Source organism: Bactrocera oleae, chromosome 4, assembly GCF_042242935.1.
Source record: "Bactrocera oleae isolate idBacOlea1 chromosome 4, idBacOlea1, whole genome shotgun sequence".
Taxonomy (NCBI): domain Eukaryota; kingdom Metazoa; phylum Arthropoda; class Insecta; order Diptera; family Tephritidae; genus Bactrocera; species Bactrocera oleae.
In genome coordinates this window covers 55,546,191-55,687,531 of record NC_091538.1, presented here as the reverse complement: position 1 = coordinate 55,687,531, position 141,341 = coordinate 55,546,191, and the positions used below count along the sequence as shown (strand labels likewise).

Below are 141,341 nucleotides of genomic sequence, written 5' to 3'. Positions count from 1 at the left end.
TATATATATATATATATCTATATGCGAATATACGCTTTTAGAAAGTGATCCATTTTCTTCCGCTGGGCCGCCTGCAGTGGCAACAATATTAAAAGCCTTTTACCATTAAAAATGATGGCAGAAAAAGTGTTTTAACTCCCAGCGGCGAAAGGAAGCACATAAATAAACAAGAAAATATGTTTGCTAATCACAATCACTCCGGCTGCCGTTCACTGCATTATAATGAGGGTACACGCTGCAGTGCTACTGTATTAGAAATGCAGTTACTGAGTTGAGTTTCACTTATTTTGGTACAGATAGTGGCATTAATAAGTATCAGCTATTGAGTTAAGTACTTTATTACGCTTACTATCGGTACGGATTTGATTAAAATTTCTTAAAAAAAAATAATAATTATACAAAAAACTTTTGCTTTGCTGAATTTAGTAGTTAATCTTACCAAAAAAAATATAAGCTTTCGTTTCCTTCATACCAAACTTGCATAGAAAACTAAAGACTTAAGCAACAAACTTGTTTTCCTTTAAACTCTTCACTAAATAAGTTATCGCTATAATAACAATCAGATTGGGAATTGATATACTTAGCGCTGCTAATATCTACAAATAACACTCTATATTTTAGTACTTGTCTCTTTGTAGTTGACGTTCAAGTGTCGTCAAAGCAGTGCAATAATCAGCGCTTTGGGGACAGATGACGATCCCCAGCATTTCTCGTAATTCGTGACTTTAGCTAGTGTACTAGTAGCACTTAGCTAATACCCATTGCCGTTGCAGCAGTGCCACCAATTTAGCCATTAAAATAGCAAGGCGTACGAAGGCAAGTCACAGTCAGCCATGGGCTGCGCAGTAGACGGCAACATATATTGATTACAAGTGCATGTTGATTAACTATAATATATGTATATATGTACATGTGTTGTATATATTTAGTATGTGTATAAATAAAAATAAGAAAAAAGATTGAAGCTGAAATCAAGCAATTCAACTTGGTGGCGCAGCGGCTAACTTCAATCTATGAATACATCGAGAAAACGACAGCGGGAACTTCACTAACTTAAGTTGTATGCCAAATGATATACCAACAGGGAATATACACATATAGTGGTAAATATATATGAAGACATATGTTTGTAAATACACATTAGGGTGTTCCAATACAGAGATATGTTATTTTTTTAGTAATACCAGCCAAACCGATTCTATCGTAAACAATAATAATAATAATAGTCCTCTAACATTTGTTTTTGTTATTATAAACTAGAAAAAAGTTTGTATGCATTTATTCAAAAAATCCACAAAAGACTTGTGCCAGCTAAGGTGATGCAAATTTTACCGGTTTAAAATTATTTTCTATTTTCGAGTACCTAGAGATCATTTACTGAATAAATGGGTGCCCCCATTTACCCACAATTCTACATAATTTGATATTATACTTTTGTTTTAAGAATATATTTTACGTTATAATTGAAAAACTTCAAAACCATTTTAGCAAAAAAAATTTCAAGTTTTTCTACGAAAATAAAATAAAAATATTTTTTATAACTAAATTTTATTTAAAGCTTAGAAAACAATTTTTCTAAGATTAAAAATTGCTTTTTTTTTTAAAAAATGTTATTTTTCGAAAAATGTTTTATAAAAATAATCTTCGCTAGTAAGACAAGATTTTTTTATGAAAGTACAATATTGTGGTTTGGAAAATCGAAAATTATTGACTTTTAATCATATGTGTTTTTTTTTTCCAAAAAAAAGTTTTGTACTTAAATTTTTATAAATAACCTCAAAATCTATACTTTTAGTAAAAATTCTTTAAAATAATTTTTTTTTAATCTTTTTTTAAAATATGTTTCAACAAAAAATTTATATTTTTTTTTTAATAAAATAACAAATTTTATAATTTACAAATTTGAAAAATATTGTTTTTCAACAAGTTTTTTTTTCAGAAAATATTTTATACATAATTTTTTATAACTAATTCCTGAATTTCTACTTTTCAAATCATTTTGAAAAATATCTTTCGATAAAAAATTTGAATTTTATGGTTTGGGAAATGGAAAATTAATGTCATTGAATTTTTTTCACAACTGTTAGTACATACATTTGTAAAACTAACTACAGAATTTACTTTTGGTAACTTTTTTTATTTTTTAAGATTTTTCGTTAAAAGTTTAAATTTTTTATAAAATAAAAATAGCTTTGTGGTCCCTAAAATTTATATTGTTACCTTGTAATTAAAAAAAAAAGAAATAATGTTATACTCAATTTTTTATAAATAATCACAGAATGTATATTTTTAGCTGTATCCTGGATATGGCATGTAGCATGTTTTTCAATATTTAACCGATTTTCGAATGTATGAAATGCAAATGATGAATAATTCAAAATCCGTTAATAACGAAATTTCTAAAATTATCAAAAAAAAAAAATTATAGCAATTTTTGATCTACATGGCTTCCTTAACTTTTTTTACAATAATAAAAATAAATATTTTTTTATTATATAAAAACTTCAATAAAGAACCACCTTAAAAATAGTCATCATACACACATTCATTCATTACCCTTTATTGCGATCCATTCAACGCAACAGTGGCGCGTTAGCTCGTCCACCGTTGTGTGCCAGTCCCAGGCGAGTAGTGCGAGTGCAGTAAAACTTAATGAATGAATCCATCAATTCAGCTAAAAGCGCCCGTTTGCCGTCAAAAGCAACAGCAACAACAAAAGCAATAATGGTAGTGGATATTACTTACAGCGCCAACTAACGCTGGCATTTTTATAACTGCACAAGCTGTTCGTTGGCCGAATGAATGAATGGATTTACGCTGGCGGCCACGGCACAGCTGGATAGCACAACTTAAGTTGTCTTAGCCGCGCCGCTACGAACGCGTTCCCCAACCGCTTACGCTACAAATTAGCGCGCGTGCGTATTGGCGACGCTTTGGCAGGCGTTCAATGGCTATCCGCGTAGCTGCCATGCATGTTTGTATGCACATATGTATGCACATATGTATGTATGTATGTCAGTGTCGTACATATGCGCATGCGCTGTAGGTGATGGCTTGGCCGCTAGCTATGCGCATCTTTGGAGTGGCGCACATAAAACAAAATCGCCGACCGACACTATTCCATCGCCGCGGCATAATCTCGGCTGCCGCTTTCAATGAAATCATCGTAAAGAATGATTTATTTCAAATTAAGCATCGGCAATAAAGTCACAGCAAGCTGCGGTTATACTGAACCAGCAAATAACAACAACGAGTGGCTTAATGAATTGACTAACAGCGAGCGAGTTTTAAGGCGTTGAAAGAAAGCGCGGGTGGTCGAGTGTTGGGCTCAGTTTAAATTCGCTTGATTTTTATTCTCTTCTTTGTTTTATTCAATGAACTTGTTAAGACGTTAAATCGACAGGATACAAATCATTTATCTTTATTAAAAGTAAAATTTCTGAATTGGTCAACATGAAAGTTTACAAGTTGTTTATAAACCCTATGAAATTGGAGTAAAAAAAAAATATGATTTAATTTTGACCTCTTACTTCGTCGCATTATTTTGTATTATCGTTATGTTTAACTACTTAATTTAATTATTTTCTTTATATATTTTTATTATTCGGTTTTTATTATATTAAGATCAATAACAAATTCGAATACTTTAATAATAATTTCCGTTATTACAATTAGTAATTTTCATCTCGGCGAAATGGTTTGATATAACTTAATCTAATACAATATAACCTCACCGAACCATTCTGTCGTGATGAAAATTACTCCTTCTAATCTAGTTTAAAAAATATGAAAAATCGAATATTGTATATCTTTATGTTTTGATAGTTTAGATATTCAAAAATATCCTCTGAAGTAACTAATAATATTTTCGAAGGTATAGCCGTTTTAATGTCGAAACACTTCGCAGGTCTATCTTACGTTCTAATCAGTCGATTTACATAATTTGGCATGAATATTCATTTATAAATATATCTAACAACTAACAAAAAAATGAAAATTTCTAATTTTAAAATCTTTTAAAAAATTCAAAAAATTTAAAAAGTTAGTGAAAAAATCGGCCTTTAGTTTTGAGTAGCTGGCATCGACTCATATTGTTTCACAACCACCGTGCGACTTCTAGCTATTCAATATACTCAAAAGACCAATGCGGAGACGCCGTTTTGAAAGAGAATAGAAGAAGATCTTTAAAGCTACACCAGAAAAAGACTATACCGACTGATTCGAGACTGAAAAAAGCATTGACAAAAGTACGTTTTATCGGACGGGGATTACTTTAAAGTGGCTGAAATTGATTTAGAAGAATAAATAAAGAATTTACATTTAATAAACAAACTCACAGTTTCAATGAATTATATTAATTTTTTATACCATAAAAAATTCATGAAAGCCATTGAAAAAATGTGATCCAAACCCCATTTCACCCTTAATAAATATGTAGACATCATATTTATACATATGTAATCTACGTTCAGGAAGCAAATATTAATTCTGAGGAAGTAAAGGTAATCCGATCTCTAGCACCACTCATTTATCTATATGTGGAATTATTTCCTATAATAAAGACTTCCTAACTTATAGTTAACAAGAGGTTTATTGAAGCCAGTAGAATTATATGGAATTTAGATTTCTCTGCTATAAATAGAGCTCGACCTCGGGTCACGCATTTCAAAAATTCACTAAACGCAGCAACCAAAATTTCAGTTGAACTCAAAAGCGCGTTTCTGCTCTAGGCAAGTGTAAACAACCATAAACATCACACCAACAAGCCGCAGACAACTTCACTTCTAGACATTTTCTATTTTTCAAACGCATTAAGCCGTTGGCATGCAATTTTTCATTTTAACAAATTAACGAACGGGCATATACAGTAAATAATAAATAAATATATATGAATGTATAGTAGAGTTGGCGAAAATATAGACAAATGCTAAAACGGACTCGGGGTTCATTTGTATGTTTGGGTGTTGCAATAAGTGTGTCGGATACATACGGTAAATTCTTAATGGCGTTTGCAATTTGAATGACAAAAATCGCCGTTGGCAAAAATTTTTCATGTTGCCCATATTTAAGTCAAAATAGCAACGTCTCTCTAGGTATTTGTGTGTACGTGCATGAGTGTGTTTTGGACTAACGAAATAACTCACTGACGGAATAATTAACTGGTAAAGTGCTGCTTTGTGCGCCGTTACTGCTGCTGGTGTTGCTAATTTGTATATATGCAGGTAATAGGAGCGCTAAAATATTGCTTAAATATATCTTGAACAGGAAATGCTACTGTGACTAAGGTTTATGGGTGAAAAAGATAAAAATAGGAAAGTGTAGAAATGAAATAATGGAATATATATATACCTGGTGTACCGGTATGAAATAAGCGTTGTTTTTGTGAAAATGAAATTACTAATTTTAAATGGGAAAGTAAAAAAAAGTAAAAACAAAGTAAAAAAAAATTATTAAAAGTATTGACCATTGCTTTTTACGAATTTCGGCCACCTTTCTGGCAATTTTTGGATACCATTCCAATGTCCGTCTTTTAAAGCAAACCAATCAAGCAAGCAATTTTCGACTTCTTCGTAGGAATCGAAGTCCTGCTCAGGCAATGCGTGTGTCAAGGATGAAAACAAATAGTAATTGGAAGGGGTCAAGTGTCAACTGGTGAATACGGCGGTTGGGGTAGCTGCTCCCAGCCAAGTACTTCAATTGTATCCTGAAGCGATTTTGCTTTGTGTGCAGGTGCATTGGCGTGTAACAATACAACCATTCTGGTCGTTTTTCGATCGACGCATGGTTCAAATTGATCATTAGTTGTCTGTAGCGATTAGTATTAACAGTTTCATCAGGTTTTAGAAGTTCAAGATATACCACACCCAGAGCAACCCAGTGATTACCGAATCGATCTGTTTTTGCAGTCGAAGTTGATGGTTGTCCCGGATTAACCCATAATTTTCTCCGTATAGAATTCTTAAAATAAATAAATTTTTCATCGCCAGTGACAATTCGATACAAAACTGAGTTTCCTTCGTGTCATTAAAGCAAAATTTCACAAGTGTTTTTTCGGTTTTCCACTTGTCTTTCATTCAATTCATGTGGCACCCATTTTCGACGCGTTTGAATCTTTCCCATTAGCATTCAAGCGGTCGGAAATTGTTTGTTATGCAACATTTAACAAGGCGGCCATTTGTTTTTGACTCAAAGTATCATCTTTATCCAATAGTGCTTGCAATTCGGTGTCTTTATACTTTTTTGGTGTTCTTCCACGTTCTGCATTACTCAAATCACTTAAATCATTATCTCTGAACCGTTGAAACTATCTTATGCATGTTGCTTCTGATAAAGCATGACCATCATATGCCTCGACGGCAAATTCGACTTCAATGAAACATAAAAAAAATTAAGGCTCGTTCACAACAAATGTTCCCTACCAACACAACTCCCTTAAAGCTTAATGAAAATTAAATGTTTGTTATAGGTACATATTTTGTGCCATTTTTTATTGGAGCCTTTCCGCCTTAATTTTTGAAAATGTAAATATAAACTCGCTTTAATAGAAAATATTTAATTATTAGTTAAAAGTTTTCTTTATAAAAATGTTATTTTTCCGGAAAAAAATTCACAAAAACTTATTTTTCAAGTTATCACTTTCTTTCTTTTAAATAAAAATTATGAAATTATTCTTGTTGCGTCATCCAAACTTTTTACTTAACCTTTACAAAGAAACAGACAAACAAAAATAGTCTTAAAAGCTTTAAATGATAATATTTCTTTGAAATATTTTGCAAAATAAAAAAAAAATGCACCACGTGACCACTATTGTAAGTTTTAAATTTAAGTAAACACGAAAAATTAATTCTCTCAACTAAAAAAAAACGGTAATATGCTATAATTGGTGTTGTATACAGTGTCATCAGCTTGAAGCATATAAAAATAGATATGTAGATCCAAACAATTTTTTTATGATTTGGTTTTGGATGCTGAAATACCTTTGATATATCTTAAGTTTCATCAAATTTTATTGCACTGAGCTAAAAATGTTGCCTTTCAAAATATTTCTTAATTTATCAAAAAAAAAAAAAAAACAATGCAAACTCAATCTCTTACTAATTTTTTTAATAAAAAATGTATTATGCTAATTTAAGATGCAGAAATTGTTATGACATACAAGCACTGTAATTATAATTCCAAAATGAGGTAGCGATTTTTTTATTCACGCCAATTTGACCTTGAAGTTTAGAAGTCGTGCGCAAAGTTGATTATCAGAAATATTGTTTCCCCTCTATTTTAATTGCTTCCTTCAACGGTATTTTTTGCATAATAGCTTATACACAAGCTATATTCCTGTATTTTAGAATTGAGTCATTAAAAACGTATTAATCCGATAATGAACTATTGCTATAAGCAAAGCGCGAATTTGCCAATAAAAATAATCAAAATTCTAAAATTAAATTTTGAGAAAAAATTTATTATAAAACAAAAATATAAGATAAAAATAATTACATTGTCATTAACAGTTAAATTGCATATTTATCTAAAAATATATATTTTGAATCACAGGGTGAACTTGAAAAACAAAAATTATATATAAGGTATCACTAAAGAAATTCTAATTGGTTGAGCCACTTATTGAAGACTAAATACGGCTTAGTTACAAGAAAGAGTAAAAAAATAATCAAATTCGAGACCATTTATTTTTAAAATATATAGAGCTACTAGGTTAGCTGATTTTTTTTTATAGAAAAAAGCACTTACTCTAATAAAATACAGATTTACGCACACATATAAAAAATGTATACACATGCAACTCTGCACACATTCATTCCAAATTATTTATTATTTTGTAGTTTGTAAAACAAAAACAACAACTATTCCCAGCATTTCAATTCACTAACTGATTAGCGTGACCGCCATATGATTTTCATTCATTTCATGGACAGCTCCCCTTAAACGCCTCAACATCTTCCTGTTGCTAATAATTCACATAAATAAATTTCATGGGTTTGTTGTTGGCTTAAGCTTGGCTTCGGCTGCAATTTGTCTTGTTTGAAATTTGATATGAGCATGTTGGCTAGCAGCGCTTGAGATTCGCGTGAATTTATGTTGATTTAATTAGGTGATTCGATATGGCCGTCAATAGCATTATAACACTAGGTCAAAAGGTGCGGCGACAAGTTAATTAAAAATGGTTACCATTGCGCGAAAAAAAAAATAAAACACGTTATGATTGAGGGAAATGTTCACTATTTAGAGATAATAAATAGCAACCAAATTAATTTGACTTTTTACTGTAGAATGTGGGGTGTTTATGGATTTATAGAGGGTTGTACAGGCGAATACTATTTTTTATAAAAAAAAGTTGGGTTAACATTAATTTATATACCGTTGTATAAATTTCTTTAAAGTTAGATTTTCAACACTATACCCTCTGAAGTTTCTCTTTATAAACTAATTACAACAAAAAATTAACCACTTTCAATTTCCTTGCCAGAAAACCATTAGACTCGTAAGAACAAAATTATCTATAATATTATTCTATACACAAATTTAATAAAAATGATGACATTATCGTAAAGTATTAAATAGGAATAAAGAGGAAATGGTAGAAATAAATGATGCAACCGGTCATATTGAACGGCAACTCTGTTATTTTTCCATTGTGGCAACTCTGTTATATTTTCACTTAAGTCTTTGATAGCAGTTAAAGTAAACACCCAAAGGTTAAAATTTTAATAAATAATATAAGGTATAAATTATAATAATTTCTTGTTATCTGGCAACTCCATATATTTTTTTTTTTTTATAAAAGATGCAAAACACTTTCTGAAGCCTCATATTGTAATATTTTATTAATTTTTTTTTTCAATTGATAAAATTGATATGGCAACATTTTAAATGTACCCACTTTATTCTTATACCCAAGGCTTTGATAACCGTTAAAGTTTTTTAAACACCTAGAGGTTAAATTTTAGTATTTTTGAAATTTATTTTTAAATTATAACAATTTCTTAGTAACTGGTAACTAAATATATATGTATATATATTTTTTTTTGCTATAAGACTAACTTAAAAACTTTCTAGATTCTCATATTGTAATATTTTAACATTTTTATAGTATTTTAAATTTATAAAATTGATAAAAATGGCAACATTTTTTACTTTGTGAACTCTCTTAAAAATCAACAATTAAATTTAAAAAAAAATTAACTAAAAATTTACTAATTTTTTTATTTATATTCTATCGAATAGTTAGCAACTCTGTTAACCATTTTTAATAAACTTTAATTTTGGAAATAAAAAGAAAATTTTTCGTTTACTTATTATCAATTTTTTTGTTTATTATTTTTATTTGCTCTTGATGAAAAACTCATAGAAGGTAGATTTTGTTTCGAGAAAACTAACGTTTATTTGTGCTCTGCTATATACTTGTATACTCTGTGTGCTCTTCTGTACGATATATTTTCTCTGTACCTTCTTGATTACTTCCATTTCTGCTCGCTTACACCTCTCTTTCTTACCGACTTGTCCATCCAACCATTTGTCCGTCATTACTCTGACATGATATTATTCATTTGATAAATTGTATGCACTTCTGTGCTTGGACATTTTCCACTCAACTGGCTTTTTTAAGGGTTGCATTCTTCTTCTTCTTCTGGCAATCACCTTGCTACATTTTCCGCATGTTTCCTCCGACATTTTATCCTGTCGCCTTAATGTTGCCTACAAATGTTAAAAGGCCTGTGTGCATTCGTTTGCGTGTCGGCTAGTTCACTTTATTGGAGGGCGGGGGAGTTTGACGATCAGTTCATAGCTTTGATGTTGTTGTTGCCGTTGAATATCATTAATATTATTGCTGCTATTGTTGCTTTTGCTTTCGCTACCAGTGGTGCTGCTCTCGCTGGTGCTGGAGGGTGTTTCCGCTTCCCTTTTGGACGTGTGGGCGTTTGCCGCGCACACAAATTTTCCGTTCATTATGTGCCGTTGCACTCTCCGTTCACTTTCCATTCACCAAGCTAGCATGTGTTGTTGTTGTTTAATGAACGTTTTTCGTTGATGAAATGTTACTTGCTCTGTGTGTATGTGTCTGTGTGTACAGTTTTTCGGCTATCAGGCCAGTGAGGTCAGACCTTTGTAAATTAATCGTTGCATTTGTCTGCCTTCAATGAGTGTAATGAGATATATGTATATGAAAATAAAATCGATTAGGCTTCCGTTGCTCTTAAGTAAGTAGCGTTTGATTATTGTTATGCTACTTATTCAGCTTTGTCGTTGAGATATATGTTTTGTATATTTTATTTCTATATTCTTGTAGTATTTTGTTTATTTAAGTTTAGTAATTTGAATATTTTTATGTAATGTATTTTATTGGTTTTTTTTTTTTGAAACAGAACCCGGCCAGATTTCTACATGATGTTGCTTTTGAATCTCAGTTAGAGTCCTGAGTTTAGTTTGAACTTTTCCAAAGTAGATAAGCAGAAAAATTGGGACAGGACTTGGCTAGCCAGCTTTTGGTGAAAATAGTAGTACTCACCAGTGTTAATAGAAAGGAAAATTTGAAAGAAGGATCGATTTCTATTTCATTATGTCTAAAATGGATATATCTTTTCTTCATAGGACGATCGGTGGATATATTATTTTTCTCTTATATTCACGTTCTAAGCCAAAAGAAAGATTGTGCAGTTATTAATACTGAAACTACCATTTATTATATAGGATTGGTTGTTTTTGTTGTTGTAGCCGCAGAAAACATTCCTCACTTAATTATGTGAAATGTTTCCGAATTTACAGTCCTTTTCCGAATAAAAATCCGGGTCCGTTCTGGTTACATAGCTATTATTACGCGACTGTCGTGGGAACGAATATAGGGTTGGTCACAAATAAACTCTGATTCTAAACTTGCTTCTCATTTTCATCCATTAGATTGTACCGTTGTAACACTATTAATATTATAGTCAGTTAATACAATCAGTCCACTTCATTTTGATGAGAAGCGAATTTTTGTTTTCTCATATTCCAGAATTTCACGCTTTTAACGTTCACTTTGCTAATTCAGACTTTGGTACTTGAAAGACATTAGAAATCTTTGCCAAATTATTTACAGGCTAACAAATGTTTAACATAACAATCAAGTAATCAAGAATTGAAATATTCTCGCTCAGAATTGACCCTGAACTAGCTATTGTCATCGGGTTTCGGGTAAAAACAGAGTTTTTTTCTACGTCGTGAAACCTTTATTCGTCATTGGCAAGGTCGCACTAGACTTACATGTCAAAAACGATTTGAAACCAAAATGCGGAAAATGGGTTGTAACTTAATCCCTACAAATTAAAGCAAATTATTTTCGATACAGAACTAGAAGTAAGCAAAAGCTTTTACATGTGTCACCGTGAATAGCCTTAAGAGATCTGTTGTGAAGACTCAATTAAGCGTAATTGGATTAAATAACTGTATACACGTTAAAACTAATACTTATGAAAAGAGAACTAAAATAAGAAAAAAAAAACGGTAATTTTGGCTGCAACAAAGCTATAATACGCATTACAGGTGATTTTGTTTGGTCAGTTTGTATGACAGCTATATATTATAGTGATTCGATCTGAGCAATTTGTTTGAGCGTGTAGCATTGAATTGGAAAATAATTCGTAGAAAGTTTCTTGAAGAAATCGTGTCAAATAAAAAAGTTCTCCATACAAGGACTGGATTTTAATTCGGCGGTTTCAACAAATGAGCAGTTTTTTGGGATGAAAAGGATGTATGTAAAACTTCAGATCGATATCTCAAAAACTGATGGACTAATTCTTCTTAGCTCATCATGCTGATCATTTATTTATATATTTTATAGGGTCTTCGACGTTTCCTTCTGGGTGTTACAAATGTCGTGGCAAATATAATATACCCTGTTTAGGGTATAATAACAGCAGAGACACACATAAAAATCCATATATGGTTGAATATGTACATTATGTAATTTGTATGCATACAAGTTCCTCATAACTTGTACTACTTAAATATAGCTTGCGACCAATTGCAAACTTATAATGGACTTTATTATTGTAGTTTAGTGCCGCAAGTGACGAAGGCGGTGGACAATGCGCTATGCTTAGACGCTGGTTGGCGATTGGTGGCAAGCGCTTAACTGTCGGCAAAATACTACGCGTTTAAAATGGAAATATTTTGTATAAAATATGCCTTTAAAATGAACAGCTATGCAATTAGTAAATATTTATGTTTTTTATTAGTGCACTAATTGAATTGGAGAGCGCGTAATTAATTGTGTACTAAAGCGTTGTTGTTGCAAATATTTATGCACTAGTATAAATAATTTGTGATTAATGCTATAGTCATTATTTAAGCTCAATAAAAAGAAACGCGATACGCGCTGACAATATTATAATTGAATATTTGTGTAGTGGTTTTGTATTATTCCATTACAAAGATTTTTCAAAGGGTTAATTAGCGTGCAACGCGCACTCTGTAGTTGTTGTTTTTGTTTTATTTAACATTTATGTGTAACTCATAAATATGAATGAATGCGTGGCTGTTGTGAGTTATAGGAAGATATAAGAAAGCCGAAAAAAACCGAGTGCCAATATGATTGATAGTCTCACACACACACACACACACAAAATGCGCCCAAGTGCTGTAAGCGCTACTAGATAAAATACATATATTATTAGTGGCATATTGGCGCGCTCTTTGACTTTGACTGTCTGTTTAACTGTCAATTTTTTTGTCTCAGCTACTAAGCTGGCAACGTCGGCGGCGTAAGCATTTCAACTGTCAATAAAACTTGTTTTTAAGCCTTTTCAATATGCATTTGATTGCTAAGTAATGCACAAACCAGTTTTATAGTAAATAAGCTAGTTCAGCAATTATTTAATCACTCTGTTTTTGTATTGTTTGTATTTAGAAATAAAAAACAATATATGTTTATTAATAATTTTTATATAGATATGTATGTGCATAATTTATTTGTTTACGCATACAGTTAAAACAAAAATTATACATTAAAAAAATAAATTTATATATATATATATATAAGTACTAAAGACCAAAGTGCCTAGCAAATGGTTTATACTTCCAAAGAGAGTTTTCGAAAATATTGTTATTTTTAGTACAGTTAGAAAATAGGAGCAATATTTTAAAAAATAAATAAAAATAGTGGGGGGTTGGGATATTTCCAGCAATGCCTGTATTACAAATTGAAAAATTAAAAATAGTTGTTTTTCTCAACACTATGATAAGCAAAAAAAAAACAAATATGTCGTTTAAATACTACTAAAAAATTGTTTTCAAGAACCTATCCTGGAAAATCAACAATTACAATAGGCCTATAGAATTTAACTCTATAATTTGTTTCTAAATATTTAGAATATAGAAGGCTATCTCTGATACCAATGAATAAGAATGCTTCAAAACAACACAAAGAAAAATTTCAATATTTTTAATTTAAAGTTAAAAAAATGTTGAATTTGAAAGTTTTTATTTTCACAAGCTGGACTTTAAATTTTCTGTTATGTCAAATAATTTTTTCTCACCTACATATATTAAATTTTTTTTCCACAAACGAGTAATTAGTATATACGTTTATTTAATGGATATGAGGCAAAGAGTTCGTGGATAGAGTTATTTTTTAGAGGAGACTAAATTTTTTAATTTTTTTATTTCGCACATCATATAAAAACTTGCGATTCGCAAAATATATAGTTATGAAAATCATTTAAAAAATGTTTCTTATTTTTAATTGTTTGTTTGTTTTACCCAAAGCTCGAACAATTTCATCAAACCGCTTTTGTTATCTTTAAAAGATTTAAGTTTCTTCAAATTTCAAAAATAATCAAAAATAAGTGTCTTCACCCAAATAAATTTTTCTTTCTACAAACCAGTATAACTGTTAATTTAAACAACTCTTAATTTAAATAGAGTATAACTGTTAATTTAAATAGAGTTAAGAGAGTTCTCCAGTAGAGCTACTATTTGCGGAAACTAAAACTTTTATCTAAAATATCATAAACTTGCAATTAACGGAAAAATAACGAGAATTACATAAAATATAGTTACAGTGAAATAGTAATCATTTTAGAAATCGTTCTTGTTTCTATTTATTTTTTATATTTAAATTTTTAAGCGAATCTCAAAAAATTGGATGAACATTTTGTATTATCTTCCAAATCTTTATTTTTATTTTTCAAAATTCAATTAAAATCTTAACGAATTTTATAAATAGCTTAAAATTATCTCTTTTTCTTCATTATAGCTGGTTTTCTATTTAAAAGATTTTCTCATAATCTACGCTTTTCAACGCGTAATTTTATTGCTTTAAGTACATTACTTACGTCAGAAAGCTTCTTAAAAAATAGTTACCTAAATTAAAAAATGAGAGAAGGTTCGTCAAACAGCCAGGTATAGTAAGTTTCAATAGCCGTTGCTTCCTTACAGGCTACTTAAAACTACTGAGTCGCCTTCTGATAAGAGATCACAAAAAATCAATAAAAGAACTCAGTTTCGAATTTTTTGCTGTTACATTGTTTTGCATTTTAAGTGACGATATGTATATATGCATGTATGTTCTTTATCTAGCAAGCAAACTGATTTTACATTGTGAAAAGAAATTTTTCTTTAACCAAATGTCCACTATAACGCATTGCAGCTATTTCTATATATACCATACATATGTACATATATATAATTTCTTCTCTTATTTTCACTAATTTCAAGGTTTGAAACCATCATATTCCCTTATAAATACATGCATTAATGAAAACTGAGTTATTATAAGTGAGTGTACCTATGTACATCGTTCGTCTACATTCTTGTCCAATGCTCAAATATATATATACTTTGATTACAACTGCATATTTAACTCATTTAACCTAATTCTCGCTATCAGAGTTGACAATATTTTATTTTCTTTATACAAATTTATTTGCCATTCTAAAAATATTCTATTATTCGTTATTTAAATTGTTATATTTGCTTATGTTCTCTCTTTTTAAACAACAACTCTTATCAGATTATTTATTCCACTGTATATAACTGACATATGTCAAATGTCAATTGTTTTTTTTTTTTGTAAATTACTGCAATAACGAGTTCCACATTATTCCAGCAAATGAACATTTATCGACAATAAATGTTAGCAAGAAATATTCAAAGAGAGCTGCGTTATTATCAAACTAACACGTTTCATTTAAGTAATTGTTGTTGTTATTTTTGTTTCTAGTTACTACACGCACACTTAGGCCTTCTTTTAATTGAGCAAATCTTGTCTTTATATGTCGGAAGTTCAAAGGCTTTCGAATTTAGAACACCTGCACAGCTAGCTAGAGCTGCCTTTGATTTGTGTTGCTTAGCGCCAGCACTGAAGAGCGGCCCAAACAAGTTGGACCAGTTAAATCACAAGACGCCAGAAATATGTCCGAGTTCTTTGTGTGATGGCTTGAATGTCCGTAATATCCGGCGGATTAGGTTTACACAACTTGTTGCAAAACTGCGAGTGATGCCGCGTATGTCCTCGCATTGGAAAGTTGACCGGCACAACGGCTGTCCGCCTGGAATTGTAATCTAATTAAGAGCACTGACACAAAAGTGTGGCTCTGAAGTGTGAACTTCACGCGCGCAAACGCGTTATTTCTTAGATAGCATTTTTTTGTTATTGTTGTTGTGATTTTGGTATTTTTCGTTTAGAAAATAAATTTTGAGCTGCGCTGGATGTGGTTTTTGTTGTTGCTGCTAACGCTGTTGTGCGCCATTTTTGTATCGCTCTTCATAGCGCTGCTCACTCTCGCCTTCATTTGTAAGTTAGTTGTTGTTTAAATTGATATTAGTTTGTCTCGCTTACACGTTATTGGTGTGCTTACTCTCTGGTCGGTAGTGGGCCATATCGCTTGGAAGTATCGTGGAAGGGGCGTTACTGTCGATTTCTTATTGGAAGTCGGCTGTGTATTTGTTGTTGTGAATGCTGTTTGTAGTTTTGTCGCTTTGCTAAAAAAACTCGTTGTTGCCGCAACACCCTGCCAATCTTCGCACTGGAGCCCACATTCACATGTGCGCTCACGTTCGATGCGGGGTGGACATGTGCTGTTTTTATTGTTATTTTCCACTCCAACTCTTTTGCTGTTGTTGTGTTATGTGTACTCCGCCTTTTACTGGCGGTAAATAAGCAAACTGACTGTGCCGACCGCGACTAGCGGCAGGTGTTGTCGTCACTAGCTCACAGCAACAATAAGTGCGGTTGTGTGCAGCTCTACTCGTTGTTGTAATTTGTTGTAATTTGTTTTGGTTTTTATTTCTTTCTATATTATTTGTTGTTGCTTTATTGCGTTGAGTTTGAATTTTATTTCACTGCTGCTGCTGTCGCTTGATGCAGATATTTTTTATGTTTATGCAAGCGCTTTTAGTTTAGTGTTTTTGCCTTTGTTTTTGTTGTTGCCATTATTCTCTTCATATCTTGCAGACTTTTGGCGCCCTTTTTACCATTTTCTTCCTTTCTCTTCCACTGTTTATAGCATAATACTGAGCCATTTGTTTGTTTCGGTAGCAATGTGCGGCTTTGAGACACCAGCAGATGGCGCCACCAGCTCTAAAATGAAATGAATTGTTTTGACGCTGATAAATGTGACTTTAAGCCTTTAAATATCTTTTGTATGTAATGTCAGGATTATTTAGTGATGCAGTGAATTTAAGCTTTGCTTATTTAGATTTTGACTACACATCTTACTTTGTTGCCGGTATCACAATTTCGGTCTGGCATTAGACGTTTCATTCAAAGATGATTATATTTAAATATCTTACCTGTTTACATTTTCTTATGATGGTTTTAACTATTTAACAATTAATTATTGTTTTATAATGTCATGAAATTAATAAAAAACTTAAAAATAAATAAAAAGTTCGAACTACAAAAAAAAAAATATTAGGAAGAGTAATTAAAAACTTAAGTTTATCACGTAGCAAAGTCAGAGCTTTAAGTATTTTTGATATTGCTTAGTTGGTATGTTACATTTGTATATTTGCAGAAGTATACGAAATATGAAATTATTATTTTATGATAGCTATCCTTTTAACTCTAGCTTTTCGTGATAACATTATCGTTTGTCTTAAAAAAAATAAAAAAAATACTTCTTGAATATTAAACGGTGCTTTTAAAACTTGAGACATACATAATTGTCAAATATCAAAATTCAATCCATACATATCTATGTGTGTATCCTCCACACACACAAATCATTACGATTTACATATGTACATATGTATATATATGTAGGTTTAAGAGTGTATTCCTCCCAATTAGTTGCCACATTTCGGTAATTCACGCATTTTTCAAGACGAGTTCAAAAATTATTAATTAAAAATTTAATTAAATTTTTTGTCGCGTTCGTGATGCATTGTTTTATTTTTGTAAATAATACAAAAACGACATGATCTCACAGTTGGTCCTTCATAGTAAGAATACTGTTGATAAAATGTACAAAACACATAAAAAATATTTTTGAAAATATTAATTTTTGTCATATATATTTTTTTTATTTAAAGCTTTACAAATCGTTCACGTTCTCGATCCTGGAAATACCCATATGTTATACACATTTATATAAGTATGTGTATATATTTACATACATATTAATTTTACAGATTCCGAAACAAATACATCGGTTGCTTGGCAAATTTCAACAACTTTATGAAAACTCCGAAGGTTAACTTATCCTGAGGTTTACGCTTACTTGACGTAACTCTCTCTTTTAGGGTTCAACACTTTCGATATATGTGCCTACGAGTATTACAAAAATTGTGTTTAAGATCCTACTCTGTGCAAAATACAGCTTTGACGCAACTAAATCAGTGTGATAATCTTTCGTAGACAAATATTTATTTAGTAATAATTTATTTTTGTCATCACTTTTAAATATTTGACTATATATCGAACGATTCATTGATTTAGTTAGAATTCCGTATGATGTAGATTCATATTGTAAATTCGAAGTGCTCAAAAGGTTGAAGTACTTGAGTCAGAGAATGTTGATGAGTAGAGAAGGAGCAAATGTTAAATGAAAACTTTTTGAGTACTAATTTGTAAATCCACAAGAGGGAACATCGAAAAGTATAACTTCGAAAAAGAAAAATACACCACACAATATGCGAAATGCTATAAATAGACACAACGAATATTCCTATATGAAAAATCGTTGCGCATACCTATTTAGATTTATGTTTTCAATTTCTATGATATGACAAATTTATAATTATGAAAAACCTTTTGAATTAAAAATCTGTATTACCGGTAAAAACCCCAGAATTCATAATAAAATAAACATTTAATAAGCTAGTTTTCTAACTTATGTATGTGCGTTGCGTAAGCAATATACTTATTAAACAAATGATAATAATAAAACGGTGGCTAAGCGGCCACGTTTCCACTTTTGTGGTGGCTTAGGTCGTAAGCGCGAAGGAGTTAAGCTCATTCCGAATACGAGCATATACGTTCGAATCGTAAAATACATAAAATTAAAATTGTATTTAATTTTTTTATTTTATTAATTGGAATCTAAGCATATCATAATTCAATTACTTTAATAGCATATTTTACTTCCTGATATAATTAAAATATATCAGGAGAATATGTTCATATGTTTGGGTTTATTGCATATTCCTTTATTTATGCGTATTTACACAAATGTGATAATCACACATACATTCATGAGTACACGTACGCTGATGCTTGCTTCTTCTTGCCCCGCACAAGCAATGACTTTTGTCCACACTTTTTGCTTTTTGCGAGTTGAGCGATCGCAGGCAAGGAGGGATTGGGGCGCACTGCCACATAATTATTTCAGATATATATTTTATTTATCGAATTTAGTTTAAAAACGATTATAGGTATGAATATATGTGTATTTATATATATATATATAATAAATATTATATTACGAAAATAATTCATAAATGCATCAGTATTTTTCAATACAAAATAAGCAACATAATAATATACTAAGAGTCTTCAGTTAGAACGCCTCTGTGTATAGTGGCAAGCCAACGAAATAACGGCGAGTTCGCGCAGACATTGTGTTGTTGAAAGTAACCAAATGACGATTTTGTCGACAAACATACATATATACATATGAGCTCGCATACATATTGACGCCGAATTTTGCGCATCGTGGCGGAGTTGACAAAATTTGTTTCAATCAACAATTTTACGACAATGTCGATCGGCTATGTTGTCTCGTTTGTCCTTTTTGCAGGGCTTTGCTGTTGAAAATTTACTTATGCTCTTTTGAAATATTGCGATTACCGATTGGGCTGCATTTTCATAGCGTCGCATTTGGATAAAATGGGCTAAATCGACAAACTATGAAATAATGATAATAAGTAAACATATAAAAGTACTATATGGACTGTGCTTAGAATATATAGAAGTAGTTAATGATTTCAAATGAATGGCAATTTAATATAAATTTTGTAATTTAATGCCATAAATAGTGCATAATATGCAAAAATATAAATATTATTTAAACTCGCTAAGAGGTCATGTTGCCAATTCTCCTTTTTGAAGTGAACATCAGACAAATTCTTCAATTTCTGATTTTTAGCAAATGTTGTGAGGAAGCAGCTTGTCGGCAACATACAAATGCGAGGGGGATGGTAGGATTTTCAGTGATACAAATTGTAAAATTGAAATTTTGCTGATTCTTCAATTTTACTGAAGACAAATTCAATTTCATTCATTTTTATTTTCGCGCATTTGCGGTAGGAATTCTATATGAAAACCAAATGTGGTTTACCAGGCGCACAGAAAAAATAGCGCGGCGCAGAGTTATGAACGAACGCACTTTGCTTTGAAGCAGCGCACGTTCCTTATGAATGAATTTGTTGTCGTTGTAATATAAAATACTTAGAAAATATGCCGCGAGTTCGCTTGAATATTATTGGCCGATGATGGTGCATCTACGTTTTTTTTGTCACTTGCGCGAGTGTTTGATTTTTTGCGAAAGACATATTGATGGACATACATATGTACATATGTGTACATATATGCAAATATATTTGGACATGCGAATGAAGGAAGGCAATTTCAAGAATATTCACATATAGACATATAAACATTGAAGCAAGTAAACAACAATAGCTGTTTGAGTTCACAGATTAGACAAATATGTTCTAATATCGTCTGTGGTGCTGCTTGTATAGCACACTTCCTTATTGCAATGAAATGTTTTGCCTAAGTTCAAATCCTATCATATTTTTATATATTATACTATTTTTTATTTTTATAACTCTTTTTTATTAAATGATATTTGAATTCTATTTTAGTATTATTTCCCTCATTATTTATATTTTCTTGTCGGAGGTCAATTACTTTCGTTTTTATTATTTCAATTTTTGTTTATGCGCATACCAATGAACATCTGTGCATATGTATGTATATACATTTTGCTTATAGAGTGGTGTAGTTCGTTTCGTACCCTGATAGTTGTGGTGAAATTTTATTTTCCAATTTGCGCGTTTTCGATGTTCCTTCTTAGCAATTAACATTTTAGTACTGCTAACATTTGCTCCTTCTCTACTCATCAACATTCTCTGCTTGAGTACACCTGTAGAGCTAACAAAAAAATGTTGAAAAAATATTTGTTCTCGGTAGAAAATATTAAGCCTGGAGTGTTCAGTTATATATTTATCAACTCGATAGGTAATCAGATTCCAACATTTCGATTAAATGTAAATAAAAAATAACTTTACATACATTTTTTTTATCAAATGAATTTAACATTCGATTGATAATTCAATATTATCTCTTATTAAAAGCTAAAACCATGTTAGATGTCCATAGATAACATACTTTGTTACAGACTCTATAAGTCAGGTTTATATTCTTAAAGGGTTACATGGGTCTTGTAAATTAAAAATATCGATTTTTTTATAATTCACTTGTACAACTCGATCCGAGCCAAATTTTCGGATATATAGCCACTTAAGCCTCGTAGTTACGGTTGACTCGACTCAACTTTCAGAAACTTTAAACGTGTTTTTCTCAGAACTTATTTTTTTAAGTCGGTAGTCAAATTTTCATGAAAAATTATGAACCGATCGAGTTGAAATTTTGCATACATTTTTTAAACATGTTTGACTACTGCTTGAACGAAGGATTTTTCTTTTCATCATTTACAATTCAGTTGAGAGGGTAATACGTAGCCAAATTTAGTGCAAAAGTGCAGATGATTTGCGAAAAACGCATAAAAAATTAAATTTTCTAATTTTCTTAAAATCCTTCGTTTAAGCAGTAACTATAATCATCTACTAAAAGAAAAAGTTTGGTTTTGATTGATGGTTACCTAAGTTACAGTGACTATCGTGAGGACACTCTTCTGACGGTGACGTTAGTTAAGGCGCTATCAACGGCTGAATTTACAATATTTTTTAATGCAAATTTTTGTAACACGAAAAAAATATAATACTAATGTTGTAGCTTCAAAAAAAAAAAAAAATCCAGACAAAGACCCATGTTACCCCTTAAACTACAAGGCGATTTTTCATTATACCCTGGAAAGGGTATGCTAAGTTTGGCACGAAGTTTTTAATACATAGTAGTAAATGTTTCAGATATCTATCTGAAATTTTGCAATAGTCCTTTTCTCTCCAAGAATCTACTCATTTATTAGAACTGGCAATATCAGATCATTATTGCATATAGCTGCCATACAAACTGAAGCCCTTGTATGGAAAACTTTTTTGTTTGACGAGTTAAATTATTTAATCGAACTACTATGGCATATAGCTGTCAAACATCAAAATCAAAATGAAGATATTTTTATACTTTTTTATGCTATAAGAAATGCACGTATAAATTATAACTTCCTGTTTTTAATTGCACATTTCTATGTACCTGTGTATATTAATACTCGTACATATGTCAATGTGACCATATAAATTAACACATACAATGTTCGGATGAGCAAATCCATACATACTTATATATATCTTACCTTATTACCCTAACCTTACCTTATATACCTACTTATCTTATATGACCTAAAGTGTTTTAAATTGATTAAAAAGCAAACTTGCAAACCCATGCAGCTCGTTCGCAATTAATTAACTTATCAAATAACAACAAGCAACATTTTGCTGCAACTAACCAATAATATAGTGAATTACAAATTTATTCATGTTTAAATGGTCAGATTTTATTCATTATTATTAAACATAAGTAATAACTCTGCTGCCTTTGTTGAAACTTTAACTATGTACCTATAAGCACAGGCAAACATATTCTTCGATTTTTGTTTTCGTTTTTTTTTTCATTTCGTATTCCCCCCATTTTGTCACAACATTTTCGCTTGCAGTCAAAACATTCAAGTCAATCGCGTAAATATTCACGCCAAATTTGCATAAGTTCGCAATAAAAAGGCCAAGCGTCGACGAGTTGAGAGCAAAATCCGAAAGGCAAAACGGCAATACGGCAACAACAAAATTGTGTTTGGTGTTTGATAAAAAAAAATAAAAATAAACTCACACAAAATTGTGACGACGCAATGCAAGTGATATGGATGGGTGTTAGAGCGACTTTGGCTGGAATGGTGAGAGAAGTAGCAACAGGGGTGAGCTTTTGCAAAATGTGAGCGGCGCAACGGAAGGGAAAACGACAGATTGGGGCCTGCTCATGTGGCATGCGGATAAGGGGAGCAGGGCAGAGCAGCTGATTACAAAACTCCGCCTCCACAATAAGCGTAAACAACTCGGAGGAGACGAACAAAGCCAACAAAACACAACAATAAAAGCAACATAAAATCGACAACAAAGCCAACAAAAACAACAAACGCATTCAAGCAAAGTACAACAAGTTTACATGAGCACCCATACCAAATAGCAACAACAGCAACTGAGTGAGTGTTGAGCTGAAAAAGGGCGAAACACAAAACAACAAAATACATTCATAAAACAAAGAGAGCGTTTAGCGTATTCGCTTAATGTTAGAAAGAGCACCTAGCGGCGCTCGAGTGCCGCGCACCCAGCACATGCGCCATGACGTAAAGAACCGGTTCGCTTAACAGTAGCGCAAGTGAGCGCACTACACACGACTCTCTAACTAGGCGCGCTCTTTCCGCCAATTGCCATCACAAAGTCAGTGCATACTTGACCGAGTGGCGCTGCGCTATTGTTGCTGTCTGATTGGCGAGCTGCCGAAGTGAGCAGGCACGACAATGTAGTGTGCTGCTCTCGCGTTCACACAATTCGCACGCTCCACAGGGTAGTCGTGTGGTCGACGCGTATAACTGGAATATGTGCTAACTGGTTTTTCCAGTCCCAAAGCCAGTTAGTTTATTCGCACTGACTTATGAGTGTTGTGCATAGTTGCGGTTCGGTCGGCTCACTTGCACACGCGACAACGACAAGCGACAAAATGTGTGCAGCGTGTGAGCGCGCAGCAAATGAAACCAGTATAACGAAGCGTTGCTTAGCCGGTCTTCCGGCTCGTTGTTGGCTAACTAACTGGCTTTCGGACTGACAGGCGTCGTTGGCGTTGTCGTTGTCGTCGTCATCGTCATCATCGCCATCGCCTTCACATCGGGTTGGAGCGAGCAAAAGTAGCAATAGCAGTAACAGCGGCAACAGTAGTAGTTTGTGTTCGCGAGCATATTTGCAGCGCAGCAAATGATCACATAATCACCTCGTACCTAGTCGTTCACGCACTTTGTTTGTGGTTGGTTGCGCGTACAAATCGTTCGCAGTGTCTCGAATCGAGCGGTGAATTTACTGTGTGTGGTTTGGTTTGGTGTTAACTCGCAAAAATTCAAAACGCGCTTTGACGTGTCTAAACGCCGTCGTGTTAACGTTGTCAATACGCGCGATTGTCGTCGGTGGCTTAAAAAGTTAATATATTTTACTGTTTTTGAAAGGAAAAATGTATTAAAAAATAAACGAAATTAAATTGTGCACAATTGGAAGGTAAAAAGAAAAAACTATTTTTGAAAATACCAAAAAACCTAACGGTTGCGCGCGAATTCAGCGATTTGCTTGAAAATATCTAATTTGCGTGATTCAGTTGACTAAAGTGCTTTTCGAAGGACGGATAAAAGCAAATCGATCTGAGTTTTACTTATATAATGAGTTTTATAATAAAAGAAATAACAAATACGAGTACTAAAATATAATAAAAAAAATTTATTTATATAAACAAGAAAGTGTTGAAAAACAAATTTTTTTGAAAAAAGAAACTTTATAAAAAACTGTAAAATATTAGATACAAAAACGAAAGCAATGTTAAAAAATTAAATATTATGAAACAGGAAACTAGGAACTCAGAAATTCGAAAATTTTCAAAAAGTAATTCAATACTGAAAGTAATTAAGTCACTTTAAGTGATTTTGATTCTAGTTATTCTAATTATCTTTCCCAAAAATTCCAAATCTCTGTGCTGTCTTCAGTTCATTCACTAAGTGCTGAGCTCTGCTTAAGATCAAAAATAATAATTTTGCTAGCAATTGTAAAAAAAAAAAATTTTAATTTTTATTGACAAAAAGCATCAATTAAAACGCTGCAGAGAAACTCACGTGTGTGGCCGAAATCACGCATCAATCCCTTTCCACCCGCCCAAAGCTCCCAAAGCAGGCAATGCGACAGTGCAACACCCACGCCAACAATTAGCAAAACCAAAAACAAAGCACGCACGCTAAAACATACATAACATATATATATATATATATATATATATACATATAATGTACATCTATATATCATATAAACGTCAAGAAACTTTTGTTGCGGAGCATTCATGATCGCCGTCGCGTAGAAAATCGCTAATTGCAGTGCGAAAAGAAAAATGACACAAATTATACGCTAATTAAAAGTGCAGTCTACTACTAGAGAGCAGCAGTTAGCGTGAATAGTGGCATTGTTGTTGCAATAAAAAATTCGTTGTTGAAAGTATCTATTACTGCCTTTAAGTCGTAAAGTGCGTGCTATTGTTTATAATTAGAAAGAATTTCTAGAGGGCAAAATACAATACAAAATAACAAAAAACAAAAGTGACTTAAATCATAAAAACAACAAAAAAAAAACGCATTTTATTTCCAACACAATTTGCTGCAACTGCATCATACTTTAAATAGTAGGGTTTCAAAAATAAAAAAGTTTTTAATAATTCAATAAAATAATAAAAATAAATTTTTTTTAAAAATTGTATAAATAAAAAACACTGAATTTATATTATTCAACAACTAGTGTGTGTATTTTCACTTTGTGCACGCGTCCCCTAAAAAGCCGTCAAAATTCTTGATAAAGTGGCCTCGATAGGCGCCAACACGCTTAACTTCACCGATTTAGGGAGCCCCTATGAGGGGCCTCCCAGCACACCACAATCCGGCATGGATGCACCAGATGCACCGCACACACCCAAATATATGGATGGCGGCACAACAACAACGGGCACACCAGGCGTACAAATACCTGGCAAATCGGCATTTGTGGAGCTGCAACAACATGCCGCCGCCGGGTGAGTTGCATTTTGGAATGCATTTACTTGAATATAGAATTGAATATTTGTGTTAATAAAGTGATGAACGTAATGTGCTACTAACATATGTATATGTTACTTCCTGCTTAGCTGGGGTTTTTGATATATCGCGGTTTGTGCTATTCAAACGCTATAGATAGCAAACTCCTTACAATAGAAAGACTAGAAATATGTAGTTCTAGATAAATTAGGTATTTCTTTAAGTTTCAGAAAATACGAAAATTTTCGAAAAATGTTTTCAAAAGCGAGCGCCGTAGGAGAAGAATCTACTCGTATGCTTTAATGGTATTTATTACCTTTTGAATAAATAAAATCGAAATATTTAAAGTTTTCAGCAGTTATTGAAATATGCAGATATTTTCAATTTTGAAAATACTAAAATTTATAAAATTAGTATTATAAATACATATATTCGAACTCTGCATATATATTAGTTGTGATGTGCGCTTTTTCCAACATGAGTGTTAAGCTGTGAAGGGTCAATTTAATACAGCTATTGGTGTGTATACTTATGAAAATGTCTAAAATATTATATATGGGAAACTCTTACAAAAATTTACCATTATATAACATTCTCAATTTCTATTTTTTATTACTTAGCTGAGTATTGCAAATAATTGTGAACAGAAGTATATTAACACAAAATTTAGCTCTCGTAGTTTTCATCAAAAGTATATCGAAGTTTTGGGCTTATTATTTTGTAATACTAAAAATAAGTGCGTGATTTTTTCCAGTGTACTTCAAGTTTTTTAAATTAATTTCTGAATTTTCGTACTTTTATAATATTGTATTTTATTGTATTTATTACCTGATCAAATCATCATCATTTAAGGAGCTATATCCACTTGCAAATAAATAAATGTTTTTTTTTTTTTGAAGAGGCATATTATTTAATGAATAAATAAAAAAATGTACGTTTACATAATTTATATACAAGTACTTCAACAATCGGCTATTCATTTTGAAAAATTTTGGATTCCGCCACCGATCTGCAGGAGAATCTCCGAAACCAAAAAATTTTATTATTTTTATAGATCAAAACATTATGTTTTGACAAAATGGCGGGTTACCAAAAAAAAAAATAAATTTTTTATGAAAAAATGTACAGCTCAGATTATCTTTATAAGTCGAAACTATTATCAAAAAACTTATTTCTTCGATCATTACCTGACTTATACATATGTAAAAAGTCGTGCAAAAATTATAAGATAATTAAAAAAATTCTTTCAAATACGCTCATATCTCGGAAACTATTAGCCGCAATAACTTCAAATATTCGGAGAATAGTATCAAATATACATATATACATGCGATACACAGACGGTATCGTGCATTTTTTTCTTTTAAAATATTTTCGTCTCAGAATATTTACTATGATAACGTACCGTAGGCTTTCAATTTTGTATTTTCTGCTACTGGATTATTAAGAATCTTTCAAAAGAATTTTAGGTGGTCTATTTTATTAAAAACATTCGTGTATCCATCGCTTTTAAACGCAAAACTCCCCCAAAGCTAAAAAAAAATTATTCGAAATTATTGTTTTCACGATTTTAGGCCCCCACACAGCGGCGTAATATGTAGAGAAGCTAATTTCTTTGCAGTAAAGGTTGAAAAAACCAGCTGGAACCCTAAAAGTCATTGTCAAGCAATTTCGCTGCAACTCAGGAATTTTTCCAAAGAGACTTTTTAAAACAAAATTTTGGTGATCATTCCCCTGAGTAACTTTAATATAAATTTGATAACAATTGAAAGAAATAAATGAAGGAGCTATATTTTGAAGATGCCAATACAGATTTGTTTTAAATACCGTGAAATTATTATATTTTAATAGTCAACGCTTAGTTTTAAGGGATTGTATGTGAAAAATTTGAAGTTTTTTAACGGCGAATATACATATATTTTCATATCAACTTATATTTTTTTATATTTATTATAAAACTTATTTATACTCTGAATATTAAAAATTTGGCTTTGGTAACAGTCGAAAACTAAGTCAATATTTTCTGCCTAAAAACAACAATTAATTATAGGCAAATATATCTTGCTGATAACGGATAATTTTTCAATTTCACTTTTTTGGATAAAATGGCAAATTTAATAAGATTTTTTTTTTCAAATTGCTATAATTTTATGTAGACAATAAATAGTTATCCATATAATATGAAAATAAAATGTTTCATTTTAAACACTCACCCTCTTTTCATTAAAAATGATTAGTTCCACAAAATCTGAAAATAAAGCAAAATACATTATAAGAAAAAGAACAATGAAAAAAATTAAAATTTATTTTTATCAACTGTGAAATTTATTATTGTTAAAATCTAACTCACGATTGATGAGTAAAACAGAATGTTCATTGTCCAGTGCGTTGCAAAGTAAATAAAGTGCATACAAATTAAAAATATCTCGCTGCCAAAATCTTGTATAAAAATAAATCAACTTTAGAGTGCGCAGCTAAAATACATACATATATGAAAACAATTAGTGACGATTAAAGAGTTTGAAGTATACACTAGTCCACTCCTTCATATCGCAGGGCTCAGAAAGCATTTTTTTGCTGTTGACAGCTTTTCTTGGCGTTCATTCTTATTCTTCACATATGGCAAGCCGTCAAAATGACAAATTAGCCGAACATTAGGGCGCAAAAAAACATATTTGCAGGTGAAGGCAAAGAAAAAACTATGAAATATGCATATTAGTCGCCTTATCAGTGAATCAGTGGTAAAACATAAGCGCAGGCGCTGCCATGAAAAATGACAAACACATGTGTACAAACATATCTACATAGAGGAAGGTAGCAATGTGTTATAAAATATAGCCGCGATTGCGTTGGACAAATGAGAAACGACATTTTGGCCAGCAAAGCAGTGGCCAACCAAAAAAAAGCACAGAAGGTCGACGACACACCCATCGCGCTGCGACGTTGCGTTGAAGGGAGTTTTGTAGCTAAAAAAAAAAATATTAAAAATTAAAAAAAATAGAAAAAAATTGATAGGGAAAATTTTTATTACATTTGAGTAAACTATATTCGTAGTTTTTTTCTAAATTTAAATAAATTAATATTTTTTATCGCGTTGCGGAGTTGCGTTCAGTAGTGTTTTGTAGATTGCAATAACAAATAAAAATTAAAAAATATAAAAAATTAATACTGAAAAAATTGTATTTAATTAAACTAAATTATAATTATATATTTAAAAAAATTTAAAACTAAATTTAAATTATATGTTTTTTAAATTCAAACATTTTTATTATTTAAATAAATTAGTAATTTTTATTTCGCTGCGGCGGTGTGCTGGGTGAAATTTTATAAAATTGATAAATAAAAAGAAATAAAATAGAAAAAATTAATTACATATTGTAAAAATTATAATTATATGTTCTCAAATTTTAAAATGAAATTTATATAATTTTTTAAATATATTTATAAAAAAAATTATAAAAATTTTATAAAAAAATTAAGAGAAAAACCAATTATTATATAACTTAATTATAATTATATTTTTTCATATTTCTTAAATACAATTTTTGTAAATTTAGTAAATTATAATTTTTTAAATTTAATTAAATTATTAATTATAATTTGTTTATTCAAATAAATTAGTATTTTTATACAATACTTTTTCAATGAGGCAACCTCTTAAGCAACTTAACTAACTAATTTTTTATACAGACAACAGTTATGTACATATAAATAAGTATATGTGCACGTAACGGAAATGCGCGTAAATTAATAATAAAAATATAAAAGCAAAAACGAATATTGTGCGTTGGTGAACGCGTCACTACTACTGCATACACATATACACATATAAGTATAAACACTGCAACACCCCACATTACTTTCAACAACATTGCTGCACATATTTGTTGTTACTGCTATTTTTAATAGAAACTAAACTAAATAGACGACATAGTTCGCGCCATAAAAATTCGTTTAAATTTATGAACTTTGCTGATGAGTGCCCTGATTTTTTTCATTGTGCTTATTCCTTTTTCAATTGCACTACAAGTATTTATGTGCATGTATGTGGGTATGTGTGTGTGTGTGACGGAAATGTACGTAGCGTGGCGTAGATTCAATTAAAACTGTTGTAAATATTCTGTGCGTGATTTATTTGTAGCGAAAGCAAGTCGAGGCCCAAAGTAAGTATATATAAATATATATATACATACACATATGCGGGTGCAAGTCACTAAATGTCCGTCTGTTCATTGACTTTTGATGTTGATTTGTCGATTAGAATTTTGCTTCCTTTAGCATTGCTGCAAATCGTTGTGACCGGAAGTGCTTAATTATTATTTTGTGCCCTTAATTTAATTTATATACTGTATATGTATGTATACAGTTTGGGCATTTCGTTTTCTTCACTCAAATTGAAAGCAAATCTTTATAATCACTGCAATAAAATCGGAAATTTCCGATGGCTTGCGCGCAATAAAATATTTAGCATTTAATTTGGTGGCTAAAAATTAATTAAGATTATACGAACTTATTTTGATTGGCTTAAGTGCGCAGTGTCGCGTTAAAAAATTTTAGATTTTAAAAACATACATTATAACAACACGATTTAGAAAGATACTGTCTATCAAACCACTGTAATGGGTATGAAATTCCTACTATTACATATAATAATATATTAAAAAGAATATAAATAATTTTACTACTTAAAAAAAATGAAAATAATAAAAAATAGTTTTGTTCTCATTCTCTTCCGTCGCTTTTGCATAGCTTTTTTAATAATTTTTTTAATAATTTTTTTTTTAATTTGTTAACGATTGAATTATTTTTAGGTTTTTAATTATCGCTGCATATCGCACGTTTCCAATTGATATTATAACAGTAGCTTCACAGTAATACCTTCATCTAGTAAGCAACATACGATTTATTTTTGTTATTATTTACACATTTTTATAAACAATTTAATGTTAATTTTTTTGGGTCAAGAATAATTATTTTTTTAAAGTCCACTATTTTACAAAAAATGCATGTAAAACAAAAAAAATTATTTGCAAGTTTTATGTAGATTTAACTTCCGTTTATTTGCATTTAGAAAGCACGAATCCCTAGAATCATCGCTGTTTGCCGAGTGCTTTTTGAAAAAGATGATTCCGAATGCGGACTAGTAGCAGCTATTTTGCATCAAAATGTCAATATAAATTTTTGTAAATATTTAAATACAGATAATATTAATAAAGTCTGACGCATAAAAATTCGATACCTTATCCCTAACTACCTGAATACATTTTCAAGGCCTCTTTTAGGACTCTTTACTGACCTAGCCCTCTAAGCAGTCTTATAAGATCGCTTTGAATGTTGTTGTTGCTGGTTGACTTTCCTTTTCGTTTAAGCGAAAGCTAGCCTTAATTCTTTCATACAGCCTATTTCGTCAAGAATCGCTATTATTTGATTCCTAGTCGTCGTACATTTTAATTTTGTTGCCCTCTTGGTTTTCATAATCGGTCAGGTTTATTCGAGATATGATCACTAAGTAAATATAAGTAAATTGCTCCAAGCATAACTTCAATAATGTGTTGACTTAATCATTAAAAAAAAGATAACAACGATAATAAAAAATATGGAAAATAATTCATGTCAAATTTCGTAAAGATATCTTGTCAAATAAAAAAGTTTTATTTTAAGAACTTGATTTTGATTGAACAACTTATATAGCAGCTACATATATTCTATAGAGGTCCAGTATCGGCGGTTTCAACAAATGAGCAGTTTCTAGGGGAGAAAAAGCTGCTTGTACACAAACTTCGTGGCAAAATTATTATACCCTGTTCAGGTTATAAAAAAATTATATAAAAATAAATAATTTTATGTGAAGTGCCTTTCCTTGAGTCCGTTTTATCTTCTTGATATTTATGAATAATGAAAATCTTGTTGTAAAAACAAATTAATTGTAGTCACCCTAAGATAAAGTGAAATCTATTAAAAAGCATAAATATAATAAAATTTTATTACATAAACACTACAAGGTAACAATATAAATAAACAAATTGTGGAGATAAAAAGTTTATATTGCTATATGGTATCTACTATATATACATACATATGTATGTATATATACCTACATATAATATATATATATATATATATTATATGTAGGTATATATGTGCAAATGATATTGTGTTACAGTCATACGGCGTAAGCAGACAATTTGTGAATTTTGGGTCGGACCCGAAAAGCATTGGCCAACAAGCGATTGCTTTGGCCGTTGCGGTGTTTGCTGGCTAATGCAAAAGCATATCAATATGTATTTATTTAGTAAATATGTAGAGATATAGATTTATAAGTATATATATAAATCTACCTTAAATACCAACATATGCTTCTCTTCATACATATATACAAGTATATACACAAACACATGCCATGGCCATTTGTGTGCGTGCGCGCCACTATTGCATGGTAACCGCTTCCGTTTCCGTGTTTTCATAATTTTACTTTTTGGCAAACATAAATGAAAACCGCATCAAGCTAAACATAAAACTAAAGAATATTAAAAAACGAATGACAGCGCCAAAAGGCAGCTAGCTTGAGGACAGCGCAAACAACAAACAGGATTCAAATGACGCGCTGGCATTGTAATGGCGGGAGAGTGTAAATGTGCTGTGCATATGGTTATATAAATGTGAGCTTGTAAATCGTCATTACGCGAGACGTCAGAATAGCAAGCCAAAAAGCGTCAATAAACTAAACATGCGAGCAAACGAAAATTAATGACCTCATGCGGTTTTATATATTCAAATACCCATATATTTGTATATATGTAAGTACATATGTATCTTATGTATATATTGCCATATAAGTTTATATATACATATATGTATATAGATATGTACATATATATACATATGTATCTGCCACTCAAGTTTTGTAGTTTTGACTGTCATGTGTTCGACTTGAAGTGTTGCCGCTCATTGTTGCTGTTGGCTGTTTCTTTTCAAACTTATCGCCGTTTTATGCTTTTCCACTGCTAAGCGGCCATTTTTTATTTATTATTGGTATGTTTTTTGAAATGCTTCATTCATATATTTTTATTTTTTATTTTACAACACATACGCCATTTATATACCTCGCAAGGCGTATAAAACCGAAAACCACAACAACAAACGCCACCTGTGCTCAATCTGTTTGTCGCGCGGGCGCCAAATGACGTTGAGAATTTCTTGTGGTCAACTCAAGTGTTTCACATTTTCTTGTAAGCGATTTTAGCTGTAGCACCCCCTGTCATTTGTAAACCGAATTTTTTTTTCGGCACGCCCACAATTGTTTTATGTATGCGAGGTGTTAGCACAATATTTACTAATTCATAAAAAGACTTAGTAGCAAATACGAAGTCGAAAGTTTACAAGTTGGAAAGGACACGATATATGAAATACAAGTGAGTATACTCGTATATGTGAGTACATATGGAAAAGTTTGATTTCGTGCTTAAAATGCATTGATTTCTCGCTACAATCACAGACTGACTTTTGTTTGGCAGGCAATCAATCCAAGCGTGCAAGCAGCTTGTTAAAATGTCGCTTAGAAGCAGCTTGATGAAGTCATAATAAAGTTTCAGTTGGCTGCTAAATTATGCATGTATTTATAAGAAAAACAGTATAACTTTCAGTAGACAGATATGTACATATATATATATATATATATATAGATATTGCTTATTCGAAAAGTTCAATATTCAATGACTCGGCGGAACAAAAGTTTGTGTAGTTTAGTATAAAATAATTTATTGTTTACAAATCGGAGAACAGCAAATAAAGACAATTCTTATTGGAAATTCATGCCTTATAAAGTGACTTGTATTTAAAAGAAATTTATATAGAAATAAAGTAGTTTTTAACTAAATAATATATATGAACATATATATATATATATACTTATGTACATAATTTGATATATCTTGCTTAAATTATAAGGGTATTAAGCTTAAGTAAAAGCCGTTATTGGAGATACTATTTGATTGAAAATAGTTTTTTCAATGGTTCGAAACTCGGCTGTAATAAAAGCTGATATTATTAAAAAAAAAAAAAACAAGAAAAAAGTTAACTTCAACTGCGCAGAGGATATATTATAATACCCCACATAGGTGCACATTTCTTAAAGCATAAAAGGGTAAAAAGATCTTTGTCTTGATTTAAAGCTTCTTGTCTTGTATGACAGCTATATGTTAGAGTACTTCGATCTCAATATTCTATGTCAAATTTCCGAAAGATATTTCATCAAAGAAAAAAGTTTTCCGTATAAGAACTACATTTTGATCGAACAGTTTGTATGGCAGTTATATCCTATAGTGGTCCAAATGAGCAGCTCCTTGAAAGAAATGGAAGTGTGAAAATTTTCAGAATGATATCTCAAAAACTGACAAACAGGCAGACACAACGTAATCGACTCAGCTTGTCACACTGATCTTTTATATACCATTAATACTTCGTAGCGTCTTCAACGTTTTTCTGGGCGTTATAAACTTCATAGCAAACTTAAAATAAAATATATAAGAAAATATATGTAGATCTACAATATTTTTTAAACGAAAACGAAAGGCGAGTTTTATTAAAGCTGGTATTGTTATTTTCTTTTTGTTTTATTATAGTATATAGGTATATTTTTAATTTTTATTTTTAAGATGTTGATCTCAATAGTAAAGTACCTAACATTTTTTTAAAAAAATTATCTAACTGTTATTAAACAGTTTAGAATCTGTAGTGGCCGCCATTTGCAGAACAGTAGCGAAGACGCGCACCTAAAATTAGCGAGGCACTTCAACTAAGCATTTAAGTATGTAGCTTAGAGCGCTATTTTATTGTTCTTTAATTGCTTTTAAATTTAAATCAAAGTTTTAGTTTGAAAAATAATCTAACAAATATACGAAAAATTATACGTTAATGTATATGAAATAATAATATATATTTATTAATGTTTGTACTTCTATTGTAACAACATACAAAACGTTGACACGCAAAGTTGTATTTTTCAAGATTTTTTAGTGTGATTCGCATATGTATAACTTTACATACAATTTTTGCTTCGTCGACAGCTGAATTCTTTACTGTCGTGCCGACACGCCTTAAAACAAGTTGTGTAAGAAATTCAGTCGACATTTTGTATTTGGCACCAAATTATTGAAATTTGAATGCGCAAAATTTTGAATATAAATTTGAGTAAAAGCAGTTTTATCATTTTTTTTAGAAAAATATGACACACCTTTTTCGGAAACAAAATTTTTTTCTTGTTTTAAATATATATTATATAAAATATTTATTTAACGTATTAAAGTTTTAAATTCCAAAAAAAGATATTTTAGTTTTTGCTGCCGTCGGAGTACTAAGAACTCCACAGAGCTTTTCATAAGACTTATCTTTTTAAACTTTGTGAATTTGAGATTGAAATTTTAAATATTTAGTATATTTTTCTGTGTAATATAACAACGACGGCTTTATAAACAAGTGGATATAATTTTTTTTTTAAAATTCAATGAATTTGGTATAACGTTTTAATCACTTAAGGCCCTTGCTTGAATAAAATCATAATGAAAAAATTTAGTTTTAATATTCGGTATCTAGAATGTAATCTTTTATAAATTTTCCTTTATATTTTTTGCTTCGAAGCTAAGAATGAATTCCAAGCTATTATGAATGCACAAAATATTAGTTTTGTAGATTCGTTAATACATACCTAAAAACATTTGGAAATTAAGGAAGTTTCTCTCCATTGCAATTTGATCTAAATAATTCGAAAGTGTTTCCACGTAAATTTATTCAAATATATTAAAATTAAGTTTTAAAAATAGCCTAATAATACGAGGAATAGTCTGATGAATAGAAGAATTAAAATTCTAATCTATATTTGCTCAGAAGCGATATGTTTTGATAGGTTCGAAACAGATAAACAGTATTTTTATAACTGTAACGAGATATACTAAAAGCTTACAATTTTTATGGGTACAAGAGTTCATTTGAGTTGTGCTTTCAAAAACTTGAAATTCTGATATAATATGAAATAAATATTTTTCAATAAAATAATTTTTTTTCGAGAGCAATTTTTTCTTCAAAATATAAAACTATTCTTTGAACTAACCTGTACTTACTTATTTTAAAATGTCGTTGTTGCATTTGAAAATAAATTTTATAAAACTAAATTATAGGTATACTGTTTCAAAAATTACTAAAATTGCTAATATTCCGTGTTTTCAATTTCCAGTTACGGCGGCATACGCGGTGGTTATCAACATTTCGGACCACAAGGTGGACAAGATTCTGGATTTCCAAGTCCACGCAGCGCCTTAGGTTACCCCTTCCCGCCAATGCATCAAAACTCATATTCCGGCTATCATCTAGGCAGCTATGCGCCGCCCTGTTCGAGTCCACCAAAGGATGGTAAGTTTGAACCAACACCCCTGAATATTTATGATAAAGCTAAGAAGTGTTGAAATCGCCAACTGCTAAGTTGAGTTAGTAAAGATAGTGGCTAAATTAAAAAAAAAAAAAATTATTGAATTAATTGTATAGACAAAAATAAAGAACCTTTCTATTATGTACATATAACTGTAAACAAATATGGAGTGGCGCTAGGCGAACAGCAAATAAAAGCAAATGCAATCAATAAACGCAAGTAAGCAAATATTAAGTTATTCAAACAAATAAGCTTGGCCGCTTGAGATACAGCTAGATAGAAATGTGTCCGAAAAATCGCCATTTTGGTTGAACTTAAAACGACCAATTGACCTCCGCTAGCGCAATAAAGACACAAATTGAGCGGCTGGCATGCGAGTTCCTGAGAAATTTTATTATTTTTTCAACGCTCCGCTGGGAGCGACCACTGTATTTGGGTGACAATTGCAAGCGATTTACATGCAAACATTTATTTATTCATAAATATCTACGTAGAACTATGCAAATGCATGTGCGTATATGTATGTACGTACATATAGTTCTTTTTATGAATATATGTATATACAGTAGGCACCTGTTAATCGCAACTTATCGCTTGATAAAAATTAAATTTATTTTGCACAAATTATGTTATTTTATTATTCAAATATATCAAATTGTGTTTTTTTTTTAAATGGTTTTAGAAAATTAAATAATCCTAAACAAACTCTCAACAATTTGATCTGTTAATAGTCTTTGAAAATGTTAAAAAGTAAAAAAATTTAAAAGTGAATATCAGAGTAAGTTGAAAACCATCGAAACCGAAAGATAAAATAACAAAAATGAAAGGAAAAATAACTTACGGAAGATTTGAAGTCGGTAAGAGGGAAACTTAAGGGAAATTGTATACTGAACTTAAACTTAAGGGAAATTGTATACTGAACGTGCAGTAGAAATTTGAAGCGAACAGATCATTTGTCTCCTTGAAAGCAAACAAGAAAATTTGAAACATGTGAGAAAAAATATTGTTTTGAGAAAATATTTTGTTAAAAAAATATTTTTGGTTGTCTGTTTCCCATCATTTACACTATCGTGTTTGAAAGTTTAGAGATTTTTTGAGACCTTATATACAAAATACAGTTATATATTTTGACATTTTGGTATCTAAAATAGTGATTAACCAAAATAGTCCAGTAAAATATTTAATAATCGTCAAAAATGAGAAATGAAAAAATTCAAATCGTAAAGTAACTGTAAAATTTAGAATTATGAAGATACTTCAAAGTTCAGTGACATTTTTAAAACTGGGTACAATGTTAAAGGTGCGATATTTAACCTAAATAATAAACTGTTGTAATTCTCAGAAATAAAAATTTTCGATTTTTTTTAAATATATAAACAAAGGGTGTTATAGCTATTAAATAAAAATCAACCTTAACACTAGAACTATGAACCGGTCATTTTGACCGGTTGCATCATTTATTTATACCATTTCCTCTTTATTCCTGTTTAATATTTTATGATAATGTCATGATTTTTATTGAATTCGTGTATAGAATAATATGACATATTATTTTTTTTTACGCTTCCAATTTTCAGAGAGAAAGAGACCTTTTTAAAATAGATATACGGTAAATCTTCGTAGTTCGTAGTGTTAATATAACATTTTCTTAAACGAGTTCAATCAAGTTTTGCGCTTATCACGTGCCTACTGTACATGGTTTTTATTTAATCTACATATTAATATAAATACATACTAAATGAGTATGTTAGTATGAATGTTTGTATGTAATATTATCAACCGCTGCACGAATATGTCACGTGAGTTTCAATTTCACCGCCCCTTTGTGAACTGAACTTTTATTAAATTTATAAGGTTTTTGTTCCCGATTGTCTTTGGTTACGTGTTGTTGTGCGTTCCTTGTCTCTGCGACACTCGAAAAAGGACAAACAAGATTTTTATCTCAACTGTACACGTTTTTTTCGTGTAGTGTAAAGGACACTTTATACAAGTTGTTGTTGTTTTTGTTTTGACCTGACATTACTGATGCATTTATTTGTTTGTAAACATGTTTGCATGCCTAATGATCGATGGAGACATATGTTTATGCACATATATACACTTACGCCTGTACTATAAGTATAATATATGTGCATATCGCCTGTGTGTGGCAGCAGTGACCGCGGCCCAATGGGACACTCGCAATGAGGCTTTGTGTTGACATTTTCAGGGAATGCGCTGTTGTTTATTGTTTAGGGTTCCCGAATGTATTGCTCTTTCTTCCCCTCAATACCTATATATGTAGACATATCAGTTTTATTCCCATGCATTTTTTATGTGGTGTATGTATGGATGTTTTAATGTATGTATGTATGGATTTATGATGTATGTATGAGTGTATGTATCTATATATATATATATATATATCCTTGCGTTTATGTCTCCTTTCCGTACCCGAAAAATGATGGCAGCAATTGTGTTAATAGATCGGTTAATCGCGCAGCCATTGTCGATGATTCTCCCTTTTGCTCAAACTATGTCCGCTATGGCGCTCTCCTTTCATATTTCATTTATTAACATTTTTTTTTTAGATAAAGTTCAAGCTCATCAGTCTAATTTCATAATCGAAATTTTCGACAAGGTTAGGCCTCCTTTCTTGAGCTGCTAATATGGCAGCTGACAAAGGATTTTATATCTATTATCACCTTGTTGTTGTTACATTGTGTTTTTTTTTTTGCTAAAAAGTCCCCTTTGGAGTTACGAAAAGCTGGAACTTAGTACCATTTATTCAGACACTTGTCCCACACTCGAAATCTGAAGTGTTTCAAAACTCAACAATAACATAAGAATGCCTGAAGATGAGCAACAACAGCAATAATAACAACAATAGTAACAAAAACAACAATAGTAAGAACGACAACAACAACAATAATGCCGACAACTTCATTCAATTGCTGCGATATTGCCAAGCGCTTTCAGCTGCTGCTGGCGGGTGATTGTTCGAGTGCCCGCGCTGTGACAATAAAAAGCGAAATCAAGTGAATTAAAGTTGACGCCAAACATGAGCGTGAATAACGCACGAAAAACAACTCCGACGAAAGTAAGCAAAACTACCATTTACAGCGCGTGAAATATACACAGCAGTTCAACAGTTTTAATCTGCGATGTTTTCGCAAAAAAAAAAAATCAATAATAAAATAAAACTCTAAAGCACCTTTCGTCCCGCCAACGACCTAACACTGCGTTGATTTAATTCACTGCGGCCTCTTCCTCGCCAGGCGTTGTAAAAAAAGAATGTTTCATCATTGCGTTGTCTCCGGATTTGGTGTTATTTTATGTGTTCGTAAGTCGCCTCAACTTCATTTGCCTCCGTTGCTGATTCTCAATTAAATTCGCGCCCATCGAGTGGCATAAGCGGCGAAAGAGTTCACTCATTATTATGCCCAAGTAGTGTGCGATGCAGTACTTTTTATCGTACTGTTTCATATAAATATATTTAGCATGCATTTGTGGAGTTGTTTGTGGAATAATTTTAAATAAAGTTTGATAAAAAAATGTTCCAAAATAGTCGCTGCCTTTTGCGAATCGGAGACTTTTCGGTTTTTGTGAAGTGCGTCTGCTTATATTGTTGTTGCGGGTGTCAGACCATTTGTGGCGAAATGACAGTCGACACAAACACTTTCCATAAAGCTCTTAAATCAATTTGGGAACTTAAAGTTTTGTGTAAAAAATTAAAAGAAACGCAAAACGATCAAAGAGAGTAGAAATTTATTTATAAGGGACTTAAAACGAGAAGACTAAACTAAAAAACAAATAATATTGCACTGAAAATGTTATGTTATAAAATATATAATATATATAGATTCAAAAGTTATTACTAGAATTGACAGACAATTTTTGAAAAATTTTGAAAACTACCAAAAAGTAGTAATACATAATAATAAAATGCCAGAAAAAAAATCCATTCTCTCTTATGTAAAAGATGCAGTGGCAGAAAAAAAATCTCTCATATATCTTTGAATGCAAAGCCAGACAATAATGTTTCTATGAGTTTCAACTGTGCAGAGCAAGACGCTAAATATTTTTAAGTGATATTATGTTGGTGGTTTTCATTATGAACGAGCGAGGAAAACTTCGCCTTAACTGCGAAAAAATTGCATAAATGCTGAAGAGTTCTCAATTCAGCACTGCTTCGATATTTTTCAGTTTTATGTTCATAATGTTGCTCTCAGTTAAGCGAAAATAAATTATTGCTTTATACAAGTATGAGACCTAAGTATAGTGACTAGATATACCTGTAAAAACTTTAACGGATATGATTCAGGAATTTAAGCAGAAGTACCATGATAGTAATAGAAGCCAAGGTAAACATACAAGTTAAGTCCACACTATGTTAAGCGTATCTTTTATTAACACATTTCTTTGTAGCCGAACCCATGATTATTTCTGCTAAGGTCGCTTTTTATCCCTAAGGATGTGTAAACTAAACATTCAGAATAGTCAACACTTCACAGTCGAACTTCTAATTTTATTTGATATATTTGGCAGTTAAAGCGCATCTGCCATAATTGAGGTTATGTTCTTCAATCGCTTTATAGTATGTAAGAACTTCAGAAATCGCGTTAAATTATTTCAGACCCCATTTTCTGTGCAAAAATTCGATTAACGGGAGTGCAATCTTATTAGCTGACGTTAAACATGCGATGGGGTGGAGTGTTAAAATGTATTGTTTCATTTGAAACTATTTATAGATCAGTTTTATAATCTGGTGTGGATTACAGTAATTACGGTTGTAGTCGACAATTCTATCTGATTCAAAGAGAATGCAAATGGTTGAGAGTACAAGTCAAATATAGAGTGACAAAATTGGGAGCTTATATACGAAAGCAAATAATATGATAAAATATTATTAAATCAAGAAAAAGCGTTAACTTCGGTTGCACTGAAACTATTAAGAGAAGTGTTGCCATACAAGAACTTTATTTTGATCGGTCCGTTTAAATGTCAGCTATATGCTATATTGATCCGATCTAAAAAATTTGTTAGCAAATTGTACTGTTGCCTTGGACAATAATCCGTGCGAAATTTTGTGAAGTTATTTTGTCAAATAAAATTTTTTTCCATACAAGGACATGATTTTGATCGGCCAGTATAAATGGCAGCTCTATGCTATGGTGAGCTGATCTTAACAGTATTTTCGGAGATTCAAGACGAATTTCGTGAGAATATATTTTCAAATAAAATAGTTTTCCATACAAAGACTTGAGTTTGATTGATTAGTTTGTATGGCAGCTGTATGATATAGTGCTCCAATACGGGCGTTTCCAACCAAAGAGGAGCATCTTGGGGAGAAAAGGATGTGTGCAAAATTTTAGATCGGAAACTCAAAAACTTAAAGACTAGTTCGCGTATGTACGCTGATTATTTTTAAATATGTATGTATATTTTTTAGGCTCTACAATCTGCCCTTCTGGATGTCAAACCTAATATACCCTGTATAGTGTATAATGAGAAAAAATCGTTTGACGTAAAATCAAATTTATATAGGCACCGATATGGCGATCGGATTTATATGCATATAACAAAGAATTAGCGTTCCAAAATATGGCATTATTAATTTTTTGGTCTTTTGCAACAACAAAAACACATCCGCTGATGGCTCTACTATATATATTTTCAGTACTTCTATTCTATCGTGTATCGTTTTTGTTTACTTTTGTGAAATTTTGTTAAAAACGTATATTTTTGTTGTTGCTGTGGAAAACGCTACCTATAATTGTCACCAAATAATTATAATCGATCGTTTAGTGTCTGATTGATCGGCGATTAAGTCATGCGCTACATTTTCCTATCCATTTGTAATTAATAATTTTTGTATTATATATTTGGGTATATTTATGATAAAAAAAATATATGATATATATACGCATATATAAACGTCCTTCTCAACATTGAAACTTCGGACTGCTGCGGCTGTGCGCTGTCCATTGGCTGCGCTTTCAAGTGGAAAGATGAATTCATGGCGATTATATGCAAGCGATTCATCTTTTCTAGCGGCGTTTACGATTTGTTTCAGGTTTTTTTTTCGGCGGCGTTTTACATCAAGTTATATACATATATGTACGTATGTGTATGTTTGTTTTTGTTTCTACACATGCGTCAACTGTTTCAATTCTTTAGCTATTTTTCGTGTGTAATAGTAGTTAGAAATGTGGCACGTTTTTTGCGGTGACATAATTGCGCGCTTGACTGTGACAATTTTACTTTTATTTATTTTGTATTTTTTAGAAACTTTTTTTTTCTAAATTTTTTGTTTACCTATTTTACGCTGTTATAGAAGCCGAATTTTTACTGCAATTTTTGTATATACATATGTACTATTTTTAATTGCAAATACATATATGCATGTATGTGTGTGTATTTGTTCCCATCAATATTTGCGCCTGATTTTTACATGGTTGAGCAGTTTTGCCGTCGCTTTTATTTTATTTGACATTTTTTGTTTTAGATTTATCTTTGTTTTCGGCAACTTTTTTTCTGTCTCAAATGTATTTGCAATTTTTGTACATATGTAAATATGTTTCGTATGTAAATAAATACATCACCAGCAGTCAGACACTGAAATAGCTTTGTTTTCAATGAATTGGAAAAAAAGTAAAGCAAGAGCAACAATGGCAACAACAACAACCACAGCAGCGGCAGCGTGAGATTCGCAATTGTCATTGTCATCGTCGCTGCCGCCAACACGAATTGACGATTTGGCAATCGCAAAACAATTAACCTTGACGGTGAACGTGGACAAAGCTACTTAAACATAGAGTGCAAGTACATCTCTCAAGTATATACAAACAGGCAAACGTAAAGCAAGCACATACATATGAGTTACTTGTAAATATATATATATATATACATATGTACATATATTAAAAAAATATACAATTACATACTTGTTTGTATGTTAAAAAAGAACTTCATGTTTATAGAGCTCTATTTTAAGTCTATGACGTGACGCGTTGACTCTGCTAGGTGGGAGTGGTTGTGGGCGTAGGAAAAGTTTTTGTTGTCGTACATTTTTTGTGGTAGAGGTATATATGTATGTACTTACACATATGTTTACTTTTTTCTACAAATAATCGAGTCAAGAAAACAACCATCTTACCGTTTCGTTTAAAATTGCAAATCATTTTTTTTTGACTTTTGACCACGTATAAATATTTTCCACCTATCTAAAAGATGAGGACATATTTTTAATCATGTTTTGAACATATTTACAAACTTTGAGCTTGTTGTAAATTTTTGTAGCCTTGAATGTATATTTTGACCGGACTACTTTGCCAATCTGGTTTTATTAAAATCGGTTTACATGTGCACAAGTAAAAAATTGAGTTTTTATTACTTTTACTATGAAAAAAAGGATTAAATTGAAAAGTCTAAAGCAGATTAAAAAGCAAATACGAGCCGTTTCCGATTCGCCATTTCCAAATTAACAATTTTTGAATACTGCTTTTTTCCCCAAAAAAGTACATACGAGAATTACAACAAAAGTGGATTGCTATTCCTTCAATATTTGATTATATCATTTTTTTTATACCAGATTTTTGTTCGATACGTGCTCTCCAAGCCCAGACGAATCGAAGACAGATACACTCAATTAAAAAAAAATTTTGAATTTTTTAAACAATTTGGTATCAAAGTATATTTACATATATTTCAAGTATTTTTGAATTATTATTATTAATCTTCAATTTTCTATAAAGCGAGAAAATTTGCCAACTTATGATCTGCTTTATAAATCCTGAGTACTATAAAACTGACTGAAAGAACTTTTACATAACGGCTGATTCAAAGTTAAGTGCATGTTATGATAATCTTTGACTTAATACTTTCGGAAATCCAAGTAAATACAAATATGTATTCAGAGTTTAGAGCTTAGACATCAAAACTATTTAGAAAAATATTTAAAAATTTAAAAATTTGGCCTTTGAAAGTATTTAGGCTATTAATACTCACAAATACATAGTTCGTATGAAGCCTTAAAAGGGCGCAATAGATTACCACATTAATTATTTATTAAAAAAAAAAATATCAAAAATGCTGTTAAAACCCTATGCTGCAATGAGGATAGTCTTCAAGGGAAAAATATATATTTCTATACAATTTTGGCAATTTTTTTTTAAATGTGGTACCCAAATTGATCCCAAATTTAAATACAAGAACTCACAGATTGACGATATATTCGGTAAAAAAAAATCAGTTAAATGCGCGGGGGTTCAAATATTAGGTGCCTGGGTCCTTGAAAAGGTACAGTCAGATTTCGACAATTTTTGGACATAATATTAAATATCTTAAGAGTACTACTTGTGCACAGTTTTATACCGATATAATCATTGGTGTTTGATTTATATACTGAAAGTGAAAGAATCAGATGGAATTTAAAGTTGTGTTATATGGGAAGTAGGCGTGGTTGTAATCCGTTTTCACCCATTTTCACAGTGTAGAATGGGAATGGTAAGGATACCATACGTACAAAATTTTCAGTAATTCCTTGCCACGCCAATTGTCAAATGTTTACACCTGCTCCTATTAAGCTGTTTTCCACCAACTTAGTTGTAATGCTTGTGGCGCATTTATTCGCTGAGTAATCACAATTCTCCCTGTATCAAATTACAGTTATGTATCTTAATTTAATGATGAATGAGTTATGGCACTTTATAAGTTTTCGTTTAATAGCGTTACGCCCATATGCAATACCGAGCTCCTTTGGGTGCTAAGGAATATGTGTACCAAGTTTCATTAAAATGTCTCAATCTTTACTCAAGTTATCACGTGCAACGACAGACGGTCGGACGAACAAACAGTCACCCGGTTTTCAACTCGTCTCGTTACTCTGATCATTTATATTATATACTTGTATGTATATGTATGTATATAACTCTATATCTATCTTGATTAGTTAAAATAAACAATCGTTCGGTGAACAAAACCATTATTATCTGTGCAACACGTTGCGAGAGTATAAATTAAAAATGTTAAAATATAAAACAAAAATATTCTTATTTCCGCGACTATAACAAAAACAAAAAAAAAAAAACAACAAATTAAAACTAACGCATAATAAATGTCAGCTATATCTCGCAATTAATAATACTTAAATTGGCACATTTAATCAAAATTATTAAAATTCTTTTCACTTAACTGCTTCATTTCTCTTGCCACTGCTTAGCATTGATGATAATTAAATCTAAATTTATGGCGAACAACAGCATAAACCACAGAACCACACATTTTTGACACACACATATATATCTTATTTAGTATAATATATACTCTCTCACTTTTATACATTCTTTTGTGCCTAATTTAGGTATCATGAATGAATTTTGCTTAATTATATTATTCCATAACACAAGCATTGTTGTTATTGTAATGAATTATTGCTCATGTTGCACATTTAAAGCGGACAACCCGCGGCGAGCGACACATGGGGCTACTGTCAATACACACATAAAAATGTCAGCTACTAATTTTCGTGGGTTTTCAGGTGTCCCAACTTCTGTTTGAATTATGTTTGTTAAAACAAGTTATGATTGTGGTTTTTTGCCGTTTTTCTTCTGTTCAATTTGATTTATGTTAATTTGTCAGCAAATACGCTTTTTGTGTTTTTATAACTGGTAACCAGTTTACTGTATAAATTATATTGGAAATATTTTTGAAGAATGCATTTTAAAGTTTAAAATTAAACAATTAGAAGCATAAGTTAATGTAATTAATTTATAAAAAAAATTTTAGCAAAATATACTTATAGGGTGTATCATAGCTAGACGGTATGCAAAGATTAAATAATTAAAAAAAAAATGATTTCTATCTTTATTTATGTATTTAAAATTTAAATATTTTTCGATTTTTTTTTTTAACTAACACTAGTCACTCCTTAATGTAAAGTAATCGTCTTTATTGGAGCATAATTAGTAAAATGCAAAAAACAAACATGTTTTTCTATTACTTTTTCGGTCAACTTGGGCAATATAGCGTTGATTTCGGAATTCTTCGTTCCCTTTTGATTAATTTTTATGTGTATACATATCTACATATGAAAGGTGCACCCTGTATATACAGTGTTATGTTATAAATATAAAAAATCAAAATTTAAGAAATTAATATATTTTTGAGTAATATTAAAAAAATAAAACTTTTTTTAATAATTTTATTATTTTATTTATAAATTAATTTATTTTTATTAATTATTAAATATAATGTATTCAATAAAATTTAAAATATTTACTAACATTAGTGCTACATTATGTAGTACCAAAGATACAGTTACATTGTTGTATGTAACAATAAGGGCTGTAATTAAAATCTTGTTTGCCAAAATTTATTATTTCTTGCTGTAATTGCTTAACAGAGCTCCCACAGAGTGTTGTGACATTGTGAAGGCCAAATGTGCAGTTATGCGCCAGCAAGAGAACACATATACATATAACTGCTGTAGACATAAGTAAATATGTATATGTATTACATATAGGCTAATAATTTTCTAAGGAGTATATATAATTGTATAATAGATATACATGGTTATATATAAATATATATATAAATTCGTTTTTATTTACATCAACAAAAAATTCCACTAATCCACTTGCAAATTACAATTTACGTACATAAATATAAATTTTATACATAAATACCTTAGTGTCTGCCAGCCAATTTGTTTAATCATCTAACAATTAAGTGCCTGTCGATTTGTTTAATAATAGTTTTACATATTGCCATAACGGTTAATTACAACTATTACTATGAAAAGTGTGAAGAGCAATTGTAGCGAGTGTTTTCAGCCAGTCAACCGAATGAGCGGCTCGTGAATGACCCAGACAAAGTAAATATGAACGCATACATCTATATATATGTATGTATGTATGTATGTATATACTCGTATATAGTTGACAATTATTAAATTATTTTGCAATTTTTGCTTTATTTAAGTGCTTATGCCACGCACACTACGGATTACAAAAAAATACCAAAAACAACAAATATATAAGCAAACTATTAAATTACTTTAAATATTTGTGTGTGTGTGTGTTTGGGAGTGTGCGTTTGTTTACATTTCAAGTGCTTTGAACTCTGATTTTAATGAATGCAATTATAGTGAATCCGTTCGGCTGTTGGCGATATTTCTTACTAACGTAATTGATAGGAGTATACTAATATATATACATACATATAGACATACATAAGTATATAAAATAAAGAAAATGAAAATAGTGCAGCATCTCTTAACTGAGTTAAAGATGCAGACATGCATATGAAGTATCTAATTGGTAAATAATATATTTTGCTTAACGGTTATGTAAATGAAAATACATACGTACATATGTATCTACACATACATATATTTCTTATTGGAAGGGAAGTTAACTTGAGAATATGTAAGTATAATAAATTCATATACATAGACATAAAAAAATTCAAATGAGGTTTATGAAAAGCCTTTTCTACCAGAACTACTTAAAAAAAACAACTAAAAAAACGCAACAATTTTTTAAAACTATGCTCTTGAAATGTTTTTCGCATATACAAATATGTATATAGATAAATGGTCTGTTTTATATATATTTTTTTTCTGGTTCTAAATTATCCTATATACATATATACTTTTCTATATTTTTTTAGATTTTTCCATATCCGATAAATGTGAAGATTCCGGCTTACGCGTTAATGGCAAAGGCAAGAAAATGCGCAAACCGCGCACAATATACAGTTCATTGCAATTACAACAATTAAATCGACGATTCCAGCGTACACAGTATTTAGCGCTGCCAGAGCGCGCCGAATTAGCGGCGAGTCTGGGCCTCACGCAAACACAGGTAAGTGAAGAATATTAAAAAACAAATATATATATATTGTATATATAATGTATGGAGAAATTTAGAAATGTTAATAGAAATAAAAATTATAATAAAAATCAAATAATATAACATATGTAGCTTTAAAAAATAAATTAAATTCAAACAACAACAAAAAACAATAAAATCAAGTAATGAACAAAGCAAATTAAAAAAATATAAAAAAATGTATTTAATTAAAATGATGATGATTTAATGACATAAAAGTATAAAATAAAATAAAAACCAAAGAAAATAACAAAATTGAATAAACAAGTAAAATAGATAACTTAAATATAATGAAATTAAATTAAAAAAAAATAACAATAAAATAAAAATATAATACAATAAAATGAAATAAAATAAAATAAAATATGGTTAAATAAATTGAAATAAAATATTGTTAAATAAATTAATATAAAATAAAATGAAAAAATATATAATACATTAAAATAAAATAAAAAAAACAGTTAATATTTATAATAAAAAATAAAGTAAAACAAAAATAATGTACATTAAAATAATATAAAATAAACCAAAATAAGCCAAAATAAAACAAAATAAAGTAAAATGAAACAAAAACAAAATAAATATAAATGAAAAAAAGAAAATGAAATAAAAAAATAAAATGCACTTAAAACAAATAATAATATAAATGAAATAAAGAAAATAAAATAAAAAAATAAAATGCACTAAAAACAAATAATAATTTCATTTAACGAAAAGCACTAAATGCTCTGTATTGAAAGAGTGCATTTTCACAATTTTTAAGCATATATATACATAAATATTTTTATATTTTTTTGTCAAACATTTCTTAAAAGAACGTAATATCACAACAATTACATATCCAAAAACCACAAAAATTAAATTTCGCTTAAAGTTAACTCCGTCTACTTTAAGCCATCTCTGCCTAACAAATATTAAACTAAATTTATGTGCTATCGATTTTCTAGCTACAAACTTCCAACTAACTCTGCACTATCTATGCAATAAACATTCATTGGGACAGTACTAATATGCCAGTGTATGAGTACATACAAGTGTATGTGTGTGTTGGAAATTATGTGAAGCGTCTAAGTATAAAATGTTTACGAAACAATTAAATCAAGGTAAACAAAAGCCAAGTGTTAGCAGTGCAGCAGACACGCCCGCTTGAAGGCCAATGTCCCGGTCGCCAATGCAAATCTTAAACTAAATTTTGTTTGACCGAGCAATGGTTAATAAATATGGAGCGCAGGAGAAGCGCATAGAAAACAATTTAGTACACTAAACAAAAATAAATAATAAAATTGTAACAGCAACATTTGTATGTGACTAGTACTGTGGATAGGTATGCCTGTGTGAGTATATGTACGTTCGCGCATATAAATTTGTCCGCCCTACACATGCGAGCGCAAAAAACAATCAATAAACGACTTCCGCTTTCGCTTAACCAAGAGGGCGGTTTTAATTACTGCCACAAGAAGCAATAAAACAATACTGCAACAATAACAACAAGAACAACAACAACTGCAACTACTTTAACCAAATAACACAAAAGCCAGCAAAGCCAAGCAACGAGTAAGCAATTCAACATCGCATTCGACTAAACAGTAAGTGTCGAATCGATCGGACAAAAGTTTCATATTACTAGAAATTCCTTTTCTGGGCGGTTAAAAAAAAAAATATTTATGGAAGGCGCTCGACGTCTACAGTAGCTAGCTAGCTAGCTAGCTTTCTTTATTGCTTTATTCACAACCAAATAAAAGCTATAAATAAAATAAATAGTTCAGGAGGACAGCTGGCTAGCTGGCTGACCGACCAACTGACTGACGTTTGGAAAGTGACCACCAACACAAACAAACGAACGACCAGCGTGGCAACAACAAGCGCGCGCGATAATTTACTGCAACACTGAAACTGTAGCGCCACAGCTACCGCAGTAGCCGAGTTGATGAGTGGACAGCCAAGGAGCTGCAGTTACACCCTTTATGCACTCATAAATTAATTTTTTGTAACTATTTGCTTTTGGGTTGTTTTTTGGTTTTTTGCTTTTTGTCCATATTGTTGTGTGTTTTGGACCCCTTTTGGCGCTTGCAGTTGCATATTAACCCTTCAACGCCTGGCGGCGATGCATTTAATGACTCAGTGCAATGGGAGTTGCTGCGCAAACTTTCACAAAAAATAACAAATTATTGATTTCGGCAATTTTTCAGTTGTCCCCTGCGCGCTGCAGGCGCCTTCTTCGCGATTGTCGGCGGCTAATTAGCTTGTCTTTGTCAATGTGGCGGTATTAAAGGAAGATGCCAGAGTACGAGAGTATGTTTTTATGTGTCAGTTCGGGTTGTATACAGTTATATTATATATATGTATATGTAACGGTTAAACTTTAAGCGCTTTAAGCACCTCTAAATACTTAACTGTTTCTTATAACGCGAATTTCGGTTTCTTATTATTTCTTAGTATTATCTGCTGCACTCATACTGTCACTATTGACAGCTGTCAACTCTACGTTACTTGTATATATATATATATATATACAATATATATATGTTTCTTATTTATATATGTATTATGTAAGCTGCATGTATTTAAGAGTTACCGTAAAGCGGCTAGAGTCTAAGAAACTTTTATTTTTATTATTTAAGGCCTGCTCAGTCAAGTTTTCGCCCGAGGTTATGCGGTTAACATGCAAATTAAGCAGTTTGTAAAGAAATGCAAATATATTTGAAGAGAAAGCAGACAACAAGCACACTCACAAAAATTTAGCAGGGTGTTTCAATTATTATTTGTTTGCTATTTTTTAAACCTTTTTTTTAGAAAATATTCCAATATCTCATATTCAATTTAAACGTATTTTTTTCTGATTCAGCATTTAATTATTGTTTTCGTTAAATTTATTTAGAATACAATCAAATAAATTCACTATTTTTCAGTCAGGTGGCAACGCGAAAAATTTCTATATCTCTAAATATTTTCTTGAATAACAATTATTCTACTATCACAGTCCATCTATTCAGATTAGTATTTATAAATATATAAAATTAATTAGTCTGGCAACACTGTTCCCGCATACGTCCTATTAAAGCCTGCGAAAATTTTAAAATTTTTGCACACACTTTGCGTATTCTAGTATCAACTATCGGTTTATTTTCAAAGCAAGTCTAATTAAAATCTGTTGGCAACTCTATTAAATATTATTTTAACTAAAAATTGCGCTTTAATTTCTTTTCACGGATTTGGGCACCACTAAAAAATTCTAAAAAAAATATATTTTTAAATATTTAATTTTTTTAATTTTTTTAATACAGGTGGTAACATTATTTTAATTTTGTTTTCTTGTTTTTTTCACACAATCCTTTCCAACTTCAATACCCCCCACTTATTAAAAACTTTAATATTCCAAATTTCTTCAAACAAAAATTATTTTTCGCAGTGTAGCCCGCTCAAAATTTACAAATTCACTCGCGCCCTATGGAAATGGAAAACTTCATTACAACAAGGGGGAGTTATTCAGCAACACTACCCTGACATATCATACTGCCTTGTCTACTGTTGCAGCCCAGCCAGCTAGCCGGCTTGTCTATTTACCTAGACTGGCTAAACAAAGCGATCTCATAACAGTCGCGCCATGCATATCGCAAAACAACAACAAAAATGCAAAATTAAAATAAAAAAAATATGTTAATAAAAAAAAAACGTGTGGTATTGTGAATGTAAAGAACATGCAACAACACCCACGCGCTACAACATGGCAAATATGCTAACGTACGAACGAGTTTGTGATCCCTTGCCAGCTTGGCTTCTACACAAGCCCGGCCAGAGCACTGCTTTTTCGCATGTCGTTGAGGTGTATCGCACTTATTCGACTGGGCTAACTATTGCTGTTTTTGTATGCGTGCATGTGATATTTGACTAGCTCGTTGACTCGCTAGATTTGAGTGCTTTGTTGTTTTATTGCTAGTCACTGAGACGACGGAGAAGTCTAAGGCTATCAAACAACTAAGTAACTTGTGGCATACTAATTCAATTAGGAAGCCTACGCCCACAACCAATAAATATTTTTGAAAACAAAACGAAATAACGATCGTTATTCCAGTTACAAAATGCGCTGAAGTGTGTTTGTATGTGTGCATGTTTATTGAGGGCTTTGTTTAGTTGTATGTGTGTGTTGCGTCGGTATGGAAATGCATTGCCTATCGGCTGTGCTGTACTTGAATGCACTTTGTTGTACACTTCAGTCATACTTATGGTGCCTGAGTGTTGCCACAAACTTGTAACTACTTGTCTGTGTATACACATGTATATTTTGTTTGCGCTTACAGTAACTTGCGTTTGTTTGACAGGCGGAGTATTTCAAGCCTTGTTGACATTGGTGTTAACTGGACAAGGAAAAGTATTTCACACAATTTTAATATATTTTACAATAAAAAGTTTAGGAAGATTTATTATTTCCTAGTATAACAGTGCTTTGAAGTGAAAGCTTCAAGCTTTCAAACGCTTTAAGCTATCAAAAAACTTCTGAAAGAATTTTTGAAAAAATCAAAAGTATTTGTCTCATGTTTCATCAGTAGAATTTTAGATAACACCATCTCATCAAATTTTACCCGAACTGGCAAACCACCAAATTTTCACGTATTTAATACAAGTTTAATAGTAATATCGCCTTCAAAATTGACTTCTGCACCAATACAAGCATGCCAACGATTAACCCACTTTTGCATACACATTGTTATAAGCCTCGGTTGGGATGGCCTTCAGTGCCTTCATCCAATTAGGTTTTTTTTTTTTTTGGTTTTGTCTTCTTTTTGTAGCGTTATTCGCTTGTTTGTTGGATAGTTTCAACGTCATATTCATAAATCCGCCTCTCGTCAGCAATAATGATGCGTTTGATGAACGTAGAGTCCTCTGCTACGTTTTCAAAAATCACTTTTTCGACTTCTACTGGACGTCGTTTTTGCAAAAGATTCATGTTTTTTATTGTTACGCTTCATACCCAAAACATTAACCAAAATGTGTTGAGTCGATCTATAAGAGATGTTGAAACACTCTGCTAACTCTCTGATGCCAATACGACGATTTTCACGTACTGTTTTTCGATTTTATTGTCACTAACAGCGGTGGATGGACGAGTCTTCATGACCTTCACTGAATGCTTTGTGTCACTAAAATACTTGTGTTCGTGATAAGGTAGACTCCCCAAAACACTTCAGCAATATTTTCAGCGATTCCGTAACCGTGATTTCAATTCAATTGACATACTATTGATATCAAACTTCACACGAACATAAAAAATTGATTGATAGAGGAAAGCTTTTTTATTCATTTGGTTGGCGCTCGTAGTTAAAATAGACAAGCCCGGCTCAAATTTGATCAGATGACAAGGAAAAAAACTAAATTTTTAAAATTTATTTATTCACTTACTTAGTATTCACAAATAATATCTAAAAAAAAAGGGAGCACTGCTGCCAGGGCATACGGCTCCAACAAAAACAAAAAAACAAAAAAATTGCAAAGAAATTTTTAGTGCTTTCCTTGAAATTAAAATCTTAAGGTTTCAAAAAAACTTCTAAAAATAGGCTTGCAAATCAAAAATCGTTCGTAATGACCATGAGGGAATAGTTTGCAGACATACGGACAGACGGACGCTGATCATTTATATATGTATCGTGGCAATTTTAATATATTTTGTTTAGGGCATAATGACGATATTAATATTAAAAAATTTTACAAAATTTGAAAAAAAAATGTTTAAATGTAAAATTTTTACTATCAGAATCCTCTATCGGTTTATTCTTGAGAGAGAATAGCAATTTTTCACTCTAATATAATGTTTTTGCGTAGAAGATGAATGATTTATACTTACATATATATACTTAATGTATTTACATATGTATATAATAATATATGGTATATGTATATATATGTCCTATATATAACGTACATATGTATGTCTGCTAGCAATTCCATTAAAGTAATTTATTAATACGTAATTTAATACCATTTGCATGCATAAATACATACATACATACAAGCATACATATCTGGTATGTGCACTTACGTAAAAAGCTGCTATTGACCTTATCAGCGAATTAAAATCTTAAATTCAGAAAAAAGCGAAACGTAAATCTCTGACGTGTCATTCGTCGTTGACTTGTGAATGTCACAGCGCAGCGCAACAAATCAAATTAAAACAGATTTCGTGGCAGTCGAACACCTCCAACGTGACAGCGTCGGCACAACACCAGCTCCGCAACCAGTTCACGCTTTCCGCACGCGCCACCCGCCAGCCCTCTCGCTGCAGTTCCCCTGAGCGTTGCATGTCGCATTAGCGACTAAAATGTGCATTTAGCTGCGACGAAAGCAGCAAAAACTAAAATTGTTGCATGTTGCAAGCTCAAAAATACGCAAAAAGCTAAAACAAAAACAAAAACAATGGACGAAAATCGCACACAACTATAACTTGAAATATTTACAACAGCAACACTTTCGCAATACGCCCTGCAGCGGCTAAAACAATGAGGCAATGCATAAAGCAAAAAACAACAACAAAAAGCTGCGAATAAATTCAACAACAACGAAAATATTAATTCACTAATCTGCAAACAAAATCAAAGATAATGCAAACAATCGCACCAATGTTTTATGTGCGGCGAACAGCGGCTGCAACAACAACAACAAAAGTTGATACAGCATTTTACAATAACAATAATTGCTATGCAAAACAACAACAACAGCACAATGCTTTAAAGCATGCATTGCACTATGCGAACAATAACAAAAACGTTGCGCTTATTTGCAACTACAACAAATACAAAAACAACACCGGTACTTTGAAACAACAATGTCAGCCGCAAGTGACGAAAGAAAACTCGTTTGTCCGTCTGCTGCTTGTGATAGCTGCACCGTCTTGTTGATTGAATGAATCTGGGTGAGGCGGTTTGGCGGCGTAAGGCGCTCGACTTGCCGGCTGGTCGGCCATCACCATGGTCATAATTTGAATTTTACTTGCATATGCTTGTTCGCGAAAATTAAAATTTTTGACAACTGAAATTCATACAGTAGTGCTAGCTGTTATTAAGCAACAAAAACTATGTAGCTGTTAGATGTACAATATGTACAATATGTACATATGTATGTATGTGTGTAAGTTTTATAATTATAAATAATATTTTTTCGTTAAAATATCTTGAAAATTTTGAGAATATTAAAAAAATTGCAGCAACTTTCATTTTCAAAACTTTTAACGGTTCCTTGGTGATTATTTCTTTGATTAAAGTTCTGAAAGAGTAAGAATATTTGTAGGGAGCGCTTATTTCAAATTATTCAATATTTCATTATTTGTTATTATACCCTGAACAGGTTATATTAAATTTGCCACAATGTTTGGAACACCCAAAAGGAAACATTAGAGGGCCTATAAAATGTATATATCATAAATGATCGGAAGAACGAACTGAGTCGATTTTGCCTCGTCCGTCTGTCTGTCCGTATATATGCGAGCTAGGCCCTCAGTTTTTCAAAAAAACGATCTGAAATTTTGCACACGCCCTTTTTTTCTCTCAAAGAAGCTATCGAAAAATAGAAGCTTAAAAATATTATTATTTTGATATTTAAGAAAATAAATATAGTTTTAAGTTTTTAAAATTTTTTTTTATTCTTTAAGCTAATAAATTATGAGATGACTTTAAAAATATTACTAATTGAATTTTAACAAAACAAAAGTTTAAAAAGAAAATTTTTTAATTAAATATTTTTTAACATTTAAATGTAAGCTTATGTTAATTTAAAAATAATATGAATTATATGCGTAAATTTTTTTCTCAATTTTTTACTTTGTAAATGCATGTTTTCGGCTAAGAACGCTGTTGTATAAAAATTATTTAATTATATTAAATTATTGTATTTTTTGATGACTAAGCTTCTATATTAAAGAGGAAACATTAATTAAGCAATCGATTTTTTAATAAAAAAAAAATTAAATAAAACAAGTAAGGAAGGGCTAAGTTCGGATGTAACCGACCATTTTATACTCTCGCAAAGTCAAATAGTATACTCGTTTGAGATTTCTTTGTGGATTGGCTGATATTTTCGGTAGAAGGTCAACTATAGGCACTGGGGTCCACATATTTAGTACTTAGGGGCTTAAACAGTTTTGGTTCGATTTAGACAATTTTTGGCCACAAGGTGGCATACTTTAATCGCATTATTCACGCAAAGTTTTATCCCGATACAGTCATTGTTGCCTGATTTGCATAGTGGAAAGTGAAATAATCAGATGGAATTTAAAATGGTGTTATATGGAAAGTAGGCGTGGTTGTAGTCCGATTTCGCCCATTTTTGCACTGTGACATAGAAACATGAAAAGAACGTTATGCACCGAATTTGGTTGAAATCGGTTAAGCAGATCTCAAGATATGGGTTTTCACCTAAAAGTGGGCTGTGCCACGCCCACTGTCTAATTTTGAACGCGGTTCCTATAAAGTCATCTCATACCATCCCAGAGATAAAATTTAATGACTCTGTCGTGTTTAGTGCTTGATTTATCGCGCTTTTAGTAGTTTTTAACAGTACCGTTATATGGGGAGTGGGCGGAGTTTCCACCCGATTTCAACTATTTTCACACTGTCAATAGAAGTGCTAAAAATATTTGCTTCCAGTGAATTTTGTTATTATAGCATTAGCGGTTTAGGAGATATGCACATTAAACCTATTAGAGGCGGGACCACGCCCACTTTTTTAAAAAAAATTTTAACTGCAGATGTCCCTCCCTAATGTGATCCTGTGTACCAAATAACAGTCTTGTATCTTATTGCGGAGCTTAGTTATGGCAAGTTATTTGTTTTTGATTAATGACGTTTTGTGGGCGTGGCAGTGGTCCGATTACGCCCATCTGCAATACCAACCGTCTCACGGTACCATGAAACATGTCTACCAAGTTTCATAAAGATATCTCAATTTTTACTCAAGTTAGAGCTTGCACGGACGGACGGACAGACGGACAGACGGACAGACGGACGGACAGACGGACGGACGGACAGACAGTCACCCGGATTTCAACTCGTCTCTTCATCCTGATCATTTATATATATATAACCCTATATCTAACTCGATTAGTTTTAGGTGATACAAACAACCGTTAGGTGAACAAAACTATTATACTCTGTAGCAAAAGGTTGCGAGAGTATAAACATTAAACAATATTATTTTATTTATTTTTTAAATAAAAATCTTAAAGAAATTATTGTTTAATTAGTAATTGGTGTAAAAAAAATATTTAATTAAAGAAAATAAATTAATTAATAAGTAAATAAATAATTAAATTAATAAGGTAATTAAATTAATTAATAAGTAAATAAATAATTAAACTAATTAATAAATAAACTTATAATTTAAATAATTTTTCTTATTAAGACATCTAATAATTATATGTTAGTTAAAATTTTAATTAGAAACAATACAAATTATATTAATTTATTATTATAAATAAATTATTTAATTTAAAAAATATTTTTACTCTGTTTTAATATATTTCTTTTACCATATTATACAATATTTTATAACATATTTCATACTATATAATTTCAAGTATTTAAAGTAATAACTAATTTATTGCCTTCATTAAAAAAAGTTGTAATTTTTGTCACAAGTGCCACAAATTTTACACTTTTTAATTGCCTGTATTTTATTTGTCTCTGCTGGCAACATTCTTATCACAATTTAAAGTCAACTATGTTTTATAATTATTTATTTTAATTTTTTTGTGCCTACAATTTAAATTGAATTGAAGCCAAGTCAGTTGAGCTAATTTGAATTGAATTGAGAGACACACCTAACCTGTGTTGTGGACAAAATCACTGCGCAGCAGCTCGCTTGCCATGTTCCAAATAACCACTTCGCACCAACTCTTCACCCCGCAGAAATTTTCTAACTTTACACACAGCTGGCGAGACAAGCCACACCTACTACATACATACATACATACAAATATACAAATATATTAGTGTATTGCTACCCTTGTTAGTGGCTTCAACTTGCATTACACGCAGTGATACAACGCAACTAATGACATACTTGTACATACTCGTATATGTGTATGTATGTAATATGCTCGTGTGTTAGCGAGAAGCGCCTACGACAAGTGGCCGCGAGCGAGCGTGTATTTTTCAAAGCGCAATTCTTCAGCTGCATTTATGCGACACATTTAAGTTTATCTTGCAAATGGTTAGCGCGTATCTCTAAGATATCACAAACATGATGTATCCCAAACGACATGTACTACTGGGTACAGATAGTGCATAAATACATGCACTTTGCTGTAAACACACTCGCAACCAACTTCGCGACAATCATTCTACACATCTGCAACGCTTTTCTTGTTAGCTACCTTTTTCAAATTTAATTATGTTAATATTTTTTCGCGCGAAATTCATCGGGGACTTGTCGGACTGGGGGAACTTGTTTGTGCACCTTTTTTTTTACTGTTAAAAATAAATTACTTTTTCTGTTAATATAAATAAATATATTCCGCCACTTTCGAGTATAGATTCATAGCTGCCTCGTAAGATTCTCGTAAAGTATGTTTTTAGCAGTAAGAGCAAAGCTGAAAAACCCCACCCAGCGGGGATTTTTATACCGAAAGGGCGCGCGCTTTTGCAACTCACTGTAAAGCAATGCCTAAGCGCAATTCGCTGGTATTGTGAAATTGGCATAATGAGTTCCCAGGCAATACTCCTACTCATAAAAAAAAAAATGTGGTATGCATTTAACCGCTTATAAGCCATAAAATATTAGCATTAACAATGTGCACTGTATTTTAAGCAGCTGAATGATTCAGCTACACTCGAGTATTTGCTAAGTAGACGCTGCGAAAGCGTTACTTGCATGTTCTGGCCGGCGCAAAGTTCGGCGAATGCTTGTTACAAATGACACGTCGGCTATTTGAGTTTCTAAAGAAAGATCGTGTCATGAAAAGTAGACATTCCCATTCATATTGCAGGTAGTAGTAACAGCTATGAGTATTAATTACAAATTATAATTAACATATGTATGTATTAATATACTCTAGAAAGCGGCTGCTTTGTAACTCTCTATTATTTGTTATTATCGCGTAGCTTATGTGTAATTAATTTATTGGCTACTGTTTAAATTAAATTCAGACTGCAGTGGAAATATTGGCGTATTTATGGCTATATGGCAAAAAGTGTTTCCTCGATTCTTGCTTGTTTTTTGTTTTAATAAATGAAGCTAATATAAAATGGGTGTTCAAAATTGTATTTTGACTTAGATTGATCTGTTGACACACAAGTTACATAAACTACTTTGCTAGCAAGTGAGTTACTAAATAACGCTAGAAAAGATGACTTGTTGCAAGAAAACAAGTGAAAAAAGATAACAAGAAATATTTAAAAAAAAAAAATGAAATCTATTTTATAAGCTAATATTTAGTTTTTCACAAAAAAAAATAACCTAAATTCCTCAAAATTCATATCTTCAAAAAGTATTTTTGCCACGCCTTTTTTAACAAAAGATATATCATATAAATATTTTTAAACTAGTAAATGTATTAAAAAAAAAATTGTTTTTTAATATGGAAATTACATGAAAAATTAATATTAAATGCCTCAAGTGTTGACACAAAAAAAAAATTATATATTACTTGCAAATTTTTAAACAAGCCGTTACAAATAAATAAATTTAAAAATTGAATTTGGAAATGATCAATCCAATAAATAAAAATGCAAAATCAAATGCACTAAAAATAAATAATCTATTTATTACCAACATTTTTATTTTTGCACATTTCAATTTTTAGTTTATTTAAAAAAAAAAAAATTTTTATGTATCAAATATTTTCCGTTTATTTTTTTTTTTTTTTTAAATTCAATATTAAAATTTAATTTACTTAAAATAAATTACAACACAAAAAGTATTATATTTATTATTATGTTTTATTATATACAAACAACAAATTCACTAAAAATGTATTTCAAACAATTTTTATTTCAAAATTTAATTTTAATCTTATTTATTAAAAATTATTTGTTTACACATTTAATATTTCCCCTCCAATAAAACACCCCGCAAAAAATAAATAAATTTTATTTATATATATTTGGAAATTAATTGAAATTTTTATTATTTTTTTTCCTCTTTTCTAAACTATTTTATCTCCTATGCAGATTTGAAAATTTAACTGAAAAAATTCAAACTTTTGTTAAAATGAAAATTTTGTTCGCTTCTGAAACAAACCCTGCTGACATGAAAAATATAACACAATAAAATCTGCCTTTAATATTTCAACTGCAGTTATTTTATAATCGTGAATAAAATGTTGCTCTTTTTTTATCTGATCTAGTCACGATTGTTATACCCTGAACAGGGTATATTAAGTTTGCCACGAAGTTTGTAACACCCAAAAGGGTGTCCCTCAGTTTTTAAGCTATCGATCTGAAATTTTGCACCTGTTTTTTTGTCAATAAGGAGCTGCTTATTTGACGGAACGGCCGTTATCGGACCACTATTGCATATAGCTGCCATACGATATGAACAATCGGAATCAAGTACTTGTATGGGAAACTTTTTTAATTGACGAGGTATCTTTACGAAATTTGGCATGCATTTTTATTTGAGGCATTAATGCAGTTTCCGCCGAAATTATATAGATCAGATCACTATATCATATAGCTGCCATACGAACTGAACAATCGGAATCAAGTTCTTGTAAGAAGCCTTTGTATTTGTGAAGGGTATTATAGCTTCGGTGCAACCGAAGTTAACGTTTTTTCTTGTTGTTATTAATTCTGAAACCCAATAGATAGGTAGCTACAAAAAATATGGATGAAACTTGTTATATGTATGTGTTTCACTGAAGCCAATAATATTAAAAGTTAAACCTCAAAATAAAACTATCTAACATATAATGATGAATTTTTAACAGTAAAACTAGACCGTCAGAATAACTGAAAAGTTCATTTGACTAAAATAATAATAATGGTATAGTAATAAATAATATTGAAAGTAGACAAGCACTAATCGAAAACCAAGTTTGTATTCCGAATCCCGAACCTGACTCGATGGTATGCATATTATGCTGTTCCACCAGAATTACGCGCTTTGCTGATACATACATTTTTAGTTTAGGAAATTTTCACATATCCTATGTTAGTATATATGCTACACAATTGCACACACCCCTATGTTATTCGTGTAGCCAGTTTAAAATGTTTTAATCAAAGCAAACAATATAAAAAATTTCACTCTTCTTCGAAAACAAGAAATAAATAAAGCATACAAACACATATGTAAATATATATATTTGTATATACATATATACATACAAAACTATACGTATATGTACGTGCGAATAGTTGATTACGAACAAATGATTAGCAGTGTGGGTCAAGCACATTGCAACCCACTTACAGTCGACAGCCAGCGACTACGATCTGTAGCTTACCGCACAGATGTTCCCATCATGACGGTGACTGCTCTGTAAACGCTCAGTGGGACGATATGATATCGTTAAGATATCGTGAAGCGCGACATAAAGTAGTAAAGTGTCGCAAGTGTCATAGATCGGCGCGTAAGCAATCATAACAACGTCGGTGGCAACAACATTAATGTGGCACATGTTGCACATATTTATATACATACGTATATAAAGAGGTATTCATGTATATATGAATGTATAAACATATGTTAATAGCATTATATATCGCGCGAGACCCAGCATCTGAAGTGAGTACGTATTTAATTTTTAGTTCCTGTATTTGAGCGTGTAGCTTTTGCAATAAAAATGTCATTACGAATTCTTTCGCGCTTTCATTTAGAATGTCCACATATACACACACAACATTTTAGTTTTTTTTTTATGTAGTTGTTATTTTATTGTTTTGTGGTTTTTTTCTTGTTGTTTGAAGGGTTTAATGCGTAGTAAGCGACACGCGTTGTCTTACTTTTACTATTCGTTCGCTATCATACGTTTTCTTGCATTAAAAGCACTATAACTATTTTGTTGTTGTATTGCTACTTAAAGTAGTTTGCGCAAACGTTTCACACCACGGTTTTTTTCCAAGCCTGCTTTGTCTCTATTGAATTTTTTCTCACTTGGCGTTTTCCATCACTAGATTTAGTTTATATGTTAGATGTTGACTGCCTAGAGTGTAATTCAAACGGATGCACATACCTATGTACATATACAAGTATATATAAGTATATTGTGTGAGAATTACTGATGAATTTCGACAGCTATTTTCATTTAACCCACATATGTAAATTTATAAATTTGTGGTATGTTTGCTAATTCTTCTAAAATCTCTGCTTTGTTACACGCTAAAAAAATAAAAATAAAAATAAATTTACAATATTTTTTTTTTGTTTTAATTTTTTATGTGTGTGCATGCTTAATATAAACACCCTTATAATTTGCTTGATTATTTTAGTGGTTTTACTTACGGCATGAATTGATAGCAAATTCTGCTGAACACTCAAAATAATGTTAACTAACATTTGTGTCTACTCTGAATTTGCCTTAACAGATTGCTCAATTTTCTAACATTATAGCAATTGATTGGCACTTTGTAAAGCATAACAGCAATTCGACAGCTTACAGTAATTATAAAATATTTATTAAATATTTTCATAAATTTCGATCACAAAAGCCAGCTCTGTAACTTAACATTTAACATTAAGATGTACTGTTTTATTTGTAATTAGTACTACAGCAGCATATTAACAGAGATTATTACTTAACAGAACTAATATTATTTTAAGATTAACATTATTTAAGGTATAATATATTATGTATATCAGCGAACTTTAAGAATAACGAAGTTGCCAAAGTTGCAAGAAAGATTACAAAAATATTCACACTTAATGTCACAGCCTAAATAAAGACGATTTTTGAAAATTAAAAGACAACAGTTACTGTATCAATTGTTTTAAAGTTTTAAGAATTTATTTATACATATTTTTACTCAGTAAAATTTTTTAAGAAAAAAATTAAATATTTTTCGAGACTGTTGTAACTCTGATTAAAGGAAAGGTGCTCTAATGAATCCGGCCTTCTTCATGGATGATCAAAATTTTTGATTAAACTGTAAAAATGGTGGGTCATTTGTCTACCAGTAATCACTCTTGCAAATACGTAAAACGCTGTTTATAGAAAAAGGCGTTTAAAAATAAACTGATTAAGCTGATTGCACTCAAAGCTTAAATTTCAGAAGGCTTTAACTCAAAAACTATTTGAGATAATATTATGCTTACATTCTTCACAGAAATCTATGCTAATAGTTTTCTCAATGAAGGATAATTAAGGCATTTTTATAAACTTCAGCAAAGTTTATACTAAAGAAGTTGAAATAAAATCCGCAAAAATAAAAATAAAAATAAAAAAATTACGTAAAAGAATTTTCATAATCTTTTTTTTAATACAATATTTTCAAAAATAAAAACAAATTCTGCAAAATTTAAAATCATATGGAGAAAATTGTATAACAGTAAAAGAAATGTATTTATTTTTAAATTTTTATTCCTTTATTTAACTTTTATCTTCAACTAATATATTATATTAACAAAATTCTATATCTATATATTTAGTTTTTTACATTTGTTTATACCTATATACCATATATCAAAGCTCATGCTATGCATGCATACTACCAGTTGAGTATGATATGTGATGTGTTGCGTCTGTCGTTTTGGACATCACTCAGCTTGTTGTTAGCTTTCAAGCGTTCGCGTTGTTGTCATGTAACTTGGTTGTTTGTAAAAATATTGTTGTTATTATTGTATTTTTTTAGCACCGTTGTAGTTGATCATGTTAAAGATTTAAATGCGGTCAGCAAGTTTTCTCTGTTGCGTTTGACTACTCGCCTCTTAAATATTATATATACCTATACAAATATGTATTTATATATATTCTTAAATATATTCTGGTTTTCAAGCCTCTTCGTTTTATTTTTAATATTAAAATATATTTTATTTGCGCTGCATTCAAGCGACGCTCATATATATTTATTTACATATTTATTTAAATCAAGTTGTTCTAGTTTGTTGCTTGACTTGAGCGGCTGAATTTAGACAAGTTTTTTTGGCGTGCTAACTTGTTGTTGTAACAGTCAGACTGATATTAGTTATTAGTTGGCAGTTGTTGGGTGCGAAGATTATGAAAAACGCTTTGTAAAAAGAAATAAATAATTTTTAATGTATTTGTAGTTGCTGTTTTTATAGTCAGTAGTGCGCATGTGTGCGTGCCGTTTTGTCAAAAGTTGTTGCAACATTTTATTTATCCTTAATATACACCTCAGTCAAGGCAGCTGCCAAGCGCCCGCCAAACACATCTGCCTAAATAGGTAAAAACAATAAAAAAAAATTTTTTTAAATAATAAAAGATAATAATAAAAAAAACTTTGTGTTGCTGCCTTTGTTATTTGGCACTCGCGGCAATGGTGTTGCATGCTACAATCGCTTCGTATGCGCCGCAAAATTTCGCAGAAGGTGTACACCGTGGGCGATGCGTTTGTCTGCTCGCTGATGAACGCGTTCATAATGAGCCACACGATGATGATCATCTTGTGGGAGCATGATGACGTTGATGACGGCACCGATGACGTACGTTCCAATGCGGAGACGCGCTGCTGACGCGCAGCACACACGGTGTGTTTATAATATGTATGTATGAGTGTTTGTTGTTTTTTTTTTTTGCTTATTTGTGTATTTTTGCATTTTGCTGTTGCTTTTGTTGTTGTTACTGACATGCCGCTTTCGGCAGTGTTAGCGCCGTTTCGGCGTTCCGCCACGGTTTAAATCAACTCGTTGGCATTGCAGCCGCTTCAGCTTGTTTCCACACAGCCTCTGTCAGGCAAATTCATATATATTCTGTACGAAATTCGTTTTAATCAGTTTTATTTTCATTGAGTACGTTACGGCCCACTTTTGGCCTTTTCGCCGTTCTCTGCTCTGTTTCATGCCTGTTCTGTGTACCGTTCAGCGTTCTTACTTTGTTTGATCTTTTCATAGCGATCCGGACGGGTTGCAGTGATGTTTATTTCATTTTTTTTTGAGTAAAATAAAAAAAAAAAAACAGAAAGGTATTTCTTCACCCACAAAACACGCAGTCAAAATGATCAAAATGCGCCGATATGCGCTCATAAACACGCAGTTTTATCATCAGCCAGCCCAAAAGCTAAATATCAAGTCTACGCGCAAGTCAAGCCGTGTACGAATCCTCTGCAATCGCAAAAAGCACAAGGTTTTTAACAGAATTTGCTGAAATGTTCACACGATCCTGTCAGCTACACCCGCTGAACTGTTTACTTTTGACTCGAGAACGTTTTTTTTGTATTATTATTTTTTTTTTATAAAGCTAACGCAGTTACAAACCGGTATGCACCTTAGTCTGCAGCTCCAGACTCGAATATTGGATATACATACTTTTATATATTGTACATACATACATATGTACATGTATACATATATATGCCGCTAAATAACCAAGCGATTTTCAGTAAATTCTCAAGCTGTAATTATTCAATTAGGATCACTTTCGGCATACCGACGCTTTAAACGCCACATTAACTTTTCCACAAACACTTTTAAGCACACATATACACACATATGTATATATATACATATTTATATTCGAACAGCTGCCGTTTGCCTTCATCATTGCCGCGCCTGCATTTCCACTGCAATTTATGTGGTGCAACAAGTTATTATTTCGTCCGTTTGTCGGCCGTTTTGCCGTCCAGTAGTTCTTCTAATTAATTTTTAATAATAGTTTATGCCATTCGATGCATTTTCGTGTACTCGTGTACACATATAATTTTCGCCATTAACACGATTGATGTACGAGCGCATATAGGCCTGCTGCGAGTAATTGATAGCGATATAGCTCTCCGATATGCCCAGTAGCGGGTGTTATTGCTCTTGATCGCCGATGTTATTGTAATGAAACGATTATCAACTTGCTCATCACGTGATCTTGTGTGTTACGAGTTTGTTATCGCCTGGTTTGTTATATATGCGAAGAGATTTATGCTCATTCGATAAATTAGAAGTTAATAATCTATGGATTGGCACGATACCTTCATTAAAGGTTATGTAGGAAATTTAATATTGTTATTAAAATGTGAATTTAGTTTGTACAGCAGCTATATGTTATAGTGGTTCGATCTAAATAATTTATTATTATTAAAGCGTTATCTTAGGCAATAATACATGCCAAATTTCCTCAATACGAGTATACATATATCGATAAATAAAAATGTTTTCTATACAAGAATTTAATTTGAATTGTTCAGTTTGTATGGCAGCTATATGTTATAATTATCCGATATTGGTGATTATCACAACTGAGCAGCTTCTTAGGGAAAAAAGAATGTGTTTAAAATTTCAGATCGATATCTCTAAAGCTGAGGAACTAGTTCGCGTATATGCAGTTGGCAATGGCTAAATCGATATATACTTTTTAGGGTCTTCTTTTGGGTGTTAAAAAATTCGTGGTAAACTTAATATACCCTGCTCAGGGTATATAGACACGCTTACCGACGATATGTCAAGCTTTTTCTACAGTTTTAGGTGTGTTCCTTAGCTTTATTTGACAAGTGGAGGACCCTAATGGTCATAATGCCTCTCGGAGAGATTGTATGATTTTTATTAACAATATTTAAATGTTATAAACAATTTAAGTGATTTGCGGTCATATACAACTCTGAATTGGATATCAATGCGGTTAAGAAACAGTTTTTACCGTTTCTTACTATATAAATATGATGAGCTTTGACTCATAATTTCTTTGGTTAAAGTCATAGGATTTTATGAGAAGCTTTTTAATGCTATGAAGAAACTCAGAAGTTTGAGGTTATGTACAATCTTGAAGTTCGCAAGACCGCTGAGATCTAAAGTGATACAGCAAAAAGGAACTAGACTACTTAGGACAACAAATCGTTGTCTTTTACATGGAGCAATGACTAAAACTTACACAAATCGGACAAGATGCCACTCAAAGCCATTTCTTCGAAACCGACATGGTTCAATCGCTTATTATGATGAAAAATGCGGCTCATCTTAAGGTTTTTGAGAGATTCTACTCTTGTTCACTCATACAGAGTTTTAAAATATGGTTTTCAGATCTATATAATGGGCAAGCAATAGGATTTAAGGTAATAAATTAAGCAATGTACAGCATTCCAGAGCCTTCATCAACTCAGTCGCCAAGCGCAAAATGAGTTTGTATAGTTTTAAGATGGACCACCCGGAAGAAACTATGCTAGGGGATATAAAAGGAGCACTTACCTAATTTAAATATTCAAATTTAATGTTTTTTGCAGCAAAAATACTCGTTAATGCGTACACTTGCACTTTTAATTAAACTTATATAAATCATGGACCATGCTCTTTATATATGTATATACCGTACATACATAAGCGATATACATATTCACATATATTTTACCGTCAGCACATCTACCATCCTTTCAATACGCACTATGCTTATGCATACAAAATGTGCTGAAGCGCGATTTTACCTTTTTCGGGTGTTGCCCAGGTTTCTTTTTTTCGATACACCCTCTGCGCAGAAACTGTCTTTCGCTATACTTGGAATTTTATTTTCCTTTTGTCCTGCTGTTTTGCTTCTAGGGCGGCCTAAGCGCATCTTCGTGCCCTCCATGCTTGCCAGTTCGTCAGCGCGCGTCACTATGGTAAGGTCTTTACGCCCTGTCGATGTGGCGCAGGTCCCTAAAGACAATGCCACGCAAACGTGATTCAATATAAAATTGTGCTTGTGTGTGTATATGTATTCTTATACAAATTTATATGATATAAATAAGCTTCGTGTTGATATTGTAGCACCGCTATGACGCACTGTCGTCCTGCATCCCCTTCAGCGTCTCGCCTGCACTCGAAACGTTGTGCGAGTTCATCTACTGATCGATCGCTTACGCGCTCGCGTCTTTTTTACACTTTAGTGTACTTTTTGGTTTCGTTTACCCAATAATAAAATAATAATTATTGTTATTATCGCGTAACTGAAATCTCATCGCACGTTGCCTCTTTTGAGCCTTTTACCACCTTCTTGTTTTCATACTACAGGGAATTCTTTCGCTCTATGCTTTAAGTAGATTGCATGTGGATATGATTATAAGTGTGTGGGTTCGAATCTCAGCTGGTGGTTGGGCTGGTAAGCGGGTGTTTGTGTTTACTTTTTCGTCGAGAACCGAATATGTGTGGAGTAAAGCAAAGTTGGCGTGATTTTTAGAAGCATTATTAGTATTTAAAGGAAAAATTTAATATTCACAAGAATATGCAAATGGAAAGCCAGTTTTATTTATTTTTAACAGTATTAATGCAAACTGTTTTTTTTTTTGTTTTTTAATTTAAATTAATGAATTAATAATTATAAAGTCGTGGCCAATAGTAACGAATATAGAACAATTTATTACCAATTCTCATATGTTTTATGTGATTTTCCGCAATAATCCTCTGATCACAATCATTACCGCAGGCAGTGCAGCGAGAATATTTATTTTGAGTTTTTTTTTTAATTAATAGCGACGCAGTCTAGCTATATGTACTTGTATATTTATGTAAGTTCATTTCCAAGGAGGCAAGCCAATTGATATGAGATGCATTAGATAAAAATGTAATTAATGCAGGTCTGTCATCGAATAAACTTCTAAACAGTTGCTGGTTTAGTCAGCGATTTCATCGCGAATGTTATTTTATGGAAAATCAGATTAGTAGCGCCAAGTGTGGGCGTTAACATTACATGATGTGTGAGTGTATGTGTAACGGCAAGCAAGGCAAAAACGTGTTTATTACTTATTATAGAACGTGTTATTTACTTATTATAGAAAATTCTAAGCTTTTATTAAAATTTATAATTTTTTCTTGAAAAAGTGTTCGCAAACCGAAATAAAATTAAAATGGGGGAGTAAAATGTTTAAATATACATAAAAAGGCAAACAAATCTGTTTTGAATATTAGAAAAAAACATCAATTCAAGAAATTAATTAAATAAATAAAATGGTGATAATAAATTAAAATTAAATTTAATTTTTAATTAAAACCAATTATAATTAATTGAAATTAAATACAATTGCTTAAAAATTAAACAAAATTAATTAGTGATTAAAAACTTAGTATAAATAATTAATATAAAAAAATTCAAAATGCAATTACTTACATATGTCGCCCAATAAAATTAAAATTAATTCGTTATAAAACTGCAAATACTTAACTAAAAATTAAATTAAATGAATTAATAACTTAAAATTTAATGTTATTAATAGTAAAAAAATGCAAAGTTCAATTAAATAATTAGTTAACGAAAATTAAATTAGTTAATTAAATAAAATTAAATATAATTCATTAATAAATTACAACTACAATAGATTAGAATTAATTAATATTAAACAAAATTCAAAGTTCAATTAAATAATTTGTTAATTAAAATTAAATGCGTTAAATAATTAAAATTAAGTTAGTTAAATAAATTATATAAAATTAAATTAATTAAAAATTAAGTATAATTAATTAATTAATTAAAACTAATTATAATTTATTATTATTAAACAAAATTCAAATGACAATTAATTAACTCGTCAACTAATATTAAATAATTATATAATTTTTTTTTAATTGGTGGAAATGAAAATTATATATGGAATGAAATAATTGAGGAATAAATAACAAACCAAGATATGTTGTGTTAAATATTTTTTGAAATGCTAACCAAGAAAAATTACTATTAATATTAATGTGTTTCATAAATTATTTTTTTGTAAACTATTTGATTTTGCGTACCTCTCAAAAATTTTAAAGTAAAAGTGAATTTAAATACTAAATACTACGAAATATAAAATTTCTAACATATAAAAATTATTTTTAAAATATTAAAGTTTTTTTAAAATATGAGATATTTTAAATATTTTTATTTCTTTTTTATTAATTTTATAATATTAAAAATTTTCGGATTTTATTTTTAAAAATTTTCTCAAAACATTTTCAAATAATTATTTGTATATGATTTTATTTAATTTTTTTTTTTTGAAAATTTAATTAATGATATATTTCATATAAAACGTTTGCGGTGACACCTGAATCCGCACCGGAAAAACATGACGCAACGTAACAATAATGAGAAAAACTAAAAAAAAAAATACATGTTTAAAAGAACAGAAAAAAAACGAAGAAATAGCGCAGCGGGAAAAATAAACTTAAACGAAAAGGGTTAATAAAAATGAAATGCTATTTTTAAAATGGCTAACAAATTGCGTTTTCGGCGGGGGAACCCCTTTTCATAAACAAAAAATAAAATATAGTAAAATGATAAAAAATAGATTTTAAATGAATAGAAAAGACAACAATCATAATTTGTAATTGTTTTGGTTTTATGCTCAACTAAGTACGCTTGGACATTGTCAGTTTCAATGACAAGTAGGCATTTTTCCACTCTTATAATTTTTTTTCCAGTTGTTATTGTTTTCATTTTCACATGACAATATTTTTTGTTTACCAGCATTACACCATTGTGTTGTTGTTGACGATTATTATTTTTTTTTTTGGCTCTGCTTGTTTTGAGAAAATCAGAAATATTTTTATGATGCGACTTAAAGTGCAACAATGTGGAACGTCACGTGACATGAGTGAGCGCATTGACAGCAGCGGCAGCGATGGCCGTGCCATTGTTTAGAAACTTCACAAAGAAACTATGAACGGCCAAATAACAGTAGCTGGAGTAAGGGAGCGTGGCAACACATATATGTATACATATACATGTATATGTATGTATGTGTTTATTTTTGAAGTTGCCTGAAGTTCACTGAAGTGTTGTAACGTTGTGCGCTCCATGCTGTGGCATGCAGTGTCACACGCAAGCTCACACAGCGGAGCGGGTGCGCTGCGCTTATTATTGTTATTGTTACGCACTGCAACTGAATTACAAAAAAAATCCATATTTTTATTGCAAATTTTAAAAGCGTTGCGGTAATTTCATTGAAAGCATTATAAATGCATACAATACTTAAATCGAAGTTAATTTTGTTGTGGCACATTGTCGTAGATTAATTGCATTAGAGGCGCATTTAAATGAAGTCCATAATTAAAGGCGACATTAAATTTTTTTTAAGTGACCACAGTGTGCGCTTAAACTATGTGTGTGCACAAAGTGCCTTATATACATACATATTTTCGTACATATTTAAGCTCATCGGCAGCCAAGCTCGCTATCTCACTCTATTTTTTCGCATCTTGTCGCTTCTTCTCTGCTTGAGTTGAATTAATTGGTGTCAAAATTCAATAGCAACAACATTTAACCACACTAATTGGCATCACATTAAACAGACAATGTAAGGCTAATAAGCTGGTGGCACAAGGATATACTATTGCAAAAACAAAAATATACATACAAACATATGTTGTTTCTTTTGCATAAGTGCTTGTATGTGGCATCTAATTTCAAAATATTAGCAGACTTGATGCGGCTGCTGCAACCCTTTTTGAGGCAGTCAGCAGGCGGTTCAATGAAATGCAATAGTTTTTAAAAGTGTATGTGTAGATTACATATGTATATTTGGCTATGTATTTGTAAATAGATTTCTTTGAAGCAGGAAAATTCTGATTTCATTGCCATCACTTTCTCACTGAAATTTGGTTTTGTAGCTGTATAGTTTTTTTTGCTGGCACCAACAAGTTGTTAAAGTTTTCGGCCTAAGTTTGATACATTTCTGCATAATTAAAAACTTAAAGAATCAAAAAGGTAACTATTAATGTAACAGCAACATGCTCTAAAAAGTTTTAAGCAAATTTTTATAGAAGTATAAAAAAGTTTAAAAAAGCTCAGAGCTAGTGTGACAAGCATACTTTTGAAAGATCAAATCCATATGAAAACCACTTATTTTTGCAACTTGTCTCGATTTTTAAGGAATGCCGATGTTAAAATTTTTCTTTAAGTAAAATTTTATAGAAAGAGGAAAAAATCTCACAAAAGCTCATAAAAGCTCGGAACTAGTGAGACAAATATTCTTATGAAGAGCTATATACACATGAAGGCCGTTTATTATTGAAAAATATTTCGAATACTAAATACTGTGATTAATGATGAAATGGAAATATAAAGCTCAGAGCTTTTTTCAATGAGAAATATTATTATTAATATTGTTAAATAGTAACACCTATCTACAGCTGAGTGATATTTTTTACCACCATACCCATAATTAGAATCTGCAAATTTGACAGTCTAACGGTGATATCGTTAAGCTTTCAAAATAGTTGTAACTAAAGCTTTAAAAGTGTTAACAAAAAATCTTTGCTACAGAAATACCGCTATTTCCTTGCTTTTTGAAGCATAAACACCGGCAAATGATATCAAATTATATTTACTTTTTTATATATATTTTTTTAAATTCAGGTTTGACTACATTTTTATTATATAAATCTAACTTTAGTTTTTCGATTTCCCATACATTGATTAGGTATGTCTGCATAAATAAGCAAAATAACACTAGTAGTACTAGCATGCATTATGTATGCCATGTCAAAAATAAAATAAAATCACAATAACAACAATTTAAAATTTATGGCTTCAAGTTTTTTCACATTTCCTTTGATAATTTTACAATAATAAAAAAAAAAGTGCGCCAAGTTGCAACGTAGCGGATATGTCTGACGTGGCAACATCCGTTCACTGACAGGCGACTTACATACATACATATGCACTCTGCTTATAGGTATACCAATATATAGAGATTGAGTGAAATACTTTTGTATATATGTATATAATATAGTTAATATATATGTATGTGCAAAACTTATTTTTAGTACAGCTTCGGAAGCTAAACGCATAGTACCAGGCGTATATACCATATATGTATGTATATAATACTTTTTAAGCTAGACATAAGCTACAGAGTTTCCCACTTTGTTCAAAAGTATTTATATAGTATAAAAAAAAAATATTTAAAATCATTAATTTTTTTTACGAAAATTTAGTATGAACCTTTTGCTCAGTTTTTGAGATATTGATCTGGAATTTTGCACACGTCCTTTTCTCACCAAGAAGCTGCTCATTTGTCGGAACCACCGATATCGGATCAGTATAGAATATAGCTGCCATACAAACTGATCAATCACACTCAAGTTCCTATATGGAAAACTTTTTTATTTGAAAAGATATCTTCATGAAATTCGGCGTATGTTATTGCCCAAGATAACGCTACAATCTGCGAACAAATTGTTCAGATCAGACGTTTATAGCTTATAGCTGCCATACAAAATGAGCGATCAAAATCAAGTTAAAGATCTTGTTATACCCTTTTTAGTTATAAAAAATGCACTTGTGGAGGGTATTATAGCTTCAGTTTAACCGAAGATCACTGTTTTTATTGTTTTTATTTATTTTGTAAGCGCGTAAATTCTCTAAGCATGAAACAATGTCAATTCCGGAAACTGTTCCCATGCACATTTGCGAGTCTATTGCCCAACAATGTGCTACTAAATAAATATATAGCTACATACACATATGCAAACATTTATGTTGGTATATACACCTGCTATATGCCTTTGTATCTTAAATTCCATGCCGCTGTTTTTACGATTTCTATCAAACTTATTTACAACTGCCAGCACACATGCAACGTTAATATCTAGCATGCAACGAAATTCATTGCTATAAAACCGATTCAACACGAGATTAAATCTAGAATATAGTTGAAGAAAAAAAGAAGAAAAACGCAAAGGAAAAGCTTGAATCATCAGCGCTGAGCAGCAACAAGCATGACAAAGACGCTAAACAACAACAACGCTAACAGCAAAAACAAAAGCTAAGCTTAAAGTAACCTTCATATTTTGAAATTCTAATTTCATTTTTAAAATTCGCAATTTTTTTCTCTTAACAAAATGCTGCCTTTTGGCGTTTTGTTGACGTTCACTGATTAAAATCACTATACATACACACACATATATATATAAAAATATGTGAATCTATGCATGTGTGTGTATACTTTATTTATTTTTGTTTTTTTTTAGTTGCTCTGACTCACATTGCGACATGACAGTATTTGTTTGCTGAGTTATATTGCAAAATCACAAGAATAGCACTGAATGGCACAACAACAACAATTATATGTACAATATAACAAGTATATAGTTGTATGTTAGTATGTAAGCAATTGCGAACGCAATAGCAACACGTTTACCATCACCAACACGACAGCCGGCGGCACGGACGCTAAATTCAGTTGGCGGCAACATTTGATCAACAATTGTCAAGGTGAAATTCAGACTGACTAACCGAAACAATAGCAAGCATTCGCAATGCACGTGCATACATACGTAAATGAATGAATGCATACATAATAATATATATATGTATATACGAGTAAGTATATACAAGCGTGCTTATTTTAGTTGATGTTGCTTAATTCTAGTCGGCAACGCTTGCAACCAACGACGAATGTCAAACTTCGTTTATGAATATTCATTCGTTTGTATGCTTGTGTGTGTCTTGAAAGTTATATGGTATTAATAAATACAATTCAAATGCTTTTTATGCAGTTTTATGACGTGTGGCAAGGGCAAAAAGTATACACAGGAAGACAATTATTGCATTAATTCATTAAAACTGTTGTCTCAAAGGTGCCTTAATTCATATTTTGGTCCCTAAGTCCCACCATGACTTAATACTCTGTTGATGGTTCATAGATTTCAAACCAATTTAGTTGCCCTTAAAGAACTTTTAATATATTTCATATATTTTTACTTTGATAGGATTTTGATATAATTTTATTATTTATTATGGTATATTTATTTTTTCTTTGATATTAATTCAAGTTACACTTTTTGAGCGTGGTGATCGAAAAGAAACTAATTGTTTTTATTGAATAAATGAGAAGTTAATATTGTTTATAATATTTTTATTTTCTTACAATACATGTACGTTATTCAGGAATTTTAATCATTGAAACTATAGGTTTATGGTAACTGAAATAAGAAACATAAGTTTGAGACTTGATATTTTCTATATATCTGGAAAACACCGCGTCAATGGTGGCCCCATATTTTGTTGTGGATTTTTATTTCATTCATTCATTATGCATTTTCAAATTCAATTTTTCCGAAAGCAAAGTGGTGAACCGCTCTGTTATTTTATCAGCGAAGTGGATGTTGAAATCGCCAGCTAAGATAAGTGAAAATGTATTACCGTTGATAATCCGATTGAAATACCTAATACTGTTCCAAAAGGTGGGGTAGCTATTTACCAATAATAATAATAATGACTCAGAATATTGAATAATTTATTTTTATTAATTAAATTTTAATTAAATTCCATATATTTATTTGGCATAAAAAATCAAAAAAAATTAATCTTAAATATTACTATTTTTGAATTACCCTGCTATCTCTGGAATTGATTTGTTTCGGTTGAGATATGCGAAAATACGCCTAAAATTATGCAAACATTTTGCGCATACTTTGTGATCGTGTTAGGTTTATTTCCGTTACGGATTTTCTTGATTCATCCCCACGCTCAAAGCCCGCGATAGAAGCTATGCAATAGCTTAATAATGCTGGAACAATCTTGCTTTCAAAATCGGTGTAGACTATTGTAATAAAAATCTAATGAAATAAATAATTCTGTACACCCACTAAAACATCGATAAAAATCAATGCGAGTTTTAAGCGCATAGGAATGAATGAAGTTATTTACGCAAAGTTAATTAAGCACGCCATAGGCTACTAGTAAAAAATCCCTGCTGGCATTCGCGCCGTGTCAATTGTGGCTATTATATATCACAAATTCTGCATGTTTTTGCGTCAGTTTTTGCCGAGCGATTACGAAACAGTGGCAAGCACAATTGCGCATTAGCCAACAGCTGATGGAAGTGTCTGGATTTGGATTGGCAAGGGTTTGTCTTATACACCTGCAAAATACCAAAAGCGTTGCAGCACTACCAATTCGAGCGCAAAAGCATTACAAGTACAACAAAAAAATTGGCTAAGCTAAATGCTTTATTTATACTAAACGGGGGGGAGAAACCGGCAGTGGCTTAAGCGCATCTTCCCAGCAGGTTGCACACGTAAGTGTTTGTACATTTATTAGTTTATTGTTAAAGGGCGCTCAATGATTAAGCGATTACCCACCGCGCACGCGCAAATACAGTAAGGAATTTATGTTTTCAATTTGCAGAATTTATGATTAAGTAATGGCTAAGTACTTTCAATTGGCTCGAGGAATATGTGTACACAAATCTTAAGATGAACAGCAATAGCAACACTACATACATACATACATACATACATACATATATGCTATACTATATATCCAACTAGTTTAGCAACATTGTACTTGCCAATACAGCAATGCAGTCGCCTTGCCAGTCCGTTTGTTGTAGTCTTTAGTGCTCATTATCGCCAACTTGACCGACGCGACGCTGCTTAATATGGCCATGTTATGTCTTCATATGGAGAAATGCGCATCGTTGTGCGCATGCGCGCGCATTTGTGCCGCTTTTCTAGCAGTTAAACTGATGCAGCACAACTAGGCAAGCCAAGCACGCCGTTACGGTTCTACGCATATTCCTGTAGGAGCGTCCGTCGTTCGGCGATAGTTGCGATTTTCATGTAGTTAGTGGCGCGCTTCATCACTTGCGGCAGTCGCCAGCGCGCTGCTTAGAACTTGCTTGTTGGAGCTTAGAAAACAATTCACGATTAAGCAATCATTCTTGCTCACTGTGCTTAGATTGGCGCATTGATTTGTTATTGTGTTGTTGGTACTTTTGTTAGGTGTATGTAGTTGCACAGTGGTGAAGAGCGTATGTGGTCAAGTTAGAAGGTGAAAGAATTTTTTGATTCGTGAAACGTTCTTATTGTTTCGAAAGCAAATTTTTTACAAGAGCAGAGTTTAAAGAGTGGCGTATCGAACAAACAACTGCTATAAATGCACCTCTCTAGTATAATAACGCGGATACTTTATTGTTATTGTTGAATTGAATGAGCGACTGTACAACAAGTTTAAATGCATTTAAGATTGGTATAATAGTACAACTTTGTTGTAACTTTGTTGTAAAAGTAAATTGTTTTTACGAGAGCGTAGCTTAAACCTTATTGTTGCGAATTATACTAAAAAATGGTATAAGTGTATAGGGCTGGTATGATCAAAAATATAACTGTTTGCTTTTATTACTTCCATTTTTTTTATTTACTTTCTTTTTAACAGAGCGCAGCGCTTAGACTTCGTAAAACAGCGAATCGAACAAGCAACTGGCATAACTGCACTAAAGTTGATTATGCAGGATCAAATACCGATTTTATAAATTTAATGAGAAGATTGTAAAAGCTTTTCTGTATTCAGTTGGAAATTTGTGTTGCTTTAACTTAAGATTTTGTTTACATGAGGGCAGCGCTTACCCACAGAGAGCGGAGAAATGGCAAAAAAGGATTGTATATGTACTTTAAACCTGAACATTTTTCTTCTAAAAATTATCAACCGCTTAAAGATTAGCTTAAAATTTACCAGCATCTAACACCACTGTATGCCTTCCCTTATACACTTATCTAACTCAGACGTTAGTTGCGCATGCGCGCCGATTTACTCAAAGCAAATAAACTAAACTCGATAGTTATCTTTATTTATTTATGCAGTTTTTATGCGCCAATTTGTTGTAGCTCGTTTTGCTACTAAGTTTACCTTTCGCTGTTGTGTTTACTACTTCATTTTCCAACTCGCGCAACTCAGACTTTCGACGACGCGCTGCAATTTCATTTGGAGCGCAAATGAAAAGCGTTGCGAGCACGTTGTTGGTGCTGCGCTTCACTTTTCCACGCTGCCATTTAAACTGTTAGTTTGTATGCTTGTATGAGTAGGTATGTGGCAACAGTTGCTAGCTGGCGATGGCAATCGTTCGCGTAATGAGACGACGGACGACCAAAGCGGCTACCGTTTGGCGGGCAGTATGTGTCTTACTGAATGCATGTGTATGTATGTGTGTATATACTTCACTCTGCGCTGGAGCTCGTTTGCTATGCGTGCATATAAAGTGTGTAAGAAGTGTAACTGCTTGCTTTCACGCGCACACACGCAATTACGCATGCGTGCGCGCATAAACAACATAATCACATGCATTGAAAATGTGTGTGAGCATTAGCTCGCGCAATCAGTAGCTCAATCTCGATCGATTAATTGCATATTTATTGTTTCTTAAGCATTCACATATTGCGCCGTGAGATTATGGCGACGCTTGGTTGCTGAGAACTAACACATACACGTGTGTGTATGTGTGTTTTATACATATAAATATGTATGCACATAAGTACATTTGTATGTTTATGCATGCTCTGGTGCCGCAAATGGCAAATGTAAACAAACGCGCTGACAAAAAAGCCGCAGAAATCTCGCTGTGATCGAGCTTCTTGATATATATGATCGTATATATAAGTATCTGTGTGTGTGTGTGTGTGTTCTTCACACTACTCATTACCAGTTTGTTGAAGTCATTATTCGTGGCAACTTTAAAGCAATTTTACTCACAAAATTTATGAACTGCAGTGGTCACCAACGATCACCAACGATCACCAACGATCAGCATTGATCAGCATCGATTTGCGTCGATCTTTTCCAGCGCATCTTTGTTGCTTTAGCGCGCTTTTATAGGCACTTACGCGGACGCGACACAGACTTTTCATTTTGATAGTTTTTCATACACTGTATTTAATATTGCACATAAATTAGTGGGCATGCGCAAGTATGTGTGTCACTATTGTCACTTTTCGCTTGACTCTTGCTATTTTAAACGACTACTATGTGCATATTTCCCACTTGCTTAACGTCACTCTTATTTATTTTTTGTCCTTTTACGCATAAATTAATGAACGCTTTTTTAACATTATATACATACCCACATATACATATATTTATATATATATATAGATTTGTTTCATCGTATTGGCAGTTGTTGGCCACAATCGCTTTCATCTGGTGTTTGCTTGCTCACTGCGCGCTCAAAATGAGCTATCGAATTGTAGTATCTTGACAACCATAGCCACAAATCCCCAAACACTCTGCAGAAGGCCATGGCACTTGACTCCAGCATTCATGTGCTGCCATATGGTGATCATTTAATTTGTCTTTGCATTTGTGGTATGGCCATTCGGCTTGTAAGTGTTTCGCTTTCGTGGTAAAACTAATTACATATTTTCCCGGTTTTAAACAGTTAATTAGTTTATTGACATCTTGGAATGTTTTTGAGATGGTTCGCAAGTGTTTGAGGCCAATATTTTGACTACTTGTATATAGTGATTCTTGTATTTTGTTTTTAATATAAATTATAGTGCTGTTTTCTATAATATTTTTTATTACCACGATTTGATTTTCTAAATCATATTTCAATCTCAAAAAAACCAAACAGTTCATTTATGTTTGTAAAAATATTAAAAATTGTAGGAAATGCGGAAATAAAAATTACGACTGTGTAGAGTTTTCAAAAAGTTCTTAATTTTAAAAATATATTCTGGCAAAAACGGAAAAGGAATCGAAATTCTCTCTTCCAGGCTCTTTTGAACATACATATACATATACTAAAAAAATGATATATTGAATTTTTATTGCAATTTTATATTATTTTCTGTACCAATCTTCGAATAAAGTTTTTCAAAAAGATCTTAACGGGCGATGTTGATTTCAGAACTCTTTCAGTTCAAAAAAAAAAACTAAAAGTTGAATCTTAATCCACATAAATTTCATATGTTTTCAGCTATACATCAATTATTAGTAAAATGGCGGATTTGTAGAAAAAAATAGATTTCAGACCGAAAAAAAAATTCTAAAATGAAGAAAAGTTTTAGAACCTTAAAGTGTGCTTTAGGCAAAAAATAAATTATTTATAATTATTATATTAAAGAATAAAATAATTATTTTCAAGATTTTATTTATATATAAAATTATAAAAGCTCAATCAAAAATGAGAAAATTTATTCTAGCTTATCTCAGAAATATTTAAAAAAATTTTTTGAATGAAAACTCAGATGGAAAAAAGTTTCCAGAAAATAAAGTTGCAGCTCAATAGGGAATTCTAAAAAATTAAACAAAAAACCAAAATTTTTTAGGGCTAAAACATGAAAGAAACTTTTTTTTGATTAAAAACAAAAAAAATTTTGCCTTCCAAAAATTTAAGTTAACAAAATAAAACGAAAAAAATGTTACTCAAAAATTTTAAAATTCTTTGAAAAAAACTAAGAAATATGTTTATTAAAAAAAAAATTATTTTTTTAGGGGCGTATTTCTGTAGTTTTAATACAAGCCTAAGATTTTTTTCGCAGAAATTATTTTAAAATAAAATTTCGGTATTTTTAACACTTCGAACTAAAATATATTTATATAAAGTTATAAATTTTTTTTAGATAGAATAGTTCAAATAACGGTATTTTTTAAAACAGAATAAAGAGTCGCTACTATCCTGCACCAGCAATGCAAAAATTATATGGCAGCAAATAAGGCGAAAAAATTTTTTTTAAATAGGTTTATTAAAATTAGATAATAATTAGGGGAAGTTTTTTTTGTAAACATTTTGGAAATAAGTTTATTGGAAAAAAAAATATTTATTTATTAACTTAGGAGAAACTTACTATACTTTTTATACGCAAATACATATATGATATGTATACAAAAAATTACAACTGAGGTCATTCACCACGTAATGAGCTCCCATATAAAATATCCACAACTTTTTCACCATCTAAACCCCCAACAACTTTTTCGCCGTTGCGTACGCATACTAAATATACGCAAGTAGACAAGTCAAAAATATTCATACCAGTTTGCTCAGTTATGCGCTTATTAAAAATGCATTTATTAATTATGCATTATTTCTTAGCGAACTTAACAGTATGTAGGTGCATAGCCACACACGCAGCACAAGCTAAATATTTTCATATGTTGATATTTAATAAAAAAAAAAACTGACAGCAACATGCGCTTGATGAGCAAGTGACTGCTTGCAACTTGAATAGCAAAGGGTTATAGAATAGGACAAAGGCAAGGGCGCTGCATTAATATTTTATGAAAATTCCACATTTATTAGTAAATATGCCGCGTATGTGCGTGTGCATGTGTGGTTGTATGTGTTGGTAGTTATTTACATATGTTTTTAGGAGTAATTGTTTGTGTTGTTGGAAAAAGTGGTTATGCTTATTAATAAATTATGATGCGCACGCAATAAGAAATAACTTGCAAAATAATTTAATTTTACAAAAACGGTGATTTTTACTTTGGTCTTCACTGGTGGCTCCACTGTAGCACTTCGAAGGCAACAGCAGCTGGTAATAGTTTCAATGCGGCAGGCTGCTATAAAATGCTTGTCAGAAAATTACAGTGAATTTGTATGCGTTTTTAATAGTAAAAATATTTGTCTTGAATATTTTTAATTCAACTTTTATTAAAATTACCAAATTAGTCTATAAGAATTTTCGAATTTTCTACGCAACGAAATATTACTCATACGCAGTGGCCTCCTTTGGACGCCTAGTTAAACATAAATATATAAGTATGTACATATACATATGTATATAAATGAAAATTGTTACACACAACTATTGTGTAAACCATCCACCGTCGCTGAGTGGTGGCGACCCTGTTGCACGAACTACAATTGCGTCTTGCTGACTGTCACGGTTGACGGATTACGCAATATTTGATATACGCGCAAAGGTGAACACGGAATTTCGCATCGTAAATCGCTTGCAGGAAAAATAAAACAAAAAAACAACAACAATAAAAACATCTACGCTTACATGCATACATACATTGTTTACAGCAATAACATTTCGAAGATTGTTGAAAAACATTGCATGCAATGTGTTTTGTTTTCGCAGCAATTCAGCGCAGCTCTGCCATTAGTTCATTCAGCGTATTATTATTATTATTGTTGTACTTCTAAGTCTGTGCATGTATGTGTATGTATGTGTTTGTGGGTGTATGTAATTGCGGGTATAATGCAAGAACCATTCATAAATGAAAAAAAAACTAGTTGGATTTTTCATGTACTGTAAAATGAACGCAAGACATGAAAACAATAGCAACAATAATAACAACAACAATAATAATAACAGCAACAATAGAATGAAACCTTTGTATATAATACAGCAAAAATTTAAACGGGGAAGAGTGCGAAAAATGTCTAAAAAATTATGAAATATGAATTAGACATAAATAGTGCGACATAAAAGTATACAAGTACAGACTGAAAAAAACAACACTTAGTAAAAATTGTTTGTGTACAAATACGCGAAAAAAAAAACAGAAAAAGCCAGTAAAGAAAGAGAAAATAGAAATAGAAAATCGGTATGGACAAAAAAACAAAAAATAAAATAAAAAAAAAAAAAAAAATAATGCACAACAATAACATGTCGTTGTAATTTTACAAAGAAATTCTACGGCTTCAGAGTTACGTAAACACGCACGAAACTCATGCGTGTGCATTCATTCACATACATTTGAACATTCTTACAACAACTATATTTTTTCTTAGACCCTGAACAGTGTGTATTAAGTTTACTACGAAGTTTGTTACATCCAAAAGGAGACGTCGGAGAACCTATAAAAAATGTACATAAAAAAATGATCAGCGTGACGAGCTGAGTCTAGGTGGCCATATACGTTTATCTGTCTGTGTGTAAATACGCGAATAAGGCTATCAGTTTTTGATATCGATCTGAAATTCTTTTCTCCGCAAGAAGCCGTTTATTTGGGGCCGATCACAATATTGTCCTTGTACTAAAAACTTTATAATTTGACGAGATATCTTCACGAAATTCGACTTAAATAATTGTTTAAAGCAGCGGTATAGTCTTCGAAAAAATTGTTCAGAACGGATCATTATTGGCTGCAGCTGCCATACAAACTATTCAATCAGAATCCAATCCTTGTATGAAAAATCTTTTTATTTGACAAGCGATCTTCGTGAAATTTGACATTGGTTATTATCCTAGGCAGCGCTACAATTTCCAAACCAATTGATTAGATCAGATCACTAAATCAATAAGCTGCCATACAAGCTGACCGACAATAATTTGGTTCTTGTATGGAAAGCTTTTTTATTTGACAAATTATCTTCACGAAATTCGGCACGGATTATTTTCCAAGGCAACATTACAAACTTCGAACAAATGGTTCAGATCAGACGATTATTGGATATAGCTGCCATACAAGCTAACCGACAAAAGTCAAGATGTAGATATTTTTATACGCTTTTATGTTATAAGAAATGAACCTTTGAAGGACATAATAACTTTGGTGCAGGCGAAGTTCTTTGTTTTGTTTTTTTTGTTGCTGTTTTAGTTAATTTTTTGCCTCCAAATGAAAAAAAAAACAAGTAATAATTAAATAAATAAATTCTATTGTGACTTCACGTTCTATTTCATTGAGAAATAAAACTGTATGAGTTAATTTTCTTCCATTCACACATATATGCATATTTACACAACCACTCACACACACACACACACACAATGAAATGTATCATTAAAAACCCACAGCCAGACTTCACACCTCTTGAAAGGTATCAATTAAACTGCCAAATTAAAATGAATGCAATGCATAAACTGCAAGCAAAGCAAGAAATTCGAAGAGGAACAATAAAAACCATGACACGATAAAATATCAAGCTTACAACGCGCAGCAAGCGCACAGTACAAAGCAAACAAACTATGTATAAGCATAAGGTAGAACTAGAATTGAAGTCGAAATTTACACTCTTAACCTCTAGCCACATAATGAAGCGCTGCGCATGCGTTAACGCCTATTTGAAGCAACCGGAAGAAAACAATAACAACTACTAAGAAATAAATGAAGTGCCAAAGCATTGACTGCAGTTCAAATATATTCACTGGACAAACTATTTAACACGTCAACATTAGTAATTGAACGGCTGCACAAATAAGCACCAGCAGCAACAATAACAAAAACGGAATTGTAATAAAAAGCCGGTATTGTGCAAGTAACAGCAGCAACCGCTGTTATGATTATGCTCCGCTTGACTAACCAACGTGCTATATGGACTCAATGGTACGCATGCGCAAAGCTCAGTTAACCTTTCTGCCTTTGTGCGGACGCTGCAGCAATGGCTCAGGGCAAAGATGTGCTGCGTTCAACTTCAACTTGAATTCAATGTGGGCTAACCTTGCATGCAGGCGCACAAGCACACATATACATATATATGTATATATATTTAGTTTTAAGCGTCTCTACATGCACGCATGCGCAATAGTAGTCCATAAAATCAATGTCGTTCATTTCAACCGACACAATGCCACAAGTAACGCACGTTGCCTTGTTGTTATGGATTCGATATTTTTGTTGTTGTTTTTTTTTTGTTGTAGTTTTTGCTTCGCCAGCCCATCATCGGTAATCAAGCAATCGTCTAATCGTTTAGTATTTGGCAGCAAATGTTGCACATTGCTGCCGATTGCACTTATTGTTACCTTTACCCATAACTATTTGTGGCTGCAAGCGTTGAGTGTACGCGGCAGACCTTTTTTTTTCTTCTTGCAATATTTGTTGTTATTTTGCTTTTTTACTCGAGAAATCTTTCACCATTACGTCGAGGTCTGCCCTTGCGTTGCGCTAATAGATTTTCCTATTGGGCGCGCGCTACAAAACTAAACTGAAGCTGCAGCAATAACAGCAATAGCAACAACAACAATTTAGGTGGCAACTCATTGCATACCAAATATGAGTACTTTAGGGTATTTAAAGCGTAAATGTGTTTATCTTGTGTGGCAATAATTTAACGATCTTTTATGAACAGGCCGTAGTGTTGTTGCCTTTGTTGTTATTCTTATTTTTTTCTGCTCTGCGCTGGTCTCACCCACTAAACGTTTGTACATCATAGCTTTCGAGATTGTGGTGAACGTGTTGTCTGCCTTATTGGTTGCGGGGCAGCACAAGAATTAAGGAAAAAATTCAACAAAAAAAAATTATGAAAAAAAAAATTGTGGAAAAAAATGTTAATAAAAAAAAAATATTTTTTTTTTTAAAAACCATAGCAACATCGAAGCATCGCTGCTTGCACCAAGAAAGCAGTGAATGTTGCTGGTGTATGTGTTTTGCCGCTAGTTGATCAGCAGTCCGTCGGAGTGCACACTCACACATACGCCTATATACAATGATACGTGAGCGCGCTTGTGTATTCGGGTTGGTTAGCGGTAAGCACACTTTTTGGCCTTGAAGCCTTTGAGGGGTTTCTTAAAGGTTTACTCCTCGTTTCTGATTTTTCTCTGCATTTTTGCTTATTCCCTGCTTTGTGCTTGCTTGTTGTGGCAAGAGCCGCAATGAAGGCGTCGCCAAAAACAGCCTTTAACGTTTTTATTTGGAAATCTTTGTTGTTTTTTCTACTTTGCTTGAGCTTCCTTCGCGCTCTGTGTGTTTGTGGCTTTGCGTTTTGGTGTGCTTAGCGGTGCTTTATTGAAAATGGAAAAGAAAGGCATGCAGAAGTTAATACAAATAAATATATATCGTGGTTTGTATGCATGTATGTCCACATATAGTTGTTTAGAGGCAACGTAGTCTTTGAGAGAGATGCTTAATATGCAATAATTTTAATATGATGCTATTTTAGTTTGCGCTAATGTTTGTAGGTTTCGAATTAATGCTGCGAATTCTGTTAGTATTTCAGAGATAATCATACATATAGTTGTTAATGTATAAATTATTCTAATGAGTTGATAAAAACTAAAATTACTTATGAAAAACAATTTTTAAGCTTGACATTTTTGATTTTATTAAGAACCAAAAAAATATTTAAAAAAATAGAAAATATTGTATATAAATATTAATTTTTATGTTCCAACTAACCTAATTACTAACTTAAACTAATTACCTAATAAAATAAAGAGTTTCAAGTTTCTTCTCTTATAGAGTTAAGTGTCAAAACGATTTGAAAAGCTAACGGAAATTATTTCTCGAATAGTGTTTGTCACCAGTTTATGCTATAAGCTGACTAAATTCACTATTTAAATATAGTTTTTTTTGTGTAAAATATTGAGTGTTCTCTTTTTATAGCCAGAAATTTAGTTATACTATGATAACTGTATTTGCTTTCATTTTCGCAGTGCCCAAATTGCATGTAGTTGAAATATTGTATAATCTATTTTCGGTACGTAAGTTGAGTAAAATGAAGATTTTTGAGCGATACTGCATTAATTCCGTTGGTTTTCACTAATATTTTACACGCTACGAAAATCGAGTTTGTTGCTTAAGTCTTTTGTACTGACTCCATACTTCTTTACTTCACAGAATTATTAGCTTATTTTGCAAATAGTACTGATTTTATTATCGCTTTTAAATATACCGTTATTTTTATTTGTCAACAGCAATATACTTTTATTAGTAGAAATAGCTATGTCCTAACAAAGTTTTTCATGAAATATGTTTTTTTTTTGTATGTGAAGAGTTATTAGTCTGAATTGGTGCTTATGAAGCGGAGTCACAACAGGAGTTAGTTAGTATTGTGAAAAAAGTTTTAAAATACTTTTAAAGGTTTAAAAACACAATAAAATTAATTTCAAAAAAGTAAAGTAGGAAAATTTCTTTAACAAATGAAGCAACAAATTGTAATATCTCTATTTTGCAAGAAACTTAAACAAATAAATGTTTTATTTAGTTGCATTTTTAAATAACAAGTAAACGAAAATTTAATATCTCTTCTAAGTGATGATTTTTTTTATATTGATTCTAACACCTTTTTGAAGTGCGAAATTATTAAATAGTGCTTGTGTTTCCACTTAACTTACCTTAGGTCATTGGTAAGAAGAAGCGATTGCTTGAATTACAATCTTCAACTCTATACAACGATTATAAAGAAATTATAAACTAAAGCTCGCTCACTCACCGAATATCTGAAAGTAGAAAAGTAAAAGAATAATATGTATAATATAATGCTGTTTTAATTAATTTAAAAAAATATTATTTATTAACAATATATTTCAAAAAAATAAACATTTTATTTTAAAATAAAAATAATTTTTTAATATTGTATTATAAAATATTTTTTTTTTGTAATTTGTAACAAAAAAAAATTTTTTAATTTTAAAATACTTTTTAATTTTCTAACGAAATTATTTTCTATCCTATGACAAAAATATTTTTTCAATTTTATAACGAAAATATTTTTTATTTTGTAACAAAAGTATTAGTAATTAGAAATTTTTTTATTACAAATTTTTTAATCCAAATTTATTGTATTCATAATTTACCATATATTGAAATTAATATAAACTACAATATTTTTAATCAATAATTCATATATTTGCATTGAACAAAATTATAGAACATTACAAAAAATATATTACTAATAAAACCTTGATATTTGTTCTTCAGTGATTTGTTACTCTTCAAAAGACACTTTGACATATTTTTCTCTAATAAATGATCTTTCATCAGTTTTAAGTACAGTTAAAGTCTGTGGAATTTTTATGAATATAGACACTGTTTTTGTTTTCTGGAGGTTTAAAATTTGAGAAAATATTTCAACACTATCAAATTTGCGGTAAAAATACAGTCTAATAGAAATTGAGGAGAAAAATAATAAAAAATGGTATTTAAAAAATTAGCAAGAAAAATTTTCGCCATTTATAAATATGTATTTTATTTAAGAAATGAAAAATTTATAATAAGAATATTTATTATAAAACTAAAAGGCAGTTTATATATTTATATAGCTATGTATTTATCAGCTATAGAGCAAGTCTGCTTTTATTGAAGCTCATATGCATATACATATGTGGTATATATATACATGTGTACATATGCATATATATATTATATAAACCACATGCTACATAAATGCTCACTGACATATTTCCATAATCATAATCATAAAACAAATCGCTTGTCTACAAGAACTGGGTTATCGACAGTGCGTCATCTAACTTTCCAAAGAAATAAAAGAACAACAGGAAAAACCACTACTACAACTCACAAAGAAGTAGCAAAAAGCAGTAAAAGAAGCCATCAAAGATTTTGGTAAAAAGCAAATTAAATGAAAATATTTAAAACAATATGAAAAGCAAGCGAACTTGAAAAACTGCCTTTACAACAAGCGCGCGCATTTTCAGCGCTGATAAAGATCTGGTAATATCTGACAGAAAACATGATCTCCACGGCGACACAGCAGGCGAGTGGCTAGAAACGTAGCCGCCAAAGCAGTAGACGCAGCAAATCTTGTTTTACGAAATAGCCGCAACAACAGCAACAATGAAACGGTAGCAACAAGCGAGTATATCAAGAGTTGGCTAGCTGAGCGGACAAGCGCGTTGTGAACACATGCGCTGGAAAACGGATATTTATGAATGATCACATTCGCTTTACCAGCGTCTGGGTCAAAAGGGCAGCGCGGTGCTTAAAATGGCTAGTCAAAAATTAGCCAACATACAGATATGCTACAATATTGTATATACATATGTATCAGCTTGTAAGCTGTGCGGCGCATGCGCGCGAAGCCGTGAGTGAATCAGTCAATTGCTGCGCTTCCGCTTACCGCGCGCAGCGTGACAAAATAAGCAGCTGACTATTAAAAGTTAACAACACAGGTATATGAAGGCTAGCGCAAACTGACGTGCAACAACAACAACTGCAAGAAAATCTCTACAGTTGCGCGCCTGCCGCGCGCGCTTCCTAAATATAAAATTAAAACAAAAAAAAAAAAAAAACCCGGCGCGCAAAGTCATTCATGCGCGTTTGGCCGATTCGGCGGCGGTGTTTAGTTATTGTTGTTTCTGGTGATTTTGCTTTGAGTCTGCGCTGTTGCTTATTGTGATTATTTTTTAGTAACCGCTGTGATTGCCGCGCTGTTGATGAACAACTTCGGAGACAAGATCATAAATCAAAAATTAATTTTTTTTCAAACAGAAAGTTGCTTACGGTCTTTTTTGTTGTTGTTGTATTTTTTAGTATATCTCTTTTCGTCTGTGAGTTGTTGGGCTTTTGCGCGCCACTTTGCTTGCCACAAACGCATACACATAGTCGACCTGCATAAATTATTCACCAACAAATAGACATACAGACATGAGTATATTTGTATTGTATATATTCAACCATATAAAACCGCGGTGACGCGTGCGCTTGTTGCTGGCTGTGCTGGCAAAGATTTGCGCCAACTGATAAAATCGCGAACGGCGATACGCATTGCGAGATGCCGAGTGCTGTTGTAATGTTGTGACGTTTATTGTTGTTATTGTTGTTGTACTGATATGTGTTGCTGTCTTGTAAGCGCCAGCGCCACCATCAACTGTTGTCGGAAAAAAAGCAGGACACAAACGTTGCGACGGCTACCAGTCTTAAGCAACAACAATAACATTTAAAGTTATGACATTAAACGCTTCCAGCAAGCAATCAAATGAAACAGAAAAAACAACTTCAGCAGTGTAAACTCTTACTCGATTGCATGCAGCAGTTGTAGCTGCAGCAACGCAATCGCGCAATCTACGAAACCGTTATTTCATAGCAGTCACATGAAAGGAGCGCGACAGATGAAAACGATTTCATTGACATAGTGTTTATAAGAGTTGTTGTTGTTACTTTAAAAGTTATAAACTTTCCGTGCGTGCCACAGGTGTTGAACCTGCTGCTATTCAATGTCGAAAGTATAAAAGATAACAATAAAATTTGTTGTTGTTATTGTTCTTGGATTATAGCGGTACTAATAGCGTATAACGCTACAAAATCTTCTTAAAAGCATGGTACTGCTCAAATTTTTGACAAACCAAAAAAATTTATTTTTTTTTTAATTTTTTCTGCATAAAGGGTATTTTAATAAACTCGGGTCTGTCATAAAACAAATAAAGCAAACATGTTTTTTACAAAACCATTCGAGCTACGTCAACATTGCCACGTAGTCAAAAAAATATTTACAGTCTCAAAATTTGACTCATGATTTCCGAAAACGGACACATGCCGATCTTTCCGCTATCGGGGCTAGAACTGAATTTTATTTTATTTTCAAATTTTATCTGATTGAACTCACAATGACTTTATTTAGGCGTTAACAGCAAACATTTTTTTCCCTGGATCTTTAAACGGACTTTAGATTCGAGTTTCTCTTAGAAACCAAAGATAAATTAGTTCAGGCTACTAAAAACTTCAATGTTGCCAAGTTGCTCTGCCAAGTAGTAATCTTATCGAATTCATATGACATTATCAAGTCAACTATTAACGGTTTAACTGCATATTTCACGAAGAATGATGTAATAGAGCCGAAGATTTTAGCCACAAAACTTTATTGAGTCGACCTCATATTAAGAAAAGCTCAAGCACATGCCTTACTTTCTAGATATTTACTCCGTTCTGCTACTCTGAAAAAAAAGTACAGTAATCCACAAACCAAATATATATGCTATAGATGATGGTAAAAAAAAAATGTCAAGGACAAATGGGGCTAAGGTGAAAAAATCTAAAATTATTATAAGATTTTATTCTTTGCTAGATCGAGTTTTTTGAGACTTTGTCGTGTTTAAGCAAAGCCCAAAACCCCTCAAAATGTTCCCACCACATGTGACCACAGTGAAGTTTCACAAAATCCGTGCAGTTCACATGCAACACACATACTTAGTACATATTTTCCCCACACATCCAGCTAGGCGCTTGCGTAAGCATAGTTATATTTCCCTATTTTTATACGTCATACGCCCAATCGTCTAACTGTTTTCTACGCCCCGCCACCTCTTTACTCGCTTGTCTGCTGGACGGTTGTAAATCATTTGCAAAACGAAACAACTTTATTATCACCATAACTAGGTATTGACAACACCCAACATAAAAAGAGCGCCAATAAAAAAAAGCAAGCAACGCACCAAAGCTGCCTCAGCGCCATAAAAAGCGCATAAAGAAAAGGTATTGTAAAAAGAATTGGGGAAAAAATACCAACAAAACCTATAAAAATATATTTCGATTTTTGCCAAACACGAAAAGGAAGTTGCCAACAATAACAGCCAGCGGCTAACAACAACATGGCATGCCTAAGCGTCTAACTGCTTACCGCATATGCTCGGGGCAACGCCCAAAAGAGACTTTCACACATGCCACATGTATACACACAGCAATACAAATCCATCCATACACACATACAAAAATACATACATACATATGTATTTACAAACATATTTCTGAAAAAGGCTTTTCGCCAACGGCCCACAGTCTGAAAAATGCACAAATTCTAAATAGACTGGAATTTTGTGGCTTTCACATTTTAAGACATTTAAGCATCTTTGGCTCGAGCGACAAGCATAGCAAATACATTAAAAAAAAATAAACAACAAAAATTACGAGCACGAAAGGTTGTTAATAAATTTATAGCCCAGTCTGAACGCTGGTTGTAGCTTAGAGAACCTTTCGAGAGGCGGTACAGTGCTGAGATGCAATGCTACGCCGAATCACTACAACAACGACGCAATACTAACAACAACAGCAACAATAGAACATAACAAGCAACCGAGCTTACGACGGTTTCAGTACCCGTGAAGGAACTGAGCAAAATTGGCGGCGTGAAAGAAACCGCTAAATGGCAGCGAACGGAAAGTGGGCTGTGTTGCCGCCGCCATTGAGCGACATTCGAAACTGCTTGGTATGCATAGAAACGCTTCTCAGTTTGTGTTTTGCTTTGGTTTCCATCAATTGTTTTTGCTGTTATTGTTGTTGCCACAATGTGTTGCACGCTGCCTTAGGCCGCCGTTGCAACAGCCTCCAGCTTCCAATGGCCTGTGTTGTAAACGCATTCCACGCTTGTTTGGCGTTTCATTCATAAATTCCAACATTTTCGAAACAATTTCGTTGTAATGCCAAAGTTGTTGCAGGATGCATGTAATGATGTAAAATTTGGCGGCAATGTGTTGGTTGGATTCTCTTATTCTCTTATTGTGTTGCCTAATGAGGGACTATGAAAATGCTTGGAAGCTTGAAAAAAAGCATGCAAGCCGCCAAATATTCAAATAGTTTGGTGTATAGCACTAGAATGGAATAAGCTCTAAGCTTTCGGCGAACTTTAGGCTACTCTAAATTCAGTTCAATCTTTAACGACTCGAACTAATGTGAGTATATGTACAATTTATACAAAAAAAAAAAAATATTAGAAAATATGCAAGGAGTGTGAGCAAAAACTTTGAGACAGCTTTAAGCTCATAATTTCATCAGTCGTAGATTGAAAGAGAGTTAGATATTTATTTGAATATATGCGGAACTTCTATGAAAAGCATCTTGGGCTCTTAGCTCATAATTTTATCACTATATGATGCAAAGAGAGAAATATATTTGAGTACATCCGGACTTTCTATGAAAAGCATTAAAGGATGTATGTATATAAAGAGTGCAAACATAAAATTTTAGAGAGTGGTAGGCTAAAATATCATCATTCATTGTTTGTAAAAGCTTCTTTCATATTTCTCTTTTAGAGAAAGCGTTATTCAGTAAACAATAGTATGTTATAGAAAAAAAGTCATAAAAATTGTTTAAAAGCTTTTTTTTTATTTTCTGTAAGTATTAATATTATTTGATTAAAGGTCCATTGTGTCATTGGTCAATGAGTGTTCTTTCATTGACTTGAAGTTTCACGTTTAAGGGAGTGGTAAAGCTTTCACTCAGAAATTGTGAGCTTTTTATAAGTTCTTTAGATTGTTTTTCAAATAAACAAAATATTTAAGCGTTCCTATAACGCTTTGCTATTTCAGAGTGAATTTAAATATTGCAGTAGATAAAGCTTTTGGCTATAGGTTTTTAAATTAATTCCTTCATAAATAATTATATTTTTGTTAGAATTATACTTACAATCGCTGTTATTACAAAGCTTTCATGAAGCTTCGATAAAAACAACGCAAAGTTTATGAACTAGTATATGTACTATATATTTGAAGTTTCCATGATACATACACAATACATATATATAATGAAGTAAGTTATATAATAAAGTAAGTTTTAGAAACTTCTAAACTTACGGTTATTGATTTATTCAATGCTTTTATAAGTAACAAAAAGCTTTCATGTCAACTTTTTTCAATTAAACCATTATTTATCATTATATGTTTGTAAGAGTTATACTTACAATTGCTATTTTAAAGAACTTTCATGAAGCTTTTAAGAAATCCTATCAAAGTTTATAAACTAATATACTATATATTTAAAGCATTCATGGTATGTGAAAATAAAATAAGTTAACTTACGACGATTAATTAAGTCAATGAAGAGAATGTGCAAAAAAATTATTGCTAAACTTCCTTATTGCTTGAAATACCCCTGATCTTATAAAATTTTTGCAAACAGTAGTTAGCTTCACTTGCAGCAGCTTGAGTACATACATATATGTAGCTTCATCTGTGTCCGAGTTCAAAATGTCAACTATTAATTCGCCTAATTGCGATTAATTACAAATCGCTCAGATGACGCCAGCGAATGACGCAGCTTATATTTAAGTGATTGTTGTTTTATTTATTATTCACAACAACCACTGACTAGCTAATAGATTTTTAATTAAAAATACATACATATAAAGGTCCGAAAAGTATCAGCATGGTTGAAGCGTTCGAGGGGGCGACATGAGCAAACACATTTCTCTTAGAATAATTGTGACAAGTTCGCAGCCGATGGCGGTTTAATCAAGCGTAAAGCCAATGTAGTGCGCTAAAATAAAATTAAAATGCTTAAATTGAATTTATTTATTCATTAAGTGACTGCTGATATCAGCGCCTACCCTCTTTTTGCGAATTCAGCACACGATATTCCCGCTCCAAAAGCGCGATCACACCACAAATGAAAGTAAAAGTGCTGCAAAGCGCAAAAAAAAGTTGAATTCAGCGCATAAAAAACGCACCCCAACCGCAAACACAGCTGTACCGCCAGCAGTTGTGCTTCAACTGCGCATGCCGCAGCCGCGCATTGCTTACCGCTTCGCTTACAACGCAAGCGCAATAGTTGATTTTCGTCTTAATTCATTTTCATTTCGGTTGTCAATTCATTTCAATTTAAGCAAAATGTCAATTTGTCAGCTTAGCGATCTTTGCGCTATGACCAGCTAGACAGGCCGATGGACAATCAGACATATGACAATCGTGCGAGTAGTGCAACGCCAATGGATCTGCTGTAACGGGCTGAGCGACGACAAAAATATAGGCGGTTGTCAGTTGGTTGATTGGATATGCGTATATGACATATGGCTTTCAATGCTTCACATACGCATACCATTGTTGTTGTTTGTTTTAGCAATTGTTGGTGGAAATTGGCATGTCAGTGTGTCAGACGTGTTTGTCAATGCGAAAGGCAGGAAAAAGTTGCACTTGAAAATAATATTGATATCTGATAGAATACAAAGCGCCAACTAAAGTGAATCGAGTTGAGGAAAAATGTCTATGAAAATTGTTAGAATTTTCAATCTATGGCTTACAATAAAACCAAAAACCCGAGAAAATTTGAAGCTTTTATAATACAATAGTAGAAAAATCATAAGAGCTTTCATAAAATATTATCTATCTCACTTATACTACTTTTATGCAGAAAATTTTGCGAGCAGACAGATGAAATTCTATAAAAATAAAAGTTCATTTTTTCTTTTGGAATAAAAAGCATTCCAAATAGAAACGTAGAAACTTTTTTGGCCATTTTCAATAGGGTTAATCAAGAGAAGAAACACAGGAGGTTTCATAAAATGATTTCTATTACTTTTTTTACTATTTTTTTGAAAAATTTTGCTAACACACAGCGGAATCTTTAAAAAAAATTAAAAGCTTATTTATTTCTTATAGCTGCTTTGAAAATGTTTTCAGAAATATTACTTGAAATGACTAATAAAGTTTTCACCTAAACTTTAAACGATTTTCTATAGCTTGTGAATTTTCTTTTAAAAGAAGCTTTTATGCCAAATATTATAAGCAAGCTTTGCCATCCGTGAGTTTTTATGCTCTTCACATTTACTAAAGGCTCTTCTCTATTGAATTTTCTGATTTTTGATTTGTAATATATATAATAATTGCAAATATTGTAGCGCTTTTATGAAGCTTTCACCTAAGCTTTAAAAATATCGATTTAATAAAAAATTAATTTGAAATACAAAATTTATCATAAAGTTTTTGTAAAGCTTTTCATTACATAAAATTGCGGTTTATGCTTGCATTTGCTATACCATCAACTTCTGTTTATTAATCTGAAAAATGTGTTAAAATGTGTGGGTTTTTATGCTACGGATAGATTGCTTTAGCCACTGGATAAATATACCTATAGTGTATATATATTCTCACCTATTCTGTAGTATAATTGAATATACGAACTTCCGAGTAATAATAAACATTATATGTATATGTATATATAAAATCGATATCCTTTTAACCTACTTACGTTTGACAGCCCGAACGTGGAGTAATAGAGCTGGCCGCTTTATATGTAGATATATTTGTAAGTATGTTAACTGCTGGCGCACTACCGGCGCGAACTTGTTTCGAAGTCTTTTAAGACAAAACAAGGAAAAACTTCGACTACACTGAAGCTATAATACCCTTCACATGTGCATTTCTTATAGCATAGAAGTGTATTAAAATATATTTAGCTTGATTTTGTTCGTTCAGTTTGTATGGCAGCTATATGCTATAATATTTCGTTCTAAAAAATTTCTTCGGAGTTTGTACCGTTGTTTTGGATAAAAATCCATACCTAATTTCGTAAAGATATCTCGGCAAATATAATCTTTTTTTTTATTTTCTATACAAGGACATGTATTTGATCGTTCAGTTTGTATGGCAGCTATATATTGTAGTGGTTCAATATCGTCGGCTCCGACAAATGAGTAGCTTCTTAAGGGGAAAAGGAACTGTGCAAAATTTCAGATCTATATCTCCAAAACTGAGGAACTAGTTCGCGTATCTGGTATACAAACAGATGGACAGATAGACGGGCTAAGTAAATCGACTTAGCTCGTCATGCTAATCATTAATGGCATATATATCTAAAGAGTCTTCGACGTTTCATTCTGGGTATTACAAATTTCGTGGCAAACTCAACATACTCCGCTCAGGGTATAAAAATGGTGGTAAAATTATTATCAGCACACTTTTTTCTGCCACTACTTGGCTCGTCCGTCCGTAGCTATGTCTTGAGCGTTCTACAAGTTCTTGTTGTTGTTAGTGCCGGTCGCATGACATCGTCACGTTCACTTCCGCAATATGTCATACTATATAATTTATGTTTTGCCAGCAACAGCAACAAAAGCAACGACAGCGAAGAGGCAACAAAGTAGCAAAAAAACTTCGAGCAACAGCCAAAAGGCTAACAACTAGCAACAGATTACAGACATTTATGACAGCTACGTATGATTGTCGAGTATGTATAGATGAGTGTGTGTGTGTGTGAGTGCATTGAGAGAGCAACGGATCGCGCTGTAAAAGTGCAACTGTCCATCACACAACTTGGACTTGGCGGGTCGGCAGTCAAGCTGTTTAACATGCTCGTCGAGACGGTCAAGTGTGCCACCTGAAGAGGAACCTCGACTTGGCGCATCGACTTACGGACAGCTGAATGGAAAGGCGAGACTGGCTGCGAGATGAGCAGACAACCAAATAGGCCAGCGCTATGCTTTAGTTGGCAGTGAATGAACACTTGTTGGACTGGCTGTCCGTCTGCTGGCCTGTCTGGCATTTGGAAGTGTTGGCCTCTTTGTGATTTTGTCATTGATGATCTTGTCAAAAATAAAATTGTTGGTAAAAGGGCGAATAGGAATTTACGGCGAAAAGTTAAGAGCAAGTGGAAAAGTGGTAGTCAAGCTGGAATATTTATTTATTTACATAGCTGTGTAGTTACAAGAAAAAATTGTATGAGAACTAAAGTGAAAAGTTTACAGTTAACAAATTTACAGCAACGATACAGCGCTTATCCATGTCATTTAGCTATCTAATCGCGAACATTTTATTATTACTCAAAACAAATTTGTCAACTACAAACTCTTTACGATAGATAGATTTTAAGCTTTTATTATGCACATAAACACAGTTTCAATTTGCTTACAAAGCAGTCGGTTTATGTTAGCCATTCGGACCAGTTATGGCCAGCAAATGAAGGTGTTTTACGTTCACTTAACGCCGATTAAGTACATGTGACACTTAAGCAGACGCAGATATTTATCGCTGAATGTGCAAAATTTGTAGCCATTGAGCCACTCGCTAGCTTAAGCTCAATCAATAACTTGTTAAGCGTAAATTTATTAGTTTGGCAAAGCCATGTAAAATAATCACATGCGACTTGTGCGCATGCGCGCAGGTTGATCGCGTCGAAATTGCGTGGGACTTTGTGGGGGATAAGAAGTAGAAAAAAATATCAGGTGGGAATTTGAAATGTATACTGAAAAGTTGTGTATCGGATAGTGTCAGGTGATATTCGATTAAATATGTGTATTTAGAAATGTGACGTTAAAAATGTCAAAATGCAAAAAATGTAACATATTTGTTGAAATTATTATTTTTTTATCGATATAATGTAAATATGATTTCTTAAATCGAAGTTTAAGGGCGCAGCTTAAAAAAAGACGATTATTTGGTATTTAGAAAAACTACTACTGTACTACTACTAAATTTTAAAGATATCCATATTTTGGGAATATTTAGTATAATTTCGAAAAGTAAAAATAAATATTTTTCGAGTTACACCTTATCGGCGTGCTAAAAATTTGCTGCTCTGCTCGAATGATTTCAGCCTTCTCCATGGATGAAACCCAAAAAAAAAATTCTCATGGTCCATACAATGACCTATGAAAATAAAAGCAAAAATTGATATAATTGCGGCGTTAAGAAAAGTTGAATTTTACTCAAAATTTTATTCGATTTTTGATTTTTTTTAATCATGTATATTATTGTATGGATATATAGAACATTTTGTTTGTTGACGAAGGCATTCGGCCAAAAATGGGCCTCATCTCATCTCTAGTTTAATTTTATTTTTATTTTTTATTTAATATAATATAATTCAATTTAATTTAAATTTGTTAATTTTTAGTTAAATAAATTAAATTTTATTTCATTTTAGTTTAACTTATTTTGTGGTATTTTACTTAATTTTATCGTGTTAATTTTAATTTTAAATACAATTTTTTCTATTTTCGCTTTTTTTTTTAATTTAATTTTTTTTGTAAAGCTTCTGAAATAAAACACTTGCCTACATAACTACATACCGTAAATACAATTGCATTTAGTATGGTGCCTCATTCATATTGCATAACTTAACCGTTAACTGTTCACAACTCATTGGATAAATTGACACCATTTAGGCTTTTTGCCTTAACTGTTTAACTAAAAAATATGCAATAAAAAACCTAACAAAATAATATTAATAAGAGAACAATGGCATGAAAAGCGACTATGAATAAATATTATTAAATTCCGCTTCTGGATTACACAACAGCAATAGTAAAAAGCTAAATAACAACAAAAAAGCGTGTGAAATTATGCGCTCCCTTTTTTGCTTGCGGTTTTCACCGATTTTATTATGAATTTTCAGTGACTCGCAATACCGTCATTACCATTGAGCCACTGGGGGGACTTTTCTTTAACTTTTCCCGCGATAGGGCGTTGTTTTTTATTGTTTTTCATTTTTTTTTTACTTTGCTTTTACATACAGTTATTAATTTAACTTTTGTGTTTTCATTTGTGACAAACTGCAGCAATTTGCCAGCGCCAGTGCGGCTCCCCAACTATGACGAGATTCTAAGCATACACACATAAAAAACACATGACGGCCCACTGAGTGGACCTACCCGATTTGCTTCCCATCGCCCGTTCGGGTGTTTAATGTCTTTCCTATCGCTTAGAAAAATCTCCGCATAAATAAATAAAAACCTCGACAATTTTTTATAATTTGTCTCTTTTTTTTTTTTGGAATTTGTTTTCCAACTTTGTTGTTGCTTCATTCGTTGGGGTTTTTCGTTGCTCTCAACTGTGCGCATATTTTTCGCTTGGCAGCTCTTGCGTAACGCCGGTCGCAGTGCACAAGTTTTATAAACAATTCTTCACTGAAAAAATTTAGAATGAAAAAAGTTAGACAAAAACACTAACATAGTAAAAAGTTAAAACTCACTCACAATGACAATTGCAACAACAACAACAGGGACAACACCTAACGGATGGCAAGCAATTCAAGCGTTGTAAGCTTGAAATCTTTTTCTAAACATTATACATAAACATATAGATATAGGTATATATATGTGTGCATGTGTATACAATGTTAGAAAAAAGTTGTTGTGAAATCTGTGGTTTGCCGTGAATGAATTTACTCATTCGTGAAATTCCAAAACGTTTCGTTTTGTATTTTAATTTTTATTGTGACACTGTGACTAGTTTGTACTCCACAGTCTATAACTAAAATTTATTACGATTTTAATTATATAGTACATATGCTTGTCTTTAAAATCACTGTCAAAGTCAATATGAGGAGCGAAAGGTTGCTAGGCATCATTAGGCATCAAGGAAAAAAAACTCAACAATTATATACAAGTATAAACATAAAAGTTTCTTTTGTTGTAAGTTTTCGTAAAAAAAAATTTTTTTTGTTTACTTTTTGTTGAAAATTATCTATTATTTATATTTAATTTTTATTTTTGTGAATAATTTGTTAATTTTTTTTAATTTCTTTTGTTGTAAATTTTCGACCAAAAAGTTTTTGTTTGCTTTTTCTCGAAAATTGTTTATTATTTATCTTGAAATATATTTCTGAATAATTTTTTGTAACTTTAATTCGTGATATTTTTGTATTTGATTTTACTGTCATTTATGACATAATATTAATATATATAGGTTCATAACTTTTATTATAGTAAGGTTAAGTGTTGTGGTTAATCAGCAGATGCTTACAGATACCCAAAAATTTTAGATTCTTCTATATACCATATTGTACCTAAACCGTTTTAAATCCATTACAAAGCTAAATATTTTATTTTTTTACTAACATATAGTTGTCCTGCATGACTGAGGTAGTAGCAGTCAAGATGCTTAACACTTAGCCTCCCAAAGGCGACACAGTCGAAAAGTTTAACTCCAATTGAACAAATTCGCCACAATGGTACTAATTGTACAACAAACTTAACAGACACTGTTAACATTAACGGTAGCTCAACATAAAATATTGAAATTTAAATTTCTTAATTTTTTTTTGAACATTTATTTAACAGACACCGTTAAAATTAACATTGATATAACAGAAAATCTTAATATTTATTTAATATATAATGAATAATTATTATTGCTCTAAATGTGTTAACAATAACCAATAAATGTTGAAAATATAGCAGAGCATTTAACATTGATTTATCTGAAAATGGACTTTTAACACTAATTAAAATTTTTGGATTTTTTTACTTAACATTTATTTAACAGACACTGTAAAAATTAATATTTACTTAACAGAAAATGTTAACATTAACTTTTTATTCTTTTCATTATAACAATTTCTGAATATTTTTCACTTAAGACTGATTTAACAAACATTGTTGAAATTAGCATTGACTAAACAGAAAATATTAACATTAGTTGGTATGTTAGATATACATATATTATAGATGTTAACATTGACTCAACAGAGACTAACTAATGCTGACTTAACAGAGCATGTTATCATTGATTATTTGCATTATTATTGTCCTAGCAGTCCTAACATTAATCAGCCACTGTCAAATATATAACAGCGAATTGTAACATTGACTTGAGAGAAAATGTTAGCATTAATATTCATGCTATATAATGCTGCTATAATGTGTAGTAGTCATTCGTTGTAAATTTTTAAAGCGTTGAAGAACAGGTTGTACCATGTTATAGACAGAAGCTTCGAAAGCAGCTCCAAAGCCCTATTGTTCTATTATAAAGAAATATCTGGTATTTCTCAGTTAATAAGTAGTCTTCTCAGAAATATTAATTTCTAAAAAACATTACAGACGTTCTCGAACTTTGCGTGAATAAATATATAAATAATATATATGAGTAACTTTATTTAATTTCCTGCTTTTTGTCCATTGGATTGTATCATTTTATTTTATAAGCAATATTTTATAAAGCAACTTATTATAAAGTTTATTTTAGTTTTTTAATTTATTTCCTACTTTCTTAATATTTTTGCTTCTAGCTCTAGGAAAACTCAGAATTATTTTAAAAAAGTTTTTTCTTATAAAAATATTTTCTTATACTGTCAACATTCTAAGAATGTCTCTTTTGTTTTTTGTTCAGTTTTATAGTTCATACCAAGTTGCAAATCCCCATTTAGCGCTGTCCAGATCTATAAAATAGCCATTAGTGTGCATTTTGTGGCAATGAGCAAACAATTTAATGGCCAAATACATTGCAAAGCTCGCTACCGGTTGCTTTGGCGCAATAAAAACGCTTTAATAACTATCAACGGTAGCAGCAATAGCCGCATAAATAAAAAAAAAAAACTAAAAATAGCAACAACCACAGCGGTCAACACTTAGTGTGGGTAATAGAGAAATTGGCAAAATAAAAGCTTCAAATTATTGCCAAAGAAAAAAAATCTATTGCAGCATCAAATACACGCTTCATAAAGCTGAAGTGGTAATGGCAAAATACACACACACACACATACATACATGAACTATGCGCATTTTGCACTTTGGCAGACTTCTTGAGACGTTCGAAAAGTATTGTCGCTTGACCTTGAGCACTCACTCGCTGTCATATGTATGTGTGTGTATGTCCGCGAATTTATTTCTGCTTTATTTTGATTATATGCAATCTTTTAAAATTTTTTATAAAAAATTGTACAAACCACCGTGTGCTTTTTTTCTTTTTGTTGTTACTTCTTTCGGTAGTTTAACCATTAGAGACATTTTCGTAAATTGCTTGTTTACAGTTTTATGGTCGATTATTTGTTGGTTTATTGCCATTTGCTGCTGTTAAATTCGAATTGCAGCGAACACTAACTCACTTGCTTTGTTCGTTCCGTTGCCGAGTCACGTGGTCACACCGACACTCAGTCAGTCATTCAGTCATACACTTGTGCACTCAAAGCAGCTGACTTGGACGCAAAGCAAAGCTCGCTTTCGAATCGCGAGTTTGAAAATTTGGTGGCAGCTAACTAGCTGGCTAAGCAAAAAAAGCGAAAATAAAAGAAAAAATAAATGCAAAAAATAAAAAATTAAAAAACACAATGCAGAGATCATAAAAATATTTATAAACTGGCAAAAGTCAAAAGTGAAGTGAAGTGAAGTGAGTTGAATTGAAGTGCAAAACAATGCCAATAAAAATATGCATAAAACCAAAAAGAACAAGAAAAAAACGAAAAACACAATAATGAAGAAAAATAGAAGAAAACGCAAAAACAAAAGACATGCAAGCAAAAACACTAAATACAAGTAGCTAAAAACAATGTTGTTCGCTATTAAAATAACAAATATTGAAAGTGTGGTGGGAAATAAATTATATTGAAAGTTAAAGCATGCAATATTTTAGTGGCTGAGGTAGCGGGTTGCAAATATAAATAAATTAAAGTGGAAAAAAAATAAAAAATTATAAACAGATATTTACAAAAACGTGTTTTTCAAATAATTCAACATTTTTTTAAACTCATATTATGCCTTGTAACCCCAAAACAAAACTTCGATGAATCTATCTGCGGAGTATACGGTAGAGATTAATCTTCTTCAAACTAATTTTTGATGCCAACTTTTTTACATAACCTACTAGTAATATATATATATATATATATTTTGAGTTGTAATTATTTCACATTGTAGTAAAAATATTTTCTAAATACTAAAAAAATAATGACAGTAAAAAAATAATAGCAAAAATATGAAATCTAAATAAATAAAATTAACGTAACGGGTTTTTTTTTAGACGTATGGCTTTTAATGAGGCAATCATTTTTTCGGAGCTGTTCTTTTTGAAAGTGATTACTATATTTATACTCAGTTTAGTTTGGCATATCATAATGAATAAACTTACTCTGGAACAAGCAAAAAAAAAAAAAGATATAAATAAACAAGAATATTTTTGATCACAAGATTCATAAAGTTGCACGTTAATATTGGTCTTTTTAGAAAAAAAAGATTACATTAATTTTTTTATTTAAATATTATTTGTTAATTTAGTTTATATTATTAGAAAAATATATAATTTTAAACAATAATAAAATAATAATAAATACTTAAAAATAATAATTTAAAACATCAAAGAAATAAATACAAAATATATTTCAAATGCTAAAACTAATATATATTTCAAAACAAGCTTTAGGAAAATTTTAAGTTAATTATTAAAACCTTTATGCCTAAAAATAAAAAATAAAAATGAAATAATATGCTCAAATTAAAATTGCGTTAATGGTATGCCTATAACAGATTATAAAATTAAATTAACTTAGATTTTAATGAAATAAAAATGAAAATAACAATTTTCAAAAAATAAATAATAATAATAATAAATAAATATTTCAAATTTAGAACTATATGCTCATATAGATAAACATAAAATAAATAAAGAAAAATATAATAAATAAAATAAAAAAATAAAAAAAAGTATTTATATTAAATTCTATAAAAAAAAATATTATAGAGTAATAAGTTTAGGTATTATCCAAGACAGAAGAAACCTTCTCGTAATCCTTCCAAATATATAATTTACTTCTCTTAAATTTTTTTTTTTTGATACTGTCGTTATCAAATACTTAATTTTTGGTGTGAAAATTACAAAATCAAAAAATTATTTATTAAATTAAATTATAATATATTAAATCTTTTAAAAAAAAATTACTGACATATTTGTTGCGATTTCCAAAAAAAAACTTTTAATGTTCCAAAGTAAATATGTATGTTTGGAGCTAATTTATCATCAAAACGTAGTTGATAAATTTAAGCAGTTTTCGATACACTAAGCGTTAAAGAGTAGAGGATCGAACAAACTATATCAGTTGAACAACTTGGCAGCACATGCAGTGTAACCTTGCGCCAAGTTGCAATCAAGTTGCGCTTCTTTCTTTGGTGGAGAAATGATTTTAACCGTTAATAACATTTTAATAACCACATAGTTTCAATCAGTGTCCCTACCTTACGTTTTCTGATAAACTAATAAACTAAAAACTATATATCAAGTGTTAGGTTAAACAAAAAAAATTATGTTTTTTTGACAATTATTTGTCAGTTGAGAAATTCACTCAATAGTTAAACTGGATTGAAATTTGTAACTCAAAAGTGCTATATGTTTCAAAATTTAATATCGATATTTACCTAAATCAACACATACCAGTACATAACTCACTGCAATCAATAATAATAGGTCCTATATGGGTTTTTAACTGATTTATTAAGACTAAGACTATAAAAAATATTATCTAACACAAAAAAGAAAAAAAAATATTTTTTAGTCTAAATAAAATTTTATAATATTATGCTTGTCTAGTTTTACTGAAGCCGCATAAAAAGATCTGACCTACAAAGATGCTAAAAAGAGAAAACTTATGCAAGACTTTATAAAATTAATGGCCAGAGAGTAAAACCAAAAACAAAATAAGTTCAGTAGGCCACTTTATGTGTATGTTATTTTCAGTGTAAGAAGTAAAACACGTTCCATTTTGTAAACATTTTGCTTAATGTCTTTTAAGAATACAGCACGCGCTTTTATGAAACGAAGTTGAAAAGGAAATTGTTTCAGAGATAAAAAAAAAAACCGAAAACGTCAAAAATGAAATCGAGCTACTGGTTTTTGTACATATATGTATACATATGGTATATGTAGATTTTCTACCACAAACTTAAACACAAAATGTTGGCAAGAGGCACTTCAAGCACCGCGACAACTTTTTCGCATGCGCGTAGTTATCGCCACTAGTCTGTATAGATGTATGTTTGTATGGCTGTATATGTTGCTGTGGACCGTAGATATTTTTCTACCAAACATTTGATGCACATTTGATGCACATTTGATGAATTGCTTGCTGCCAACAGCAAAGCTATACCTCTGCATATACATATATGTGTGTGTGTGATACGAACGCTACACTTACTGGAATAATAGCTTAATTGTTGTTGTAGAATAAAGTATATTGTCTGTTGACTTTCCAGTATCTACATCAGTGCAGATACTGTTAATTTTCAGTGCTGTTGTTGTTGCTGTTGACGCTGCTAGCACAGTTGCGATCTGAGTAATTATTTTTATTACCAACAACAGCAACAACAAACAGCTGGCAATTTAAAGAAATTGAAATTTTGCACAAGCGCACACACAACTGTGCTGCCATACGTGTTTTCATACATATATATATATAAATACATACATATACACAAATACATATTAATATACATATATATAAATATATGCATATTTGATAGATAGTTTATTGCGATATTCCGACACCTAATATATACACACACATATATACACAGTTATAAATATGTATCTTTTGGTGGCAAACGAAAGTGGTTTGGCTGAAATCGACGTTTTTTTTTCTGCCATCCTCTTACTTACTGTGCCAGGCGTCTTGCTAGTGCGATCGCTCGTCTATCAAGCGAAAGTGGTTTCTGCACAGCAATCATAAAAGCAAAGCGAGTGTAGGAAAATAGTTTGAAGAAAATTGCCAGCCACAATAAAAAGGCAACAGCCACACGAACATACAAATGCGTGTGTGTGTGTGTGTGCGTGTAGTAGCAGCAGTTGGTAGCACTAACAGTCGGTAGCGAGCGGTAGGCCATTTCCTGTAACATAACGATGTAGAAGTAAAAGTGGCAAATGAGCGTTTGTGCATGTGTGTGTAAGGCGACTGATCAAACTGTTGCAGATTTTTTACTTTTTATTATTATTGCTACATAATTTTTTTTTTATAATTTTATTTACATTTTTTTTGTTTTTATAATTTTATTTTTACAATCTTTCTTTAGTTTTTTTTGTAGATATTTTTATTAATTTTTTTTTCTGTTTTTTTTCTGATTTTTTTATATATTTTTTAATTTTTCTATAAAATTGATCTTTCTGAAAGGCTTTTCTTTCACTTGGAATAAATTTTTTTTCACTTTTAGTTTTATTATTTTGCAATTTAATTGCTTTCAGCGTGTGTTTTATAGCATGTGGTGTGCTAATACAGCACTCACACAGGCGCACGCGCACACACTAGTTTTAATGCGTCGGCACTTATTGCCAGCGTGTGCGTTGCAAATCTGCATTTTACAGAATACTAAAACTGTTATACAAATTAAATAATCGCCACGGCGGTTAACCTGTTTGGACATGCCGTTGGCTAGTTGCAGAGATTAGTGGCTAAATGCAAGCGCTGCATGCATACTTAATATATATGTGTATATACATAATTGTATTTATCGAAATTTATATATGTTCATATGTACAATATGCGTCTATATATGTAAAACCGACCATACTTTTTGCTTGTAAGCATTTTCATGTCCGCTTTGCCTGGCAGCAGCCACACATCTGAGCACTTTTCACACGTTCTGCTTTTCTGCGCGATCGAACAATGTTAATTTACGATGAAAATTATTAATTCACAGGCGAATTAATCGCGTCGAAAATTGGTTATATAATTGAAATTGATAATTTTAGCGCTTTTGGATTGCAAGTAATTTGCATTTTTCATCGAATATGTAAGATTTCTATACATATACACACACAATACACATAGAAATATCTGCTCACTGAAGATATACAAATATGTTTTATGATTTTTTCTAAGCTCATTTAAATTTTCATAAATAAAAACTTTCCCTGTAATACTTTTAATTTTTAAAATATTTTTGTTTTTTTAATTGTCAATGAAGTTTTTTTTTTAAATTTCTAATAGCATACATTTTTTGCTGAATTATTTTGCTGAAAAATGTTTTGTTAAATTTTTTTTATTATTAAATAAGTTTAAATAAGTTTTTGTATTATTAATATTTTATATTATATATTATAATATTTATTAATTTTTGTTAAATTTTAGTAAAAATAAATGTTTTTTTTTTAAGTAATGAGTTACTAAAGCAGTTATGCATTGGACCAAAGGGCTAGGTAATGCGAATTCTTATTACAAATAGTTTTAAAAAGGAAAAAAAAAATAAGTTTAAAAATCAAAGTGTTGACCAAATCACTTTAATATAGTTCAGAAACAACAACATATCCACAATAGGAAGTGTTGCCTACATTTGGGTGCCATTTCCATTTAACGAGTATTAACTGATCTTAAAATCTCTTCAATTAAACTCTTCGTTACACAAAGCTCTAAATATCTTGTATAAGTTTACAAACAGTGCTCACTGTTCTTAAAACACTTGCCAGTTGAAATTCACTTCGTTCTATCTATTCTACTGGAGAGAAATGTTACAGATACTCGGTTGTATTATCAATTTTACGTTTCATCCTTAACTTCACAGAATTTAGTTTTGTATTACTATTCATACTTGTTACCGGTTTAAAATAATTTTAATACTAAAATCTGACGACTCAAAGAATTAGTTAACTATATGGTATTGCGTTTTTGCATTATTTTTTTTAGCAAAAATTTTTAATTTTTCTAAAAAAAAAATTGAATATGTACGTTGGCAGTGAGCAAAACTGCCTCACATTTGCTTTCAATTAAGCTTTTCAGCGAAGTTCACCTTTTATCAATCCATTAATAAGAACAGCTCATACATTTTCCTTTCAAATCTTTTACTACCACCAATTAATTTTGACCCACCAGACCACTCAAAGTCATAATTTCTGCTATTTTTCACTTCAACCTACATAGTTGCCACATTTACATGCTGAAATGCGACAATTCACATATCAACTCAATTGAAAAGCCATTTGCGACAACAACAAAAACAAGTTTGCTCACTCCACTCATTTGTGCGCATAATTTCCTTATCAATGAATTTAATTTTATTTGGCATAAAGTGGTCGCGAATTGGCTTGTAGTTGCCACACTAATGGTTGGCGATAAATTAAAATTAGCGTTAAGAGCTATTGGCAGAGCATTGGGAAGCAGTAAGGGGACAAGGAAACGGTTTCTAAAGTATGTTTAGGATTAGGTTGGATAAAGCGACATTTTGTATACGAAAAAAAAATGTAGTGTTGCCAACTGTAAATAAATGACAGTTTGGTTTGAAGCTAAGGTCTTGTGAGCTCTCTAGCTTCTGCTATAATATCTGTAATTTATTTTATTAAACATTTCTTCGTTAACAAAATTAGCAATTTTTGATTTAATTGTTTCTTATGTTAAACTCTCTTGCCACTTGCAGAATTTTTTAGCATATTTTTTGGTATGTTAGTGTGTAAAATATTATAAGCAATATTTGTAATCACAAAACCCAAACAATTTAGGCCTTGTACACACGCTTGCAGCTACTAGCTATCAACTTGTTTAGCCGCAACTGTCATTTGGCGTTTAACCACTGACGCAGAAGGCATAGAAATTAATTCACTATGTCATGTATTATTGCACAGTTGTTGCTATTTAATTGATATATACGTATGTATATATATATGTACATACATATATGGATTAAATTTTTAAATTTGCATTGATTTATAATTATATTGAGGTTACTACTACTTGTTTATGAAGTGTTTTGCGCGCCAACGGTTGTAGGTCTGTGTGGTTGTATTTTATGTAAGTGGTGTCTTAAATATTAAGGCGTTGTCGAATTTCACACGCTGTTCGTTGAATTGGTGCAAATAAATGTGCGAAACCGCACAGATTTCAAGGAATTTTATGCAATAATTTTTCGCAGATGATAAAAAATTTAGAAAGAAAGCTTAGTAGGATATAGTGTGGCTGTGTATGGACAATACTTGGGAAAATGATTTTAAGGATTAAAAACACTTTGTGGTTCTCAAATCAATTTTATTTTTCACATAAATGATTTCTAAGGGTTTTAAACAGCCAGAAGTGATATGAAGAGGCATAGGCTTTCTTTAGCCGATAGCCCAAAGTAGACAATTTGTGACAAAGTGTTTTAACTCATAATGTCAAAATCAGTTGTTTGGCTTTGTTTTTATGATACAAAACTGTATTTATCAAACAGGCAATGAAAATGTGTTTTTTGAAAGATAATTGAATATGAAATATATATATTGTAAGTTACACAAAATCATTAAAATTTAAATAAGAAATTAATGAAAAATTCATAAAACAGTTTTTTTCTCATTATTTAGTAAAAAAAATTTCGTAAGAAGAAGCATACTTTGAAGTAACACAATCTTATATAATTAAATCATGATTTAAAATTGCAAGATTTTTGATTGTAAAATTTTCAAACATTTTTTGCACCCTGTTAAGGGTTAAGTTTACCACGAAGTTTGTAACAACCCGAAGGAAACGTCGGAGCTCCTATAATATATACATATATACAAATGTTCAGCATGATGAGTTGAGTCCATTTAACCATGCCCGTTCGTCTTTCTGTATATACGCTAAAAAGTCTTTCAGTTTTTGGGATATCGCTCTGAAATTTTCCACACATCCATTTCTCCACTAGAAACTGCGCATAAATCGAAATCGCCGATATCTAGCATACTGCTGTCCAACTAGAAGATTTTCCGACGCTCTAGAGTTGTTTAACGCCTTAATAATATTTTTTTAATTTCGAAATATAAGACATATGTACTACAAATACATAGATATTTTTGCCATTTTTTTAAATACTTTATTTTATAAATTTTAATTAACAACACTTAATTAATGAAATTTCTTTTAATTAATAATTTTTTTTTTATTTTTATGCAACTTTAATTAATCAAAAATTATTGCTATTAAAATTATTGAAATATTATATGTTTTTAAAAATTTGTATAAATAATTGTTTTATTAAAAATAAATTCTTTTGTTTCAATAACATTTGTTTCAAACAGTGTGCGTTTTCTAAGAATATTTATTTTTAATAAATAAATTTTTTTCTGTTTCTTTCGACATATATATTTTTTAATTTACTGCTTTCCTGTGGCCAACTTCTCGCTAATAAATTTCATGCAATAAATTTTATTTCTAAAAAAAAGTTAAAAAAATAGCTGAGCATTCAAATTAATGACCCAATAAAATGTAATTACATTACATAAGTAAAAACAATTAAATTTATACAATCGTAGAATATAGTTTCAATGTAAATGCTACTTCTACAGGGGTTTCATATATATATATATGTATATGTGTGCGTTTGAAAAACTTTTCAATTCAATGCAATAATATTACTTTTATTGTTATACCTATAAATGCTGTTTTTTGATTGTGCCAATATTATTTATGAGTAGCCATTAGCTTTATTGTTTATACAGGTGTACGTATGTTTATACATACGAGTATGTAAATGCATACCTACATGTACACCCTATAAAGCTGAAGTATAGGCGCTGATGACGCATAGAAGTGCAGTTGTATGTATATATGTTTGTATAATATATAATATATATATGTGTATATATATTTACTATATACAATATATATTTACAAGTATATATGCTTTTTAAAACTCAGAAGTTTTATCATTTCGAATTTGTACCCTTTTACTGGTTGTCAAGTTCCAAAATTCAAAATAACAATTAAATGCATTCAATTAAATATTTAGTTCCTCAAAAAAAAAAAAATCAAAAAACAGAAAATAACAACAATCAAATCACTATTTATAATAATTTAACGTTGGAATAATTATTTATTTAATTAGGGCAAAATTTATTTTTAATTAACACGAAGAGGTGTTAAATGCCGACGGCGTTTTGTAATAAGTAATTAAGTTTTCATTCAATGAATTAATGAACACCGCAATTATTATGTATGTAACTATGTACCGTTTTATGCATAGTCGGCTTGAATTTTGTAATTTACGCATTTAGTATGTTGTAACGGTATCTGAGTATAACAGGTGTATGATAAAAGTACTTAATTATTCATGCAGTATTTTTCAAAGAGAACGTAGGTATAATGCGTAATGTTTATTAATTTTGTTCTTAATATTTTTTTTTTGAATAATTTTGAACGACTGAGTTGCCACAGCAATTGCTATTAAAGTTATAAAAAGTACTAACTCCCTTAGAATGAATGCTGAATTATTTATAAAAATTTATTTTTACTTAATGAAAAAAACATTAATTAAAATTTTATTGATTTGAATTGTTACTAAAAATATTATTATTTTTTCTTTCTCTTTAGGTGAAAATCTGGTTCCAGAATCGACGCTCGAAGTACAAAAAAATGATGAAAGCTGCACAAGCGCCTGGTACCGGCGGCGGCATGCCATTGGGTGGTGGTGGTCCAAATCCTGGTCAACATAGTCCAAATCAAAATATGCACAGTGGTGAGTTGTGAAATTTTATTGAAGAAAATAATTTAAGTAAAGTTGTTATTTTTTACACTTGTGTGCATATTTGTATGTATGTGTAAGGCTTAATTATTATCTAAAGATATTTAATTCATAAAATAGACATTTACTTAAAAAATTATTCAATGTTACCAAATAAATGTAGGGAAAACAGAAATTAAGCGAAATGAAAATTGAAAAAAAATTATTAAAACATTATATATGTATTTAATTTAAAAATAATTAAAAAATTAAACTTGAAATTAATAACAAAGTAATAAAAAAATTAATGTTAATGTTAGAAATTAAAACAAACAAATTTTTGAAAATTAATGAAAAATTTATTAAAAAATTAGATTTGAAATTAATTCAAAAATAATTAAAAATTTAATTGACCTTAAAACGCACTTCCAATTTTAATGTTAATAACTAGAAAATCACATTGAATTTATTTAGTTCTGGCTTTCAAGGCTAGCGCATTATTAAAACAGAAGCAAAAAATAAAAAAATAAAAACAAAAACACAGCTCAATGGTAACTAAAAATATTAATTTTCGTTTTCTATAAAATTGTAGTTTCCATTTTTCCAAATTTAAAAATTTTTTGAATCATACTTCACATACATATGTACATTATATACGTAGACATTATTATATATGTATTTAATTTTTTTGTTTTTCTTGATACTAAATAATTTTAACTGATTTATAAAAAGTTTATCTCAAAATCATTGCAGGCGGTAATAACGGCGGTGGCTCCAATAGCGGCTCACCATCACATTATCTACCTCCCGGACATAGTCCGACGCCATCAAGTACGCCTGTGTCCGAGTTATCACCTGGTAAGTAATCAAAACACACTTTGTATTTAATTAAAAACATTAAAAAAAATTAGTATACAAAATTAATTTAATAATATTAAGTAATAATAAAAGTAACATCTATAAAAAAACTTTGAAAAATTTCAAAAACTAAATTAACAAATTTTAAATAAATAATTAATTACTAAATTACTTCAAAAGAAAAATATAGTTTGAAAATACTAAATCAAATACATTTAATATTTAATATTATAATCTAGTGAAAAAGTATTCAAAATGTTTGACTATAAATAATAATTTTTTTCCTCGCTCCCTCTTTTCTGCTCTCCGTGTTATAGAATTCCCTCCAACGGGTCTTAGTCCGCCTACGCAAGCGCCATGGGATCAAAAGCCACATTGGATCGACCACAAACCACCGCAAATGACGCCGCAGCCACCTCATCCAGCGCCGCCACATCCGCAATCGCATCACCACAATCCGCCACCACAAATGGGCGGCTATGTACCGCCACAATATTGGTACCAGCCCGAGACGAATCCTTCGTTACTAACGTAAGTAGCTCTAGTAATTTTTAAAATAATAATTATAATTAATTATAACAAACACATAAAATTTGAAAATTAAATATGAAAATTTTAAATAATTAATTACAAATTAAATTTAAAAAAAAATTTTTAAATTTAGTTACAAATTACAATATTAATTACAAATAAAATATGTTACAAAATTAAAAAAAAAAGAAAATTGAAAAAAATTAATTGCAAATAATTAACTACAAATAATTAAACACCCAATTTATAATTAGTTATAAATAATTAATTGCAAATAATTATTTAAAAATTTAATTTAAAAATCAAAAAAATCAAAAAATCAATTTCAATCTAAAATTTTTTTTTTTTTTTAGTTAAAATTATTAATTACATTCAAAATATGTTACAAAATTTAAAAAAAAAGAAAATTGAAAAAATAAATTACATATTAATATTTTCAAATTAAATAAAAATTTTAGCTTTTAATCGCGACAAACAGCGCATATTTCACTAATTATACAGTGTTCCCTCTCATACCAATTATAGGGTCTGGCCAGCGGTTTAACAGCACCACCACCAACAACAACAACAATACATACACCAAACCGATCCTATTTTCATAGATAATTCCAATGCGTATATTTAATGAAAAATAAAAACAATAAAAAAACAAATTGTACACAAAGAAGGTAATTTAAAATTTATCTAATTGAAAAAAAAAATAAAATTTTAAATATAGTGTAAAATATTTACATCAACAAAAAATGCTGTAATTAAAGTTATAAATTAATAATTTCAATATATAATTATATATATAGTTCCGTGTAAGTAATTAAAGTAAGAAACTAAGATGAATTTAATTACAATTATTTATAATTAATATAAATAAATTGTAATTATGAAAAAAAGTAAATAAAAATAGTTGAAACTTTAACAGTTTAAAAAATGTAGTAAACTCGAATTAAGTGCTGAAAATGTTGATAATAATTAAATAATGAATAAAATAAAAAAAATAATAATAAATCAATAACAAAATACAACAAAAAAAATATTTCGTATTGTGTAGATTTTTTTACTTTATTTTAGTTTTAATTTTCTTCTAATTTTTTTTGTCAAATACAAAAACAACAAAAAGTTTGCAGCTTTTTGCCGCTAAAATCTACATATACAAGTACGAGCGTATATATAAAATACCACAAAAAATCAGTTAAAATCAGATCTCAATAATTTTATTATTTTTCTTCAGACACCACTTACTCATTTAAATCAGGAAAAAAATCGAAATTGAAAAAAATTTATTAAAATCGTAGTAAAATTGTTTTAAATGAAAAAAAAATGTTTTTATGTGCAATAATATTTTTAAAGTAGCACATAAAAAAATAAATAATAATATTAAAAGGAAAAAAAAATTAAATAAAAAAATTTTTAAATTGACATTTTACAATTACCGTTGTTTTAGTAGACAAATAAAAACTTGTGTATAAAAACGTAAGTAAAAGCAAGCACGAAAATTTTGAATCCTATTTTTTTTAATTGAAACTAAAATTCCAGCGGAAATATTTTATGTAAAAAATAAAGTAAATATAGAAACTGTAAATTTTTGTAAAAAGCAATTTTCTAGCGTTTAGCAAACAAATAATATTTAAAATAATTTTGTGTTAAATGTTAAAGCCTTTAGTTAACAAACACAAAACTGTAAATATAATTAATATATGCAAAACTTACATATAGTAGCTTAAGCTAATTTAAATTGTAAGTACAGTGCGTTAAATTATTATTAAATAGTAACGTAAAATTTGTCCCACTTTCCTGTAGTCGATAGAATTATTACGCAAAGCAGAAGAAAACAAAAACACAAAAAAAAAAATTAAAATAAAAACAAGAATATTAAATATTTTTTTTTTTTTACTTTTTTTAAAGAAAATACAAACAAAAAGGTACCGTTAATAAAAAAAACATTTTTCAGCTGACCACAAAATCAACATAATGCAACCTAACCTTACTTTTTTAAGCCCAGCAGTCGAAAACAATTAAAACTTTCTCTAACAGACCAAAAAGTTAAGTAAAATATTTCTATGAAAGTCACTACTCAACAAAAAACAACAACAATATTCGAAAAAAAAGTATTTTGAGTTAACATATTTTTCTGGCATTGGAACCCGCGCAGAAGTGACATGGTTTTTATTTTGAAAAGCACTTTTGAACAGCATTTAGCGCTTAGTCAGGCAAACAAAATCATTAATAATTATAGTAATAAGTTAAACATTTTCGAAAAATGTTATAAAATGTGTGCGTACATCTACATATATATAAACTTTTTGTTGTTGTATGTAAGTCAAACTAAAGTAAAAAAAAAAATATAAATAAACATAAAAACAAAATATATATACATTTAGACATGCTAAACTTAGTAATTCTCTAATTGAATTTAGTACTAAATTATATAAATAAATATATATATAGCAAGTGTGTCGTAATTGTAACGAAATGAAACAATACAAATACAATAATAATTCGTATGGAAATAAAAATTAAAACAAAGAAATTTTAAATACAAAAAAAAAAATAGTTTTTCTTAAATAAAAAAAAAAAATAGTGCGAAAAAGGTAAGAAAAAATGGTTGGACAATGGAAAAACAGTTGTGTTAATTTTGAAAATTGATAAACGATATTTATATAAATCTTGATGTATGCATGCATACGTATATATCAATTATTCGTGTGCTGTTTAGAACTTTAGAATTTTCTACAGGAATAGCTCTTAAAATATGTAACTGTCAAAATACGCAGAAGAATGGGAACAAGTTTTAAAAATCGTGGACATTTATTGCAAAACCTCGCACTCTGTCCACCAAAATTGCGTAACATGTCACATAGTCATCGATTAGACAGATTTCTAGCTTAACGGTACATAAATAAACAAACTCTCCTAATTTTAAAAGAAACAGGTAAGAACGTTAACATAGGCTGCAACGAAGCTATAATATCCTTCACGGGTGCATTTTATATAACATTTACACCCTTTTATGATTTTTAACGCTCAATTTATATAGTAGCTATATGCTATAGTTGTCCAATTTGAGCAATTTGTTCGGAAGTTATAGCAATGCTTAAGTTAATGATCTGTGCCAAATTTTGTGAAGATATCTCGTCAAATAAAAAAAAATGCCATACAAGAACTTGAGTTTGATCATTCAGTTAGTATGGCAGCTATGTACTTGTATATGCTGCAGTTGTCCGGTAGCGGTGGTTCCGACAATCAGCATCTTCTATGTGAAGAAAAAACGTGTGCCAACTTTCAAATCGATATCTCAAAAACTGAGCGACTAATTCGCGTATATACAGACAGACGAACAAACAGAAAGACATGGCTAAAACTACTCAGCTCGTCACTCTGATCATTTATATACATATATACTAGGGTGGAGCAAAAAAAAGGTTTGTTTTGCTTAGCCTGGGGGTAAAATCTGTAGATTATAAAGAAAGAAAATTTTTGGACAGAAAAAAAATTTTTTTAACATCTAGAGGCGATTCAGTTTTAAAGTAAACTTTCGAGTTAAAATTTTTATTTCGTAAACAATTTTTGATAAGTGTTCTAGAAGCTGTGGAGAGTCCTCTTTCTGGCCAATTAAAAGTTATCAACTTAAAAAAAAACTTTTGTGGTCATTATTGGAGTTTTAAAAAAGTCTTAAGCGACAACATGCTTTCCTTAAGCGTTAAAATAAATTTTAAGTCAAAAACCGTCACATTCGGTAATTTTTATATAAATGTAAAGAGTTTAAACCAAACATAATGTTTTCTTGTACAAAAACATTTTTTACTCGAAATTTACTTTAAAACTGAGTGCGCCGCTTCTAGATGTTAAAAAAAATAATTTTTTTTTGTTCAAAAATTGTATTTTTTTATAATCTACTGATTTTACCCCCAGGCTAAGCAAAAAATAAAAAAAGAAATTTTCGATCCACCCTAATATATACATATATGCCTTGTAGGTCCTACGGCGTTTCCTTGTGGGTGTTACAAACATTGTGACAAACTTAATATACCAGGGTATAAAAAGCCTGATGTGACTCTCCAGACTCCCTTGCAACCAAATGAAGTCTGATTTCCTTTGTATTTGCCTAGGCATTGTGTTTTCTACCTTTTACAAATTTTCGCATCTACAATATTTGTAGGAAGCAAAAAGGTGAATTTTTTTTGAAAATTACTTATTTATTCATCAACAACCATTTTGTCCCCTTCAAAGTAGTCCTCCTCGCACAGCACATGAAACTATCAATAAATTTGGACGATATTTTACTGACCGCATCATAAGGGTTTCTCGTTTGGCTATATAGGCCATGTCATTTGTTAGTATCAGTTGAAAACCAATTTTTGTTTCATTGTTTGCGATTTGTTTCATTGTTTGCGAGATAAGATTGAGGGTGTTAGAAAAGTTGGTTTAGCGAGATGGTATTGATAAGTTGCCAGAAATTCTGTTCACGGAGAATCGTCATAAAACCTGTAAACTATATATTCGTAAATTTCGTGGTTTTTATGTTTTATATGAAATAGAAAAAAAAAGGTTCTACACCTATACAAACAGTATATAATTTGCGCATACAATATTAGATGATATGTGAGATTTCTCCTATTAGTGTGTGTGCCTTGAAGTTAACAAAACTCGTAGGTCTATCCATTCGTCAGTTAACTTCAAGGCTCACACACTAATAGCAGTAAAGTCACAAATCAACGTTTTTACTGTTCTGTCATGGGTGACTGCTATTAGAAAAAGCTTGTTGCAATAAAGTTATATGGTTGAATTTAGTACAAAATCGTATCAGTTGTATCTCTAGCTTGATTTATTTCATTTATGCGAGTTGTATGTTCGTTTCACCACTCTCTAGATTTAGGATAATCGAAGTTGGCTAATGTTAACCGTTGAAGAGAGAAGTTGGTAGAGTCTATAGAATAATTTAATTTATGCCAGTTGTGTGTTCGTTTCGGCACTCTCTTTGGGATAATCAAAATCGATTAAAGTTTGTATAGAGTATATATAATATATAAAGTAAGAGAGAAAATCAAATTAGTCTACAGAAATTTTTTATTTATGCCAGTTGTGTGATCGTTTCGCCATTCTCTACATTTACGATGATCGAAATCGGCTATTGTAACTATTGGGATGTACACGGTTTAATTTTGGAGAGAGTAGCTAGTTTAGATTACAGAAAAATACAATTTTTAAAGGAGAATAATTGAATGGTTTAGTAAGATGAGTTCAACATGCATGAACATAGCTCTCAAAAGTTTAAAATAGTAACGAATTTGAAAAGTGTTTTGAACAAAGATCCATTAGTCGACTGCTAAATGTAAGTCAGTTTTTTGGTTAAAGACTAGTGATCTGAAATAATATTAACTAAAAATACTCTTATGACTCATATATAAAGAGATACGAAAGAAATTCTGACGAAACCAAAAATTCAAGCCTCGGCATAACCTAAGCATAGACAGTAGTAAGAAGACTATTCTTTGATTTTTTTTCGTGCGTTCAACATGGTCTGCAATATGTGAATAACATTTGTTCAGATCTCTATAAGAAAACTTTGAAAAAATTTCAATAATTACAAGATAAATATGAATAGATTCACTTGCAAATTGTAAAAGTTAACAGATAAGAATTCACTCCATTTTCTTCTTCTTTGGCACTACAACCGTGGGTCGGTCTAGGCTGAGAACACAAAGCTTTGCCAGTTGCCTATATCCTTTGTGAGTTCACGCCAGTTGTACATCCCAAGTGCAGACATGTCGCTAGGCACTCGGTTCTTCCATTGGATGAGTGGACGCCCTTGCTTCCGTTGTCCAATCATAGTTCAGTGCATTCGTTGGACTTCTATGCGCTTAATTATATCCATGTCGCCGTAGAGCTCATACAGTTCGTGATTCCGTCTTCTTCGATTTTCATCCCTCACGCGGACGGCTCCATAGAACTTGTGGAGCACAGTTAACTCGATTGCTCCATGTGCTTTCTCATCTCGGTTCGTCATCGTTCATGTTTCTGCGTATATATATTATATAATATTATATATTATAGAGCGTAAATTATGTTCGTCGGTAGAGGGATCTGCTTCTTAGCTGTCTACCGATCCTAAAGTAGCACCTGTTGGGCAAGAGTTATTCTTCGCTTGATCTCCAGGCTTAGATTGTTGGTGAAAGTTATGCTAGCTCCGAGGTGTACAAAGTTCTTCACTTTGTCAAATCTATAGCTGCCAACAGTGATATAGTTCCCAAGACGTGAGGCATTGAAGTTAACACAAGTCATCGTTTATCGAATCACTTACACGATATTTAGGTCTATGTAAGCGGACTGATTTTTATTAATAATTATTATTAATAATAAAGACTGGAAAGGTCTATTTGGAAACTGAATACCATTTCGAACCCCTTCACCACCATAAGGTAGCAAGGTTCAATTTTTAATAGCGAAGATATGCCAAACTATTTCACTACAATCTAAATGGCTTCAGTTTTATCACACCGACTAATGAAATAAAGAATTTGTAGACACTTAATTCCGGAAAAAGCATTAAAATACTCGTATTTCCTTACAAATTTCGAAATCTCGCACGTTATGGCCACATTATTACTACTAATCGTCGAGAATCTCGATATTTTATTACTATACAATAATGAAGATAATCTCAAGGATTATCTCACGTCACTTAGTCATAATTATTGACCACCTGTGATAGAATTTGCGCATCCAAACAGATCAACGCGCATAGCACCACCAACATGGCAAAAAATAATTTCCCAAGCGATTAGAAGCAGCATTATCAGCTGCTTGTCTCAGGATACTTAGAAGACAATTTATCATGCTCACGTGTGATCTCGTTAATTGTTATTCGTTAATTGATAATTGATTAGTGTACGCACACATACACACACACACACGCGCATGCATTTTATTCAATGTTATAATAAAATTCAACGGAACGCCATATAGCTATAATTATGCGTCTGATTTGCCAATAAAACACGCGCTTAAGTGAAGTGCAAAGCGATCGGGACTAAAGGGCATTAATTTGTGTGTGAATAAGTTCTTAAAATAATGACGCAAACGTGCTAAGTCATCTAGTATTCTAATATATGAGGTTTAAAAAAATAAATAATTGCATTAAACAAATAAAATGCGCAACACCAAAAGGGTGGCCAGGCAGTACCTCGCATATATATGGTACTTGTATATACAAGTACATATCTATGACAACAATGCAGTTCACTTTAAATTACTTGGGTGCTCCACTTAATATGCAATGCGCTCGTCAATTTTATAGTGATTTAACAAATTGTTTGGCGCGCATGCGCAACGTAGCTAAACGAGAAAGTAAGAGTAGACAGAGGCGCACACACAGTACTACGCGTGTGGAGAGGAGATATTTGTATAGGTAAGAGTACGGACTACTAAGGTATGTGAGGAGGATATTTGTATATATATATATATATATATATGTATACATACACATTGCCTAAGAAACGATTTACCTATTATGATTGGCTTTTATTATTAAATTATCAGGACAGTAGTGGGTAAATAGACAGCAATCAACACACGCACACACACACATACAGTTTCTAAAAAGATATAGAACAATTGCCATGTGCGGGCTAGCAGTTAGTCAGCTAGCTAGCTGCTATTGCTAATGATTATTCCGCCGAATTGGGGTAGCGCACAGTCGAGCACGTGTCTGCAATTGTGACTGACTTGGGCGCTTCATGTTGATGCCGCCGCTGCTGAACGATCGACATATCACTGACAACAGCAGGAGCAACTCGCATTGCTATAATACACTACTCACACATACACATGCATAAAACTGCATAGATACCTACGACGTGTAGTATATACCTATATCCAGTTGATTGCAAGCACGCGCATTGATCCGTTGGCTTTGATTTGCAATTTCATAACCACAAAAGGACACCGCACAAATATGGCAAAAGTGTAGCAATGCGTTTGCTCGCTGCCACAATAAACATAGATATATACATATGCAGCGACTGACTGACTGGCTACTTGGCACATTGTTCGGATCGCCGGCAGCGAGCAATATGCAAGCAGTGCAACAAATGTAGAATGTTGTTGTTATTATTTTAGTTACTGTTGCACTTAAAGTGCAATATCTGCGTTTTGTCTGCTTATACTCGTATGCATGTGTTTGTATGTATGTGCGCTTGTAGTATATGGTCAAATAGCTTGGCGAATAATTTACTAATTAATTGGCAACAACTGAAATTGTGTATGGCATACAAATTAAGTGCTAGCGCTGCACAGCCAACGACTAGTTGAAGCAGCTATGTGAGTTATGTGCCTGCGAGTATGTACATATGTAGCATTTTTGAAGTATTGATAGCAACCCTCTTCGAAAAAAGAGTAGCATGAATTTAAAAAATTATAAATGTTTTATATATAATATTAATAAAAAAAATAGTCGAGAACATTTTTTTATTGACTACGGAGTTACTTTTTGGCAGTATCTAAGGCTGCCCTCCTGTTATCGGCCACCATCTTTTTATAAAATATAATATTAGCAAATTTTAAATAGGCGTTATTTTTAAGTTATGATTAGGTTAGGTTAGTCTAGTAGGCTAATGATCCACGCTTACCATAGACCAGTTTAGGTCTTTAGCAATACCAGTTAGAGAATCGTTACGTAGTTCATGAGGGGTAGTTATCCTTTAGGATGCCTGCGTTTGACACGAATTTCAACAGAGTCTGTGGCCCCACTAACCATTCTTCTTCCAGTGTCTCATACCATGGGCCTTGCCAATGTAGGACAAGTGTATAAGAGTTGCTTGACTGTTTCTATGGTACCTTGCTCTTGACATTTCCTGCAGTCTTCTCGATCTGTCAACCCCATTCTGCAGGCGTGTTTCACCATCAGACTGTGAACAGTAGTATTCCAATAGTGTTTCTACAGTCACTTCTAACCAATTACAGTAGGAGCAAATTTATAAAAATATATATCTGATCTATCGTTTTACATATGATTTTTGCAGTTTGGTATCCAGGTTGGTCGTTCCATCGCATTTTGATCTTCCTTGCCGACCTCCTGACGAAATCGGCATACAGACTACATTTTCGGGTGGTAGCCGTACACTGCTCTTGGCAATATCGTTTACTATCTCAAAGCTCTCAATGCATTTGTAACCTGCCACCCAGTAGAAATGAAATCGCTAGTTCCTGGCGACACTCTCCACTGCTGCCGTGCATAACGAGACACTTTTGGTCAAAATGCGAAACGAGGTTATAGCCTTGATTGTTAATACTGGAGTTATCTGCTGATGCGTTGGAGACTGGCGGCTTTCCAATAGCAAAGACCTCTGCTTGCAATATACTGGAGTGGTGTGGCAGATTAAAGGATATTATTATCCTGGTTCTATAGAGTCGAAACATACGAAGGCGATTCGATTAGTGTTTAGCCTATAAAAAAAAACGAAAACTTCCAAAAACTGCAATTTTTTCTCGACGGAGACTTGGTCCAGCGAAGCTTCAAATTCTTTAACCCGTCTAAAAACCTTCGTGGTAGCGATAACTTGATCATTCAACACAATTTTTCGTTCGGCTAGTGACTTTTTCATGTTCGGAACCAAAACCTGAAGAATGTGATTGACGGGATCACCTTGTAGCGGTGGACATGTGAATCGGTGCGTTGAGTTGCTGAAAGAGCACTTTTACCTTCGCCAAATCGAAATGTTTTTTTTTACCAATCGGCGTCGAATCGGTCCATCACATCGGGTTAGCGGAGAGTAGTCGAATTTAAGATCCTAGAAAGCAGTGGAAGACCGTCTTCACCTCTATTGGAGCAGGCTAAGAGTATTAACCAGAGATTCAAAAGTAATACCCGAAGAAGTAAAGTTGGCTTTAAGTAGTTTATGGATAGTGAGCCTACAGGAAGTATCGATAAATACTACATTTCAAAGCAGCTTGGCCCCGATATACCTCAAAGTGTCACGGAATAATCAGTAGGTACTCATGTTAAATATTTCAGAAAAGCAAGTGTTTGATGAATATGACTAGAAAAAATTAAAGATATTATACTCGTATATTATATACAAAGATCCTGATTGTTTGCGTCTTTTTAGGAAACGACCTTATAATTGTACCATGAAATGGATATACTAAGTTTGTCACGACACAGAAAAAGCGTCGGAGATCCTATAAGGTATATATATATATGTATAAATGATCAGTGTGATAAGCTGAGTCTATTTAATTATGTCCGTCCGTCTGTATATACACGACATAATCACTCAGGTTTAAGATATTGATTTTTATTTATAGTTGTATTCTTTTCTTCTTTGGTATTGACGAAATTCAGCATATATTTTTTTCCAAGGCAACGCTGCAATCTTCGTATATATTGTTCAAATTGGATCACTTTAGTGCCATTGATACAGTACCTATACTTTGCGCTTAAGAGAGTCTTCATTCCATTTTGAACGCACTCAAATTTTGAGCAAAAATTATAAAAATTATTTTAAAATGTCTTGTGGCAACCGCATAATTAAATTTTGTAGTAGCTTGCAGAGACTTTATTGTATTCCCGCAATTTCCGAATTGCTAACCTCCCCTCTTTGCTGCGATCGATACATAAAAATAAAATACTTAGCCACTCAGCTACCTTTCTAGAGCACACATAATTGGTAAGTATTAAAGCCAATTTTTTAGAAATTTTAAAGCTACTTGCATTTCTTGCGAGCTGTTATACGCACGCTTCGTGGCCACTTGAAAACCTAAGTAACTGCATGCATCTCATTTGAAGAATGAAGAAACGAAGCGAATGTGTCTTTGACTGCATTTTTATACCACAAGTGAATTATTTTTGTTCGCATTACCACCCGGAATATTTGCAGCAGGCGCAATATGAATGTGTTGCAAAAGGAATGTACTTCGTTTGAAACCACTTCAGGGCGCTTCAGATAATACACAAGATATAAGAGTATATATATGGTATATGTATGTGAGAGTATACGGTACATGACATACAAAATGTACGGTGATGCAATGAGCTGGTGAAATATGAAAATTCATTTGAGCACATAATGGCGCAATCACATGACGACTAATGTGACGACGCAACAGAAAGAAGTCTATTAAGAAACCTTTGGACGCCACACAGCACAAACACACATACACTCAAAGCGCTCTCCAGCTTTCGAACGCACACACTTTCTCTGATTCTCTCTTGCGCTCCGCAACTACACCATTAGCCTGGTTCCAGCGCACTGGCCGCCACCCTCGCACTCCGCACGCTGTGTGTGCGCTCCTGTCATATCCTGTTGCATTCTTCGTGATTAATGGAACAGATTTTATGCTTCCTTCCGCTGCAACTGTGTAACAATTGTGAAGTCATCTTTTGTAAAACACATCCGCATGAGCGCTACCCTTCACTACCCCTCTCCCATGCACTTTGGCAGGCGTATCTGCAAGGACTTGTATGGTGAGTTTGTTGAAGTTTTAAATGGAACACTTAACTTTTGTAGCATTATTCATATATACATAAGTGTGTGTTTGTGTTAGTGTGTACCATCTTTATTGTGTTTTAATGCCTGTCTGCATCCATTTGAATGGTATGGAAATTTCGGAAGGCCTCTTAGCAAATGGCATGAAAATTCTGCTTTCAAGTGTAAAGTAATTATTTGATTTCATAAGTCGAAAAGTACCGTTAATTTCAACGCTTTTAATTCAAGTTAATTTTATTATTTAAAAAATTATCATTTAACTTGCTAATTTTCGTTAATACAAAAAAAAAACGAAAGGGTTTAATATTTCCCGAAACAGCGTTAATTTCAATATCCCGTTTGCTCTGGAGGGTTTACATTCATTCGAACGTTGTGTCCTAACCACTAGTCATTCTTTCCTGATTCCATACCAAAACATTTGCTATATACAAAGCAATCTATCCGAACCGAATCTCCGCACACAAAATATTTACCCCACCACTATTAATCGAACTTCCTTATAATCGAGTACTGAAATATTGATTTTCTACTTTCGAATTAATAAAGCGGGCTTATGGTCTTCTCTTATAATTCACTGTTGTTCCTATTAAGCCGGTTTGGAAAAAATGGTCCCTCCGCTAATTAAGTTTGCACTGTCAATTGCCACATCGGTTATATCGTAAGCCATAAAGTACGCACTGAGTTCAATACCGCAACCCTTACCTCAATTTTTACATAAATCGGTCAGTTAATTGCTCCTAATAACTCAAATAAACAATTGAAGGTAACCGATCATTTGTTTTGATATTGCTATTGACAACGAATTCGCCCGAAAAATCAACTCGTTAATAAATAAAAAATTTTATTTGAAGTTTAACAAGCGAAATTACCAAATCTTTAGATCAAAAACTCCATTTAATGAAATCAACAAAACCTCAAAAAGTGTTAGTTTTTTACGGGTTTTAGAGCGGATTCATCAATTTCCATCGGTATGATGATGACATTTTTGGTAAGCTTGCACTTAGAGAATTTACAATTTCAACTGAATGTTGGGTTAATCCCTGATGGCTCCGATCGTGAGGCGTCAATGTTTCGAGACCATCATAACCTTGTGTATGTGCCCTTCATGACATACTGCAAGATAAATGCATGAATCCTTTCTTTTTGCTATTGCAAAGAGTGCCTTAAGGTAAATATGTAGTTATTCATTCAAAGTTGAAACTTGGACTAAATAAAATTTTAAAAAACTTCAATAATTAGACGACACCAAGCAACATGGCATTTACTTTGATGAGATTTGTTAGGCACTGTCATCTAGGATAAACATTTAGTAAACTACTATTGATGTTGTAGCAGCTGAAGCTATTCATATTTTGTTGCTTGAGTTTGACTCTTCACTCGGACATGGGATTTAAAACACAAAGCTAATTAAGGGGGTGTATTGGAAGAGTGTTCATCGTTAATGCGCCTGTGGTTAAAACCTTATAAGATGCTTTCTAAAACCAATAAACTTAATATATTTTTAGTTGACTTTCCGATATTTTAAGAATAAGCGAGAGGTGGCTTTTAAAAAATATATTTGGACAACGAGAAATTCAAAATGTATATTCTTCGCTGTAAAATATGCTGATATGAAGTACTTTCTTCCGATTAACATAAATATTACTTGAGAGAACAGGTGAAGGTATTTGTAGAAGCAGTACTAGAGTACATATATTTATAATAATAGTTATTGGAGTATTCGAATGCCAACTGGTTCAAAAGCTATATGCATATAGCGAAAAACAGTAATATATGACCGCAGCACTATAAAACACATCCCAATATAATTTTCATATGATTATCTATATGACAGATAACACTTCATCAATTAATAGCGAGAGATATGCTATAGTATAACTGATTTGTTTTATGTTATGCTACTGCTGAGCAAACTAGACCGGTCCATATAAACTGCGAACGCAAACTAAATCAAAATATTACAAAAAAATTTTTATGTTTATGTGAAGTTTGTTCTCCACATGTCAATTAGCTTGCAGCTATTTGTTTAAAAACAGAAAAGTTTATCATTTTTACCATGGAAAAGAAGTTGAGAAATGAGTTTGCTTGAAACTCTGTGTTTCCAATGGGAACAAGCCTATGGAATCGTAAAAATCACTGCAGAAGTGTTTTGGGGAGACTAACTTATCACGAACACAAATATTTAAGTGGCATAGACTTTCTGCAATACTAGTAATAAGTGTTTTCCGGACGATATCAAGCGATGCTGCTGAATTATTAGCCTACATGACACCCATTAAAATCCAGGGGGACGAATTCGCGCCATTATACCAGCTATCAAAGTCGTCTACAGGAGAAAAAAAGAGGTGAGATCTGAGAGCCTAAGCTACCCACAACTGATTAGGAATCAGTCAGTCCGTGTCATAAAGACGATTTTGTTAAATGTATTATTCTACCATGAAGTTATACTTAATCTGGTGGTACCGTGGAAGAAACGTGAGTTGGGAGTAGGTTAGGTTTAGTGGATTAAAGTTCCACACTCCGACTTTCGATGCTTCCTACTAAGAAAAAAGTATTTAAGTAGCAGAAAGCATTCAGCGAAGCTCGTGAATTCATCGAAAACTTACTTCATGCGAGTCGCCCATCCAACTCTGTTAATGACGATAACATTGAAAAAGTTATAGAAACAGTGTATCAAAAACGTCGTGTTAGCAACAGAGAGATAGCAGAGGATCTCAATATCTCTTATGGATTGCCTCAACACATTTTGGTTAATATTTTGAGAGAGTCAATGCTAGACTCTTACAAAAATATGTGATGCTGGACAACATAGCTGAGCACCCTAATTTCATCAAACGCATCGGTGACGAGACCAAATGAAAATATGTTTACTATTATATATAAGTAAAGATAGAAGTAAAGATATATACATTTTCGATTGTGATATTATTATTATATTTTTTGCTGCTGCCACTTGTGCTGTCGATGCACAAAAGGCGATTTCGGTTGCCAAACTCGGTGATTGCAAACCCTTATTTTAAATACATGAACAAATTATATATGTAGAGAATTTGGTTTTTATCTTTTTTTATGGAAAAAGGTTGTGAAAAATGGCACAGCAAGCTTATTCAGCTACCGAATTACGTGAACGATTGTGATGCTGCAACGAATGTCAAGTATTAAGCTCAACGGGTTCGCTGGCCCGAAAACGGAGGCACCAGGTACGGTGGGTTTATTTGTTGTAGCTGTAACTTAATTTTTCGAACAAAATATATGTGTAGGTTAGAGATATATATATTATATTTGAATACTTGGGTTACTAAAGCTCTTAAAATGAGGCAAAAATGGTCAGATCGCTACTTATTTTTTTATTAAAAAAAGGAAACTCCAACTTTTTGCAGAATATTGCATCATAAATTGTACAAAGTTTTATTTATTTGCAATACATTTCGAGAAAGCTGGAACAAATCCGAAATTCACCACTGTAAATTGATTCACTCACAACGACCTCTTAAAGCACCTTTAATGCCCGCTGCTGAAGTTGTTCGGTTTGGTGACAACACCGCGCTTCGACAACGCTACAGCCCATTGTTATTTTATTGTTGCCCCCAGCTACTGCTATTGTAAAATATTTGTCCATTGTGTGTCGCACAATTTGATGAAACAATTTCGTGCCGCAGGCGACAAAGTGAAGCCAACACCAACAGCGAGTGAGTGATATTGATGATACAAGGCAACAGTGAAAATATCAAAAACCAAAACAAATAACAATAACCGAGACGCCATACTGTTTCTTAGAAAGGGTTATGCGATTGATTCTCAAATTGAACCTATTCATAATGCCGTTTATTATCAAAGTCAAAAGCAATATCAAAATTATTGATGAATTGTTTGCGCATGCGCATACATGCGCTCTGGCGTACGCGCACTGACCCTCGCAACAGCTGTCTGTCTTGGCATTGGCTATGCGCACCTGTGCGCTACAGTCGCCATCCGGTGGCGCGCTGGGGCCACCAAACGCTGGCAATGCCATGGAGAATAAATTGCTTACACCGCACCGCTATGCCACCGGTTACAATGCGTTGCACTTGTTGCGCGCGGTTACATGGCAACATGCGGCGCAGCGCGCACCGACAAATGCAATCAGCGAGCGCAACGCTGCTTGTGACACGCATGCGCGGCACAAAAGCGCAGCAAGCGGTGGCTAGTCATGCGCGCATACGATTGTGTGTGTGTATGTTGCCTCGCGCGCTGTGGCAAAAGATTTTCATTTAGTCATGCATTATTTTTCCAATGTACTGGTCTTTCTTATACTTTTGTTGCTACTACCGCGCGGCCACTTTGTGCTTTTAATTCGCTTTGATTGCGCGCTTTTCATTTTCATTAACAATTTTTCCGTTTTCCAACATTTCATTGTTGTTGCAAGTCGCTTTTATTTTTATTTATATATTTCGTATTTGATTTTTATTTTTATTTTGCTTTGCAATTTTGTTAAACAATGGCACATTTGTCTTGCGTAAACCGACAGGGTGACAATGACCGCTATAAGTCGAGTGCATTGTAGACAATATTCGCACACAATGCACTTCCACGCGCGCGCGTACACACACACACAGATACTTACATACATATGCCGGTATGTGGGTAAAAAAGCGCGCGCTTGCGCACACTTCACACACATTCAACAGCGACGCAAACAAACGCACAAAAGCATATTTCGACACACGCAAGCCCCCAACGTTCGTTCAATGACAGTGTTGCGCGCGACTTGCTGCTACTTATTGTTGACAAAGCCAGGCATAAAGTGCTCAAACACACATATACACACAAAGACGCTTGTAAACACACACGCATATAAACGCTTGGAAAAAATGCGAAATTCCCAGCGCAATTCTTTTGATGGAATTCCTTCAGATTCCGGCAATTCTTCTCTTCGTTTGTCCGCCGCGGCTCTTTTTATCCATATTATTTACGTATATACTTATATATTTATATATGTGTATATTTAAAAATGAAATGAAATAAAAAAAAATATAAAGTAAACAATTGAAAAAGCTACCGTTGGCAAAGCGCTTCAAAACTAAGCGAAATATTCGAGCTTCTTGCTATTAGTTTAGCGTAGCGTTTATGTTATAAACGTTCTTCTCTGGCCAAGACCTCAGCGCATTGTGAACATAGCGTATCTTTTTTTATAAAATTATAATATAATATAATAACTTGAATTCTCTTTACTCTAAAGGCCCTTGAAAACAGCCGATTTTATGGAGAATTGGATTAATCATTGGCATGCTTATATTATGTCAAAACAAGTCTATATTGAAAGCGATAATAATGATTTGTATTAAAATACGTGAAGAAGTAACTTTTTTCGTTTTGTCAGTCTGAGTCAAATTGGAACATATGCTACTAATAAGCTATGCTTTCTTCTACGTTTATATACCATACACAATTTCAATTCATTTAAAATCTAAATTTATTTTATTCCATTACCATAAGCCACCAAAAAAAAAGCCTGCAGTAACCATAGTTTAGTCATCTCACTAAATGGAAGAAGACAGGCCAATAAACGGGCAACACCAAGCAATTGGTCGAAACAAAACGAAATAAGAGAACAAAAAACTCGTGAAGGATTCACAAATGGCAAGAATTTCCTCGTAAAAATGACGCATTCCAATTTCATTTCGTAAAACGGATCAGCACAGACAGTTGATGGCGTTGGTGGGTGCATTATTGGAGCGGTGGGAATGGAGATCGTGCGCGCGCACTTTATGGGCAATTGCCGTTGATGGCTGCGCACAGACGCTTAAGGATATGAAGACTACAGCGCTACGAATGCGGGAGTCTTTGGTGACAGCAAACTGAACGGTTTCATGTGATATGGCAAAGACGCGTTGTAAACGGCGACGGGACACAACGGGGCGACAGTGATCACCACCGGCTGTCGGCTGACGATTGCTGCTGTCCAACCAGAGGCAGCTTGTCATGCCAAATTGGTGATCGAACTTCGACAAAACAGTAGCAAGCATCAATCGTATGAGTATCAGCAACAAAAATTATTCAAAGAACAACAACAACAACAACGCAAAGTAACGAAAAAAATTCACAAACTATAATACAGCAGCAGAGTGAAAAAAGGCACAAAAGAATTTTGAACAAAAACTTTTTGAAGTTATTCCTGAAATGCATCCATCAAAGACACGCTGTTGCTGCTGTTGACCAGCGGCTTTGGTCGACGGTATCACGTGCAGCCGTGCGAATGCTGGTTAAACAAGTATGTCGGCCGAGATGGTCACGTAAGACAATGTCGTAAGCCTGCCTGCCGGGTTTGACTTCCAGCACTGTTTTGTGTTTTACTTACGTCCATTTGGTTTCAAGCCACTAAGCGGCCGTGTTGGCCATGATTCCCTTCGTTCTTGGCGCGCTGCGCATTTATTGTTACTTTGCTGCTACTGTGCAATGTCTCCAGCATCAGCCGGCAATGCAACATGCTTCAGCCACTGACGGCAGGTGCGCGAAGGACTCGACTCTCGCCCATGGAATGATGAACGATGTGTCGCCGGTGATGACCTGATCAAAGTGGAGCATCTGCGCAAGCACGTCTCATATCGGCCACATATCGATTGCACTGCCGGCCAACATAGCGCTATATGGCAATGCGTAATGTTTGTTGTACACACGAACGCACAAGTGTAGATTGTTCGCCGTCCGACTGGAGGTCGTTGAAGTCGCGCTGTATGGACTTTGGCGGGTCGACTGCATAGTTGACTTGCTGTCTGTTCTTTTTGCTTGTGTACTACTCTTTTTTTTTTATAGATTTTTGCATTTGTTGTTGGTTAGTTTTTGTTGCGTTTTGTCAAAGCATTGAATTATTTATCGTACGTTGCCAAAATAACTTTGTTAAGGTGTCCTTTTTCGCAACAAGAAGATATACACTTGTCAGTTGGTAGTAAAAACCGAAATGGAAAAATTGGTATTTTAGAAAGAATAATTTCAAAAAAGTCTGTAGTGTCAAATTTTATAAGTTTTTAGATTAATTTAGGTTATTTATTTAATTGAAAAGCCAGCTATTCACTACAGGACCTCAATTCAATATAATGATGGAGGAGCTCCGCAAGCCTTCCCTTATTTTTTTTGGCATTAGAAGGTGGTAGCATTGTATTTAGACATGTAACATAAGAACAATAGTTCGAACTATCTTTTAAATTCCGTTATATGTATTTACCAAAAAAAAAAATAGAGACAGAAGTAAATACGAGTACTTTTCCGCTCCTACCACCAGGTGAAAAAAGGTATCCATGGACCGATGTTACCATGACCGACCTTCTGGATTTTGGAATTTAATTGATAGAATTTAAATAGCCGAAACTGATCACAAATTCTGACTAAGCCTCATCTTTAACTAGCCAAGTAGAGGGCTTTTCCACAAAATGTTTGTAATATTATGAGATCCATTACCATCCAACGGTAGTATCAAAGCTTTTTTTCTCATCCCATATTCGAGCTTTCGGATATGACGTTTGGTCTTAAACTATTCGTGTTTTTTTTTTTTAATTTTAAGTTTTGTCTATCTCAAGCTTAAACATTGCCCATATTTCTTGTAATTTGTGGTATCCATCTCAAAAGAATGGCGCCGGCTTAGCGATCAAGCATGAATCAAATCAATTTTTGATAGCGTGTTCTGATATGAAACTTATTCCAAGCGTTCTGCTTCGAACAGAATAAATGGTAGTCAGAAAGGCCTAATTGGGCTCTAAGACAGGTGAGGCAAAACTTTCCCGTCGCTGTTTTTGAAATAGTTTTTAACCGGCTTTGTAATATGAAGCCAAGCGTTGTCATGATGAAGAATTATTGCTTCATGTATAGTATCGAAGTTCCTGTCGGTAGCGTTCCCCATTAAAGGTTTTACCCGGTAACTCATAGTACTGAACATCCATCTGATCCCACCAAATACAGAGCATAACCTTGAAGTCTTGGATATTTGGCTTCGCCGTTGATTTTCTGTTCAAATTTCAAAGTAATAGGTATACGAAAATATATGACATAGTTTCAAGTTTAAATAAAAGAAAGCTTCTGTTTTATAGGTTATGATTAGCCCTAATAGGATAACGATACGTTGAAATGACGTACTCATTTTTGCTTAGGGACTCGGACTTTTATTTGTATTCGGAGCAACGTCAAATGCCCATTTTGCGCAGCCGGTTTTTGTGTCTTTATGTATACCCCACAAGACTGAGAATGAATGAAATAAATGAACTCAGTTAAAAAACGAATAATTTTAAAATTTGATTTTTAAGATTGGACACAGGACATATATTTTTATGGCCTCACAAAGGACTACATACAGTAGTCCAAGTTCGATTCTTGCACCAACAACAAATTTCCGTCATCAAATCTTGTCTTCGTTTACTTCAGCGCTCACTTGTAGCTCCACGAATTGTTTTACTTCATTCCACTCCACTCATCTCGCCGACGAATTTCAATGCATACTTCGGTCCAAAGCAAGGAAAAACAACAAATATTTGATTTATTCTAACAGACATTGCCCAAAGTTGGTTGGACAAAGCTTCAACTGAAAACTGAATTTCAATGTTTTGCCACAAATATAACAACAACAATAACAATATGACGAGCAAAGTAGTTCAAGTTTGGGCTTTACACACAAACGTCGTGACAGCAAAACTACGCGACAAACGATTTCGTGTTGCGAAAAAAAAAACAAAGTGCAGCAAAAACCACCGTTACCAAGTCGCCTGGCACACAACTGACTTTATGACAAATGTATTTTATGAACTGTCAAAAAAGGTGTTGAAAATGATTTAATTTGTAGCTGACAAGCGATCGGGTCGATCAAAACGACTTGTGACATGTGCCCCAAACAAGAATAACAACAATAGCAAGAAAAATAATATTAACAAAATCATTTATGAAATGTGTGCAAAACAAATTGCAGCTTGCAAGCGCGAAGGAGCATAGAAAAAAGTGTTTGAAAAAGTAGTGAAATTTGATACTTAAAATTTTTTTCTATAAATTTTCATATGCATATGCTCGATAAAAAATGTGTCGCTTTACATTAATATGTAATTATCCTATGCACGCCTGCTAAAATTACGCCCAATTGTAAGATTTCAAATAAAGCCAATTAGACACAGACTCACACACACATACATACATATACATGCACAAAATTTTCAACTTTTAGGGTTGCATAACGGTGCAATAATATTTAAGGGAGCACGTGTCATATTTGTCATTTAAAAAAATTTACAACGATCAGGGTCCGCGCTGTTGTTTTTGCACAACAATGAGTATTTAATTATGTTAAAAATGTTTTGTTGTTGTTTTTTTTGTTGCGAATTTTTAGACATTAAGAAACCTTATTATTTCTTTAAGTTAACAATTTCCCTTATAATATCTCATTAATCCGAAGAGACCTTGAAACATTTCCCCTTACCAGCCTTGAAGTGAAAACAAGTAAGCAACAACAACAACAACATAAATAAATAAAAAATTGTCAATGTGCATTCCGGTAAATATGCAACAGCCGTTCGTGCATTTGTTTGTCGGCAGCTGCAAATACTTTCTGTTGTATGTGTATAGCATATGTACATAGCATAACAGCGCATAGTTCGGCATAAATATTTTGTAACAACTTTTTTGCGATTGCCTCCATTTGCAAGTCGATCAGCATTTGCTGTTTATTTAGTGCTTTAATTCGTTTCTAAGTTATGTGGCTCTCGTTGTGTTCTAATCGAATTGTTAAGTTATAGAAATGTGCGCTTAGAGAGTGAATACATATTGGGATTATGCGCATTACATCTATTGCAACAATGTAAGTATACAGGGTTGGTAGAAAAGTTTAAAAAGTGAACTAAAAGCTGCTTTGAAAGTAAATATGTGACGAGTTCCTGCTCCAGATGCTATAATATCAGGAGGACCTCGACGGGACCGGCGGGAGCCCGTGATTTCAAGAACTCGTGAAATTTGAAACAAGATATTAAACGGAAATCTTCATCTCAGACTTAAGGGTCACACTTAATGTAACTTCCTTAAAACGGGCGATTTTTGGGAATTAAAAAAAACCATTTAATCCATTAAATGTATATTTATTTATAATGTATATATTTTAAGAATAAACGAGGAAATTTTTCAAGAAAAACTTCTTCACAATGGACGAAACCTAAACAAAAATTCGCTACTAGAAGATATCGTTCGTACAAGGAAATACGGTTGGAAAATATTCTAAAATTTACAAATTGCTGTGTTTTAAAAATAATTGGATTTTAGCTAAAATTTTAGTGATTTTGGGCTGCCAAATTCGATAGTGATTAGATCATCATCTCTGTAGTAAATTTGAAAAATGTAGTTTTGGCGTGTTCGCGTTTAAAGATAAACTGCTGAAATTGATTGAACTGGGCGGCTACACTATTAAAGGTTGTAACTGTCAAAAACTATTTGAGATAAATTTAAAATTTTAGTGTGTTTTTTTTTAAAGGCATGACTAAACGAAATATGAAAAAAATTGTTTTTTTAATTTCAAACTTAATTTGCTCTTTAAGGATTTTCTAGTAAAGTACGTAAACTTTAAATTTTCTACTAACTTTTTTTAAATGTATGTGTTGTAATAGATTAGTGCAGAAGTCTTTGAAAATGATAAAATAGAAAGAAAGTTATAATAGGTTGATACACATCAAAAAGGAAAGATAAAAGGAAAAACATTGAAGGTAAAATTGATTAAGGGCGATCTGTGGTCGGTAAAAAGGCAGTTTATCTCGTTTTCTGACGAAACTTCGTGTCTTATAGAAAAAATTTTTTATACAAGATATAAAATAAAAAAACCAAAAACTGGGTTATTTGAATTTTTCACATAAATTTTGAGTTAATGTGAAAGCAGTCTGTATACAAAAGTAGTTTTGCTGGAAATCTAGATTAAACGTTGTTAACCTCTAAACCTTCAACCACGGCCCTCCACCTCCTTTCCCTATCTCAAATGGCCAGTAAATTAATTGTCCTTTCAATTTCCGTTTCCGATGGGTTTCATCCTACTATGATTTATTTTTGATTTCAAAAATTATCTACCCTGTCTATAACTAACAGCACATTGTATTTTAAGCCGAAAAATTTTTTCAGTTTTTTTTTTTAATTCTTGATTGGCCTAACGCCTTAAAGTACCGTAAGTTACTGGCAGATAAGTGATTACCCTTCTATACTTTGAAATCTTATCTAGTGCAATGGTCGGACGACTCTTGCGAATCGAGAAATAGAAGAGACTTAAGAAGTGGAACTCGGTAAGAACGGGTTCTAGTTCCGTCAAAATTATTTTATTTCTTGTACATAGTTGGAGTGATAGAAAACATTCCAAAACTATTTTGGAGAATGCTGTAATGATGAAAGTTACAATTAACAAAACTAACTTAACTTACACTAACGGCATTTCTGATGTTAAGAATTAAGACTCTTAACGGAACATAGATTCAATTTTATACACTCGAGACCAAGAAATGTAAACTTCACCATGCGAGCCGGCTCCGAAGAAGGTGAAGATTACCCTATATGGCAGAAATTTTAAACTACTTTGAAGACTTCTGCAAGAGAGAGACGATTTAAAGAAGTTGGAGAATAGCAGAGTCCCATTTATTGAGCTAAAACTAATCTAAATTGAGAAAAAAAATGAGGAAAACGGTTGGCCTCAAGGGCCATCCCTGCAACTTCCCTCTAATTTCATACGCTAACGTTCAAATTTCGCTTTTTTCACTGCTTTTGTGCTCTTCGAAATTTTTCGTTTTCGATATCTAGCAAGTAAATCAACCGATTTCGACCCGGTTTGCGGCAAACGATGTGTTTTTTCAAGGTTTAGAACTGATTAGTTTTAATTTTTGAGATTTCTCGAAATCTACTAGTCCGATTGGGTCCAAACTCACACGAAATTCAAGTGCAATGAAACCCTTTGGAATGCCGTTTAGTTTATTCAAATCGGTTGAGCAGTTTAATAGTTATAAGAGGGTCACATACATCCACACACACACACATACATCCACACATACATACAGACATACGGACATCATCGTAGAAATGTTCGGGGAAGCTTCCTCGACCCTCAGAACGTCGAGATCTGTTGAGAACTCGATTTTTGCGAAATGGGGTGAAACCAATATCTTCCCGATTTTTAGAAAATTTTCCATTTTCTTAGCGGGAAGCTAAAAAATCGTAATTTTCCCAGTAGTCTGAAATTGTTTATTGAACAGAAAACTACTTTAAGGTTAAAAAACAAGATATATGTCAACTATCCAACTCCAATCTATGAGAAATAACCACACATTTAAATCGTTTAAGAAGATTTGCCAGAAGAATATAATCTAAGTCTGATAATTGCGAACGTCTCTCTCCGGATTCTGCGAATTTAATATTTTACAAGTTGAAGCCTTCGGAAGAAGAGTTTATACAAAATGTGAAACTGACTCTCTAATGGGTTCTTTCAAAGCTTCAAGCCTAGAAAATATTAGTTTTAGGTGATGTTTTCTTATTATAGGGTGTATCTTAGATCAACGATCATATTCTTGCATCTACACAAAGCACATATTTCATGTAAATGCTCAAACCGGTGATTTTACAGTTCAACGCCCTTTCAAGGAAGTGTTTAAAGGAAATGTACTTTCTATTGCGTTGTGTCAAAAGCATATCTTTCGAGGACGAAAATGCCTTCCAGGTGAATGTTGTCTTTAAAGAAGGACTTAGCTTCTATAAATAATCTTAGCATCGCAGCAAACTTAGATTGTTTTCATTGTTTTATATAATAAATTATTCTGATTCTTCAATTATATTTTCCGAATTGCTGAATCCGGCTGCTGTATACACTTTGTCTTATATCGTAGATATAATAATAATAATATTTGTAACCTTTTTTTGCAGTTTGTTTCGCGTTGCCCCTTCTTGAAAATCTTCAATAATTTCCGAACTTTAAGACGTTTTAACTTGTTGCGACACCCTGTATAAGTTGGCAACTTTCACACCCAGATCGATTCGAGGAACACATCAGCAATGCAACAGGTAACTCAAGCAACAGGTAACAAAACAATTGCACTTCGCACTATCAAACGACATTTCAATGTTTTATTCATACGAAATTAAAGCACAAATAAAAAGTATATGCAACAAAAGTAAATAAAAAAGACGAATGCAAGTTAAACTGATTCAAATTTAAGCAACAGGGAAAAAGCGAAATTTCTTATTGACAACGATAGCCTTGTGTATATGTATGTACAGCTATATGTATGTATATATGTACATATGTGTGTAGCTCCGTTGCAGCAGATCAACCGCTCAGCTAAGGCCAACTCTAAGCTGGCGCTGAGCAATAAACCGCATGCCGACGCAAGCTTAGTCGCGGACATTGGTGAAAAATGCGGAAAAGTACACGCATGCGCAAGCTGGGAATTGGAAAAGCAATTTTTTGTTTTGATTGTTACATTAAAATATCCCATGCGATTTTTTAAGGTGTGAAACGATTTCAACAACTGTCACACAGAGTGCGGGTTGCCAACAACAACAACAACTACAGCAATAACAACAATGGTTGACTGCTTAACAGCGCCGACTGACAAGCGGCTAGGCACAACAACTTTTGTCGCTGCGGCGCATAAGCAACAGTGCGCATGCGCAAACTCATGTTTTATGCGCATGCCTAAACGTTCGGTGTGCGCTGGGAAGCGCTGTAGAAAAAGTTCGATACAGGCCAAAAGTAACAAAAAAAAAAACAAACAAACAAGCTGGCGACGACAACACTGGCGCTGACAGTAGGAAAGTGAGTGCACATAGAAGGAAGCGCAAGATTGAGTTGCGCATTTAGGCGCACATACATACAAACATATGTGTGTACATAAATGCAAACAAATGCCGCGGCCACTATAGCAGCCGCTCAGCGCGTCTGGCTGACTGACTGGCGCATTGCTGCGCATGCATGTTGCTGCCACAACAGCCGCGGCCGCGGTGCGCGCTTGTAAATGTGATCGCACAAAGTCAATTGCTTTGACACCTAACACCGCTATTGTTCGAACGCGTTAGCTTCCTGTACGCTGCAATCAATTCTTTATTTTTTTGTTATTGCTATTATTGTTGCAACAGATTTGGTAGCAGCGGTCACAATAAAAAATACTACTCATGTAATACACTGTATGATTACGGTTTTAGCTTATAATGTTGATAGTGCAACAATAGCGTATAGCAAAAACATCAGAAGTAACAGCAACAACAACAGCAACATCACATGGCCGATAATAGTCAACACATAGTTGTTAGCCAGCCGATTTAATCCTTTCGGGCGTGCGCGCGCGCGCGCATTGTAGTTGTCAACATCGGCTTGCCGTGTCGGTCCCGTGAGACTTGGCCCGCGCAATAAACACATTAACGCGTTATTTAGTTGTCAACAGTTACAGTTGTTGCAAGTATAGTAGATCTTCGTTCGGCTTTACGTCTCCGCCCTTGAGCATGCTCCTTCGATGGATGTTACAGCAATACATGCAGTATGCTGTGTTGTGATATTTTCGTCTGGCGGCCCGTTTTTGAAGTCGCCACATACATGGGAATCGGCATTTTTGCCGCTCTACTGCCCGCGTTGCTTCTACTACTGTCAATACTCTCCTTGCTATTGTTGCTGCAATTCCTGCAGCTTTTGTCACAATTGTGTTGCCGCCGCCAAGCTGCCGCAGACTCAATGGCTGAAAGCGTTTGCGCTCGGTCCTCCTCTTCGTTTGTGCACTGGAATTCACTGCCTTGGAATGCCGTTGTTCTCGTAGTGTGCTCTGCGCTTGGACATAACGAATACATGGGCGGCGGCATATGAGTACACACTACTACAAGTACATACAAGTGGATACATAAGTGCATCGACAAGATAGGGACTATTCGAAAAACCGTTATTGTGCATCAAATGTGTAAATTTGTACCTAAAGAGGAAATAGCTGCTTGCTTGCGCTTCTAAAGAGTTCAAATAGTTTAAATTTAAAGCATCAGGGGCTATTTCCGCACAGGAAGTAGGCTCAGAAGTGACCGGCTTTATATTGCGAGCTCACTAGCGCCATCTCTAGGCAATTTTGAGGTAGTGCGAATTGAAGCATATATTAAAATAATAATATAAAAAAAATTTTTTAATTATGAATGCTTCACTGAAATGACTTAAAAGCCTTTTATATCCTTATTTCATTATGACAGTCTATTTGACATAATCTAGTTGTGTGTTCGATTCACCAAAGACAAAGTTCTAAAGTTGCGCGTATCGAAAAACAACCTATGAAATACTGTTGAGCAACAAAAGGTTTTGTGAAGAATTTCAACTCCTAACTTCAGTGTTAATTTTACTCTAACGCGAATTTTTATTGGGATATATAATTACTACTATACTAGATATAAATCCGACCTCGTTAATTTCATCTCAACAACGCAATCTCTGTGTTAAGGTCAAATAAGTATCGTAACATCTTCAAAAAGCTCTCCTCGAAGACACCACACAATCGAATACAATCAGCTGAAATGCTCAGCTCAACAAGGGGTCACAGTGGAGAGGCATGGAAAATAAATTAAAAGTACATAACTTTTATCTGGAGTTTCTAAAGAGACTAAGAGTTGAAATTTCTGCCTAAGAGCGAGATCTCTATTTATACTGGGCCATAGTAAAATTTGCTAATAATGCTGGTGACTTCTTTCTTAATTTGAGCAAGGCTTATCTCTCTCGTTTCGACTACAAAACTCTGTATTTGACTAGGCGAGATTAAACTGTGGCATGGGCTATGGAACGGGCTTGCATATATATACATAAAATGCTAAAAATCAAACAAAAAAAATAAAATCGGATTAAATGAGTCATGCAGAGAAAAATCTCAAAAATAAGTTGGTTTTTTAAATGTATGACATTTCTTCTGGAAAGTTAGTTTTCCTAGACAACATACACATCAATGTATGACGGACCAGGCGTTGACAAATAGAAAGTAAAGGAGTAACGCTGGTAAATTTGATTAATCAAAAGCAGAATCCTGTTGAATTACATATACAGCTTCTCAGCCGGGCAGAATTAGTAGGTGACTAGCTAAAAGTCAGACTCACAATATCATTAACTCTATTCTACGGATGTTTAGCTAAGCTTACAGTAGTTTCAAATTAAACTTTGGGGTCAATAACTTGTATTGTAATTGATTCGTTTCTGAGCTAGTTTCCCAAAAAAAAAAACAAACGGAAACGAAAGTATATTTATGTTTCATTAGGGTTCATAACACCCGAAGCATTCTCCAAAACTAATGTAGAAATATTTTTTGCTTTGAAATTATTTTTTAAGTCTAAGCTGTGAAGATAGGCCTTCTAAAATATTATTGAGATATTTTTTGAAGTACTTCAAATAAAATAAGATTTGAAAATAAAATATCAGTTGGGGCCAACTAGATGACAAGATAAATTCGCCGGGTACGCTGTTTCATCTAACATTAAATAAATAAAGTTAAAGAATTATATAAGGTGAGGATAGAAGGAATAAACTAGTGCACATGGGACTAAATGGAGATATGCGCAAACCTATGATCTGAACCATACGATCTGAAGTTGTACCTGACATTACTTAACGATGTTGTGAACGAAGTTTTACTCCTTAACTGACCGAGTTCAATCGTAAAATTTGGAAAAGTGGTCCGGAAATTAACATAAATTATACTTTGAATATAAAGAAATTGCAAATTTGGCTATTGACGAAAAAAAGTGCACACAAAAGATCAAAATACGCATATCAAATTGGAAATAAAACAAAAAACGTAATAAATTTTCTACAAAATGTACTCAAATGATATTTCGTAGTGAGAGCTGTTGACTGCAGGTATATCATTTCGGAAATCCTAGAAATGGCTCTGGGCTTGTTGAATTTTAGTGATTTTTAAATTTCAAGCTAAATAGCCTTGACTTATCAGACTTTCCGCTCATGTGACAAAGTAATCTAGCACAAATAAGAATTTTATATTTGCCTGTTCTCTTTTTTTTTTTCTTTACGAGTACTACATACCACAAGTGAGAAGACTCGACCGCCTGCACCTCTTCAACTGAGCTTTATTGTCATAAATTTGTGTAAATTAACTGAAATTAAACTAAATAAAAGTGTCTTTAGCTACGCAAACCAGCATATTTGGCGCGGACACATACAAACAGATATATTTTCAAATATTAATTTACAGGCATTAGTGCGGATGTAAGACCCAGTAGAAAATTAGATGATCAACTCTAATGATTTTGAAATGAGTTAATGAGAATATGATGTGTTTTTTAGTGGTTAACGGTTATTTAGAGAGTTAGAGAAAATTCTTTATAGTTAATCTACCTCAAATATATAAAAAAAAATATTTTTTTTGTACAGTATGACACTTGTAGTAAAGAGTACTTGCTTTTCTTATACTCTGAACAGGGTATATTAAGTTTGCCACGATGCTTGTAATACCCAGAAGGAAACGCCGGAGACCCTAAAAAATATGAGT

At 32.1% G+C, this 141,341-nt stretch overlaps 1 protein-coding gene across 5 annotated transcripts; it reads left to right on the top strand.

Moving 5' to 3' along the window:
• Positions 1–23,359: 23,359 nt before the first annotated feature.
• Positions 23,360–113,092, top strand: Dll (homeotic protein distal-less). Of its 5 annotated transcripts, none has more exons than XM_036363420.2 (7): positions 23,361–25,477; positions 35,707–35,882; positions 47,551–47,744; positions 110,866–111,010; positions 111,728–111,853; positions 112,171–112,384; positions 112,886–113,092. In XM_036363420.2, exons 1-7 carry the CDS (start codon positions 25,350–25,352, stop codon positions 112,926–112,928), a joined length of 1,026 nt encoding a protein of 341 aa, XP_036219313.1. In that variant the 5' UTR covers positions 23,361–25,349; the 3' UTR covers positions 112,929–113,092. The 5 variants fall into 5 exon arrangements, with proteins under 5 accessions (XP_036219316.1, XP_036219313.1, XP_036219315.1 ...); XM_036363422.2 differs by having other exon boundaries at positions 23,362–25,477; positions 112,910–113,092; XM_036363421.2 differs by having other exon boundaries at positions 23,366–25,477; positions 111,749–111,853.
• The last annotated feature ends 28,249 nt before the right edge of the window (positions 113,093–141,341 follow it).

Bases quoted from the DNA above. Each gene is read 5' to 3' on its own strand.
- Dll (XM_036363420.2), top strand. From the start codon at position 25,350: ATGGATGCACCAGATGCACCGCACACACCCAAATATATGGATGGCGGC. The intron at 111,854-112,170 runs GTAAGTAATCAA...TCCGTGTTATAG, and splicing joins TGTGTCCGAGTTATCACCTG to AATTCCCTCCAACGGGTCTT. The intron at 112,385-112,885 runs GTAAGTAGCTCT...CTAATTATACAG, and splicing joins ACGAATCCTTCGTTACTAAC to TGTTCCCTCTCATACCAATT.